Source organism: Physcomitrium patens, chromosome 21 (genome assembly GCF_059467195.1).
Source record: "Physcomitrium patens ecotype Gransden chromosome 21, ASM5946719v1, whole genome shotgun sequence".
Taxonomy (NCBI): Eukaryota; Viridiplantae; Streptophyta; class Bryopsida; order Funariales; family Funariaceae; genus Physcomitrium; species Physcomitrium patens.
The window spans coordinates 6,709,001-6,826,678 of record NC_143430.1 but is presented as its reverse complement, the minus strand read 5'-3'; the positions used below and the strand labels follow the sequence as shown (position 1 = coordinate 6,826,678).

General features: G+C 37.9%; 16 protein-coding genes and 1 non-coding gene across 34 annotated transcripts; 7 read left to right on the top strand and 10 right to left on the bottom strand.

Moving 5' to 3' along the window:
• The first annotated feature begins 15,130 nt into the window (after nt 1–15,130).
• LOC112274235 (ammonium transporter 1 member 1) lies at nt 15,131–17,906 on the top strand. Its single transcript, XM_024503526.3, has 2 exons — nt 15,131–16,506; nt 16,949–17,906. The coding sequence occupies exons 1-2, from the start codon at nt 15,405–15,407 to the stop codon at nt 17,362–17,364; spliced, it is 1,518 nt and encodes a 505-aa protein (XP_024359294.1). The 5' UTR covers nt 15,131–15,404; the 3' UTR covers nt 17,365–17,906.
• Nucleotides 17,907–28,886: 10,980 nt separating this feature from the next.
• On the bottom strand, nt 28,887–30,798 carry LOC112274252 (fructose-bisphosphate aldolase 1, chloroplastic). The gene is made up of 4 exons (XM_024503573.3): nt 30,521–30,798; nt 29,940–30,319; nt 29,489–29,849; nt 28,887–29,351 (listed from the first exon to the last, which is right to left on the bottom strand). Exons 1-4 carry the CDS (start codon nt 30,680–30,682, stop codon nt 29,073–29,075), a joined length of 1,182 nt encoding a protein of 393 aa, XP_024359341.1. The 5' UTR covers nt 30,683–30,798; the 3' UTR covers nt 28,887–29,072.
• Nucleotides 30,799–33,048: 2,250 nt separating this feature from the next.
• Nucleotides 33,049–34,957, bottom strand: LOC112274251 (mitochondrial carnitine/acylcarnitine carrier-like protein). Its single transcript, XM_024503572.3, has 3 exons — nt 34,288–34,957; nt 33,687–34,013; nt 33,049–33,570 (listed from the first exon to the last, which is right to left on the bottom strand). Exons 1-3 carry the CDS (start codon nt 34,619–34,621, stop codon nt 33,281–33,283), a joined length of 951 nt encoding a protein of 316 aa, XP_024359340.1. The 5' UTR covers nt 34,622–34,957; the 3' UTR covers nt 33,049–33,280.
• A 4,382-nt stretch (nt 34,958–39,339) lies between these two features.
• On the bottom strand, nt 39,340–46,270 carry LOC112274246 (protein fluG). Of its 4 annotated transcripts, none has more exons than XM_090245929.1 (17): nt 46,137–46,270; nt 44,968–45,402; nt 44,435–44,692; nt 44,267–44,333; nt 43,932–44,045; nt 43,678–43,795; nt 43,392–43,548; nt 43,146–43,241; nt 42,821–42,869; nt 42,148–42,647; nt 41,754–41,926; nt 41,503–41,623; nt 41,167–41,343; nt 40,889–41,034; nt 40,494–40,682; nt 40,042–40,253; nt 39,340–39,895 (listed from the first exon to the last, which is right to left on the bottom strand). In XM_090245929.1, the coding sequence occupies exons 2-17, from the start codon at nt 45,148–45,150 to the stop codon at nt 39,681–39,683; spliced, it is 2,775 nt and encodes a 924-aa protein (XP_090102055.1). In that variant the 5' UTR covers nt 45,151–45,402; nt 46,137–46,270; the 3' UTR covers nt 39,340–39,680. The 4 variants fall into 4 exon arrangements, with proteins under 4 accessions (XP_090102055.1, XP_090102054.1, XP_090102056.1 ...); XM_090245928.1 differs by lacking the exon at nt 46,137–46,270 and adding an exon at nt 45,968–46,132; XM_090245930.1 differs by lacking the exon at nt 46,137–46,270 and adding an exon at nt 45,925–45,964.
• A 2,716-nt stretch (nt 46,271–48,986) lies between these two features.
• LOC112274247 (dihydrodipicolinate reductase-like protein CRR1, chloroplastic) lies at nt 48,987–51,778 on the bottom strand. 2 transcript variants are annotated; one of them, XM_024503566.3, is made up of 10 exons: nt 51,472–51,778; nt 51,137–51,259; nt 50,954–51,028; nt 50,772–50,837; nt 50,491–50,586; nt 50,186–50,302; nt 49,946–50,038; nt 49,739–49,837; nt 49,549–49,635; nt 48,987–49,365 (listed from the first exon to the last, which is right to left on the bottom strand). In XM_024503566.3, the coding sequence occupies exons 1-10, from the start codon at nt 51,616–51,618 to the stop codon at nt 49,333–49,335; spliced, it is 936 nt and encodes a 311-aa protein (XP_024359334.1). In that variant the 5' UTR covers nt 51,619–51,778; the 3' UTR covers nt 48,987–49,332. The 2 variants fall into 2 exon arrangements, with proteins under 2 accessions (XP_024359334.1, XP_024359335.1); XM_024503567.3 differs by lacking the exon at nt 49,739–49,837 and having other exon boundaries at nt 51,472–51,770.
• Nucleotides 51,779–51,987: 209 nt separating this feature from the next.
• On the top strand, nt 51,988–53,366 carry LOC112274250 (large ribosomal subunit protein eL37y). The gene is made up of 4 exons (XM_024503571.3): nt 51,988–52,037; nt 52,343–52,478; nt 52,739–52,840; nt 53,180–53,366. Exons 1-4 carry the CDS (start codon nt 52,035–52,037, stop codon nt 53,218–53,220), a joined length of 282 nt encoding a protein of 93 aa, XP_024359339.1. The 5' UTR covers nt 51,988–52,034; the 3' UTR covers nt 53,221–53,366.
• Nucleotides 53,367–53,603: 237 nt separating this feature from the next.
• On the top strand, nt 53,604–53,676 carry TRNAA-CGC (transfer RNA alanine (anticodon CGC)). Its single transcript has one exon. It is a non-coding gene; the product is annotated as a tRNA-Ala (tRNA).
• A 505-nt stretch (nt 53,677–54,181) lies between these two features.
• On the bottom strand, nt 54,182–56,725 carry LOC112274249 (uncharacterized). Of its 2 annotated transcripts, none has more exons than XM_024503568.3 (6): nt 56,291–56,725; nt 55,568–55,812; nt 55,248–55,397; nt 54,997–55,088; nt 54,656–54,790; nt 54,182–54,508 (listed from the first exon to the last, which is right to left on the bottom strand). In XM_024503568.3, exons 1-6 carry the CDS (start codon nt 56,494–56,496, stop codon nt 54,416–54,418), a joined length of 921 nt encoding a protein of 306 aa, XP_024359336.1. In that variant the 5' UTR covers nt 56,497–56,725; the 3' UTR covers nt 54,182–54,415. The 2 variants fall into 2 exon arrangements, with proteins under 2 accessions (XP_024359336.1, XP_024359337.1); XM_024503569.3 differs by having other exon boundaries at nt 55,649–55,812.
• Nucleotides 56,726–63,963: 7,238 nt separating this feature from the next.
• LOC112273947 (uncharacterized) lies at nt 63,964–67,490 on the bottom strand. Its single transcript, XM_024503029.2, has 11 exons — nt 67,135–67,490; nt 66,700–66,787; nt 66,485–66,541; nt 66,270–66,342; nt 66,064–66,151; nt 65,777–65,845; nt 65,473–65,543; nt 65,204–65,289; nt 64,814–64,950; nt 64,580–64,669; nt 63,964–64,415 (listed from the first exon to the last, which is right to left on the bottom strand). The coding sequence occupies exons 1-11, from the start codon at nt 67,255–67,257 to the stop codon at nt 64,155–64,157; spliced, it is 1,143 nt and encodes a 380-aa protein (XP_024358797.1). The 5' UTR covers nt 67,258–67,490; the 3' UTR covers nt 63,964–64,154.
• Nucleotides 67,491–70,865: 3,375 nt separating this feature from the next.
• LOC112274104 (uncharacterized) lies at nt 70,866–75,409 on the top strand. The gene has a single exon (XM_024503270.3). The coding sequence runs from the start codon at nt 71,115–71,117 to the stop codon at nt 75,303–75,305; it is 4,191 nt and encodes a 1,396-aa protein (XP_024359038.1). The 5' UTR covers nt 70,866–71,114; the 3' UTR covers nt 75,306–75,409.
• Nucleotides 75,410–77,117: 1,708 nt separating this feature from the next.
• LOC112274105 (long chain acyl-CoA synthetase 9, chloroplastic) lies at nt 77,118–82,798 on the top strand. The gene is made up of 11 exons (XM_024503271.3): nt 77,118–78,126; nt 78,324–78,404; nt 78,603–78,866; nt 79,200–79,331; nt 79,687–79,860; nt 80,173–80,402; nt 80,779–80,896; nt 81,207–81,338; nt 81,604–81,738; nt 81,840–82,046; nt 82,211–82,798. The coding sequence occupies exons 1-11, from the start codon at nt 77,671–77,673 to the stop codon at nt 82,373–82,375; spliced, it is 2,094 nt and encodes a 697-aa protein (XP_024359039.1). The 5' UTR covers nt 77,118–77,670; the 3' UTR covers nt 82,376–82,798.
• Nucleotides 82,799–84,493: 1,695 nt separating this feature from the next.
• On the top strand, nt 84,494–87,336 carry LOC112274106 (nuclear poly(A) polymerase 1). The gene has a single exon (XM_024503272.3). It carries the CDS (start codon nt 85,024–85,026, stop codon nt 86,737–86,739), a length of 1,716 nt encoding a protein of 571 aa, XP_024359040.1. The 5' UTR covers nt 84,494–85,023; the 3' UTR covers nt 86,740–87,336.
• A 2,827-nt stretch (nt 87,337–90,163) lies between these two features.
• Nucleotides 90,164–92,097, bottom strand: LOC112274138 (aquaporin SIP1-1). 7 transcript variants are annotated; one of them, XM_073529825.2, is made up of 2 exons: nt 92,080–92,097; nt 90,164–91,261 (listed from the first exon to the last, which is right to left on the bottom strand). In XM_073529825.2, exon 2 carries the CDS (start codon nt 91,234–91,236, stop codon nt 90,397–90,399), a length of 840 nt encoding a protein of 279 aa, XP_073385926.1. In that variant the 5' UTR covers nt 91,237–91,261; nt 92,080–92,097; the 3' UTR covers nt 90,164–90,396. The 7 variants fall into 7 exon arrangements, with proteins under 7 accessions (XP_073385926.1, XP_024359133.1, XP_024359135.1 ...); XM_024503365.2 differs by lacking the exon at nt 92,080–92,097 and adding an exon at nt 91,579–92,021; XM_024503367.2 differs by lacking the exon at nt 92,080–92,097 and adding an exon at nt 91,554–91,936 and having other exon boundaries at nt 90,164–91,280.
• A 2,479-nt stretch (nt 92,098–94,576) lies between these two features.
• On the bottom strand, nt 94,577–97,151 carry LOC112274140 (uncharacterized). Of its 3 annotated transcripts, XM_090245549.1 has the most exons (8): nt 97,038–97,151; nt 96,696–96,861; nt 96,509–96,611; nt 96,313–96,417; nt 95,875–95,933; nt 95,628–95,708; nt 95,376–95,487; nt 94,577–95,098 (listed from the first exon to the last, which is right to left on the bottom strand). In XM_090245549.1, the coding sequence occupies exons 2-8, from the start codon at nt 96,791–96,793 to the stop codon at nt 95,030–95,032; spliced, it is 627 nt and encodes a 208-aa protein (XP_090101675.1). In that variant the 5' UTR covers nt 96,794–96,861; nt 97,038–97,151; the 3' UTR covers nt 94,577–95,029. The 3 variants fall into 3 exon arrangements, with proteins under 3 accessions (XP_090101675.1, XP_024359139.1, XP_024359138.1); XM_024503371.3 differs by lacking the exon at nt 97,038–97,151 and having other exon boundaries at nt 94,577–95,181; nt 96,696–96,931; XM_024503370.3 differs by lacking the exon at nt 97,038–97,151 and having other exon boundaries at nt 96,696–96,931.
• On the top strand, nt 97,102–99,536 carry LOC112274136 (flavonoid 3'-monooxygenase). Its single transcript, XM_024503359.3, has 4 exons — nt 97,102–97,386; nt 97,599–97,959; nt 98,146–98,485; nt 98,678–99,536. The coding sequence occupies exons 1-4, from the start codon at nt 97,122–97,124 to the stop codon at nt 99,308–99,310; spliced, it is 1,599 nt and encodes a 532-aa protein (XP_024359127.1). The 5' UTR covers nt 97,102–97,121; the 3' UTR covers nt 99,311–99,536.
• Nucleotides 99,537–99,955: 419 nt separating this feature from the next.
• Nucleotides 99,956–101,328, bottom strand: LOC112274141 (putative small nuclear ribonucleoprotein G). Of its 2 annotated transcripts, none has more exons than XM_024503372.3 (4): nt 101,257–101,328; nt 100,804–100,898; nt 100,426–100,547; nt 99,956–100,292 (listed from the first exon to the last, which is right to left on the bottom strand). In XM_024503372.3, the coding sequence occupies exons 2-4, from the start codon at nt 100,859–100,861 to the stop codon at nt 100,239–100,241; spliced, it is 234 nt and encodes a 77-aa protein (XP_024359140.1). In that variant the 5' UTR covers nt 100,862–100,898; nt 101,257–101,328; the 3' UTR covers nt 99,956–100,238. The 2 variants fall into 2 exon arrangements, with proteins under 2 accessions (XP_024359140.1, XP_024359141.1); XM_024503373.3 differs by having other exon boundaries at nt 100,804–100,886.
• An 806-nt stretch (nt 101,329–102,134) lies between these two features.
• On the bottom strand, nt 102,135–105,614 carry LOC112274137 (putative NAD(P)H dehydrogenase (quinone) FQR1-like 1). Of its 4 annotated transcripts, none has more exons than XM_024503360.3 (4): nt 105,294–105,614; nt 103,914–104,278; nt 103,127–103,486; nt 102,135–102,771 (listed from the first exon to the last, which is right to left on the bottom strand). In XM_024503360.3, exons 2-4 carry the CDS (start codon nt 104,237–104,239, stop codon nt 102,543–102,545), a joined length of 915 nt encoding a protein of 304 aa, XP_024359128.1. In that variant the 5' UTR covers nt 104,240–104,278; nt 105,294–105,614; the 3' UTR covers nt 102,135–102,542. The 4 variants fall into 4 exon arrangements, with proteins under 4 accessions (XP_024359128.1, XP_024359130.1, XP_073385925.1 ...); XM_024503362.3 differs by lacking the exon at nt 105,294–105,614 and adding an exon at nt 104,480–105,198; XM_073529824.2 differs by lacking the exon at nt 105,294–105,614 and adding an exon at nt 104,687–105,198.
• Nucleotides 105,615–117,678: the final 12,064 nt, after the last annotated feature.

The window sequence follows — 117,678 nt, the reverse complement described above, 5'->3', positions numbered from 1 at the left end:
TAACTACACGTCCAACATATCTATGAATAGAAAGATCTTACTAGCCATTAATTCTACTTCATTCATATAATATTTATATTAATATAAATTAGTATAAATATAAAATGGAATAATCACAAAAAAATTCCGAAAATAATACTTGTAAATAAGAGAAGGTACCAAAAATAAAATCCAAAAATGCACATTGGATCCTCATCTTCAATAATACATAAGTAAAATCAAAATTAAACCAAAGCAACTAGCACTTGCCTATAGTTGATAGTCATAAATTACAGACCATGTAATAATAAAAGATAATTAAAAATTTTAAAAAATATGAAAAAATCAAAAAAAATCAAAATTCATTTAAAAAACAATTGGTATTTTATAAATGCCACTTTAATACTTTAAATGACCTCCACTATAAAAATTGAGTATGCCAATGTGTTCTTTGGTCTTCTTCTATATAAAATTGACTTAAAAATAATCAAATTTGGACTCCATATGTATTTGGAGTGAACTTCTAAACTTAACACTTAAAATTTTTTGTCAATGAATGTGTGTTTTCTTTTTTTTAATGCCCTATAACAGCACATTGAATCTATGACCATAGAACCTTGTGATTGTGGTCCTATTATTATGGACCTCTTTGACCATGGTATCCTATTACTATGATCTTATGACTATAAAGAACCTTTAATCATAATCATGATATAATACAACTAATAAGTGAAAGACTAAAAAAAATATTATATTATAGAAGATCTTATTTTAAAATATTATATCAAATTATCTTAGAAATATAGATAATAGTCAAAAGATAATAAAACTAAAAGTAAAAATACTTCTTTTTTAGAAAGTAGATTTTTACTTATTTTAGAAGGCCATAAATAAGCAAAAGAAGGTAGATTAAAAAAAGAATATAAGCATATATATAAGGGAGTTAGAAATTGATTTTAGTAAATATTACCTTAAGAAAAAAAAGAATTGAAACATGAAAAGGACCAATTGCCAACCAGGGTCTAATTCAAACCTTGAGGCACAATATTATACACCTACAACGACTTTAGAATTTTCTTTAAAAATCAAAAAATAAAATATGACAGAAGAATTTATAAAGCTTCTTTGAGCATATATTTTAAGTGATTTAAATTCTTAATACATTTATAAGAGCTTTATAAAGTTAAAGATGTTTCAATAAATTTGATTTTGTAAACTAAATAAATAACAAAAAAAAAAAATTACATTTGGAAGAATTTTATAAATTTAATAGATGATCTAAAGGTACAAATTTTTGGATTTGTAATAAAAATAATTTTATTGTGTGCTATAAATTTGAAATTAATTGTATAATAAGATTATAGGTTATTAAAGTTCAAGTGGATTGAAGTCTCAGAATTAAAGATATAGGTGTAGATGGGATTTTCAAAGAACTTAAGTACTTTCATAGTCGGAATGAAGTAAAATTTGAGTGAAAAGATAATATTCCAACTTGTATAAAAAAATTAAGAGTATTTACCAATCAAATAAAATATTCAAACTCAAAAAGACTAGAATTAAGATTAAAATAAAATCAAGCCAACACATCGTCAAATTTTATATCAAAAGAATAAATTTGAAGAAAGAAAACCTCAATATATTCTTGTGTTACTAAAAAAGACTAGATAATCATTCAAAGATGATATAGTATTAAATTAGAATGGCTATTGCCAAAGACAAGAATACTAAAAAGTCTTCAAATAAGACTAAAGACTAAAAACACGTTGACAAGAATGAAAAAGGCTTCATTCTTGCCTCCATATATACTCTTAATTAGAAAATACATGGTAATATTGTATAAGACCTCTAAAATATATTGACTTTATAAGACACATATTATAATTTGTAAGGTAAGTTTTTTATATGTATGCCACAAAGTTAGCTTGTTCTGCAAGTTACTAATACATGGCTAACTTATTGATTAAGTTTCTAACTTACCAATTAACTACAAATATATATAAAGTCAAAGTAAAGTTTATGAAGCTTCTAAGATGCTTTTCTAGAAAATATTATGAAATAAATCTATTTTTGTTTACTTCTATTTAATCATATAAATAAATATTAGAATAAATATAAATATCTATAATATTTTCTCCCTTTTAGGAACAAATTCTATGGAGAGAAGTCATCATATATTGAGAAAATTCAAGATATAACAAATTGTGATTGCTACAAATTTTAAACTTTGTTTTTTTAGAAGATGATTAATAGGTCTTCTCAGCCATTGATAGTGTTCTATACCAGAGGAAGAAGATTATTTTTTTATTTGATTGTTCTTAAGGCCTTTGTAACTCCTTTCAAATAAAATATTTAGAAAATTATCATAAATTTTTTCTATCTCTAATATAATCACTAAAAATTAAGAGTCTTTTCTAAGATTATGATACCAAATATATTATATTTTTCCATCTATTTGAGGAAAGACATGTTATTCTTGAGGATTTTCATCTTGATTATATTGTCTTGAAGGTTGTGATAATTGCAATGTCTCATCTAATAAGTCAACAAGTGAAAGTTCTTGAATTGAATCTGCTAATTATTGATTCTCCATCTCTTTAGCGTCATAAATATATAAAAGTTACTAACAAGAATAGAAGGTGGAATGCTATCTTTTTTAGATCTTGTTTTTTTCATAACAAAGATTTGTTATTCTTTATCTTGATTTTGATGGATGTCATCAATGAAAAGCCTCAACCTTCTTTGTTGTATTTACAAGATTCTTTGTTGGGTTCCATGTATGTTCATTAATATCATATCCACACCAATGAATAAGATATTCTAATCTATTTTGGTGCCACCTTGAATTTAAAACTTCTTCTACCTTGAATTTTTTATTATTATCTACTTCTATAGGAAGAAGTAGCATTTGTCTTCTTCTTGAAATATTTATTGTCTTATATGACTCAAGAAGAATTACATAGAATATAGAATGAATTTTCATAAATTCCAATAGATGCAATTGATAAGCAATAAGATTGACTTATTTATAAATAAGAAAAGGTCCAAGCTTATGATAGTCCAACTTTTTGTAAAGATGAGTAGTCTTGATGTTACAACAAAGTAACCATACCTTCTCACCCATGTTAAATTGTAATTGTTCCTTGCAATAGGCATCTGCATTCATCTTTTGTCATTCTTTAACTACACCTTCATTGTTATATGTAGCTTTGATAAATGATTTGTCAAATCTTCTCTTGTAGGATTATCAACTTTTGAAAAGTCAAAAATATCAAATCATAGATAATAACCATAATTGGCAAAAAAAAAGTATTTGTTGAGTAGAAGAATATATCAAATTATTATACGCAAACCCAATTAATGGCAAAAGAGTTGTCTAATCATTTTGATAATAGTTGATGGTACACCTCAAGTGTTGTTCTAGAACTTGATTCACTTATTTCATTTGTCCATCAATTTGAGGATAAAAAGTCGAAGAAAGCTTTATATCCATCTTTAAAATTTTAAAAAAGACTCTTTAAAATTTAGATAAAAATTGAGTCCTCTTATTTGATATAATAACTTTGAACAATTTGTAATAGCAATAGATGTTGTTAAAAACAAAACTTAGCTATTTTTTTATATGTGATAGATTTTACACATGATACAAAATATGCCATCTTGGCAAAACGGTCTACTACCACAAATATAAAAACATACAAACCTAAGATAAGAAGATTTGTGATGAAATCTATAAAAATAAAAGACTATAGTTGTTTTGGAATAGATAATGGTTGAAGAAGTCTACAAAGTTGATGGTGAGGAGTTTTGAATCTTTAATAAATATTCCATGATTGTACAAATCTTTGACTATCTTCTATATTTGAAGCTACTAAAAATCTTTAGATATTAATTCCAAAATCTTATTGTATCCAAAATGTTTGATTGCTAAAAATTTATGATGAGCTTGAAGAATATATAATTATGTTTTGCTTTTAAGAATATATAATTGTTTCTCAAAATAAAATAGATTATTCTTCAATTTAAATTTAAAAGTATCATGAGACTTAGAAGAATTATTCTTGATATTACAAATAAAAATATCAAAAGACATATTTAATTGAATTTACTTGAAAAAAGTTGAATCACCAATCAATATAAATTTTATTGTTTGAAGATGAAAATGCTTTGACTTCAAAAAAATCATTCTTGATTGATTACAAGCTACATCTCTTTTTTTTGGTGCAAAATGAAAACATCTAAAAAAATGTCTAATAAACCTTGTTGTTTTTAGATTAATAAGTGATCTTAAAATCAAATCTTAATAAAGACATGCTCCAATGGACTTGGCAAGAATTCAAAAAATGTACCAATATGAAGTACTTGAGGTTCTTGTAATCTATATACATAATGACTAGATTAGAAGTGCTTTTTAGATAATGACATCATTCTTGAAATGAATCCATGATTGTAAAACACTTTTTGTCATGGATCTCATAATTAATCTTGGCTATTGAAAATTTTCTAGAATAAAAAGCTATTTTGTGGAGCTTATCATCTATTCATATTTGTGATAAAATAATATCTATAGCAAATTCTAATGCATCTATTTCTATAAAGAATATCTTAAAAAAATTGATACAATACAAAATTGGTCTAGAAATAAATATTATCTCCAAGGCTTTAAAAGATGCTTTAGCTTCTTTGCTCTATTTAAGTTTATCTTTACATATCAAGCATATAAAAAGAAGTAAAATTTGAAAAAAATTCTTAATAAAGTTTTTATAATAGTTGGCAAATCTTAAAAAACATTGCATATCTCTGATTGTTTTTGAAATCTTCTAATTTATGATAGTTTGGACTTTCTTTGGATCTATCATAAGTCCTTTATTAAAAATGATGTATCCTAAGAATTCAACTTAAATAGTGTAGAATACATACTTTTCTATCTTAGCATATAATCTTGAAACTTTAAGTTTTTGTAACACACGACAAACATAAAGTTTATGCTCTTCTATATTTTTAGAATAGATTAGAATATCATCTAAATAATAAAAAATAAATTCATCAAAAAACTCACAAAAAATATCATTCATGAAATATTGAAATACAATTGATGCATTTGTAAGTCTAAAAGGTATAACATTAAATTTTAAAATGTTCATACTTAGTTTATAAAGTAGTCTTCTATTCATCTCTTTCTTTGATATAGACCAAGTTATATGCTCTTTGTAGATCTAATTTTTGTAGATCTTTGTTTGATTGAGTTGGTCAAGAAGTTCTAAAATCAGAGGTAAAAGATACATATTCTTAATGGTGATCTTGTTAAGTCTTCAATAATCTATATACATCCGCAAAGATCCATCTTTTTTCTTTACAAATAGGATAGAAGCTCTTGCTAGAGATTTTGAATGGTATATGAAGTTCTTATCCAAGTTCTCCTCAATATACTTTATTAGTACATCCAACTTATTTTTCAATAAGTTGTAGATCAGTCCAAATGGTGGTTGAGTTCTTTCTTACAAATTAATTATACAATCATAGGATCAATGCTTTGAAAGAATATTTGCATTCTTCTTTTTAAAAACATCTTAGAAATCTTAATATTGATTAGAAATATCACTTGATATCTTTCTACTATCAAATATAGATATAATATATATAACAAAAGATGATCTTTTCTTTGTCGTTGTAATAAAAACTTTTGTATCTATTAATAAGCATTTGAATGCATTAAGCTTATGTATTTCTACTTGACTAAAAAAATTTTAGATCAAACCACAAAAAAAGTTAAGGTTACAAGAAATCCAATCTATTTGAAATTTATATTTTTTTAATCAAATTAATCTTTAAATAATTAGATTAAATAAATATCTTATTATATTAAATATTACTATACTATTATGATCTTTAATTGCTATATCTAAAGGAATGGTTTTATAGATAATATCTCCAAAAGACAACAAACAATCATCTATGATTTTTACATGTACGGATTTAATTTTCTTAAGTAACAATTTTTCTTATTTTTTAACAAAATTTTTGTTTATAAAATAGGTTGAGGCTCTTGAATCTAACAAGGCTAAATCTTTGTGATTTTTTGGTCCTAAATAAACTTTTATTATAAAACAAGATGAAGGATTTGAAAAGAGAATAGAAACTTTACTAGAAGTTATGCAAGATTTTAACCGTATAGTCCCTATTTTAGTTGGAAATACTCATTTTTTGATACATCGTCTTCTTTAACAACCATGCTCTTCATTTTGTGATTGCATTATTTCTTTGAATAATATTGAATAATTTATTTAGCTTCTCTACAATATAAGCATAAGTCTTCTTGATGACATCAAGTCTTTTTTTTTCTTTGTAAGAAGTTTAAAATATATTATATCAATTTGTATTAATTCTAGCTTTGATGAATAAATTTCTAAAAACTTGGGAGCTACCATCATTACTTAATTTGTTTCTCTTTAACCAAGTGTTTATTCTTGATGTCTTTTAAATAATCAATTGTTGCATGCAATAGCTTGAGCAATAAATTATTCTAAAGATCTTACTTTTGACATTGTCAATAACAAATCTTTAACATTATCTTTTAATTCATATTAAAATTGATTGATAAGGGCTTTGATATTCTAGTCCATATCACAAGCAAGGTTTTGGAATTTAGCAACATATATAGTAGTTGATTGTGATCATTGTCATAAAGATAAGAGCTTGGTCTTTGTTATTCTTTCTTGATTACTTTCTCCAAATGTGGCCATAAATACTTCTAAGAATGAATTCAAATCATAAAAGAGCTGTGAATTTTTTTCTATCAAAGGTACAAATTTAAAGAAAATACTTTTAGATAGAAGTGTGCTTATAAATCCAACTTAAGTAAATCCACCAAAGTATTGAAAGTGATGCAACCTTAGATAGAGCTTGACTTGTTGCAAAAAACTTCAAAATTTTGATCTTATTCCATCTAACTTCTTGGGCATATTAATCCTTTTTCTTATTATACTTGTAGAAGCAAAACTTACTAGATTTAGTTATAAGATCAATTTACTTACTTCCTTCAATTATATAATTTCTTAACGTAGACACTAAACTTCTTTTAAATGTGTAGGATTAGTATTTCCATGGTTGGCATTGGTAATGCATGAAATTTCCATCCTAAGAATGTTGACAAGTTTATGAAGATCAACAATAATTACAAATCTATTTTTACTTCCACCAAGTGTAGCATCTATGATTTTTCCTTCTATTTCAAACAACTTAACAAATCTACAAGTCAAATTAGAAGAGGATAATCCGCAACCTCTAATATCAAGTGAAAATTTTCACAAAGAGGGATAATTTTCTCTCTTTAAAAAAGAATAGTATTAAAAAATTAAAAAATTTGTTTAAAGGTATATAATTTGTAACCTTCAAAATACAACAATAGAAGTAGAATAATTCACTCACTTCTAAAACAAAACAAGAACAATAAATTAGCACTCTTGTTAAATTATCAAAGACATGAATTTTAAAGAAAGAAAACCTTAATATACTCTTATGTCATTCAAAAAGACTAAAAAATCACTCAAAGATGATATAATATTAAGCTAAAATAGCTATTGCCAAAGACAAGAATACTAGAAAGTCTTCAACTAAGACTAAGAACTAAAAAGGCATTAATAAGAATGAAGAAGGCTTCATTCTTGCCTCTATATATACTCTTAATTAGGAGCTACGTGGCAATGTCCTATAGGACCTCTAAAATGTGTTGACTTTATAAGACACATATCTTAACTTGCAAGGCAAGTTTTTTATATATGATACATAGTTAGCTGATTTTGTAAGCTATTAATATATGGTTAATTTTTTGACTAAGTTTCTAATCTATCAATCAACTAAAAATACATGTAAAGTCAAAGCAACACCTATAAAGCTTTTAGGATGCTTTTCTAAAAAATATTATAAAATAAATCTACTTTTATCTATTTTTTCTTAATCATATAGGTAAATATTAGAGTGAATATGTATATCTGTGATACATTATTATGTTGGATGTTAATGGATTTTTTTGTTATCCGTGTCCATCATAAGAAGACTTAATCAAAGCTTGGTGGCATGGAAATTATGATCAAGAGGTTATCTTTGGATGGCATGCAATCACATATCTAACTTTAATATGAAGTTCCACAACCATGGTTCTTAACTTGAATTCTAATGAGGAATTTGACAAGAATCAAGTAATTAACAAAGTGTAGAAAGTTTTTATAGTCTTGCAAAAGCTTCAACATGGAACATTTTTTTAGCTATTTCTAATATGAAAAGAGATAGGATTAATCATCGAATAATAAGATTTTATTGAGAGAAATTTTTTTTATTTTGTATGTGGCTTATTGAAACTAAATATATAGTTTCAAGGCCATATCAAAGAACATCCTTAATATATCAAATACAAAAAGAATTTAGATATTTTAGAATATATAATATATATTTTATATTAATTAATCAATATCGATAGAGAGATATGTATCAAAAAGTGGCCACATATGTTTCTTGATGTAAAATGTGTGATAGAATTAAATCAAGATTTAACACCTTATCACCTCAATTGAAGCTATTATCTATCATGATTTTGTATTATTACTGGTCTTTAGACTTTTTTAGATCACTTGTTGTTACCTCACATAGAGCTAAATTTGTATTAGTGATCGTAGAAGATTTTAGCAAGTAGATTGAATTTGTGGCTTTACCACAAAATTCTTCAAATTGGCAATTATGGCTTTTCTTGATTGAGTATTGGCACATTTTAGAGTACTTTTCTAAATTGTAATGAAAAGTGTAGTTGATAAGTGCAATATTATCGTACTTAATATCAAGTTTAAGTTATTAAAATTATAGAGCGTACATAATTATTGATTAATTATCTTGTTGCAAAATACAAATGTTATTGATTGCAATACAAATTGCATCATATTTTCTATACATAGATCAAAATTATGCTAAAAAAATCTCTATATTATCCAATATTAGATCACATTGTTTGATCAAAGAAAAAAAATTATGATTAAGTAAAATATAAAAGTAATATTTTAATCAACCGTAGTTGTGATCATAAAATTGGATAGCTTTAAGGATGAAGATTAATCACCAATTGTATATTATTGATGAATCCTTGAAACTTTGATCTTGTGCCCTCAAACTTCTTAAGTAAAGCAACTCTTAATTCTCTAATATTTGAATGGTACTCTATCATATGAGAAGTAACAAGATTTAGCATAAATATTGTAGCAGCTCCAATCATCTCTATATCTTCATTTCATGCCAATCTTATTGCTCATTGTAGTAGTAAATTGAATTGATGTATTGCAAGCATTAACTTCCTCATTTGTTCTTAGATTTGTGCCATTGCACTCTTTACTTCAACAAGCTCTACTATAATAATACAATAGAGAAAAAGATGTCTAATATTACTTAGGACAAGTATGAAAGAGGTCTTTCTATATATATATATATATATATATATATATATATATTGAAAACTATTAAAAATATATCAATTTGGAAGTAGATAATCTACAACTTTTAATATGCTTATATCTTATTAAAAATAAAAAAATTAATTAAGAAAAGACAAAGCTTTGATATTATAAGTGTATTCTTGTTAATTTATCATGGACAAAAACTTAATGAATGTAACTAAATAAGTCAGATGTTTTTTAAAGAAAGATGTCAAAAAGTAAATAAGTAAATATGTATAATTGAGAAGAAATAGGAATTGCTATTACTAAAAGACAAAAAAATTGGAGATCCTTGAAACTAGATTAGAAGTTTAAAATTTAATTAATTAATTAATTAATTTAATTAAAAGAATAAAAAAATATTATTCTTACTTCTATAAATACTATCTAATTAAGAAATTTGTAGCAATATTCTATAGGACCTCTAATAATTATCCAACTTGTAAGACAAGTATCTAATTTATAAGCTAAGCTTTCTATATGTATGCCATATGTCCAACTTATATGATAAGTCACCAATATATGCAATATGTTACTAAGTTTTTAACTTATCAATTATCTATAGACATGTATATAGACAAAGCCACATATATAAAGTTTTTGAGAAGCTTTTCTATAAGATATTATCAAATTTATTTACTTTAATTTGTTTATATCTACTCATATTATTTAGGTAATTATGGAAGTAAATATGGATGTCTTTAATACATGCATGGATGCAAGGAATTAGGTATTTTTAGAATTTTTATACAAAAATAAGTTTGTTGCATAAGGTCAACAACACAAAAGATTCCAATAGTAAATCTTTAGATTTTTAAGATGTAAATGTTAAATTGAATCACCTAACATATTTAGCCTTCTATGACCATCCTCCACAATTCATTGATTGTATGGCATAGTAGATCACATGTGACCTTTGCATACTTATTGCAACGTTCAAAGAACAAGGTTCCTAACTTATAAACAAGTTGGATAAATGCATCAAATGGCTTGGTGTGGCATATATCAAGAATCCTAACATTTGTTATTTCTACCATGTTGAGTGTGAGTAGTCCAAAGCATAGAATTTTTGTGTGATTGAAATTCTAAGTATTGCACAAGATTCCTCTCAAATACATATACACTTTATGGACTTTTTGGCTTCTCTAAGGTACCATATATGTTATTTTTACTCTCATTTGCATCATTGTATAGTTAGAAATGCCATGCGGTTACAAAGCTTAGACGTCATGCACTAAAAGTATAGCAAATTCTACAAGAATAGGTCCTTAGATGATGAAAGATTATAGGAAGGTGGAGCAATTCTTATTACGTGGAGTAAATGTAATTATATAAAATAAGCCATTATTGCACTGATTCATCAAGATGTAGAAGCTACATCTAAGGCCATTATCTTTTGCAGTTGGACAAATGGCAAAAATATTGCTTAGTTTGTTGTTCTTATATTGATATGGAGTATATGTCATTTGAGAATATGAATCCAATGCTTTTTGAGCCTCTTTTGTCATCACAAATGTGGAGCCAATTTTAAACAACTTCATGGACAAAGATTAAGGAGTAAAGAATAATATTGGTGGAGACTAAGATTAATAGGGAGCAAAATTGTTGGAATGCAAAACCACTCAACAACAAAGGTTCGAGAATAGAAATGTTGGAGGGCGAAGAGTGACAAGAAGAGCAATTTGGAAGAGCAGCAGAAAAAGAAACTCGTAGAAAGCAAGAAGGTATTGTATTTGCAATTTGCAATACTAGGATTCTATCACAAAACAACATAACAAAAAAACAAAAATAATAATAAATAATAAATAATAAATAAAATAAAATAGTATATAGAATTTTTTCTTTTGGAGGCTCTATCCTTGGAAACCCCACAAAATTGAGCATGAATACAGTACTTTATTTCTTTTGTTTCCAACAGATATGCATGACGGTGAGATTTCTACCCAAAACATTTATATATATATATATATATAAATACACACACACAATACCTGGTTAATAAAACTTTATCTAGTGTTATACTTTCTAATATTAACAAACATCCTCAACGCCCATGAAATCCCAAAAGCAATAAGTTTGAACAATTGATTCTTTTTATATCTTCTATTTTTCTTTCTGCGGAATGTGGGCGAGGGATTTTCTAAAACTAGTAATAACGACACAGGAATTAAATTTATAAATACAGGAAAAACGAAAAATGACGTGGAGGAATTAGTTGATACACCACAAGTTGCACAGACAAGTGATGAAAGGAAATGGAAGCTTCACGAACACGTGCAAGGAAAGCCCCAGAACAAGTTGGCTCCCACGAACGGGGGATGGATGGATGAATATTCTCAGACGTGAAAATGCCGCACTGAACACTCCCTCCACAAACACAGGAAAGAAGCGGGGGTGGGGATGGGGGATGAATGTTCCGCGGCGTGAGGTTCTGGATGAATGTGTCGCGGCGTGGGGTGCTGGATGGATGGCACTCCGAAGTGGCTCTTCAAGAGGTGCTGGAAGCAACAGTCTTTTGCTCTGTGCCCTGCTTCGAGCTTCTTCGTCTCGTGTCCTCCGCCTACACGGATAGATTACACCCAATATTATAAGATAAACAATTATATATATATATATATATATATAAATCTTCTTTCTTCTTTTTTTTATTGCATACATTCCTCTTTTTCCTCGTCAGCTCGTTAAGCTGACTATTGAGTGCACGAAAGACTTTCTCCCGTGTCTTTTGAATGCCCGTTATTATTGTTAGTAACCTTGTCTATATGTTCTTTCTTTTGTTTTGATTTGTTTATTTATTTATTTTACGTACTTGAGAGCCATTGGTCATATCTTGGGGAGAGGAAATGGTGGATACTGGGGGTCAATTGATTTATCTAAAAGCCTATTTTTAGGAGGACTTGGAGTACGGCTGTGAATCTTTGGACCTTCGGCAAAGAATCCAGGTTCCTCCAGATTCATGCCCCTGTTGGTTTCCATTCTTACCAGGTTTTGTAGATTTCTAGCAAGAAGTTTTTTTTAATTTTAAGTTTTAAATCGAAACGAAAGTAACGATACAAGGGGGAAAATGTGTGGAAAAAACCCACAAACGAAAGTTCACAAAGTTTTAAAAGTTTGCCAACAACAAGGAAGGATTTATTTTTGGAAGAAGAATGAAATCCTTGGATCAATGCTTTATTGTATGCTTTGAATTTAAGTAGTGGGCCCAACAAATACTTGCATGAGATAGGGACACACTTTGAACTAACACAGACTTGTTTCAAAACTCATTCGGAGTTCAATAATTGTGATATACAGGTAAAGATAAAAAAAGTCTTTTTTTTTCTTTTTTCTTTTTTTTTTTACAAATACACAGGAAATGTGTAAAATAAGTCAGTGGATAACGCAGAATAACGCATAATTATTTCTATAAAAAGATTAATATATGGTTTTGAGTAGATTGGAATATAATCTAAAGAACATCTTTGGATTTGTTTTTGCAGTGTTGAGATTCTTAGTTGCATGAAACAAAATGCCACAGAAGTTACTGAGACAAAGATTTACTTTTGCTGATTTTTTACTGGAAGTCTATTTGGCATGACTTCAGATGTTTGAAGCACTGAAATGTAACTAATCCCACCAAGTTTGGCATTGATGTTTCATCTTCAACATGATACTAACATGCAAAACAAAAAGAACTCGATGTTAATTTAATGTGTTCGATAAGAATTGTATCAAATTTTAAAACTCCTGGATGTCATCTTTTACACTCCGCAAATTTCATCCAACCATGATGACCATGGAGTCTTTGGATTTTTCAATATCAAGGGTATCAAAATAAGCAAAAGAATAGAGTGAAGAAAAAGGCAAAAGATGGAACCTCTTGTTATGTGAGGCGCATACTATTAATATAATTAGAAAAAAATAAGAGGAGTCAAAGGAGCTGTAAAAGCCAGTGGAAGACGCCATTTCAGGAACGGCAACCAATGTGAGTGTTGAGGAATCCAATGCGGGTCCACTGGAGAATTAACTCCCTAAAGGGTGACCCTCAAAGCATGGTAAGTATAGGTTGCATAAAGTTGGAGTCTGATTTGGTATCCAATCCTTCCAATTATTTACGGACCCATTCTTTTAATACATTTCATACATTAAAAATGCATGTTTTATAATACTCAAAACCTGAATAAAATATGTCCTCATGCCGAGCTTTGCATTCATTTCATTCCTGCTGAGTGTTGCCCACACGTTGCTTCATTTGAAAACCCCCAAAATTCTGTATATATTTTTAATGCTGAGTTTTGGTTTTGTTAATTTGCATGTCATGGGATTACATAGGAAGTAGCTTACAACTATGTCAAGAAAGAAACAATAGAAATGCAACAATATATTCTTCACCTATACACCTACAACATTCCCAAATTGGACATACATCATCCACGAGACTCATCCGCCAATCATTTGTGACCTAATTCTGGGTTGCTTGTTTTAAGTGAGAATGTAAAACAAAATTGTGTTGATAAAAGTATCGTCTTATTTGGTCGGTGTCACAGCTTGCACAATAATTGTATCATACAATAAAATAGTGTTTCATTTAATTTTCTAGTTATTTACTATGACTTGTTTTAATGATTCAAATTCTTCTGGTTTCTGAACACAACGAACATGTATTTAATAATTGCCATATATTAAATAACTTCTGCATTCAAGGTCAAGCACGATGTATATATCCTTTAAAAAAATATATTACAGGAATTACAACATTAACCACGACACAAGAGAAGTTCATTTGCGATTGCAGTCATTAAATTTTCATCTACCCGATGCGTTGTTCTGCAAAAAGAAATGAAACCTGATTGCATGGAATTTCCAATACGATGTAGTTTAACTGAATCCGTACGAACATTTTTTTTTTTTTTTTTTTTTTTTTTTTTTCTATTGCCAGATTCTTGTGCAACTTGCAAACTAATATGAAGGGAGAAGAAAAATGGGGACGACGATGACGACGAGGAACAAGACAACGATAACGACGATGACGACGAAGATGGCGACGAAGCTCCTGCCGCACGCAACGTAGGGTCAACGATCGGACATAGCAACCATCCGATCTTGCAGAATCCTAACTAAAACATTATAATAGAACCCAAAGCAACTATTGGCGGACACCGCACTAAGCGCGAAACTCACCACAATAGCAATCTGTGCTGTCTGCACAAGCATCACCTGATTGGGATCCCCCATTTTTCACGACAGATTGGCCGTTAATCACCGGCTTATGCCATTCTCGGAACACAAGGACACGCCCTCGTCGATGAAGAGGCGGAGGGAGGGAACGAACACGGACGCACGGGTGGTATAGCCAAGTCAGGGCATCTGTAAAAAGGATGACAGAAATTAGATACTGCATCCCGAGGCCTCCATCAGGAGAAATCAGCCTTCTGTTTTCGGTGGTTGCAGTGCTCGTGACCAGAAAAACCGCCTGCCTTAGTCAAAAGTAGGCTGGGAGAAGAAGCGGTTTCTAGCCCTACAAATCTTCGCGAGTTGCAGATGCACTGTGGGCAGTTCTGAATATCGTAGGTTTTGTAAAATTCATAGCCTAGATTCTTACGGGTGCAATGATTCGCAACTAAATTTAAACCTGCGAGAGAAAGCAGTGCGTCTAGCACATTTAAGAGATCCCGACTCGTCAAAGCCAACCTCCGCACTCAACTTGTATTCCCAGTCTCCCACCCCATCTGGGAGCACTGTCGAATAACAGCTTCAGTGTGGCAATTCATTGTCCGGGCTGTTCTGCTTTTGTGTCCCCCATCTTCAAGTAGGATCTCCAGTGATGTTGTATTCTTTAGACGGTATTTAATAGCTCTGTGGGATATCGAAGGCCGGGAGCACAAGGGAGAGGAGGGTTCGATGACAAGGAGTAGTGTTTGACACCACAGAATTCGCGTAAGGGTTTGAGCGGTAGAGTGCGAAGACTTAACGATGTCGATTTTCGGGTGTCAAGATGGCGACCTGGCAACCATCCAGGGGTTCCTGGGTGCGGTGCCGAACGCCACCGGGTTGAGCTCGTTTCTGTGCGATAAGCTCAACTTGATCGATGGGCGCCTCGGCTCCACTAAGCTGGCGGTGGACAATACGTATCTCCTGTTCTCCGCTTACTTGGTGTTTGCCATGCAGCTGGGCTTCGCCATGCTGTGCGCCGGTTCCGTGCGAGCTAAAAACACCATGAACATCATGCTCACCAACGTCCTGGATGCTGCTTGCGGTGGCATTTCCTACTACGTGTTCGGATTTGCCTTCGCATTCGGGTTGGGAGGCAAGACCAACGGCTTCATCGGCCACTTCAACTGGGGCCTGAACGGATTTCCCAACGGCACCTTCGATTACAGCTTCTTTCTGTTTCAGTGGGCGTTCGCAATTGCGGCTGCCGGTATCACATCCGGGTCGATTGCGGAGCGGACGCAGTTCGTGGCGTACCTGGTGTATTCGTCGTTCCTGACGGGATTCGTGTACCCGATTGTGTCTCACTGGCTGTGGTCGGCGGATGGATGGCTGTCGGCTTCCAAAACTGTCGGTCCTGGTGGACTTCTGTTCGGCAGCGGTGCGATCGACTTTGCGGGAAGCGGTGTGGTGCACATGGTGGGGGGCGTTGCTGGATTCTGGGGCGCCCTGATTGAGGGACCTCGCATTGGGCGGTTCGACAAGTCTGGGAACTCCACCAATTTCCGTGGCCACAGCGCGACGTTGGTGGTGTTGGGAACGTTCCTGTTGTGGTTCGGATGGTACGGGTTCAACCCCGGTAGCTTCCTGACGATATTGCAGCCATACGAGGGGGTAAAGGGCCACTGGTCTGGCGTGGGCAGGACCGCGGTGACGACGACGTTAGCAGGATGTACCGCGGCCGTGACGACGCTGTTCGGAAAGAGGTTTCTGGACGGGCACTGGAACGTGCTGGATGTGTGCAACGGGCTGCTGGGCGGGTTCGCGGCGATCACTGCGTCGTGCTCCGTGGTGGCTCCATGGGCGAGTATCCTGTGCGGGTTCGGGTCTGCGTGGGTGTTGATCGGGTTGAACAAGCTCGCCGGTATGCCCAGCTTGGGATGTGGAAGTGCCGGTTTTAGGGGAGAGCCTGTTATGTTGTGGTTGATGGATGTGCTGGGAAGCAGTTGTGTGCGGTGTAGAGGTTGGGTAGGGGTGGATGAAGTAGGGGGTGGGTTGAGCTGAGAAGGAAATGGTTGTAGCGTGGTGAGCAGTTTTCAATCTGCAACAGAGTCGATGGTCGTGCGTGTGGTTGAATGGTTGGCGTGTCAGTTCCGGTGTGTGTGTGTGTGTGTGTGTGTGTGTGTGTGTAGGTGTGTAGGTGTGGGTGCACATGGACAATCGAATGTTTATGGTCAATTTGATGGAATTAGACAATGAAGGTGTTTGATGTTGGGGGTTACTGCGCTTTCACAATCTCTGACCTGAGCGGTGACATATGGTCTGACACAATGCGACGCTGTGGGTTGTGCTTTGTACGTTTGCAGCCCGGTTGCACTTTGACGATCCTCTGGAAGCTGCCCAGCTTCATGGTGGTTGCGGAGCGTGGGGTCTGCTGTTCGTGGGTCTGTTCGCTGAGAAGAATTACGTGAACCAGGTGTACCAGACCACTTTCGACAGACCGTATGGCTTGTTCATGGGAGGCGGTGGCAAGCTGCTTGCGGCCCAAATCATCGAGATCATCAGCATTGCCGCATGGGTGACGGTGACGATGGGTCCGTTGTTCTATGGGCTTCACAAGTTCCGGTTGCTGCGGATCACACCCCAAGACGAGATTGCGGGCATGGACGTGACAAGGCACGGAGGAACGGCGTACATCCACCATGACAATTCGGAGCACCATCTGCAGATGCACACTATCAATGGTCAAAAGCGGACTGATAATGATCAGATGCCAATCTAAGTTTGTCGTCCAAACTGAGGGCACTGATATGAACTGGAAAGTACTCGGCTAATTAGCTGACTATGCTTTGATAACCTCCGCGGCTTCCCTGCTCCGTGGCATCGAATTAGTAATGTTTCTCCAGACTACATATATCTGTAGGTAGCGCTTTAGATAAATGACAACATCTTTTGATTCTGCTGGCGTCGTGCATCAAATTAAAGGGCAGTGGTTTGTTGTACTTTAGGCTAATTTGTGTAGGTCAAGCATTTGAGGTGGCGGTTTACCTTTGAGTGGAAATGGAATAGTTAGATCAGTTTCCGTGGGTGGTAGTCGCCTGTGAAAATGCCCATAAGAAATGTCATTTGATTTCCAACAGTATCGTTAGAATTGAGTATGATCTACGTCTCTGGAAATGAATTTACGGCAGCTCACGCTGAGAGTAGTCAAGCAATAGATTTACTGGAGTAGAACTGGAGTTGTCAACAGCAGTTTGTGCACTTATCCAGCCACATGTATCAGCACTATGTTGACCACAATCCAAATTATACAATTGAATTTTATGTTAGGTCTATTAGGTTCCTATCAAAGCTTATTTTCATCCGTCATTCAGTTGTTTTGTGTTGCTTCTTCTCATTTTGCACGTATTGCAATATTGACGCTTTTATTTATTTATTTAGCATTTGATTTCAGTCAATACAATCGCGCACCAGCATACTTGCACCTATTCCAGCCTGTTCATACCGCATCATTCATATAAAGTGTGGTGCGCTAGTTCAACTTTCTTTCATTTCAAAACATAGTTCTGTTGTAGCAGTGGATGTACGATATGTGTGATTTCCCCCTATTTTTATTACCATGAATACTGAAGATCACTATTTTTAACAATTTGTTTCGTTCTCAATGATTTGACTTATCATCCAATTTATTTTAATATGAAAAATAAACTATTTCACAAAGTTGTGTGTGTTTACATACATACATACAAACATAGGGTCATGTTGCTATTATCACCATTGGTTACTTATATATAAATCTAATTGTCTTAAAATAAAATTTCTTAGTTTTACTCTTCGTACATAAAATTTTAATTGGACATAAGTATATGATTTATTTAATTATATTTAATATTTTATTTCAAAAAAATATATTTAAAATGAAAAGAGTTATCATTTATTTTTATTTACACTTTATAGACTAATTCATTCTAACATATCTGCAAAAGTTGAAATGTAATATGTTTAATTTAAGTTGTGAAAAATAACACAATGAAGAAGGAAGTGTTACAAACATTGAATTTCATTACCTTCCATACTCTTTTTAAACTTTAACTAGACTTCAAAGTCCTTTTAGAATAAATCAAGAAATTCCTGTAAATTTTTGTTAGAACTAAATCAAGATGTTCAGTAATGGATCTTTTTTGCTAGCTTTTGAACAACTTACTACAAACTTGGACAAAAAAATTTCTCTTCTTATCAATAATATAAATAAAGAAAATTGATTGGGAAAAATCCTATATATATATATATAAACTTCAGTGCACAGATTCTCAAATAAATTCAAAGCAGAGTTATACAACAAGCATATAACTAAAAACATATTTTTAAAAGTATTTATTTATTTTTTATTTTAATTGGAATACATTTTAAAAATTACCAAGTAAATTAAACTATGCTGGTAGTATAATTTGACAATGCAAAGCTCCAAACCTGGACAGTGGTATCATTTTTATCAGTGTATGACTACCAAAGTTTATAAATACCATTGTTTTGGGGATGTGCGATGGGACTAGATGTCACTTTGGATGCCAGGTGCCATTCCCAACACCCTCTCTACTGCAAAGTAACAGTTAGAACTGGATCAAGTTAAAATAGTCACAAGCACAAGACTTGCAGAGACAAAGTGCCATAATTAGTAATCAACATTATAGAAACGAGAGTGAAAGCCACTGGGTACTTTGAGGGTAAATCTGCCAGATGTGCAAGAGACAGGCTTGGAAATCCTCTACAAAAGCAAGCAAAGCTAGAGGAAGGAATGTGGATGTGAAGAGGATAGGTATTATTATTATTATTATTATTGTTACTAATACTACTGCTAGCACCAGTATTAATATGAATAATATGGTTGGTGTTGTCAAAGCATCAGATACTGGATAAGCAAGATCACATGAGAATGGGATTATGCAGATCCTTAACCATTATCATCTTAGATTTCTTCCCTTCTAAGCAATTCCTTGACATAGCACAACAATATTATAGCATAGGGTAGCAACTGTATCTTGGTCCTTCTGATACCAATAATTCTATGGTTCCTAAGTGTGTGTTCCAACCTATCTTTCCTAACCTCATGAGTCATATCACATGAAGTTGAATGGACACAGATTACATGTTAAATACACATGGATCTCTACACCATGAGTTATGGGGCAAACATTGGAAGAACTTTGCTCCAGTCACAGGCCACTCTGGAACCTTGCTCATGGTTGGACATTGTAACAACAAAGTCTACCTCCTGACAACAAATTCTCTGGAAATATATTTGGCTGCAGTTTTGTGGTTACAGTGCTGCTGCTTGTGTCCGGCAAAGCATGAGATTGAAGCGAATGTGTAGGAATCTGGTGTTCCATAATCTGTAGGCCACCTTTGTCCAATTTGCCTTCTTGCCTCACTAGGATCCATCTTGCATTGTTTTAAATTTTTAACCAAGCAGAGATGATGTAAGATAGGGTCTTCTTTCCAACAGTCCCTTTTGCCTCAGGAGGGCTTTGACCAGCTTATTCCTGTCATTACTAAATCATAACCAAGAAATCCTAGTAACAGCTAAAGTTGGGTTCTATGAAGTGAGTGTGTTAACATCTACCCATTCCACATTAAAACCATTTCAATGTGGGTTGGTATAGCCTTGTGTGGTTAATATTTACTGCATTAGGTTAAGCCCACTGCAGCATCATTTCATTCCCCAGTACCTCTTGTGCCCTGCCCATTGCCAGCACCCCCCTTTCATGTAGGATAGACTCCTTTGCAGCCCCTATTAAATCATGTGCGACTCATTTTATTCCCTACACTGAATGACATTGGAAGTGCCTAAACTTTTGCTTGGAACCTTACAAATTTGCATGGAATATGAGGTTGAAAATTCTCGTAAAACATAACTCACAGTATTTTTGCGAATGCTTGGAAGAATGAGGCTAAAAATATATAGCATCATTGAGTTGGTGAGGCCTAGTTTGCACGGCATGATTGCGTGTCTTCCAGTCTGCTTGGGTAAGTTTGAAATGGGTGGATATTCCAGAAATCGCCCACGGTCGTGCACCATTGGTACTGGAATCAATTCCCTCAATCACGAAACCCAAGCGATGAAGAACATTCACACACACACACAGCCACGAAGTAGACAGGCAGACAGATCGACAGACAAAACAGAACAGAGCTCCGACACAGCCCCGGCGAAAGCGTTTGAATGTCATCCCTGCCTGCCTGCCCCCCTCACAGCGCTGGTCTACCATATTCCTCTACCATATTCCGCATGCGAGATGGGGGTCATAGTGAGAGGGTAGGGAGTTGTTGCATTGCATCCCATAGAGGATGGTTGACCATGAATTAACTGGATTCCGAGAGGTTCTACTCTCAAAGATATAATCCTCGCAGCCGCTGCCTTCTGCTAGAGAGCAATTACTAGTTCTCACTCATATACCATATTTTTTAGTAAGTTTCTCCAACTCTGTCGACACTCCTTTCCAAGACAGCTCATCGTGAAACTGGGAATATAATTGCATCCGGCGACCCGGCGGTCTATTAGCCTACTAATTGCTGAAAGCATTATACTATTTGGCATTGCAAGTGATATCATCTTAACTGTCGTCACTTCTTATCTGCTATTCGATAACTTCCTCAAGAGAAAGCAAACTTACACAGGATAAGCACTACTTTGGTATACAATCACCACAGAACTTCATCAGCGATAGAGTGTCTATGTATAAAGCACCACGTAGCACTGAATGAAAATTTGATTCAGTGGCCCTCGGGGTTTGAGAAGAGTCAATATAACTGCGATGCAACGACGTCGTAGTTTCGTGCACGTGCTCTCAGTATGTTTGGCAAAGATCATTTGGAAAACTCACCGACAATCATTTTTTGCTTATCTCTAGGAGCAATTAAGACAAGAAGCATGAAAGATGTACAGAGGGGGAGGTTGACCATAATTTTGTAGAATCTGAACCGTTTTCTTTGAAAAGGATCTTCGTTACAACCGAGGTGGAGCTGTGCTTCTGATTTTTACCCTGGCAAGCCATTGTTCTGTTGCTCTAGCTTCTGTTTTTAGCACCTTGACGGGTCTAGGAGTTGTTAAATCGCTGTTGGATTGAAGACTATCAGCTTTGATAGTGCGACTTGCCTGGCATGGCATGTCGGCAATGGGCAGAGTAATCTGGAAGTGTGATGAAGGGAGAAAGCAATTCCAGTGAGCTAGCAATGGCAGGTAATGGGTAAATGAGTGTCTGAGGTTATCCAATCTGTTGTGTAAACAAAGATCGTTACACACAACACATTGAGTGCTACAAACCAATTACAAAGTATGTAATTTTTAACCAAATACAAATGCACAACCAACACACTCTCAATAGAATTGGCAATTTAAAAGTTGAATGTGCAAAAAGTCCAATTTTTAAAGACTACATTGATAGGGGCATTGTTCAAAACTATCACATTTATAACCATAAGGTACTAGGTTTGATGAAGAAAACTTGTATTTTTGGAGATAATATAATGTAAAAGGAGGTCATCCTATGAATCAAAGCATTATTTATTATTTATTTATTTATTTATTATTTAAATGTTTTTATAATAGTTTTAAGTGTTGTAATTTGTATTTTGATTGTAACAATTATGATAAGTTTTGAAATTTTGATTTCAAATCTTTTTATTAGTTGCTCTTAGATGTTTTTTTACATATGAAAACAAATAAAATTGTAGAAATTTCTTTTGAAAGTGGCTTACAACAAATTCTTGAGAATAATATTATTCATTCTAATGTTAAAAAAAACACATAAACTTTATTTCATTTTGATTTCATCCAATCACAATCTTTGAAAAATTCATCTTACATTTTTTCATAAGCATAAAGACCTTGCAAAAAAATTAATAATAATAATAATTGAAGAAGAGATTTTCTTAAGTGTACCACCAAAATTAATTTACATCAATAAATAGGATCTCACCTACATGTTGAAGTGATTAGGATTTGATAAAAATAATAAATTATATATAAATACTTTGCATTGTGGTTATAATCGTGATTTAATATTGTTACATTACTATTCTAAGATGCTTTATTAATGGATCAATTATAAAATCAATATAATTTTAATTATTTTTTAATTGATCAATTACTTGCAAAACACATTAATGTTATGTACTAGTAGTTGCCAATAAGAAAATTTATTCCAACACAAAAAGTTTTAAAGATTTTTCAATAGAATAATTTACTTAATTGAGTGAATTAAGTAAAAATCAAACTCAATAGAGTCAAGGATGTCAATCCAACCAAATCAAATCAATCCAACTACAATAACTTAAGAAAAGTTATCATGAGAAGGAAAATAAAAAGGAAAAAAAGAAAAAAGACAATTCAATTATTTATATTAGTATTGAAATGCATTAATTGAAAATAAGAATCAATTTTAAATCCAAAAAATATGACCACTCAAGGTAAATGACTCTATTCTTACAATTTAGGAGAAGAATGTGGATGTATCCAAGCCTCAATTCTAAATTTTATTTGAGCCAAATTGATAGTTGATTGGCACTGTAAAATAAATCTATTATCACATCAAGAAAATAGATATGATTGGACATAACTAAAAAAACAGACATGAATAATTTTTAAGTGGATTGATTTGGTTTATCAATATAAATTTCTAATTTTAATCAATCATTCTTATGTAAGATAGTATATTAAATAAATTACTGTGTATTATCATAATAAAAAAATAATTTATATAATATTTTTATAAAAAAATGTCTATATATATATATATATATATATATATACATAATTTATCAAATTTAATCTTAAAAGTTAATTAAAAGCTATTAAAAGTATTATATTTATAATTTATAATTTTAATAGAAGAACTTGAAAAAATTAATTTATACCAAAGTATCTTGATAAAAAATATTACATACTTGAACTCAATAAAGACCTAAGTACTATTAATTAACTAAATACTATTATAGAATTTGATTTCAATCGACTTCTCTATTGCTAACAACACACTAACTTACTAAAAAAAATTTAAGTAAATATAATTTTTAATATTATTTCTATTATTATGTACATAAATTAAATATAGAGTATATTCTTATTAGCTATTATTATTATTTTTAATTTATGTACTAAAATCTTACATAATTTTTAAAACATGTAAATTATTTTATTTTCACTATTAAAGTAAAAAAAACTAATATTTGATAACAGACATATTTCTTAGAATAAATATATATCTTCAATAATTCTTTTTTTACTTTTAGAATGTTTTTACTTTCTAATTCCTTATTTTCTTTGACTCTCATGTTTTTCTAAATTCTACTTTTTTTTTTGTATTTTTTATATCTATAGGTATTTAAAAAGAATTAATACAAAATAATAGTATCTATGATATGTCCTAATATCATCTTTGATGTATATATGCTAAAGTTTTTTGACTTTATTTGAATCAACAAAGATATATTATTTGTGTTAGCATGGCTCAAATATTTGTTTAATGTTGATCTAAAATAAGCCATAGTAACACATTTGGCCATAAGAATGATAAATATTCTCTATCCATGTCATTCTAATATTCCAACTCTACTTACATATTATTTGATGTTGGAAAAATTCATAGTAACAAATAAGTGGTAGAATATTTTTGTAAAAAATTACTATTAATAATAAAAATAAAATTCTACATATAGAAATTGACTAAAAATAATATAATAATTAGCAAAAATAATAAATAATTTCTATCTTAATCATCTCAAATCTTTTGTAAGCTGTAGAATAAATATTTTTAGTAGGATTTCATTTTATTCACTTTCAATGACCATATTAATTTATGCAAACAAGAGATGCATTATGTAAAAGATATCTTTACCATATATGACTAGAATCTATTTAATTTTAAAAGAAAAAAATGGTTCTGATGTAAAAACCATCAAATTTAGAAAAATTTAAATAAAGAGTTTATATAATGGCATTTATTTTTATAAAACCTACAGACTATATTAGAACCAAGTGATTTAGAATCAAGTGATTCAGAAGGTAATAAGCTCATGTATAATGTTTTATTTTTTGAAGTTCTTAAAAAAAACAAAAATTTAAGAAAATTTTTAAAATATCTTCTTCTATTTTCAAGTAATTTTTTTAAAGTAGATGTTTAGTTCCAATATTTCTATTTGAATTTTTAAAAATAAATATTTTAAAATTTAATTTGAAAATATAAAACAAAATAAAATTTTAAAAAATAGTTTTTTTTTTTTTTTTTAATATAAAATCTCTGTAAAAACAAATAAAATTTTTTATAATCAAATTCAAATTATTCAAAAGAGTAATTTTAGATTTATAATTTAATTTACATTGATACTGGAATTTTAAAATAACTCTAAATAACTAAATAGAAAATTAATACATTTCAATTTTAAAAATAGAACCTTAAATCTTCTAAATAGTTAATAAAATTAATTCTAGAATTTTCTTTAATTTCAAAATAATTTTAATACAAGCACTCAATCAAGAAATTAAATTCTCTTGTTTAATTAATACAACACTACAATATTGCAATCAAAAGAGTAGAAAGCAAGAGTGCTTAGTAGCTCATTTTCTATTGTCTTATATATATTTCTTGTATATCTAAAGAATTTTATAAAGTTTTTCAGAACTATATACAAGAAATATACATTTAAAATTGGGTGGATTTTTTACACAAAAATTCTAGTGTTTTTTGACAAAAAGTCTTTTAGAAGTATTTTTATTGTAAGAAAATATTTATTAAACACTTACTTTCAAAGATAAAAAATTTCAATACAATGTGGATTTTATTTCATAAATTTCTTAGATTGAATATATAGATTTAAATGAATGCATTTTGTTTTGTTAAAGATATTCTTAATCATAATTCTACATATCACCTAATTTAATCAAGGCTTAACAAGTATTGATAGTGAATGTGGAAAAAATTTTAAAAATATAAATATAAAGGACAATATTGCCAATCAACATTCTTCCTTAGAAAATAGAATAGATAAAATTGACCAAAAATATTCTAAAAAATAAATTTGATATAATTATCTATTAATATACCAAATATTTTTATAATGATAAAACTTTTTAAAATCTAAAAAAAATTAGAGATGTTAAGTTGAGCTTAAAGTTGGTAAGTACAAAGTCCATATGAAGAACTAGGATAGAAAGATCTAATATACTTGTATTCAAATTACTAATTAATCTATCCAACATATTTACTTGATGTTTGTGGAAAAAAAAAAAAAAAATAAAACAAAAATAATAATACAAAAAATATGATTATATAAATAAAATCTTTAAAACTTATATAATTTAAGAATATAAAAATAAAATAAATAATGATATTTTATAGAGATTTCGAATGTGTAGAGTAGTAAAAACTACCTCTAAATTAATACTATAGATGAATATTATATTACAAGGCATCATTTACAAATATCCACAAAGAATTTTGTCTAATTTGTTTCTTCAAGGCTCTTTAGAGCAACAAGTATGCAACATGCTAGATAATGAATTTTAAATATATATATATATATATATATATATATATTATTAAAATTTTCAAGTCTATCAATAGTTAGAGACACCAATATAGCAATTTCAAGTGATAGATACTTAGCTTAAACTTTTATCATTTCATCCATCCAAAATAGTAATTGAAGGCTTGGCAAAACTAAGATTAATATAAATAATTTAAAATTATAATTAAAAGTAATTATCTTAGAAGGCTAGTGCCAATTGCTGAGGATTTTTTTACAATAGACTACTCATATTATATTTATATTTTGATCCTTCTTTTCAATGCTTAATTGTTCTTCCCTAGAACTTTGTCTTAGTCTTTCTCCAACTCTTATTAAAGCCTACTTGGCCTTTGCTATCTTTTGTCCTAAAATCTAAATCTTGAAAGTAGTCAACTAAAAGCAAGGATATGCTTTTAAATTTTTAGGTAAAATTTCCAAAATTAATTAATGGATGAAGAAAAAAATTGCCATGATACACACTAAGAACCTATTCTTTTGTAGCCCTAGTATAGTTGATAAAATTAGTCCAGTAGTTTTACATAATCTGTAGTTTGAGCCTTGATAGTAACATGTGGGATCTAAATTAATTTATAATTTGATTATGGCGGCCCTCTCTCCTTTTCACTCCTTAGCTTCTTCTCCTTGTTATTTCTTAAGTCCTATAAGTTCTCTTCTCTTTTAGTTTTAGGTTCCCAAATTTTACATGTAGGCAAAGATAGGTACACCAAACCAAAATCTAAGTTATCCAAAATCTTGAATTTTATGAAAAAAGAAACAAAAACAAAAACAAAATAAAACAAATCAAAACAAAAAAAAACAAAAACTACTAATCATCTTCATATGTCCCAATGAGGAAATTGTTTAGCCCTAGCTTCCAATCTAATGTATATTGAGAGTTTTTACATACTCTGCTTATAATGTACTTGCTACATAATATTCAAAAAGCCCATAAGGGATCTAGTCACCATACAAGTGTCTCCTATTTGTTGCACTTAAAAAAAAAATTCAAAAAAACTAATTATTTTGATTGACTTGTAGATGACATTCTCTTGGATACTAAATTAACATGCAGGTTTTGCTTCAACCCATTTTAGTGAAGATGTTCCTTTTACAGTGTGATCTTAGAATGAGTATTATTTATTGTGTTTATATTACATTATGGAATTCAACGGAAACATTCATGTTAATGACCAAATGAAGATTTTCATTATTGAAGGAATTAAGGGTATAGTAATTCAAAAGCTATCAATATTATCAATGCCAGCTTGGAAATACTTTTGGTTAGTAGATCTTTGTGTGTCTTGATTGTTCTCTATGCATATTTTTTAGTAAATCAAGGGCCTTCATACCTACAAAGCTCAATTTAAAAGGCTATGATCCAAAAAAATTATTAAAATTTATTACTTTGGCAAATAAAAATTATTTTTTGAAAATCTTGACTATTAAAGATATGGTAATGGAAGAAGTTAATTTTAAATGGATCAAAATATTTTTATTACAATTCTAAATATGAAAAAAAAAAAAAAAAAAAAAAAAAAACACACACACACACACACACACATACACAAAAAAAATTAATTCTAAAAAAAATTAAATGTTTAAAAAAGAATACTTTATTTTTTTAATGGGTTTTTCCAGTAATTTTTGACATGGCTTCTTAATTTTTTATAGAGAAAACCTCTTGAGGTGTGTTGAATGTAAATACAACATTATTCATGCATGATACGAAAAAATACAGTTTATGCCATCTTTTCCACTCACACCCTCTTGACTAATTCTCCTAAGTATCATGTATTACTCTACCATGATTTAAAGTAACTATTCCAAATCTATGTTTTGGGCTCTTTGATAGTTTTGCTTATCATTACTACACATCACAATTTCACGATTTTTGTCTAATATTATATTCCATTGTTTTTTCATGAAATGAAGATTTAAAATTCCACTTGCAGTAGTTTTATCTGCATAAGCTTTACAGATTTATGAAATATGTTTGGCTGACTTGCATTTCTGAAAATGTTGATTGAACGCTACGTAGTCAATTAGAATGTTTTTGTAGGATGGTTATTCTTCCTACTCCAGACTGCTACACAAAACAGCCCACAAAGTCAACAAACACTTCTACAAATATTCCCCAATCCTTTTTTTTCAAAGCAGTACATGCGACTGTTCACAGGCATGAAGCGTTCACTTTGATGTGCAGTTTGTTAGTACTTTTGCTGGAACAGTTTGTCGTACGCATTCAAGTTCATTATTTCTATTCTTCTAGAAATATAGTGTTTGTTTGTTACTTGTGTGCGGTTTATTATCAGAGAACAGCAGTGCTGCATGTTCAGCAGCAACTAATGTGTTGATGGGTGTTAACTGCGAGGGCATCAGAGTTAATGGTGCATTTGACAAGTGCCTTTAAAGGTGATCACCAACTTAGTTACAAGTAGTTGCGATTCTAATGTGAAAGGTATGTTCGTTTCATTGTAACCATTCTCATCATTACATTCTTGTCTTTCTACTTCAGGCCATAAGTAGTTATGCTAGGATGGTCATACAATGTATATCAACGTCATAGATTCGAAGTGTACTCGGACAACAAAAGATTAGGTACCTCATGAAACATCAGTCCTACTTAATTTCGAAAATGCTCAGTCCAAATTACCATTGAACAGGAAGAAAGCTGAGAAACATGAGACCACGCAAATGCAAAGCAAGTGTACGATAGGCTCGGGGAAAAACTCAGTTGCAAGATTTTGTTAAAATTCTCCACTCGTAAGTTTAGATTAAATAGTCGACGGATCGTACAGGAAAAACACTAATCGAGTAGATGACTTATCAGGTTCTTGCAACATGAGACAACTAATAATGATCTACAGGCAGGTACACATGCCTCATTTCTACATACTACAAAATCAAGGTGGGTTTGTCCGAATCTGCTTAGTAGGTGTAGCCCTTGACAAACATTCCCTGCTTGGCTTCCTCAGCCTCGCCCTCAGCGGAGTACTTACCCAACTGAGCCAAAGAGTTAGCCTTAGCACGCACAAGGAGTGCCCTCTGGGCAGCCTCCACATTCTCTGGCTGTCCCTTCCATGTCTTCAAGACAGAGTTCTGAAGGGCACGGGCGTATGAGAAAGACACGTGCCATGGGTTGGGGCTCTGGTTCATGGCATTCAAGTTCAAAGTTGCTTCGACCTCAGATTGTCCACCAGACAAGAACTGCACAAGCAAGTTGAAACAGATTAGAGTTCCTCTATGCATGACGTATCGTTTCAAGCAATCGGTAGTCTCACACTTGAAGGCAGAAGTCAAGGTATAGCAGAATCCAAGGATAGGTCAGAAGTATTTAAAATTACCATGATTCCAGGAACGGCAGGGGGCACACGCCTCTTCAACATGTTCAAGGTGTACTGGGCAACCTGCTCGGGGGTGGCCCTTTCCTTGCACTCAGCACCAGGGGTGACCATGCTGGGCTTCAGAAGGATACCCTCAAAGAGCACGTTGTTCTCAGCCAAGAAGTAGAACACCTTGGACCACACCTTGGAGGCAACCTCCAGGGTCCTGTCGATGCCGTGGTCTCCGTCCAAAAGGATCTCGGGCTCCACGATGGGTGCCAAGCCATTGTCCTGGCAGATGGAGGCGTACCGAGCAAGGCCCCAGGCAGCTTCAGTGACGGCCAACTCCGAGGGTCCGTTGGGGATGCTCACAACAGTCCTCCTGGAATATAAATTGCGTCAGAAATTGAACATATGAACCTAGAAGACCTAACACAAAAGCTCACTGGGAATGGTCACCGAGTGTACTCACCACTTGGCGAATCGGGCGCCCTGCTTGTAGTAGGCAGCAGTCCTCGAGGCCAATCCATCCAAACCTTGGCACCAGGACTCGTTGTTGGATCCGGTCAAAGGCACGAGACCTTTGTCGACCTTGATACCAGGGATAATGCCATTGGCATTCAGGCAGTCCACCATGGTCCTGCCATCGGTGGTCGACTGGTACAAAGTCTCCTCAAAGAGAATAGCTCCAGAAATGTAGTCACCGAGTCCAGGGGTGGTCACCAGCAATTGCCTGTATGCCTGACGGTTGGCTTCGGTGTTCTCCAAGCCAATTGACTCCAGACGCTTACCGCAGGTAGCGTTGGACTCATCCATAGCCAAGATACCCTTGCCCTTGGACGCAATGGAGTTCTGCATGTAAACCAAGAACTCATCAATCACCCAACTGTATCAATGCATACAGACGTCCCCGAAACCACTAGCGAATATCAATTTCTGCTACATACGACCTATCTACCCACAATCCCCACAACTCATCCTATTCCCAATTGATGCATGCCAGCAAGCCGTCCCAAAAACCCACTCTAGCAACCAACAGGGCAGCGCAGTTACCGCGGTCTTGACGAGCTCCTCATCGTAACCGGCGGCACGGACAGCGAACGCCACATTGGCGGCCTTGGGGGCAGCTACGGTCTGCTTCAAAGCAGCACCCAGGAAGTCACCCTTCAAGGCAGTGCTGCTCTTGAGCGACATGGTCATTCCGACGGCGGCCATTGCAACCAGCACAGTGAGGTCTCGCGAGGAGCGACAACGTGAGGAAGAACAGACGAGCAAGAGAAGAGAGATCGGCCCTAAGAGAGGTCCGGTGGAGAAAGCCGGGCTGCACTCTAGAACTGCAATGCAGAATGTTGGCGGTTGGCAAACTATAAAACTAGGTACAACGGGAGGAGTGAGAGATCCCTGGCGAAGAGGATTGACCGCGCATGGAAAGGATGGCGATGAAGGCGCTGGACGAATTTGCGGCTCTGGGAGCAGGGCTGCATCTGTGGTTGACAGACGAGGATAAGGTGCCTTTGGTCCCTCTTTGCGGCCATTCCTTGGCCCCCGAATGGTAAAGCCTCACGGAAGAAAAAAAAAAAAAAAACTCACACATACACTTTTCATCGACCAGGAAGCGATGGAAATGGCGCATCGCCAGCCCTGCGACGACGCTGTTCGATTCTTTTTTGCTTTCTAGCAAAGCAAAATCTGTGGCTCTGGGGGCCAGGCCACGGACCTCGCAATCCCCACGCAATGAATCCATGTTTTTGCTCGCCTATTTTCTTCATATTTCTTCCTCACAAACTCTCGTTACTGGATTGTTGTTAATGACAAATCAAACCTGTTGTGCACGAAATTTCCACGATCAGTTAATGTGGGTTGATGAGAAGAGAAGATAGTGACGGAATGAACAATTCAATTGTTTTGGTAGAGGTTTCATTACATATATATATAAAAATTGTTTTGAAGTTGAGATATAGTTGAGACATAGAGGTAAACTATGTGCAGATTTGTGTGCCTACATTGATATTTTCTACAAATTGTGCTCTGTCGACATTCTTCTTCTTCAACAAGTTGTATCTTCCAATGACATTATGTTATTACTCTGGTGTTTTTATGAAAATTTTCTAACTGCAGGTTATTTTTCTAGTTTGATGTGATCCTATTTTATTTGGTTGATGTTGAAGTGCTTATTATAAATATCGATGCATGTGGTGCTGAAAAGAATCCAATAATGGATTGAACTGAAACATTTCAAATTTGATGGATTATGTAGTAGTTATAAGATTTTAAACAAATTGCTTTAAAATTAACAACACAATACGTATGTGTTTTATATCAAGTAGCTTAGAATATGTTTTTGTTTATAGCGATTAAAATTTATTATGTATGGTATACTCCAGATATGAAAATTAATGTAGTCTTAAAATGCAAATTTAATACATGCAATTAAGTTTGATATTGAATTGTGTTTGACAATGTTTCACATCTATTTTTCTTGTCTATTTATAAATGTTGTTAGAAAGTTATAATAATGAAAGTTAATCAATTGAAATAGTAGATTTATTTTTATTTTTATTTATTTATTTTTTAATCTTTTCTATGTTTTTTGATTTGTGAAATACATGTGAATGATGAGGGTCTAACACTGTTTAGGTCCTGAAGCTTTCATCCATCATACCGTGTTTATTGTTGGATAACTGAATATTTTAAAAAATAAAACTCATTCATCATTCAAAAGTTAGATGCATGTGCAATTCAGCGTTTGTGTTATTTTTATTGCTTTTTTTGGTATGTGAACAATAGACACACACACACACACACACACACACATATATATATGTATATATATATATATATATATATTCATATATCTATTCATTTGTTTTCAGATATTATAGTTAAAATTGTTAGAACATGCTCTAGAGACATCAAAAGACTAATAAACATTTATGTAATGTCATGTACATAAAATACAATGTTGTCGGTAATATCTGAAAACTACAAGATCAAATCATGGAAAATTCTGTAAATTTGAGTAAACATTAAAGAAACTGAAATTTGAAGGAAAAAAAAAAAAAAAAAAAAAAAAAACACTTGAATGTGATTATTGATATGATTGCGTATTGGAATGTTGCAGAAATCATAGACAAGAAGTATTTTCTTTGATTTTGGACAAGTTTTACGAAGAGTTCAAGGTAAAGCTACCAGATAGTTGCGTATATTGTAAGTATCTCAAATGTAATTTTTTGAAACTATTTCTGTACCTTAAAAAAGTGAAAAAAGACATGAAATTCTTCAAGAATGTCCAGTTTAAGTTTGCTATAGTACTCATTTAAATTCTGATATTCTGTAGATGTAATATTTGCTCTAATATTTCCATAGTGAACATTACATGAGATGATTCATCAATTATCAACAAATAGATTTGGAATTCAAGATTTTGACACCTTGTAAACAAGTTCTCTAAGCACATACAGAAACTGCATTTATATACAAACAGTGTGGGTTTTAGCCAACCCACAAACTCATCGAGGTCAATCCTCTCTAACCCCAGTCTGATGAATGGACCACACACACAGGCCGGACAGAAGCTTCAGTTTCGAAGCTAAAAGGTGGAAGATGATCAGGTGAAATTGAACCAGTTTGTTACAAAGACATTAGTCTAGGTATTTCTATTTTAAGATACTGAATATTGAGTGCTGGCCAGTGAGGAAACAGTACCACCCCCTGAACTACGCAATGAAAACCAGCAAAGAATATGGTGTGTAATTGTGGGTCAGTAAAGCTCAGGCAGGCTTCCCAATGATCAGAAGAAGATGACTAAGAAGCTCAGCCAAGGGCTTCTCTCACCAACTCATAGGCCAGAAAACAAGCCGCGTTGGCAGGAACACTACGTGCCATTGCAGGACCGAAGCCTCTATACAAGCCCTTCACCCCTTCTGTAGCAAAAATCTTTCTGAATGCATCCATAGTGCCAGAGTACTTGGGGTTCCGGTGATCATCAATCTGAATAACACTCTTGATCACGTCTGTAGGGTAGACAGACACCCAGAACATCGCTCCAGCAACACCACCAGCTAAGAGCATTGATCCTCGACCAAGTTTTGAGGTGTCCTGGCCTGAAATGAAAAGATAAGTTAGTTAAAGCAGTCAATAAGAATTTTGTCCAATTCAGAGTCGGTATGATTAGAAAAGCTGGTAATGTAATTTGACGGGTTAAGAGTAGAAATTATACCTCCTGCGAGATACTGTTTGGTGGCTTCATAAGTACCGAACATAGCCGCATTACCGGGCACCTCACGCATGAGGGTGGGAGTAAGTCCCTTGTATAATCCAAAAACTCCACCTTCGGACTTCAATACATGTTTTGCAACGTCGAAAGGGCCACTGTACTGTACAGCCTTCACGGCAGTAGTACCAACTGAGGCCCCAGTAACTCCGGCAACTCCTGCAAGAACAGGAGCCTCCACAGTGGTGGCAAGTGCACTTTGAGCTTGAAGACGACACTTCACAAGCTCAGTTGGGCAAGCCACCATTGAGCACGCTACTCCGGCTCCAGCGCCTGCGCATAATTCACATTGAGAGTTCGAGAATGTCTGGCTCGTAAGTGTGACTGAGTGTAAGTACAAACGTGATAATATGTCAAATCATAAGTTCGAAATTCCGTGCACATCGTTGGGTCTGGCAACCACCCTCCTAGAAACCACTACTATCATCAAGGTTGTTTAATTTAGGAGAAGAATGCTCTGTCTACAACCTTCGTGAGAAAACACAAACCTACTCTCTCTACTTTGACGTTTCGCCAAGAATTAGTTGTCGAGGAGAATTTCACATACCAGCGATCATCTGCTGGGTCACAGTGAGAGGAGCACCGGGGGATTCACGGAGAAGTGCCTCCATCTGTCCTCTGGCCGTGAACAGGACTGCATTAAAAACAGCAACAGTTGCGAGAGGGGCTCCCATTCCCTTGTACAATCCCTTGGGGCCCTCAGACGCTAAAGTCTGCTTCACTGCATCGATGGCACCGCTGTACTTAGGCGGCTGTCCAGGCAGCGGCACTGGCTGTGACTGTAGCTTCACCTTAATGGTATCAAACGGATGCCCAACCAACAACTGAGCCACACCAGCAAATGTACCGGCCGTCAAGTCTTTCGCGACAGCGTCCGACATCCTGATCTCTTCACTTAACTACGCGTGTGAGTATTTGTGAGAGAACTTCTCCCTTCTCTCACTCACAACTCACCGCAGTCACAATGTACCCACCCCCTCAGACTCCCAAAAAAATTCCTACACTCTGTACCCGAACCCAATTTCCTCCCAAAACCTAGAAACAACACGGAAATCTTCAGCGGGAAAACCAATCAGCTCTGCAACGACCCTCCTAGTAATGCAGACTCTCACCCAAGGTCATCAGCGACCACTTCAACTTCGCCAAATATCTCACACCCCACCTCCAGGATTTCACACTACGATATGAAAATCCACTGGGCGAGGGAGTCCACGCAAACTCAAATCCTACACCGTCATGTGCTCGCAACCAGAAACTTAAGTTTGCGAAGACGATCTCTTGGTCGTGTGATCGTTGGCCCACATGAGCCACAACGGCTGGACACGGAACACAGGAGGCTGGTGGAACCAGAGCCAGAAACGCAAAAATCTCCAGGGGCATGCATCCATCACCGAACACGAATTCACATCATTGATGCTCAGCCTGTGCGACAGGGGGCTGCCAAGTCCGGGGATCGGGATCTGTGGTGTGAACGAGTGGTCACCGTGCAGGATGATGTGGGTCCAGAATTTAGTAATTTATCTGCACTCTGTTGATCTCCATGTGGAATTTCACTACACTATTTCCTGCGGATTTTAGCGTGTAGGCGTTTCCACATACTCTGTGCTTTTCTCTTTAGAACTAAAACCTGAGACTTCGTGGCACCAAATCGTCTCGAAACTGTGCCGTCTTTTTGATACCTGCAGCCATTGTTTGTAACAACAATCCTGTCCACCAGCTCTTGTTCGCCAATCCCTGCAACTGACACCCAATTCTGCGGCCACCAGCCCCAAAATCCGAATGGTCCAACAGATGGGTGCCTGAGGAATGCTACGAGGCTGAACGAGGGTAGGGAAAGCGGTGGCAATGGTGATGAGCCTCACGAAGGTCGCAGCTCCAACATGAGATTCTGTGGCGCTTGCGCGAGACAATCCTTCTGTGCACATTCTGCGTCCACTGTGGGTGCTTCGAAGGTTAAATGCCGTAGTGAAAATTGTTGGTGTTTTGTTAACAAGATTAGCTTTTGATTGGTCACGGAAATTTCTATTTCCACACCGAGAATGCTTGTTTTTTTGCAGTTCTGTATCCCTATTGAGCTCAAGCCCTTAAAACATGTTTTCATCTTTGTGTCATTGAACTTCTGCAGTTTCAATGTGCCCGTTTTTGCACTTGAATTGGTCATAGTTTACGAAATCAGCGGCTTTAAGACTTGCCGACCAGAGAATTTAACTACTACCACAGTGCATGCGATTGAAAGAACTTGTTGCCCAAAATATGTGATTGCTCTGAGTTTATTCAACATTGTCAACTCTTATGTTGGAACTTTCATATGCCCACAGCACAACTTGAAACCTCAATAAATCTAATTTGTTCTAGTTTATTTCGTTTCCATAAAAATTGAAATAACTTAACAACTTTAAGTAAAGGTTATGCGTATGCATGCATATATATATATATATATATATATATATCAAAAATAAAAAATAATAGAAATCCAGGTGTAGATGCAAATTAAATGGATTTGATTACCACTCTAGTTTGTATTGAGTTTCAACAATTGTGCAAAATGTTGTCTTTTGTTTGATGTGAATATTTGAAAAACAGACTTATGATTATGTTCTAAAATTTCATTTTGATGAACCAGGTATGATAATTAATTGTTTGAAAAATAATTAAGATTTGGTAATGATCCTTTCTAAGTGATTTTTTTTTTTTTTTTTTTTTTTTGAGTGCTGAATAAAATATTCACATATTAAGAAAACTTCAACTTTGTAACATTTTAAAATGAAAATCAAGTTTAAAAGTCTAGGTTGACGCATGACAAATAAAAGAATAAATTAAGGCAACGTAGATTAGTGAAATTACTATACATAGTCATGTAAACAATAGCTTGAATCTAAATATGTTATATACAACTGTCAAAACATAAAAACAGTAGTTTTTGAATGATTAAAATGTGTCATATGACAAGACTTTGAGACATTCAAAACGTAAAATAAAAACTAAATCAGATTTTTTAAAAATTTAAATACATCATGGTGAAGATTTAGGATTTGATTCAAGGTTACACTTGTGTAGATACTAATCCAACACTACTCTTGTCGTGACTAAATTAGTACGTAAAAAAGCAGATAATTAGCCCAATGTTCAGTGTCAAATCTAGATTTGAGAATGATAAACAGCCACGTCCAACAATTCATGAATTGACATGAATTGCAGGAAGGAAACAACCAACTGTATTAATCCAAGGAGGACAATTAGCTTCCAAACTCTGCGGCAGATTTAAATAATTCCATTCTCCATCTCGCTGCCTCTCACTGTTTCTCATAGTAAAAGTCCAAATCCTGCCCTTTGCGAACGCATCACACATCAAACTGTGAGCTCACTTCGATCAGCATCTAACAAGCGTAGACTAGTAGACAACGACTAAACACTCCACCAGATCTGAGTAACAAACAGACAATAAATGCTACACGCTAACCGTCTAGAAAAGCTCATCAGATCAGATTGTCTATTCATGAATTACATTCTCGTCTACAGATCACGATAGAGTTGAACCAGATCACAATTCAGTGACAGTTAGCTCATGTTGCCCTTCATGTTGAAAGGGTTTATCGATCAGCTTGATATTGTTGACTTGGCAACGCACCTGACCCATGTTGCAATCTGTTTGGATACTCATGTTTCGAAGTGCTTGCTGGGCAGGAACCATCGGACACGCTGTAGTGATGGTGGTGGTGGTGAGCGGGCGTTGGTCGAGGTATAACCTCGTCGACATCGATGTTTGTGGCATTTCTGATTTAGGGTTCCACCAAAAGCACCATCGAAGACCATGTCACCGCAGGGTCAACCTTGCACGATGGTGTAGATCGGTTTGTCTTCACTTGTGACTGGGTGTGTGATGGGATCCCTTGGCGTGGGTAACATTCTGAGCACATCTACATCCTTCCCTTTTGTTGAACACCTTTGAGGGGAAAGCTCGGTACTGTTGCGTTCATGGCTGTGATCGATTTGCATCGCTTGTTGGCTTTTCAGTTGCTTGTGTTTAGAAAAAAATTGGCAAAATTGGGGTGCTTTACGAATTGTTCACCACCGTAATAGATGAGCTTCTCATCACACCATCAGAAAGGCAACTGATTCAGGAGCCTGGGTCCGCTGATATGGCTTCGCAGAGTAGATTCAGAGAGCGTTTTGCAGCAGCTGTTGATTTGGTTTTAGCATCGTTGGGGCTAGTTGAAGAATTTGGGTTGTCATCACGGTCATTCGGCGATATTCCGGCAAAATTTGATGCTTGGATAGTTGAAAACCATGAAAACCTTCTGGATGAATATGAGCACCATGACTCACTTCCGCGATGTTTTGGAGGGTTTTAGAAATGCAGATGTGATTGAAGTTTCAAGTGACTCTCAAGTTTTTGCAGGCATTCTTGTACACCAATGGTGTTTCGCTAATTTTAGCACTGGAGTTTTATAGAACAAGCAAGAATTACGGTCGGCTACGTAAATATATCATCGTGACGAAGGAGTTGCTGACATTGGTGAAATTGTTTTCATATCATACTTGCATCATTCTTGGGCAACAAAGCCCACCTCTCAGAATTTCACAGCAGCACATTGATTGCAATCGTGCCCTTCGCTTGCAGCAGCGATGAAAACAGAAGAAACGTTGCAAATAGACATCAAACACTCTTGTACCAGCAGATTTCTTTCCTGTTCCAAGCATCAGCGATAAAATCTAATGAGGCATCGAAATGAGTCTCTTCAGAATTTATCCATCTGTTCAAGATTTTCTTCATCATCCTCATCTCTCCGTTCTTGCCGCGGCCGTGAATTCCCAACGGCTGAGCGATTATAAACTCTTGCACCTTCGCATGATGAGTTATAGCCCTTGTGACTGAGATAGTTTTCCAGAAAGAAAATTGTAAACGTATTTATTCCATGGTCCTTGCTGTGCTCGTTGTTAACCACAAATTGGCTTCTATGATCAATAATCTTGTTCTTGTCTAATTCAACTTTTGTACCGAGTGATTCATTGATTTTGTCAAGAAACAAATGGATACTTAAGCTTGATAGATTGCACTCAAAGCCATTCTTATTATAATCAAATAACCCTGTTGCAAGGGCTTTCCATGCTCTTGTTGGGCCACAAGCCTTGATTCTAGCCCATTTTATCCCCACAGCAGGAAACAAGAACCTTTCAACCACGCAGCACATTTGTGGATTCATGATCGTTTGTCTCAGAACAAGAGAACTATATTTCACAACACAACAAAAAGATTGCGAAAAATAAAAACTAAACTGCAATTTCCTCCACTCCCCATTAATTTATTTCACTCCTCTCTCTTCACATGCCAATCCTTCAACGAGGACGAGCAGGAGAGAAAATCAAATTATTAAGTCACAGTACGCGATGAATGAAAAGTCTAAAATAGGAAAAGTGAGTTCTGTTCACGAAACGTCCACAGTACAAAATAGAACGTTTTGTACTATCTGCCACCACTGGCCTCTAGCTTCCAGAGTTTCTGCAAAGTGCACTTTAAGGTTAAAACAACACAGTGCAGCTGTCAAGTTGATGAGCAAACGGATCTTCAACATGTGGTCTACAATACACATCCCTGCTGTGTTGTCAAACGTTTACTTCATTTTTTTACATTTTTCTCAATATGGAATATCGTCAAAGTGAACCTAACCTTTAGATCTCAAAGCACATTACAGGAACTGCACCACAAAAGCAGAAAGCAGCAATAGTGGTAGAAAACTTTTAGAGAATTTATGCCTTAAAGTTCATGCAGTCGGAACCGGGAACCCAAATATGCAGGTTGTGCTGTCCCTACTATTATAGGAGCTCAAATTAGGTCAAAATCTATCTATACCAGCTATGGGAAGAAATCCCCAGAGCATCTGTTGACAGTCTGCGTCCATGTTCAAAAGTACAAGCCTTCATTGTTTAAAAAACTTTGCACTAGAAGCATTCAGCCAGCGATGCTTTGGTGAACGCCTCATCCTTGTCTTTGTAGTAAGCGGCGTTTGCCTTGAGCACCAAAGCCACTTCTGTCACCAATGAAGAACCCATGTTGTCTCGCAGGGCCTTACTACTTTCTAATGCTGAAATGCCCTCCTCTACTGTCCCCGGCAACGTCCGCACGGACTCTTTGTCTTCCTCTTCAATCTCTGTGTCTGAGGTTCATTGCAACCAACAAGTCACGAGTCTGATTTCACGAGGTCATGTGCATCAACTTATCTGTAGAGTAAAGTAGGACAATTTGTAATAAAACTAATGGGAACCTAAAGGGTTTTAGAAAACAAAGGGGGGTTATGCACACCTATGGGGTCGGGCAAGTGGATATGCTTGCGTAGGCCATCGATTCCTGCAGCGAGGATGGCAGCTAAGCCATAGTAAGGATTACCACACGCGTCAAATTGCCTCAGCTCCAGGCTGCTTACCACATTTTCAGCAGAGCATAACGTTCGAAGAGGTGCTGTCAAGTTGCCTTGTCCCCAGAAATGATAGCGGGGACCACTAATTGAATCATAGCTGCCATGCAAAACATGCAAAACAGAAGTCATCAGTATAAGTATACTGAGAGAATCACTCGCCAATGTTTTTCAAAAATGAATTACATGGAGAATTGAACTCTAACTGTCCATTCTTTTCTTGAAGATTGCAGTTCTGCATTCCACTTTGATCATGAGGCGAAACGTGTCAATGTGGAAAAAATTGAGGTCAGATTCAACGCAGTAGAGGATCCAACACAATCCAGAACAAGCGATTTACCTTAATTGGAGTGGAGCAGTCAATGCAAGAATAGCGGGCAAGTGATGGAAAATTCCACCCAAGAACTTTCCTCCAATTTCAGACAACCCATACTTATTTTTTGAGGGATCCTGGGACCCCAATACATTCTCTTCCATTTGCCACAAACTCGTTCGGACCCGCGAGCTACCAATACCTGAGTTTGCGTGCCTACGAACGGGCGGTATAAGAAACTAGATCAGTTTATGACAAAAATATTCCCTTCAAAAACCTTGAAGCTGAAAAGCATACGAACAAAACTGACAATTGTTTAAGTCTGAAGGAAGACATTGCGGTAGCCCTCTACATTCAGAATCTAAATGACATACACTAAATTGATTGAGACAATATAGTCAGACAGGATGAGAAGTGCTTACAAGTTGGGAACAAAAGAAGCACGCAAGGAGTGCTTGCTGGCTATTGCCATCACAGTATCCTTAACAAGGACAAGGTTGTCGGCTGCAGTGAGAACCTGGGCTTCTCCAATGGAGATAACAAACTGGCCTCCTCCTTCACAGTGCATCTGTACAAAACCGCAAAAATGAATGAAGATCTCATAATAAAAAGAACAATCTACAAGGCCAAAATAGAACCAGGCCCGTCAACTTATTCCGCAGTTCATCACATAAATCTAAAGAATGGCTTCTATAGTTACCTCTTCAACGTGAATGTTAAAGGATGATAGAACATCGTCAATTTCAGCCAAGATGGACGAAGCTACATGTACACCAGCTGCAGATGAAAACGAGCTTGTGTTGAGAAATTCCAAGTTCTGGGACCCAGTAGATTTCTTGAGAAGATAGAAACCAACGTCAAATCCCGCCCGCATCACCTACACACCAACATCAACCCAAAGTTTTCTGCAGCTCTCAGCACTTGTACTCGGTCAGTCTAGAGCAAAAACACTCTGAAATGAAACATGTCCAAAAATAAAATTTTACGGGTTACATAAAAAAGAAAGGCCCATGAGAAGCGTGCTTCTCATTCTTACAAGATTGAAGCTCATGCGTAGTGTTTGCGACAGGCGTTGAAGCGTATTGCGAGGGCAGTATTCCCACGGAAGTCCAGGCTTCTCGTGAATATTCGTGAATACCAAAGCATCCTCTGGGCACCTACACCAGCTCAACTACTTCACAGTTATTACTTAAGGCATAATACTAGTTATTGAACCGCCAAGGAAAAACTCTGTATGTACTCACAAGGCAGCAACACAACGAACAAAGAGCCTCGGGAAGAGCTTACCAGGGAAGAGTAACCTTTGTGCTCAGATCTGGCATGAGACGAATTTCGCCAACAGCATTGAATGCCGAGTTGGGAACAGGATAATCCGCATAAGAAGCCAAGAACATAACTATGTTCGCAAGACCCACGCCGTGCTCCACTACCACCTCCTCAAACCTTCGAATAGGGACTATCTGCATTTCATTTCAACACCATTTCACCATCCCAATATTTAAATGTTGTCGGTTAAGTCAACGAAACAAAGTGAATACAATCGATGGCTGCCCAATGTCGACTGTCCCCTCTCAAGTCATGATGCTGAACTTGTCATCAGGCTACTAGAAGCATGTTGTCAGATCTCAGCAGGCACAGAATTTAACAAGTGGACTATGCTTAGCTGGTGTGGAAAACGCACCCGACAGCGAAGAAGCCCTGATGAGTCAACAAACATCAACCGAACGTGCTTAACCTCAATAGGCTTGGCATCAACCGCCACTGCATTAACGGTGCCAGCTACACGAGGTATCACTGCCACAGGAGCCGCGGCTACAGCTTTTACTTCTGCAGGTCTCTGAGTCGGCTCTTCAGGCTTTGTAAATCTAGGTGTTGGATTTGTCTCAAGAGTGGAGCCATTAGGATGAGCCGGCTTTGGCACTGCAGCTAGAAGTCGGAACTCAAAAGTGGGAGGCTTTTCAACAGTTAGTGAAGGAGCAAGAGACTCTTGTAATCTCATAAGACTTTCAGTTGAAAGAGTCCGCTGAATGCCTGTGCGCGCCCCTTCAAGCTTGTAAAATTCAAGTGCATTACGATTCAAAATCAGATGAGCAGCTCCAACTGCTTCTTCAAGTGTCAAATCGCCATTATCATATGACTCACATAACACGCGAGTTAGAATATCTCGTGACCACTTCGCCCCTACAAGACATACACACACAAAACCATATTACACACTTTTGAAGATGTCTACAAACGTCCATCAGGATTTTTTCACTCTAATTCATGCACGGAAGGACCAACTTCTCTTCACAAGTGAAATTGGTAGCATTATATTCAAAGTTGGCAGGATTATATGATTATGACTCACAAACCTAAATAAAATGTCTCAGGAAAAGCGTATCCGTCACTGCTGAACATGATCTGCAACACAAATTCCAAGAAGTTTAGAGAGGAATAAAAAACATCTAGTCCGTGACTTTGATTGAATACTAATTTTTAGCTTTTGTACTGTGACTCATAAACTTGGAAAGGATTATAGTGGAAGAAAAGGGCTGATTATCACTTTAACTTAATCCAGTGATTTCCAAGTCCACTGGCTCTTTTTTCAACTCCAATCATCATAGTACATGAAATCCTTCGTAAACAATAACTCTATACTTAAATTTCACTGAAGATGTAATCTCCAGAGGATCTCACCTTATTCACAGGTGCCAGATCAAGAAGATCGCTAAGAGCACACCTCATCCCTCGAACACTTAACATGGGCACAACGAGTCCGAAATCAATGTGCACCTGCCGATCCATGGGTTTCCAAGACAGAGTTGCAGTGCATATAAGTATTCCTACCATGACAGCAAATACGCTTTCACTTTCTACAGATAAATATCGCAAGATCAAGAGAACAAGAACAATAGTACAACTTTAATGTTGCGACAAATATACCTGCGGGTAGACGCTCGCAAGATACGATGCCTCGCGCATAAATGGGTAAGACCCATGAAGAAGAACGATGCGGCTCTTTGCAAAGAGCGGGTCTTCAAGGATAGCACGAAGATGTAGGGGATTGGCCAGCTCCAGCTGCAAGTCCTTGTCGCCAAAGCTAACATATCATGCACAAAAGGAAGCCTTTCTGTAAGCATCAGCGTCACAAACTTCACGACTTAGGCCCTGGCAGTCAAATATTCACGATTGATCCTACATAAAATGCAGAGTGCAAAACGGAAATTACCCAGTATGGATTTGCATGGGGATGTTATGTTCAGTGGCGACCTCGAGTGCACGGACAAACATGAAGTCAATAAAGGCTTTGTTTGAAACTAAGATAGGTTGGCCCGCCTCGTGATTCCCTGCACAGAAAAAAGAAAAAAGAAAAAAACCACTAGAGTACTTAAGATATGATCTCAAACGAGCTTTTAAACCATGTATACAAACATCACTGCAACCAGAATCTAAACATTGTATGAAGAGGAATAATCCACATACGCAGATCTTCATGGAGACCAGTCTCGGCAGCTTGCGCTTTGACATGAGGGTTGATACGAAGGCCGCTGCGATACGCGCAAATGCTCTTGAACGCCACTACCTTCTCCGAAAGTGTAAAGCTTTCGAGTTAAAGAATTCATCTCAAAATTCCAAGCAAAGGAACAACGAATTCAAAGGAGAACTGTATTTAGCAAGTTCCTGAGAGTGCACACAAGCTCACGAGAATAATAACTTAAGCCTGGCATGGCGTGTTTCATTGTAACAGAAGTCTGGCTAGTGCCTTATTATCAGCGAATATGGTTTAAATAAATGAAGAAAGTTCAATGAAGGATATGACTCTAAAGTCGACACAAAACGATGGTCGAAGCTCTCCAGTGTCCATCTTGAAAATCCGCCTTGGCTCTGTCATGAAGAAGTTCGAACAAGCAGTTGTCATGCACCAAGTAACGGCATTAGCAAGATATGATATCGAAAGCAGTGTTGCGACTGATCAAGCTGCTTACCACGGGTTGGTTGAGCACGGCCTCCGCAACCGTTTCGATTCGAAGGACTCTGTGCACACCAGGAATGTATTTCCGGTGCCAACCCATGCCCAACATTCGATCCATAGTCAAGCCGTCGTCCAGGAGGACACATTCGATGTTTGCGCCGCCGAAGCATTTCTCACTAACCGCTTCGAGTCCTAAAGATTCTCGGTGTGCCTTGAGAGAAGACTCATTCGGCTCCACACCATACATGTCTCCCAGCTCTTGGAGACTTCTCTGTCAATGCCAACAACTCGCAACTGTAATGAGAAAAATGATTTACGCTGCCAAGGATAAAGCTATTACACCTTGAGCAGCAAAACCCTACAGAATGCAATGTACTTGTAAGCTTGATCTTGTAAACCGGAATTCTCCCCTGCCTGTTCATGAAGATTTCCAAATCCGTCGGGCTTATCCCTTCCTACTGCAGATGTGTTGCTCTGGGGCTTCAATAATGTGCATGATTTCGCAAAATGGCAAGAGTAGAACTTACAGGTACAGGAGAGACGGACCTGGTAAGCGAGGCTGAGTGGCACGCCCGACAGAGTCTCGTGGCCGCGCTCATCGGAGAGGCATCGCAGGAAGGGCAAATTGGAGTCGAGAGCCACCACGTTGTGGGCATGGGCGTCCACAAGCGGCACATTCAAGCATGTCTGACGGATTTTTTCATGGTCTTGCTCCAGCGTGCTTGCCATCTTCCTCCTCTAGGCTCCCGATCCAATCCTCGCCGCACACTAGATCCGCTTCGCAAGGATGTTGGCCGTCTTCAGTGACCCAATGCGATCGGATGCCAAGCCTAGTATGCTTGAAATTCACCCACAGAACAAACTCATTCCTCGATGTAGATCAACACTCGTGTCGATTACAAAAGAAAGCTCAACTGGTGCACACAAGCCACAAGCTCCTTAATCTCCACACAATCGATCTCAAATTTGTTACAGGAGTGCCTGCGATCCATGCCAGCAACAATGAGGCTTCCAACATAAGCTTGAGAGTACTCTCACGGTTATGTCTCAAAGTTTCTAAACATTTCGCAATAGGACAGGAAAACTTGATAAGAAACTCCGGCGTGCATGGGAAAAAACGAAGCTGAGAAAAAATGGTTCTAAAAGCATCAGATCGCACCCTAAAAGAATCTCCCACAGAGAGCAACAAAATTCCCAGACCCTCGTCCTGACTCTACTCGCCTCACACGCAAGGAATGGCTAATTCTCTAGTTGTAGTGTAAATTGACTGACAACTAAACACCTCGAATCTTCTGCAAAGCTTCGTTACAAAACCAATCATCTAATGACTAGCACTGCAAAGAAGCTCTCCCCTTTCCCCTTACCGCGTGCCTGTCAACCTCAAAAGCTGAAGTCTTTTTTAAATAATATGAGATAAATTATTGAATGTCTGATTTTTATTTTATTTTTTTATGAAAAAAGAACAGATTTTCTAGAAGAAACAAAAGCTCGGCAACTATCAACCTGAGCAACGGAATCGATCAACCAACGAGCACAGCAAAAATACCTTCACAGGCAAATGTTCCAAATCCTAATTCGAGAGGAGATGCATTCAAAGGAAAACCTAAGAGAGGCAGCGACGCCGGAACGCATTATTACATCTAAACATCTAGATTAATGGACTACGGATACGGTTGTGTGGACAAGATAATTGGTCATAACCAGCGCCAGCCCACCTTCAAGACAATCACTACCTCTCTTGTCGCAGACAAGACGAAAGACACGAGTCTCATCTCTGGGATGAGACACCCACAGACAAGCTCGCATTCCTTCTTTATCTTTTCCATGTGCCAGGCGGCTCATCTTTCTGATATTAAAAAGGGGATGGGGGGCCACCAGCGAGTCACGAAGCTATTACTTCGGCAGTCTCCCGATTGCTGATCCTCACGACTCAACTTTCACTTGCGCTTCCACTTACCCTTTTGTCCATCTGTCATGCCTCTGTGACTTGGCGCGGCAGGATTACACTGAAGCAACAGCAGCATACATGGTATTCACAAAAAAGTGAGACAGACGAAACAGTGTCCTCACGACCACAGTTCTAACAGCGACGATAACCCTCTGAACCATCGATCCATCCAATCACACATTCCTCCTGCAGGTAGTGACTTGCGAGGAGACCGTGCCAGTGATTCCTAGCATCATTCTTATGCCCACCTTTGCTGATCTCTTTGACTCTCCTCCCCAAAACATGAGTGCGGGTGTGGTGTGTGTGTCTGTTTGTTTGTGTGTTTGTGTGTGTCTAAATATCTCTCTCACTCACTCGCTCTTCAGCATTGTGCTAAGATCCACGACTTCCAACATCACGATTGTTCCACTCACGGTAATGACATTCCACGAGATCAGTAAGTGATTCACTTTCTGTCTAGTGCTTCCACAGCTTGCTAGAGCGCCAGCAATCAGCAAGCTGCGGCATTCCGTTTCGATGTTGCTCCAAAAGCATTAAACTGCTCAAAATGTCTGCAAGGGACCCACGCCCGACTTGCGAGGTTAGCGCATTTCATCTACAGTGCTGTCTTTTGGGTGTTTATCATCTTCCTTGATCGCCCCCCTCCATGACCTCAACTCTACCAATAATTTATCGTATTGATTTCATGTCTGGTTCTTTTATTATCATTATGATTATTATTATTATTTGGGTGTAAAACATGTGCCTTGATTTTGGAATAAAAACTGAACACACCTCAGAAAACCATCATTTTTTCATGTAATTTTAGATCTGAAAATAGTGATTCTAACAATATTATGAGTAAATTATAAATATATGTTTCGAATCAGGCGAATGCAATTAATCGATTAGATAAATTGACACTTGACCAATTATAAAAATCTTTTTTTAGGAGTGCAGTGGGTCAGAATAAAATGAAGACTTTTTGCAATCTAGTAACCTTCTTACCCCTTAATCATAGTATGTTACAATGTATACAATGAATATATTATGATTAATAAATTCATGCATACATATTTGTAATTATTGTATACATTGTGTCAAAGGCACGGCATTCGTTAGAGAATTACATGAAATTCCAATGTAATTCTACTATTTCACGCAAACCAGTGGCACTGTAATAATCTCCACTGCGGGTCCAAAAAGACCAAGTTTACCTCAACAAGTGCTGAAAAGCAGCAGTTGGGTGGCAATTCAAACGCCTCAAATTGGGACCCTGCGTATAGGAGCAAGCTTCTGGAAAAGACTTTGTTTCAATTGACTGCAAGCTAAGTGCATGGGACTAAGAGAGTTAGTCACGTAGCAACACTTGGGGGTGAGTCTTCTAACCGATAGTTAGAAAAGTTGGAAAAATATGACTTGGAAATAAGACCCTTAGATGCATTACCACAAGCAACAAAACCAGTCTAAGTCACAACTAGTGGGGAACTGGCAAGAAGTGTGTGTGAGATGTACCCGTTGGTAGAGGCCAGAAGCCTGTGAATATTAGAATTACATGAAATTCCAAATTCGTAATATTTTGTTAGCAATCATGAACTCCAAAATTCGAAGCATATATCTGTAACTTTTTGTATGACATGGACAATAATTGATAACAAAAAAAACGCTCAACTCAACAGACATGCGAAGAATTCTGAGAAACCAAAGTTTGTATTCAATATATGGAGTAATAGTCAAGTAGTAGAAAAAATATGGTAGAACCAGTGATGCACCCACACATGGAAAAAGTGTACGTGTTGGATGGGTTGAGAGCTTAGGAATTGGTTGAGAACTACTGTATTGGATGCTTGGGATCCAGTATGAGAAGCACTTTTGAGCAATTAATCATGGGAGGTGTGACTTAGGAGTACTTATCAGACAGAGTTTTGGTGTCCTGTCCCAGTCCTGAAGTTGTTCTCGCTGGTCCCATGGAATAAGCTTCGGTGGGGCTTGCGGACGTCATGGAATGCTTGTGAACCCTAAAACCTGTCAGGAATGTGGCCCCTTTTATTGTGTGAGTCCTTTGGTCTTTGTCCACCCAACCTCCTGGACATGAGGTGGGTGTTGTCCTACTTCACATGCACCACGTCCAATGCCAACATGGAGGAATGCATGTCAACATGATCACCATCCTCGTCTTCTTCGGTGACTTACCAACACTATTTGAGCCACTCCTGGAGCGGTGACTGTGAATGTCACCGGTTCTGAAGGCTTTTTTTCGAGATTTTCCTTTATTCTGCACAATAATAGAAGTCCAGCAAAATACATATGGGTCTTTGTAACAGTTGGGATGCTTCTCCACATGGATTACGTGAGGCAGAAGCACCAGCAAGTGGTGATGAACCAAAAGCGTGAGAATGCAGGCCGGGACGCAGAATCTCCTGTACAGAAAATGTTGATACCCCCAATGCTCCAGGGTTGCTAAGGCGAGTTGAAAAGACTGTAATGCTATGTAAAAATAAGAATTGAATGCCACGCCTCACATTTGAATTATATAAAAGCAGGGCTCATCGAGAGCAAATTGAAATGGGAAGATTACTTGCAACATCAGAAATGTGGTGACTGGGTATTGCATCACATTTTTTCCCTGAGGTCAACATTTTCCCTGTCCTAAAGCGACTCATGCCTTATGACATGATATTGTACAGATGATTTTAAATGCTTACAGATTGGGTGATAAGTACCCGTCACACATTGCCGGTGGACGCAATGAAGTGAACGACTAGCATTACAGAGAGTTTCGATCCTACGGATTTGAGTATCAAGAATGAAAAGCAATTACATATGAACTGCTCAACTTTAAATTACATAAAACAGAGTGCACACTGGTGCTTCACTAAAATAACATTACCACCTCTTACTGGTAAATGTGTAAAGGCAATTGGATTCCGTAGTCCTTCCAGTTCTTGGATGGAATCACAAGCTTGCGCATTCTTGTCGAACAACTACAAAATTTTCTCCAGTCCATAGACGAGAGACTGCCCAAAAATACACACATGCACGCACCCAGTATCCATAAGTGAGGTGAAAAATCGAACGAAGCGTCGGCTATAAATAGTGAAGGCTGCGATGAAATGCTTTTTTCAACAATGCCAAGTTCAACCGCAAGATATCCATACTACCAGCGTCAAAACAGCATGAGGAAATGTGAGGAAATTAACCTTCAGCCGCACTACCCTCCGAATTGCCATAATTAACCCAGGCATCAATGCCTTCACGTCTGTCACATCGTGCCGAAAAGATAGCGTCTGCATTCTTCCACATAACAGCCTGCTTAGAATCCTTAAACCAGAGCACTACACGAATAGGATGAAAGAAAAGTGCCTAAAGAGAGTTAACAAACTGAACTACCTCTCCAGGACCCGCAAACCGAACGTCAACGCTAGATATGAGCCCTGGCAAGGCCATGCTGTGTATACGCACTCCATCTCCGACAATGTCTCCCCTAGCCTGCATAGAGATCATGTCGGAGACCATGCGATATAGTACATATATTTAGCACAGCTGTGTGGGAGGAGAACTCATAAAAAAGCAGTGGCCAAGTTCACATTAACGTACCAGAAATTCCTTTGAGTCGTCGCCCTCATTGTACATCTGTCCGAGGCCTGAGAGGCTGCTGGCAAGCTGAGTCGCTTGTTGCGAGGGGTATTCCTAGTTGAATAAAAAATCAATACTCAGAAACCAATACATGCTATGGAATTGCAAAGGAAGTCGTAATCAAATACGGCTAACGCGGGCGTGCAAATATTGCTGGTGAACATGCTTAATGCTGGGTACCACTGATAAGCAGAGACTTACTGATAAACCTTCTTGTGATTCAATGATCTCAACATGTTTGTACTGAAAAGCTGCGGACGCTGCAGCTTGTTGGAGCAGCACCGCGCCAATCGACAAAGAAGGGGCCACAATACACCCCTGACCACACCCACCATCCAAATAACCTCACCTTGATAATGTTAATTGATTAATTAACTAAGATTTTATAGATTGAAATTAAAGTAGGAATGATTTAGAAATCTTGCAATAGAGCCTGATTGGCACAGGCTAAAACAGAATTTTGACTGCATTGTTGACATGAAGAAGGAGGTCTCACCGTTGCTCACCGTGCTGGCCTTCTCACAGAACGAAGAAAGCGCCCCAACTTTATCCATTCCTAAGCCTGGCACTCCCACAACGCTTTTCAAGCCAAACGCTGTTGCCTGCGCTTCACAACGTGGCGTGAGTAAAGATCATGGAACCTTTTTTCACCTCAATCATCTCCCCGACCAACAGTAGAATACGAGGTAACTAGCCGAATCCAAGACACTGACAGCATCATCGAGACACTATTAAGCATCTCAAAAGGTCTCGAAACTACATGATTGTCGAGTTGTGGATATTGTACCTGACGGACATTTTCGTAAACTGCAGCAGGGTCGTCAAGGTCCACAAATACTCCCATAGATGTGCCCTACACCCCCCCAGCAAACTCTTAAGATATTTGTAAATAAGGACGACGTAGGGAGTAAATTGCCACAAGAAGCAAGATTTCACTAAAGGATTGTGAGGATGACAGATAGTGTTTACCTGAGAGAGGGATCCTAAAACCATGACAATGTCATTCAAGATAGGTATCTCCAACGATTCTGCAAGTCCTGCCACCTGCAACCATGAGCCCAGCAGGATTTGCGTTACGTCAACCCGTAATCACAACAACTTATAGGTTCTCCTCCTCCAGCACTGATATACGAAGGGTCAACAACTACGTACCTCACCCGCGTCTTGGCCTTGATATTTGGAGTCCAAGGCGCCGGCTACCTCCATACCTCGCGCTTTGTGAATTGCAGCAACAGCTGCCTTGCCCAACTCTGAGCCAGCTCCATTCACAACGACCTAGTCACCAATGAAATGCAATCACAAACAGAAATAATACAAAGAACTTTTCATTGAAGACTGGATAATTAGATATATTTCAGAACCCCACAAAATGAAGTGCTAAGCTTAAGCAACCGTGAACCAGTATCTCATCATTTTACATTCTCTAACCATTGACGTTACAAGGAATATGGCCATGAATTTACCATTCTCAACATTTAGAGAATCACCTTTATGACGTTAGGGTTACGGTTCGATCCCCCAATGGAGCACAATGGCGGGCAGAAACTACGTCGACCCCGACCAGTTAATACTGGAACTGTCCCCAACACAGCATGTGCGCAATGCCCAAGGCTCGCGGAGCTTGGAAGCCCCATCACCTCTACAAAAAGCTTCGAAAATCAGCAATTGGAACACCCAACAGGTGGTCTTGGTTAGATTATCCTGCTCGTAAACCAAGGATTCAAACATTCAATGATCTCGAGTGTGCTCAATCTGCCGAAGCTCTCAGAACAGAGGCCCTGCTTGCGTTCTGGATTAGACACTTCGTCTACAATGCCGGATGTATCATCCATAAGGCATCCCATCATGACGTGATGTAGCGTCATCACGGTCTCGCCATGGTTTCGACGACGGTACCTTTCGGTCGTTTACTCAATTTTTAAGTCCCGGGTATTGGGATTCTAGGGTTTGAGTGAGTAGGGCAAAAGCCTTTGCGTTGGACTCAACGAACTCTTTCCCGGCTTCACTGTCGGTCTTCGGGTGCCTTCCACCTCCATTGCCGTCGTTCACAATGGTACTGAACTTTCTCTTCTTTTTTGCTTAGCAGTGACATTGTGCTTGGGGGCTTTGTCCCAACGCGTTTCACAAACCTCTTGAAGGTTTCGGCAGGGGTTGCAACCATCATGTTAAAACCTAGTTCTTGAGCTGAATTGAATTGTGTTTCGTGGATGTGAGGATTAGTTGTGAACATATATGTAAGGATTATCGAGCCCCATTCGTGCTTTTGGATCTTGGTGATATTATGGTTAGGGTTTATTGCGGATGGGTTTACTGAGCTATGGACGTGGTGCGTTTATATGTATCTTCTCTTTCTTGCAGACGAAAGGTACTGGAAGCTTTGGTAAGCGCCGGAACAAGTCACACACGCTGTGCAGGCGCTGTGGCCGCAGAAGCTTTCACATCCAGAAGAGCCGCTGCTCGGCTTGTGCCTACCCTGCCGCGAGAGTTCGCAGCTGTAAGTGGCTTTCTTCCTGGATAATTCCTTCATTCTAATTAAGGCCGGAATTGTCTTGTTACCTGCCATCGGTCGTTATCAGCCCTTCACGGTTTTATAATCATTCATTATGAATCAGTAGCCCTACATGCTTCCTTAGCTACCATACACATTTTCGCTCAGAAATTTAGAACGCAACATAAAAATTTTAGTTCTTAATGAACCACGAATGAATTGTTCAAGGATCAACTGTCTCATAGTTCTTTTAATTCATGTCCCAGACAATTGGAGCGTGAAGGCTATCAGGAGGAAGACTACCGGAACTGGACGTATGCGCCACCTGCGTCATCTTCCCCGTCGATTTTCTAACAATTTCAGAGAAGGTGCGTCCTACAGTTCTGTTCTGTGTTCAGTTAAGATTATTCATGCGAAAGAGATCACCAGTGTCTTCAACATGACAATTATCAGCAGTGTGTTGCGGGGTAGACTTCAAGATTCAGGGGGGGGGGGTTGAGTCTTTTGAAGTACTTCGCACAGCATGCCAATTAGTATTTTGGGTGCGTTGTTTTGCTCATCACCAATGTAAATTCAAAACCTTTTGTGGTCGAAGTATGTATTACTGTTTTTTGTATCATTTCGTTGGCGTCGGAGAGAACCATCAGGAGTTGCTATAATTATCTATCGATTGCAAACAATCTAAGAGGCGACCTTGAACCTTGCAGGAACCCAAGCAGCTCCCAAGAAGACGGTTGCCACGTCTTAGAATTGAACCAAGTTGAGGAGAACATGATGACGTGGGTATTATGATGACCACAATTTTATTTCAGCATGTTGGGAGGTTTTATTTGTGACCAAACGAGCAAAGTATCAGTAAAGGCTTGAACATTGAACAAGCATCTCGTATTTCAAGTCTTTTGTGTGGATGTACGAATTTCCTGCAGAGATGTGGTCTAAAATTGGAACTTTTGTGGATCAAGCATTTCCAAATCCATCGAAGCGCACAAGAATCGCGACTTCCCCCTCATGATCTATTGGAAACGCCGCAGTATCTGTCATTATTAGAGGATTTTCGAGCACTGCCTCGTGAGACCCATCACAGCTGAATTCAAAGATATAGTAATTGTGGTTACCAGAAATTAACAAGTAGGGGGAGTAGCTCAAATGGTAGAGCGCCTGATTCGCATTCAGGAGGTAACGGGATCGATGCCCGTCTTCTCCAGGGGTCATTAACAACATTTCGTACAGTCGATCTCCGAAGCTTTTTCCGCTTCTCCGCGCTTTAGATTTGCTATTAAATGTTGGAAGCGCGCGAATTATTTCTCTGCAAAGATTGATAAGAAGCACTGAGAGTGGAACTTGTTTGGAGATTTGATCCATTTTAACCCGTGTTACCTAGCCAAAATCATTACCACGTATGATATTGAAAAATAAGCCTCAACCCATTAGCTGGTGCCTACTTTTCTGGAAAGAACGTCTCTCAGATAAGATGGATTTTCAGTTTCTACCCAACGAACGGATCTGAACAAGTCTGAGAACATAAAGATGATTCTTTCGTACTGTATCAATTTGATTGAAGGACTCCTAAGTTCTACAATCAAATTGATTGTAGCATGAAATAGTTCCACTTTAAGATTACTTGAGCACATGTACCAAAAGTGTTTTCCAGATAGAATCATGCGTACACAACTCCCAACTCTCAACTCCCACATTACAAAATCCCATCGATCTCTTAACGGCAAAATCTTTAATTCAAATTATAAATCTACACTGGTGTGTACAAATTTTGAAAACTTAATATTTCAATATCAAAATGGAAACTTTTATAATAACTATATCCCATTCGTGAGATGCACACCCTGTGGTTCTCCTCACGAATGCAATTTACAGTAATGTACAAAGTTATGGCAAACTTGGATCTCAACATCTGTGTGTGATTAAGTAATATCGTCTCCTAAACTTCATTTCTTATTTGAGCCAAACTTGATCGACAAACTAGACTCCAGAGCTGGAGGCAAGCCTTTTCTCCTCTTCACCCCTCCACAGCTTGAACACTGAAACACACCACAAAAAATAATTGAAATGTAGACATTGCTCGTCAAATACCAAGACACTGCACATTGCAGAACAACGAGCGTCGTAAGCGAGATGCTCTTATTGCTTTACTTTATGCAACAATATAAACGAGCAGAATATCCGACCTTTTCTATACAGCGTCCAATACATAGTGGACAAGGGTCAGTATGCCGAAGCTTGCCCTCCCAGGTAAGAATACCACGCCCCTGGCAAACATGACAAGATTGCACTCCATACCCATCGCATTTTTCGCAAACTTTCTGCGACAAAATCCAAAAACGATTCACGTCAGGTATGATAGCTCATGGACCTCCAGGAACATCAAATGTCTATGAGTAGAATGATTAGGGCAGTCCAGATAGTGCGTGATAATCCATAAACAAAGGATGCAAAAGTTCTGTGTGAAATTTAAGATTTTCCAGCTAAAATGAGGGATGGTAATGTAAGAGTAGGTCCAACTAATAACCTGTGGAGTGCCAGGCATAAAGCCTTGATTCTTCACAGCAGTCTTCAATCCAAGAGCTGCAACTGAAAATGCAATTACAATACCCATCGGCCCTACAAACACACCACGATCGTGAATTCATACAATCGCATGATAAACCCTCGAATCCGTTTTGATTCGCGCAGTAAAAGAAAATGCCAAAAATCACATTAGAACAAGAAAATTCTCTATTGTCGTTCAAAATACAATACTAAGTGAGAGCACAGTCATACCTGGCAATTTGACGCTGTGCAAAGGATGGCCAGCCGGTACTGCGGTGTGGGACACTGCACGCCTCCCCGCTGACGAAAAGCCTTGTGATATAGACATTTGCGGCGGCCTACATCTTGCAGATCTCTTTGTATCAAAATCATGACCAATATCTGAAAGAATGAGGAACCGGCCAGTTAGAGAAGAAATTGTACTGAATACTACTCATTTGCAATCACATAATATCCCTGCTTTGACTACATTCAGCATTACATTAAGGTGATACTTAAGCACATAAGCTTCACCTAAACTTTAACACATGATTAATTCACAACATACGAACCTGCATGTCTCTCTGCAAGCGTCCCATCCTTAAATGCAGTAGCTTGTATATATTGAGATGCATTCTGGTTGCTGATATTACCTTCTACTTCATTAATGCGAGCCCCGAACTGTTCCTGTGAAGTAGTGACAGGTGAGGAGGTGCCAATTGCTGCAGAATCTTTTGAATTATTTGTAAACTTCGGATCATGCCACAAGTTCTGCAGTGTACTTTCAAACCCTTCGATCAGCGGAGAGTCAAACGACCTGATAGACAATCCACAATCTAAAAATATCAATAATTTGGTACCATAGTACAGATCAAGAGAGCCGGCGTTACACAAAATAAACTAGGATACTGTCAAAGACGATTTAAGCGTCTTGTTTCTGATAATAAGAGTATTCGATCCTGATGGTGATGTTATACTAAACAACATGAGGCCGAAAACTGAGTAAATTTAACACAGCAGGGCTTGTAAAGAATATTTGATGAAAAATGAACTATTAGCGATGTTAGTGCCCCATATAGTACATGACGTGAAACAGAATATGAATGTTTTCAATAATATCCAGACAGGTATTCTAATAATAACTACAGCCCAAAATTATCATCGGAATTAAAAATCACTTCAAACAGAAAAACAGATACCTTCGGGAAAGCTACCGTTTTGCTAGAGCACAGTTAAAGCCGAAAAAACTGCTCGTACGCCTCTAACACACGTGTTTCTCAAGAGATCAAACTCACCTCGCCACTACCTGCATCCCTAGCTGCTTTCTCCTCTGGCGATTTCTCAAAGGAAGCTTCAGCATTCCATCAGCGGGGAATGTAAACCGAAGACTCTGTCCGGCCGCGTCCGAGAGCTCAAAATTACTGCAACCTGGCGTCGATGCCACGGAACCAAAACTGCAGCAAGTTGTACACATTGGTACGTCCCTTACAGAGGCTGCCATAGCTGCACCAGAACTCGCTTGCTGTATAGGGACTCACTCAAATAACAATCCAAACAGAACAACTACCCGCCCAACTGTATCGCAAACTCTCAGCTCAAAACAATTAACCAACGAGACAACCCACTTCACCAAGAACCACCTGAGCTTAGAAGAACCACACAGCAGAAAAAAATCCTCTATTCAGAACCTTCAGGATACACCACTGCAGCAAAACCAAGTGGGCAAAAGCAGTCCTCTCATTAACACTACATTACACGCGCAACCGTTTAAAGAAGACGGCGAAGATATCACTACAATCCATTGGATCCAAAAAGCATGGAGGTGGGATAGATTTTGAAAGGCACGAAGATAGGATTACACCCAGCGTAGCCATAATAAGTAATGCATTGAATTCTTTCATTGATCCATTATCCCGATATTGCTACAGGATATTTAAAAAAAAAAAAAAAAAAAAAAAACGCTCAGGAAAGGATTCACAATTGGATGTTGGAGATAGCCAGGTGCGAGCCGTAACGGGGTTCCGTGAGAGACAAGCAGGTGCTCTGCCGCCACAGAGTAACCCACCAAAGAAAACCATGCGTGGGTGTGTGGACCGCAACTAAAGGAATTCAAAAGCACCAGGCTGAAAAACAAATGTGCCACATTGGTAGAAGTTTCAATGCCCGGAGGATATTTCTTCCCCACTTTCTGGCCCTCACGCAGGAAAAACCACAGATTCAGATTCCATTCCAGCGACTCCACTGCGACGAATGCTTCTCGCTTAAGTCCTCTTCTCTCCCTCTTTTGCAAAGAACATCTCAACGTGGCAGAGAAAACTCTAGTACTCAAATTTGGCAACACCGTCGAGACACAATCAATCGGTGCAGTTCCTACCGCAGCCCTAAGAAGAATTAACTGCAACTTAAATCTCTCCCCCATCAGCCTCCTAATCTCCGTCAAGCCTGGCGGCGCTCCGCTTCTTGCATCGTAAATGACGACGGCCTTCAATTCATCGTTGTTTCGTCAGGGAGGAAATCCGTGCAGTTGGCCACAAAAAGGTGTGAAAGTTTAATTTGTGATTTCTAAGTCAAAATTTGATCATTCTTTTTTATAAAAAATGTTGACCAAGATAATAAAAAAATAAAAGAATAAAAAAGATTAAAAAAGATTATATGCATGGAATAGAACCAATTTTGTTTTTGTAATGTAGTTGGAAAACATAATTTTTATTTACTACAACTTAAATAACTAAGATAACAAAACTTCCGAATAAACTACATTTATAATGGTGTTTTCATCTTTATTATTTTTAGCATATAAGATCTTGATTATATTTGTAGAAATTGAAACCCATGCCATTAAGCACACAAAAGTGTTCTTGTGTGTTTCCATGGGTTCTTGTGCATTCTCATGAGTTCCTCGAGTTCCCATGTACCCATGTTTCTTTGAGTTCTTGAAGGTTCTTGTGCATTTCCTAAGTTCTTGTTAAATGTAACTAACTATTTTTTAAATTTGTTGGTGTTGTAGTTGATTATGCTTGTAAAACATGTATTATCAATAATTCATTGTTTAAAATCAGTGTGTTTATTAATGCATTGTTCAAAATTAATCTTATTATTAATGTTTTATGAAACATGTCTTATTACTAATTCATTGTTCAAAATTAAGTGGAATTTTTTTTAGTATATTAAAAATTATCAAGTTTTTTGTTTATAAATTAACTTGATATCATAAACACCAATAACATGGACATGTAAAGTAATATACAATGATCGAAAAATAAAATTTAATATATATATATATATATATATATAATTTAAAATATATCGAATTTAATTTTTTTAATAGAATTATTTGTTTTCAACTCTCAAATTTATACATGATGCTTGTTTTAAATATGTTTATTTTGATTTTTTTTCTTGAATACTTTTTTGAAATAGAAAAAAATAAATGGTAGAATAGACAAAATCATTAATTATAGCAGACAATTATTTTAATTTCTCTTATTGAAGTTCTAACAATCCATAATACTACTAATCTCCAAAAGAAGTAAAAGAAGAAATAGTTATTAACTTTTACTTTGAGTCAAACACATTCAATGTTAAGATGTTGTTCAAAGTGACTCTTGTGCTTAGGTAAATGACAACAACATAAGATCAAGCTCCAGCATTCTCGTGCATTCTTCATCTCTCTTGCACATGAAATCATATTTGAAATAGAATTGATTAAGTCCCTTCACGTCCTCAGCTTTAATACTCATGTTATATCATACACCACAATTTAATAATATCAATGCAACTACAATAGCAAAAAAATAATTCTACTCAAATAAATTCCACTAAAACCATGTCTATCACACTGCATAATGTGAATATGTGATAAAGTGATTTGTTGCCTTCATCAATCATATCACAATAAAATCATAATTACTTGCAACTTACCATTATTTTAGTCTTAAAGTAGTACAATCTTACAAAGTTGAAGATATCTTCTTTCTCAAAACCAATTCTATTGCCTAAGAGGTGCTTCTTGTTATACTTAAATAAGCACCCAATTGCATAGTTTATCAAGACCAAATTGTTTTGCTTATACACATCTTCCAAAGTCAAAGTATCCACAACGTTGGCTCAAATATATACAATGTCTTATTATGTATATTTGACCTCTTTCTTTTTAGTGTGTTTCTATTACTCCCCTTTTTTGCCACATTTTTTTATTTGCCCTTCTCTACAAACTTTGTTCTAGTATTTCTTTAGTTCTTCCTACTTTTGTAGCTCTCTTTTCTCTTCTTTGATTTCCATCACCTTACATTTATTTGTAGAAGTTTTTTTTTAATACAATTGAAGAGTGAAGTATTGTTTTTCATATGGAATATTGATCTCTTTCTTCCCTCACATTATCTTCTTGTTGTCAAAGTAGTGCATATTTGTTCTATGAAAAAAATTAATGGTATTTTTGTTCCTATTGTTATTACCTACTTGCTCATTGAAATTTTCTTTGTTAAATATGTATTCTAAATTCCTCTCGAGTTGATGAACTTCCAAATTCTTGTTAGGTTATACTTTGCTATTTCAAGCAACTTGTAGACAAGCAAGTTAGAGAAACAAAAGTAATCTCTAATATGTACTATAAGCTTGCAAGATATATTTGATATAGCATTCTAATAGGGCCAAGGTTGTTTAGATAAGCTTATGCATGCAAATTTATTGGTAATAACTTCTACTGGCAACTATGGAGATCGATTTTAAAGAGCTTCTAATAATTTTAGTGATTTGAAGAGTATCTTTATTTTTTTTCTTTATTTTTGATAGATAGAAGTTACTATTTTGAACATTCAATTTTTAGTAGCTAGTAGCAATTTGTCAAGGATTGCCATATTATTGGAGATATTTACAATCTTCAAGGTGAAGTTATGTGAATTTTGCATGTTAGAGGAGATAGGCATTCAAACTCTTAATATGCATAAATTTTGAATTCATTCAAGAAATTCTCAATCTAAAAACATCCATAGTCTACAACTCCTCAACTTCAATATACATGTTGCATCATACACCACAGTTTGATAACATCAATACACCTATACTATCAAAAAAATAACTTTTCTCAAACCATATTAATCACATTATATAATGTAAATGCATAATAAAATATTTTGTTTAAGTAGATTTTCATCACCAAGAACTTGTTTATTTTCAACATCTTCAAATTGTATATATATATATATATATATATACATTGCCTCTATTCTCACTCTTTGATTTTTCTTTAGTAATATTAAGTTGTTATAATAGTAGTACTTGATAAAGACGAGCATTCCATGATGAAAACTCCAAAAAAGAAAGAAGAGAAGTATAATGCTCTCTTTTTATATTGTAGTAAGTCAATCCAGGAATAAAGCTTATTCAACCACCTTAGAAATATTTCATAACTTAGATGCGTGAATGTTGATACGACTTTCATTAAAAGGTCTACCATACAAATTGACTTCTAATACTTATTTTGGTTTCTCTACACTCAAATTCAATGCTTCTATAGTAGCCTTTGCTATATTTTTCAAAAGTTTCAAAAGCCAAGTTTCAATAATGAAGGTTGTAAAAGATATCCATTTGAAACATTGTTCCTATAGTTTGAGCACTAGTAAATCAGTTCTTTTTTGTATGTGAGGCCCTTATAAAAAACTTATCAAATCCTAAAGTATAAATTCATACTTTCATCTACTTTGTCCTTCACATTTGAGACCTTTGAAGTGAAGAAGAATTAGGTGTCACCATCTTACTTAATTTCTACATTATCAAATTTTTGATATAGTTTTATGTGATAATTAGGATCACATTTTTAGACAACAATTCTACTTGCATTTGTCATTGATACTTGCTTCTTCTTAGTGTCTTTTATAGCAATAGTTACTCTTATTACTCTTGATAATTATCAATCATTTCTTTTACATCAATTTTTTCAAAATCTCCACTTATAATTACTAGTTTGATAAATAATTCATTAAATAATTTGTGCAATAGATTTGTAGAAGCCTTCAAAAAGAACTCACATAAGTAATCCCATAAAGGATCTAAAAATTTTCTAAAGGTGGCTTATAGCCAATTAAGGCTATGTGCTAATACATCTTATTTATTCATACTACTATATACTATGCTCTCAATATCAGCTAATTTCTTATTCATCTTTAACACTGCTTCTACAACAACTTCATTAGAACAATTCTTAAGCCACTTCATACAAGAATTAAAAAGATATAATCTTGTCAAAGAAACCATGTTGCTCTCAAGCTTCTTTCTATATTTTTTCTATGCAACCACTTCTATTTTGAAATTAGAGATATTTCCAAAGAGCTATGAATCGGATTAAGTTGCCATGACACTACTGTAAAGTAAGGGCATCTTTCCAATAAAAATCTCCAAAACCAATATCTTAATTTGGCACAAAAATGTCTAAATCACATGCATCAACTTGCAAAGGAAAATTGCTACATCCATTGCAATATTACTCCTTTTTCTATTATCTCCAAAATTCCTATCATGTACACATATGTGACTTCAACCACAACTTGCACAATTCTAGAGACAAAGTAAAGACCTATGAGGAGATAAGCTCATCAACTTTTCCAACATCAATAGTACACCAATTCATATAAGACTCTCCAATTAACTTTGAAGAAATACATGTAAGCCAACAATGTTAACAAAAAGAAACAAATTAAAAATCCTAACAATTTAAAACGATCTTGTTGCAAAACAACAAATGTAAATCTCATATGGATCAACAATTGAAACCCTCGTCACTTCTCTCCTCTACTACTCTTAATTAATTTGGCATGTGAAGAAGCTATTCTTGAATCCCTAATAACTTGATTCTTGAAGATATCCAAAGCTTCAACTACTTTGTATCTCTCAAGTTCTTAGAGTTCCCTTCTCAATAACTAATCAAAATGCATTTTATTTTTTTATCTTATACCTGAGTTATTTTATATAATAGATTATATCATCCATAATTATTTATCTTGTTGTCATTAAATATATGATTATCATTCTTTACAATTGCATAGAAGGATTAATTTGTAAGATTAGATTTTATATTATACAAAATTACTAGAAATTATTATGACTATTGGTGTTTATTTTCTATATATAGAAATTAGACTATTATGGTTTTTATTTTATTTTTATTTCTATTGTATAGATGAATGAATAATTTATTTATTTCTATATAAATATATTGAATTTAGGTTATAATAAGTTTTGTGTGTTTGATCTTTTAGAAAGTATATTATTTGAATTTAGTAGTTTGTGGAGATTCTATTAGATGTGGATAGATGTTGAAACAATAGAAAAATTTATGATAAATATTTTAAAACATAAACTCAAATAAGTAATAGGTTTATTCCAAAAGATTGAGGAGTATTAGCAAAAGCAGACCAAACTAGAATAGAGTATTATGAATAACATATTATTATTAAAAAACAAGAAAGTAGATAAATTGAAAAAAAAGAAAAAAAAAGAAAAAAAAAGACTTAAGAGATAAATTATCAAGCTTAAAAATAATTTTTGCTTTGTTTTTGCATATAATAATCTTCTAATACTTTTTAATGTCTTGCCTTTGTAATTAATAAAATTAATGGTCAAACTTCTCTCTATATTTTTGTAAGAAACTTTGTAATAAAACTTTTGAACAAAGCTATAAGCATAAATTATGTATATATATATATATATATATATATATATTGACAAGTAAAGAAAAGAATAAAAATCTTTGAAGAAATTTTTTAAAAATATATATATATTTCTTTTAGATTTTTTTTCTATTATTAATTCTAAACATTCTAAATACATATGAAAAATGTGAAGTTTCAAAAAAGATAAATATCTTTAAAATCCTAATTTTTTATATATTTTAAAGATTTTTGTATTACAAAAGACTTATATAATATAAAATTTTAAGAAATAATAATATAATTTTTAAATTTATTAATTTGAAATGATTTTATAGATGTTTTGTATTATAATATAATTGATTATGAACATCACAAATTTTTTATTGAACATTTCTTTATGTTCAAATATTAACTACTAACATAAATAAAATTCAATAAAAATTTAATTTGGTTATTACATCTATAGTTGTCAATCTCATATCTTGTTAGATATTTAAACCATTCCATGTAATGATGATTTTTAATTTTGAATTTTTTATATCTGCAGACATTAATTTCTTTTTAAATAATTTTAATTGCTACAAAAAATAATAATATTTTATTTATAAAAAGATTAAAAAATGTTATCATAAGTATCCAGACATTAATGTTGAATGTAATTTTGCAAAACCATTTTAGTTATATATATACAAATAGTGAAGCCTCTTTAAATTTATTTTTGAGAAAGATTAGGTGTAAAAAACATATGTTCATAACATGCTCTCATACAACAATAATAGTTTTCATACAAAGATGCTTAAGATTTTGATAAAAATATGATTCATATTTATGTATGTATGCTAATTGAAAATAAAATAATTTTTAAAAAATGGAGAAGAATTAAGTTAAAACCTTAAAGAAAATGATAATTATTAATTGATGCATCAAATATTGTTGTTACTGTATACATACAAAAGCAAGGACTTTATTCTAATTTGATGATGTTCAAGTATAGAGTTTATTTTTCTAATGTTCATGTAATAAACATATAAACTAAATAGAAAAATATTTTTAGTTTATTCTTTGTCAAAGCAAAATATACATATATATACATCAAGAATAACTTTTGAAATGCTTAAATGGTAGAATTTAAACTAATTGAGTAGCTTCTGTTTGTGTTGCACTGTTGAGCAATAGTATTATTCACAAAAGGAAAAAAATATGTAGGCAAAAAATTATTGCAACAAAAGCTATATTGACTAAAAATACATAGACTAGAGGAGCATGTTTCTAAATTGTTATTAAGGCATTAAAATAATTCAGCTCGAAGCAACTCTCACGACTTGACAGTAAATTACCTCTCTTGAATCTGATTGTTGATGGTAGCATGAAGTTAATAGGTACACTGATTGGTAGCTTAACTCTCAAAACGATTCGTCGTAGCAATTTCTATCATTATAATACACATATTTCATCAGGAAGGTGGTAGGTTATCTTGTTCTGTTTGAAAACCCCCTAGAAACAGAGCGTTTTCTTAACTGGAAAAGTTGGTCAAACGGTGACTGATCATGCTCACTCCTTGTGAGGCCCGGGCACTCAACTGCAGGGGTTCCAGAATGTCTGTTGTATTTGTTAATTCCTCGCTAACTGCCCACAGTTTAAAAGATAGTTCTGTGTCTGTAGCTCTAGCACTGGGATTTGCTTTTCGGCTATCCTCGTAGTATCCGCCTGTGAGACCTTCCATTTCGGAAGAATTTGCCAAGTATACTGATGTTGATGCACCTTGCTTGGGAGTCTGCACGAACACCATCAGTGCAACTATGAAAACCAGTAATGGGTTGCGCATTAAACGCTGCCTATCCTCAGTTGCGTGCCTTGCTGGAAACACCATTTTAGAAGTGCACTTGACTGATCCATTTCTAAAGTGATAGATTCTCCAGTGGTTCCCAAAAGAAATACCTTTAAGCCCAACAGTTTAGTCACTACGGGCCTCAAACCCGAAAATGGTAGACTCCTATCCAATGCTTGAGGAAACACGTATCGAATCAACTGCAACAGACATATCAAGCTTAAGAATCGAATCTGAAAGTTCATAAAAGGCGGCGATACACATTCAAAGCCCAACATTGCGTTTTAGATTATAAAATCAAGCCTTATAGTATCAACAAAATCTCGCTCCGGATAAGGACTAACCTCAGTGTCCACTATGCCAGGGTGCATACTGTTTGACGTAACAGGAATTCCCAAAGATGTGCAGCGTCGTGAAAGCTCGAGGGAGAAAAGGCAATTCGCTAATTTCGATTGCCCATAAGCTAGCCAATTATTGTAACCTGCACATATTCCAACACCAAAACCGAAATGAGTTCAAGTTTTGAAACAAATCTACTTTACTGTGATATACTTTACTGTTAATGTTAGCCCTGTAGAGATTTGACAGCCGTGCCTCGTACGTGAACTGCATTCAACAGGGCCACCGTATAGCAACGCTTCCTAATTTTCTATGAGTACAGTCCAAGCACGGATTTGTAATTCTTGAAGTCTCGAGGTAAAAAAATGAATCCGGAAGATTGGAAGTCGTAGTACTCCGAGATTTATAGTTGAGATCGTTGAAGTCAATGTTCCCAATTCGCTCAGCTGCTGAAGCCAGGACCACCACTCTTGACTTCATTCTGCAACACCATTGTCGGTTGGATCAAAAAACCGACTTACACAATGTTCCAAACCAGCGACTCCAGTTAGTCACAGCTTGAAGTGACATGATTCCAGGAGACTCTACAAAATCGATTGTGATCACTCTAAACTTGAAATAACTAAAAGACACTCTCCTCGTCTGATGAAGACTCGTCACTTACCCTGGTGAGGCACATGATTTGAGTTTTCCGAGCAATAAGGAAGTAAGGAGGAAATGGCCCAAGTGATTCACCTGCACCAAGATAAATTCATCAAACCTTCGATATATAGAAGCTCAAACCAACTCAAAGATTAGCCATAAAAATTGCATCTAAGACTTGTTTCTTACACGTAGATAGGGCGCTACCATTTAGAGCCTAAACTCGAATGCAGATTTCATCGCTTAATGTCGCAGTTGCAGAATAGATCAATCAAGCTTTGTTCAATTCCATCAATTCACAGGCTGTTCAGAGTAGAGACTCTAACCCCGAGTTGGTACTCAAAGCCATCCACAGTGTACTGTTGAGGACATGCCATTACACCTGCATTATTCACCTGTCCAAATCATAGCTAAGATTCAACCATTGTTGTATAACTATAAACTAAATCATCTACATAATACTCTTTTTGGGAAGAAAACCTCGGACAGGATTCACGATGCGATGTAGGTACTGATTACAGTGCATTAGAGCGAATTTGAAGTTATTTGAAATAATTACACAGAACTTCCAAGTTCAGAAAATTGGCAAAAAGACTTAAAGATCAATACTTACAAGGGAGTTTAATGGGAGACCAAGGTGCAAATACCCTGCTGCAAACTGTCGGATCGACGCAAAAGAAGCCAAGTCTAATTCCATAACCCTGTCCAATTCCAGCAAGTTTTCAATATGATGGTACAGTGAACTCCACTGACAGTTAAATGCTGTTCATTTTGAGCGAACGCACGAAAAATTCCGAATGCAAGTGAAGCACCTAAGACCTGACAGAGGGGTTACTAGATTCTCGAATAATATCTGCCACAGCTTGCTTTCCTTTCTCTACGTTTCTGCACGCTGCCTTGAGCCAACCATAAATATGTCAAGAATACGAGTGAAGGTCGCACCTTGAGGGATACTGAATGATTGAATTGGATTGCAAGATGAGCAAAACATCAGATAGGAAAGAAATAGCATCAATGCGTGCGGTGATTCTCACCAATGGTGACAGCCATGCCCTGCCTTGCGAGCTCCGTGGCGGTAGCTTTTCCTATACCTGGAAAAGCAAGTGATCAAGGAAACCACCAATTTACAGCTACAAAATCGAGTACCTCTCGCGTTTCTACTACTGTTCTGCAATATACGAATCAGACCTAGTTCGTAAGCCCCTGTGCAGCCACACAAAACAAGATTCCAAGGGCTTCATACACGTACCAGTGTTTCCACCGGTGATGATTACATGTCGCTGGCTAGAAGATGACGAAGATTGCATCGCCCTACACAGCCCTTTGCGACAATTTTTCTGTCCGCACAGCAATACACGACAATTGGGCATTAGAATACAAACAGAAAAATGTAGCTGCAAGTTCATGTACCAGAGCTACCCATCAATTGAGCTGCGCCAAGAGTATCCTCAGGACGTGGCGTCCATTGAAACAGCAAGCCCAATCGCAACTACATTGACTTCATGATCTGCAAGGGCTGAAGATAAGCAAGCAATTTGGCTGGCACCCGAAGGAGCGCTTACCTATTCTCTATGATTTCGATCAACATCTACTCGTGCCAAAATCAACAATGCACAATGCACAATTTCCTCTGTGAGAATGGGTCGTAATAATGACCAACCCAAACCAAAACCCACTACCATACCTTAGCTACTTTTCTTGCCAACATCGACTGAAATTTAAATTCATCAAGCCTCGTCGCAGAATTGGGGATGCGCCACGAAGGTCTTGGCAACAAAGAACCAATACAAGTTGCAGCAATCGCCATCGAGAAACAATCACGTGAGGCTGAAAATGACAGCCAACTAGAAGCAGAAATCTGATCACCTCTAGTAGTTCACAACCTCAAATCCTCAGTGCCAAGTCACGAAACCATCCCCACTTGAAAAGTACCAGCGTTTTCGAATCTCACTGCAAATTCCTGACAACTACTAGCATCGAACCGATCTCGAATACTCTAAATGACCCATTTGAAAACGCCAACGCAATCAACAAATGGACGAACTAAGAACTTGAGGCTGGCATTCAACCACGCCTTTCTCGCCCCCCGATAGCTGAATTGCGGTGGTCGGGCCCACCGACAGTGTGCGCTACAATCCTTCGGCTCTGAAGCCACGAAACGTGCCGCCATTCTGAAAAATCTTAATGATATTGAGTCCCGATTTATTATTGCTTTGATTTTGTGAGCTAAATTTTTCTCGAAAATTATATTTTTCCATGCCAAAATCCATTCTCGAAATGCCACCCGTGAGGCACCGATACACGTAGTCAATCTTATTCTCAGTTTTCAGTAAGTTTGATCCAGGTGCTCCTTTACAATTGCTGGAGTGCAAAACTCGATCGTCATGTCATGTGTCGATTCTTTGGAAACTCGACGTCGGTGGTGACTGCAGTCAAGTGGTCGGAGCACGAAGCTGAGCTCTGAGCGCTGTACGTATGATTCTAAGAAAAGACAATTGCAGTGAGTGGAACAGGAAGAAAGAAAGTTCTGTTCTTCAACATGGGCTTCTTCATTTTACTGCAATAGGTGGACGATTAAGTATTTCTCTCTCATGTATTCTACACCATCTCTAACACTGTGAACATAGAGTTTGCAGAAAGCACACAAGTGAATTGAGGATTTGAGAGTGGGTATCGCTAATGCTATAATATTTCTTGTTATTGTTACCACAATCTACCATTTATCATATTAGTTTAGTGTAAGGTAATTGGGGAAATGTCATAATGTTTTATCACAATGGTATAATTTGCAATTAAGTTTGCCTTTTTTGCAAGTAGGTGATTAAAGTGTTATTGTTTGCAAAGGTGTTAGTAGTGTCAAGCTCCATGAGAAAGAAACATTCACACAAAGTTGTGAAGAGAGTGGTGGATGCATCACATATGAGGACAAGAATGTACAAGAGGAGCATTTGATAGAAGTGCACAAGATTGTGAGGGACTTTGCATTGAGTGGATGGTAGGTTGTGGTGGCAATAGCAAAAATTGTGGTAGCATTAGCAATACCATTGAGAAAAAAAGACTTTGAACCATTTTTGTTATTATTATTACTATTATTTATTTGTCCTTTGAACAACACTTCAAGAGCATAGAAATTTTATTTTGACACATATTTTTGTTATTGAGTTTTTAAAGTGACAAATACATTCTAAGTTGGAAGTTTAGGTATTTCACTATAAAACTTGTTAATTTCTTGACAAATTCTTTTAATTCAACATGCTCCTAGTCATATAAAGAATGCTATTATAAGTATAATATTTATTTTTATTAATTATTAAAAATATGATTTATACTAAAGTCTTTTAATAAGTGTTTTGAAAATTTTAGATATAGTTTTACCTAAAATATGTATATATGTACATATATATATATATATATATATATATATATGTACATATATATATATATATATATATATATTTGTTTATTTATATTTATTGACAATGATATTTGACATAATATTTTGCATTTGAATATTTGCAATTTAAAAGTAAATGCTATTTGGTAGTAAGTGATATGGATAATATAATAAACACAATTCTTAAAGTAAACAATGGCCTTTTGTTCTATGATTACTTATAATTTGTTATAATAACTTTAAGAAGATATTAAAAAGTAAAGATATATTCTTAAAAATATGTATCTTACTAATAAAAAAAATCACATTAATTAAGTTACATTTTCTTTTGTAAAAAATCACCAAATTAGGACATCATTTAGATATGTATGTCTTAGTATCCCTTCTAATATTGTTTAATGTAATTTAGTTCCTTTACAATTCTCTTGTAGATTAAAAAATTAATCTCTTAAGATTTATTTGTTGTTGTACTTAATCAATAGCAAGTCTTGCATTTCTAACCAATTATATCCAGCCATTTTTGGAAATAATCTTAATTTAGTATATTTTAAATGAAGAATTTTTTAATAAATACAAGAATTAGTTGGGTGTGTTTTGCTTTTGATTAATTGTTGTTTGATTAGTAGTTTTTTTAATAGAAGAATTAAAGTTGCACGTTGTGATTCTTACTCAAAATTTAGTATTGTGAGTTCTTTTACTCAACTTCTTAATTCTCTTGCATGAATTTTGATGCTAGAGATTACTAAGCGAGCCAATAGTAATGTTTTATAAATGTATCATCAGACCAATAAATGTTAAAGATTTTTTACTTATATCAAATTTGAATCCCCAAATGCATTAAAGGTTTTTACAAAAAACATCTTTCTTTGTTATTTTTGTTTTTATTTTTATTTTTATTTTAATTAAATCGTTTTTAGGTCTATTTAGAATTAAATCACTTAGAAAAGTATTTAGAGTATGACATTATATTTAAAATAAATGATAATGTTACAAAATAAAAGAAAAAAAAATGCGAGATTATTTTTATGTTGTGTAAAATTTTAGATGTTTTATGAACAAGAATGAAGTTAAAAAATATTTGCCATAGCCCAAAAAGTATACAATGAATATAAATATTGTAGAAAAGTATTTTATTTTATACCAGGTTTATACTCCAATATAAAGCTTTTCTGCCACAACTTTTTTATAATAAAATTTTATGAGTCTATTTTAAATTTAGTTTAAAATAATTTAAATTTATAATTTATAATTTAAAATTATATTTTTGATGATAATTGGAGTATATCAAACACATTGCTTTAATTTACACTGGAAATTTTGATTTTTTGATTTTTATTGAACAGGAATTTAATATCAGTTTTTAAATTTTGATTTCCTAGAAGTCATTAATCTATTCTTGAACCCCACATATTCATTAACTATCAGCAATGTGTTTATTTATAATATCAGCAATGTGTTTTAAATATTTATTTATAATTTTATCATTTTTTTTTCAAGATATAACAATTTAAACTTTAAAAAAATCAATCTCTATATCAAACACACATCTAATGATTTATTGAATATTATTAATTGAACTAATTCGTCTAAAGATAAATATCAAAACTGATAGGACATTTGTTGTATCTAGCAATACTTGTTTTATATACATAATTTGAAACTTAAATGAAACAACTTAACCCTAATTCGGGTGATGAAAAATTTGAACAGCTCTGGGCAATTAAACCGCATACAAGGGATACTTTGGTTAATCAACAAAGACATAAAGTTTTAGCATAACTTTTCCTTTTTCTCAGATTTAAAAAAACTATGAGTTTGGATGAGAAGCGGATGAATGTAAGTATCCGCATTGAGATGACATTCGTTGTCTTAGGAGTCGGCAACGAACTTTGCTTTGCAGAAGGTGTGAATCGAGGGTTTTTGGAGGGAAAGGCAGAGGGTCGCCACAGCCGCTGGATGCGAGTCCATCATCTAAGGCCCCAGTTGCTTCCCGATTGAAGCACCAGGCTCTGGCCTCACTGGAAGGGGAAGAAGGGGCCTCATCGCAACCTGAATGCGGGGCTTACGTGCGATAGGATTCCAAGCCCCGCTGGTCCGTTGCGCTCGAGGGCACAAATTGTTGGGCCCATTTCGGTTTGGTGGTTGTACTGATAGATTGAGCTTTTAACTGACGATCGAAACAAAGGAGAGCTTGCAAATATTGCGGGTTTTTTCTGGGTTCCTTTGATGTTTTTGTTTTAGGGTTTTTGCATTTGCGCAAGGCTTTCACAATGTCTCACGTGAAGATGACACTGGAGGAGCTGGAGAAGTACCGAGAGCGGTGGCAGAGTTGGAACAGCAAGGATTTCGACCCTAACCTCGTGGTTGAGATATACAAGAATGAGCTCAATGTGGCGACGTCTTCGCAGAGGGTTAGGGTTTTAGAGATTAGCCAGTATTTGGAGAATTATTTGTGGCCGCGGTTTAATGCGGAGACTGCGTCGCTGGAGCATGTCCTTTCGATCATTTTGATGGTGAATGAGAAGTTTAGAGAAAATGTTCCGGCCTGGGCTTGTTTTCATGAGCGTGAGGATGTATTTCCTGCATTTTTCAATCGGGTCCTGTCTTTGAAGGATGACAAGGAGGCACGGGCGATGAGCATACGAGAGAAAACAAATTACCTCCTATTTATGATTCACTGTTTTCAGAGTTTGGAGGATGAGAAGGTCCGTATTCCGGTTTTGAAATTGGTTTCGTTGCCTCTTTGGCATAGCCTGTCTCCTGGGCGTGTCAGGATGGAGTTTTGTCAGCATCCTCAGCTGCTGGATCACTGGAGAAAACTGCTTAAGCGAGAGGCACGAGAGGGAAAACGTGGAGGTGCTATTAATGTCAAGGAGAAGCTAGAAGTGAGATTTCTACCGAACTTGCTGGAAGAGTTTTTGGACATACTACAATCTTCTGTGCGGTCTGAAACAGATGAAGACCATGATATGGAGGGTGAGGGGGAAAGTACTCCTGCCGTGGACTTTGATTCTCAGTTGTTCTGTGAACGTTTTGCAGAGTTTCTCATCGACCTACTGAGTCAACTTCCAACCAGGAGATTTGTTAGGGCTTTAGTGGAGGATAGAGCGATTGTTGTAAAGAGCAGATTGAGTGCCCTGTATGCGCATCCACGTGGGGCCTTGTTCCGGCAGCTTATCGATCTTCTTGAATTTTACCAAACCTATGAAATCAACGATCAAACAGGAACGCAGTTTAGCCCAGAGGATGTGGAGCTTAATCATAGCTCCCGCGTGCATGCTCTGCAGCTTCGTTTATTCAAGTCGGTTCCAAAACTTCAGTCCTTGGCACTTTCCAATGTTGGTTTCGTAGATAAGAGGAATCAGCTTAGCAAGGCGATATCTTTGCTGAGTGCCGAGGAGCTCAAGGATCTGGTTTGCAGAAATTTACAGCTAGTGTCGTCCGAAGACCCATGGACTGACAGGGTTGATTTTTTGAAAGAGCTTCTCGTGACGTCGTTCGAAAGGCGGCAATCCCAGAGAGAATCAATTAATGCATTGCCCCTGTACCCAAATGAGAAAGTGATGTGGGATGAAAATCTAGTCCCAAGCATCAATTATACAGGCGCAGGGCCCCTTGCATTACCAAAGTTAAACTTACAGTTCCTTACTCTTCATGATTATCTGCTTCGTAATTTCAATCTTTTTAGATTGGAATCCACTTATGAAATCCGAGAGGACATACATGACGTTTTGAAGCGGATGGGTGCACGGTACGGTGATGATGGTGAAACGGTTTTCTCCGGCTGGGCCAAAATGGCAAACCCAATCAAAAGTTTCAAGATTACGGAAGTAAAGGCTGCTAAAATAGGTGAAAACAAACCAGCGGCAGTAATCGCAGAAGTTGGCTTCACCACCAAAGGATTGAGAGGAGACAATCGGTCAGAATGGGACGCTTTGAAGGAGCATGATGTCTTGTTCTTACTTACTGTCAGAGTTCCATCATCCATTTTAGGCAAAGAGGAGTTGGCCAAATTAAGTATCCCTGAACAGTTTGGTCTTCAGTTTGTGCGGGGTTGTGAGGTTATTGAATTGCATGATGAAGAAGGGACACTCATGAACGATTTTACTGGAAGGATAAAGCGTGAGGATTGGAAACCACCTGCTGGTGAAGCAAGGACTGTTGTTGTAAGCCTTGATAATGTGCAGTATCAACTGGATATGAATGCAGCTGCAAGTGGAGATCTGGATACGAATGTTTACGAGACGTTCAATCTTTTGATGCGGAGAAAGCCAAAAGAGAACAACTTCAAGGCTATATTAGAGTCCATTCGAGATCTGATGAATGAGGACTTGATTGTGCCAACGTGGTTGCACGATATTCTTCTTGGGTATGGTAACCCTGCTTCCGCTCAGTGGAAAAACATGCCTGATCCTCTCGAGCTGGTAGATTTTAAGGACACGTTTTTGGATGCTCAACATCTTAGAGAGAGCTTTCCTTCGTGTGACGTGCAATTTGTGACCCAAGATGGTGATGAAGATCTCACACCCAAACCACCGTTTCATGTGATATTGCCCAAGAGTACAAGTGGAGGTAACAAAGTTAAGTCGGGTAAGAGAAAAGGAGCAGATGTAAGTGCAGATGGTGCAGCAGATCCCACTTCCGAAAGGCAGAAAGTTGTGGCGAAGGCCTATGTGCCTCCAGATCCTGGCCCTTACCCACAAGACCAACCGAAGCAGAATACTGTGAAGTTTACACCTGTACAGGTAGACGCTGTTATTTCAGGAGTGCAGCCTGGCTTGACCATGATTGTTGGTCCACCAGGAACTGGGAAGACAGACACAGCCGTGCAGATTCTGCATCTGCTGTATCATAACTGTCCAATGCAGCGAACATTGATCATTACTCACTCCAATCAGGCTCTAAATGACCTCTTTGAGAAGATCATGCAAAGGGATGTTCCAGCTAGGTACTTGTTGCGTCTTGGTCAGGGAGAGCAAGAATTGGACACGGATCATTCCTTTAGTCGTCAAGGACGTGTGAATGCCATGTTGAAACGGAGATTGGATTTGCTGTCTGAGGTGGAGAGATTGGCAAAGACATTGAAGGTGCCAGAAGATGCTGCATATACTTGTGAGACAGCAGCATATTTTTGGCTTCTGCATGTTTTGTCGCGATGGGAAGAGTTTATGGCAGGATGTGCAGAATCACGTGATCCGGGCGTTGTCAAGGAGAGGTTTCCATTTAAGGAATACTTCAATGATACCCCGCGGCCCCTTTTCTCGGGGACATCCTATGTTCGGGACATGGAGGCAGCCAAAGGATGCTTCCGGCACCTAAAAACTATGTTCCAAGAACTTGAAGAATGTCGTGCATTTGAGTTATTGAAATCAACGGCTGATCGTGCCAACTATTTGATGGCAAAGCAGGCCAAGATTGTCGCCATGACATGCACCCATGCTGCTCTGAAAAGACGTGATTTCCTGGATCTAAATTTCAAGTACGATAATCTGTTGATGGAGGAAAGTGCTCAGATTTTAGAGATTGAGACATTTATTCCCATGCTGCTGCAGCGACACACGGATGGCCGTGCCCGATTGAAGCGCTGCATCCTTATTGGTGACCATCACCAGCTTCCTCCAGTGGTGAAGAACCTGGCTTTTCAGAAGTACAGTCATATGGATCAAAGTCTATTTACTCGATTTGTGAGGTTAGGGGTCCCGTACATCCAATTGAACTCTCAGGGCAGAGCACGGCCCAGCATCGCAAAACTTTACAACTGGCGATACAAGGAACTTGGAGATCTTCCCAACGTTCTGCAAGATCCTGCATACCATTTGGCCAATGCTGGTTTCAGCTATGAGTATCAGCTTGTTAATGTGGAGGATTACGAAGGATTTGGAGAAACTGAGCCTGTTCAATACTTCTATCAGAACCTGGGTGAGGCTGAGTACGTGGTGAGTGTGTTCATGTACATGCGGTTGCTTGGCTACCCAGCAGAGAAAATCTCTATCCTGACTACATACAATGGTCAGAAGCAACTCATTCGTGACGTTATTGCTAGGAAGTGTAGCAACAACCCTCTATTTGGTCGGCCTAGCAAGGTGACAACTGTTGACAAATTTCAGGGTCAGCAGAATGACTTCATCTTGCTATCTCTAGTGCGCACGAAAGTTGTAGGTCATCTTAGGGATGTGAGAAGATTAGTTGTGGCCATGTCACGTGCCCGTCTTGGACTGTATGTGTTTTGCCGGCGTTCTCTGTTTGAGAATTGTTATGAGCTTCTGCCGACGTTCCGTTTGCTCCTTCAAAGACCAGTTGATCTGTCCTTGGTTTTGGACGAGCCAACTCAACCAACTCAGCGACCTGTCCATCAAATAGGAGGGGCTTATCCTGTGAGAGGCTTACAGGAGATGGTCCACATTGTTCAAGATGTGTACCACCGGAAGACAGCGGTTATGGGTGCGTACCCTATTGGTTAGTAAGACCCAGGTTTTTTAGAAGGCTAGGGTAGGATACTGTATTCAAAGACCTTGTAGTTCATCGTGTAAATCATTTTCTTGATTACATCAACTCTTTTGGTATACTCCTCGGATCTTTGTATCATGGTCAAAGTCGGTCTAGAACTGTTCGTATTTTTGTCCTGCTGTCTTAGAAATGCTTCTTTTCCAGTCTCAGCTTAGTAGAGGATCGCTTTTTCAGGCAATTGGATGTGCACCATTTTACACCAGCAACAATTCCTGTTATTCGTCCGTAGTCCATTGCTATCTGCACTAATGCCTTCTACCTCGGCCAGCAAGCCACCCTCATTTCCGTTGGAACCCGAGACTCTGGATCTTGTGAAATACGAGCCACACCAAGGTTGACGACGAGACACCATATCGATGAGCTGCGCAGACTCCTCCAATCGTGACAGGGTCATGTGACAAGTGGCCAGTAGTGAAAACAAATATATTTCGACGAAAGCACACCGAATCAGCTGGTGACACCGCAATCTTTTCATAGTACTTTGTCTAACTCATGGCACCCACAAGCCATCCCCTGCTGGCGTGACATTTTCAGAAAGAAGCCTGTGCCAACATTCTCACTCCGGAAGGCGCATTGGAGATACTATTTCGTACTGTCACAAAAATTGACGTATTCTAACTATTTCTATACTAATTTATGTATGTATATACATTTATATATGTGTGTTCGTGTGTGTGAAATACAATCATCTGAAACATATCAACCTGGTAAAAATAGACAGAAGTTACTGTTAGTCTGACTGAGTAGAATTAATTTTATAATGTGGGGCTTGCCTTCATGGATGAGATTTGTATTTCATAACCTTGCCTTAGATTTATACAGCTTCTTGTCTTTCTTTGTTGGAAACCAGGCTAGTATTTTACAACATTGATATGACATTATATCCTTCATTTTGCAATAGTAAAAATGATAATAATTCAATGTAATAACCGTGTTCATGGTATTCTAAACCTGCATCACGTACATTAACTCATCCAAAAAATAATTTAAAACTTAAAAAGATGATGGATTTCAAACAAGCTGTTATTCACCGTGACTTTATAAATAGTCACAAAAATGCAACATTGAACATTCTAAATTCTGAAATCGTAAGCTTTTAAAAAAAGAAACGCGTTGTAACAGAATTTGGATAAGTCCCTTTTCTTTTTAATTTTCTCATAAGAACAACAGACTCTCAAACCAATAGCTATGCACAAATTGTATAGAAACGGATTTACCGACGTGATTTGCTCAAGCAGAAGGGCAGCGACAACACCAAATTTAGATAAACACAAGTTTTCACAGCTTTGAAGAAGGCCCCACAATTCAGGGGAAAGAAGACGGCGAAAGGAAGAAGTAATGCAAAGGCAAAAAGGCTTGGCTCCTGAGGGCCTCCGCCCCCAGCCGAACACGTGGGGTGAGGTAAAGGACCGGATGGATGGTGTGGCATGCGGATGTGGCAGGACAAGAAGCAGAAGAGATGAGTGGCGTAACTGAGAGAGAAGACAGCAGCAGGAGCCAATCAAAGCACCAGCCACTCAGCCAGGCAGGTAGATAGGTAGGTCGGTAAGAAGAGGGGGGTTCCGACTGGATTAGCGAGGACGCCAGGGGCAGAGCAGTTCCTTGTGTGCATTTTGGTTCCACTAAGTCGGTCGGTCGGTCGGTTGGTCGAGCATTGAGGGTGGCACCCTGCTACCCACCCACCCCAACAGTGCCCGCTCTGCCCGTCCTCTGGCTGGGTTGCTCTAGTTGCCTTTTTTTTCTCAGTTGCTGCTGTCCCAGGTTTCTGGTTTCTGTTTCTGCGATCTGTGTTGGGTCTGTCCACTCGCACTCCTACTGCGATTCTGACTGCACTGCGCTGCAGTTGTTCTGCCCCGCCCTGGTTGTTGCGCTCTTCTCGATTTCCTTCTCAACATCGTTGTTGCGCACAACGTAGCTCCGCATCTCTCATTGCGCCTGCGTGACGTGTTTATTTACTTATTATTGTTTATTATTTGTTTATCTCGAGTAACGGAGCGGGGAGCGTTGGCGGCCCCGCTAGTGGTGGTGTACATGCGACAATAGGGAAGTAGAAAGTGGGGATGGAGTGGCGGAAGTGAGCTTTGGTCGGACTTTTCCTTGGTCTCTTTTTCGGGAATAGTGTTGATGTTGCAAGGGGCGATGAGTTCGAGGGTGTTGGGATTGAATAGGTGAAGGAAAGTGGCGGAGGGATCTAGGCGCAATTTTGTGAAGAGGGAGAGTAGGATGAGCAATGAGGGTTGATTGAAGGGGGAGATTGCAGGGCGAAGTGAAGAAAAGGGAGAAAGGGTGGGCGAGAGAGAGAGAGCGAGAGAGAGAGAGATGGGGGCGTTTTTTGTGGTGTTGGTGCCAGTGGTGGTGACGACGTATTTGCTGGGAGAAAGGAAGAAGAAGAGGATTAAGCAGCAGGCAGTGACGGTTGAGAATGTGGGTGGAGAGAAGGGATTGACTAAGCGGAATGCGCGGTTCGATAAGTTGGTGGAGACGCCCAGGGAGGGAGCTGACACTTTGGCCAGCCTGTTTGAGCAGTCTTGCGCGCAGCATTCGGGAAATCGGTTTCTGGGGACTCGGGTACTGTTGAAACGTGAGACGGAAGTATCCGAAGACGGCCGAAAGTTTGAGAAGGTGACGTTGGGGCAATATGAGTGGACCACTTACGCCCAGGCGTTTCTCCGAGCCAGTGACTTTGCATCTGGGCTCGTCGCGCTCGGTCATGGACAAGGTGAACGTGTGGCAATCTTCTCCGAAACTCGACCGGAGTGGTTACTTGCCCTTCAGGTATTGTTCCGATCCAAGAGCTGCGATTTAATGTATATGATCTGATACTTAAGGATTGTATGTTCCATCGAGAGATATGATCCTGCGCTAATCAATCATCTATGAGGAGTTCCTCGGATAAATATTCGAGGAGGCTTATCCGCATTCAAATGCATTGGTTTTTTTGTATCAAGAGTTCTCCGTGGCTGTGTGTGCAGGCGTGTTTCCGCCGGAACCTTACAGTGGTTACCATATATGCGTCTCTTGGAGAGGATGCTCTCGTCCATTCATTGTCCGAGGTAATGGGTTTTATTTAATTTCGACAATCATGGATATGCTTTAGAATCTTCGTTGAAGACGATATTCTGTGTTCGAAGGACCTGCAATCTGAGGATGCCTTTCTTCATATCTTCTCATTGGAACAAAAATCTTGGTGTTCTTCATTTTTGACTTTTTTGATTTTTTTGATTTTTGATTTTTGATTTTTTTTATTCCAGACGGAAGTTTCTACAGTAATCTGTGATTCTAAGCAGCTCAAAAAGATCGTGGATCTTAGTGACAAACTCGGAACTGTGAAACGGGTGATTTATATGGAAGATGATGACACGGTTACTTCTGAGCCATCAATGGAGGGAAAGGTCATAGCCCGGTTTTCACATGTGGAAAAGCTTGGCAAACAATCACCTGCTCAGCCTGATATGCCCCGCCCTTCGGATATCGCTGTCATCATGTATACCAGTGGGAGCACTGGTATGCCCAAGGTAATAGGAGCGTGGTCTTGAGGAGTATTTTATTTTTATTCTTGTTTTTTTTTTCTTCACGATAGACATTGGTTAAATGCAATGCCTTCAGAATTGTCCTCAATACAAAACTTTTCAATAGAGTATGCGTAACTTTCGTATGAATTGACAGTTTCCTAGGTTATCAACTGTGAAGCGACTGATTGGATAATTCCTGATTCTTTAATTCTAATTTTAAATTGTTTATTTATTTATTTATTTTCTCCACTTAACTGTGTTGCAGTAGAATCTGTGTGTTTTTCCAGAAAATGAGTCAGCTGTGACCTAACTCACCTCTTCTTCGCTGATATCCAGGGTGTGATGATGTCGCATAAAAACATAGTGGCCACTATTGCTGGAGTAACTGCTTCAGTACCAAAACTGAATACAAGCGACGTGTACCTTGCCTACTTGCCTCTCGCACATATTTTGGAACTTGCAGGGGAGGTAGTGGACATTCTTTAGCTTTACTATGCGTTATTGAATGCTGACCTTTACCTCGAGTGATTCTTTGAATCTATGAATGAACGGATTGTTAGGGAAGCTCTTCTGGTTGAGTTGCAGAGAAACTTGTTGCCATAATATCGCCGAAATCGCGGTCGCAGTAAATCTCGTTTCTCAAGTTTGTTTTATTCATCTAAAATAATTTTTGATAATTTTTTAAAATAATGAATACATAGTCCAGCCACTAGAAGTTATTACTCAGCCGGTTATAGTAACCGTTTGCAATCTGTTCATAAACAAGGGTGCTCTTTTCAACCAATCTCATACAATTTCTGAACTTGGCTTGGTTGATGCGCAGTCGACACTTTTTGCAGCAGGAGCTGCTATTGGATATGGTTCTCCATTGACCTTGACAGATACCTCAAGCAAGATAAAATTTGGTACCAAGGGAGACGCAACTGAACTTCAGCCTACACTCATGTCGGCAGTTCCAGCAATTTTGGATCGTGTTCGAGATGGTGTGAGGAAAAAGGTCTGCTATTTGGCTTGATCAACCGAATATCATTGGAGCTGTTTTGTTTTTCTAATTCATGATTGCGAACCCTGATTGATATCCAAGTTCAACTGGGCATTCTACAATGAGTCTACGCTTTGTAATAGTTTTCACCGGTTTTCTATAAGAAATCGTTGCGGTACAATGATGAGTTATTTTTATTATCTGAAATGAAACTCAATCATTATCTTCAACTTTAGAAGTTCCTTAGTTATTTGCTTATTGTGGTCCTTTATTCCATTTCATCGGATTATGATATCTGAATACTTCGAGATATCTCATAATGAGCAGGTGAACACTAAGGGAGGGATCACGAAGAAGCTTTTTGAATTGGCCTACTACCGAAGGCTTGCTGCCATCGAAGGGAGTTGGTTTGGTGCATGGGGTCTGGAGGCAATGCTCTGGAATGTTCTAGTGTTTAGAAAGATTCGATCTGCTCTTGGAGGGCGGGTCAGGGGAATGCTCTCTGGGGGTGCACCACTTTCAGGAGACACTCAACGATTCATGAATATCTGCTTTGGGTACAACTTTTTTGCTTACCTTAAAATCTACACATCCGTTTCCTATAATTTTTCAGAGTTCTTACAAATAAAAAAACATTTGTGTCGGCACCTCAGCTACCCTTAATTGCATTCGAAGTGGTAAAATTGTCAATTGAGTTTTAAAAGATATTTCTGTCTAATCATCTTAAACATAACGCCAATCTGCTGGTCTGTAAAGTTGTGGCGTTAACACACAAACTCGAGCAAGGCGCTACATTATAATTTTCATGGCGACAGGCAGTTTTAGTAGGACTTCTTCACGGTTTTCAAGCAAAACGTAGATGTGGAATTAACCTTTTATTTATTTATTTTTATCATAATGTCTAATCCCAAGGCTGACGAACTCTTATTGCAGGTGTCCTATTGGCCAGGGCTATGGTCTCACCGAAACTTGTGCAGGTGGAACATTCAGTAATTGGGAGGATATGACTGTTGGCCGAGTAGGCCCTCCTGTTGCAGTGTGCTACTTAAAGGTGTCAACCTCTAGTCACTACATTAAGCACATCATACATTGTGGGCCACAGTATTCACTGGTGGCCATAATAATTCATGTTAACTGTGGCTCATTTGACCACCTATGACCAACTTAAAGTAGCTCACTACAACCTTGGATGAGATTGTTGCAGCCTCAATATCCATCCATCTACAGTATAAGGTGTTTTTCCGGTGTAGGGTTAGCATTTGACATACATGAAGTATTGCATGATTTTCTTATTTCTTCCCCTTAAGATTCAGAATTTCACTTATTTGTTATTTACAAATCCTAAATTGGTTTGGCTGCAGTTGGTTAACTGGGATGAGGGTGGTTACAAGTACACAGACGCTCCAATGCCAAGAGGTGAAATTGTGATTGGTGGGCCTAATGTGACTATGGGATACTTCAAAAATCAAGCTAAAACTGACGAGGTTTACAAGGTATGGCTGGTTTACACGCAGTGTTCGCGTCATAAAGGTTTTCGTGCATTACATTTTTTTTAGAGAATTGAAACCCATCTTTTTCGAGTCTCAATTAGTCATTTTGGCAGCTGCACTTAACTGTATGCAATGCATGTGACCCTCGGAGGTTTGTTCAAAAATCAAGGAATGTCTTAGTATATTGGTCTGAGATGTCGCATGTTGAGATGCATTAATATTTTGTTTACAAATACTGACCACTTTCGATCTAATGTTTGTAATGAAGGTGGATGAGAAGGGGATGAGGTGGTTTTATACGGGAGACATTGGCCGCTTTCATGAAGACGGATGTATAGAAATTATTGATCGTAAGAAGGATATTGTGAAATTGCAACATGGAGAATATATATCACTGGGAAAGGTGCTGCTGTAATCTATACCTCACGTTACTGTCCTCATGCTGTCAAGTTTTTTTGTTTCACTGTGGAGTATGCTTCTTATGACAACCTGGTGTTGGAACAGGTGGAGGCTGTGCTTTCAGCAAGTCTTTATGTGGAGAACATCATGCTACACGCAGATCCTTTTCACAGCTATTGCGTAGCTCTTGTCGTCGTATCTCAATCGGCACTAGAAGGCTGGGCTCAGGACGCTAATGTGGATTACAGTGATTTTGCTGATTTATGTTCAAAGACACAGGCTATCAAAGAGGTTTTATCCTCCCTCACAAAGGTAAGCTGATGTTTTCGTTGCTTTTAGAGATTCTTATTACCAAAGCAATGTCGGTGTTTGCAGAGCGCACCTAAATGTGGTCTTCCTTGAGCTCTTGGATACCAGTCTTATGATCTATTTATACCGTTCTAATCTTTAAAATATTCCGCATGTAATTATTGCAGATTGGCAAAGAGAATCGTTTGGAGAAGTTTGAGATTCCAATGAAGATTAAGCTGATGTCTGAGCTCTGGACCCCCGAGAGTGGTCTGGTGACTGCTGCTTTAAAGCTGAAAAGAGAGAACATTAGAAAAACTTTTGCCGAGGATTTAAAATCTTTATATCAGTAAGTGTCAGGACAATGATATCATGGAACAATTTTAGTGAAGCTTTTTTTTCTGATGGGAACTGCATGAAGAGCTTGCTGGAGTTGAATTTTTGGAGAGCTTTTAGACGCTTAAACCCATGCCTCGTTGTTCGTTCGGGAGATAGATGTTGGAAAACGTTACTGGTTCGAGGATCCTCTTTGTTTTATGATTTTTGGAGATAGTCTTGAGACCAGATCATTCTGAATAGCAGGTGTAAAATTAATTGCTTATGGCATGCTTTTGGGGATGATTCGCAGCATAGTAGTCTAATAATGATGTTTATCTTGCATGTTCTTCTTGGGTTGGTTATGCAGTAAGATATTCCTAGTGATATACTCAGAAGTAGATATACATCTGTATCATGGATCATTTACTAATAAATTCTATCCCAGCTCCTCGTCCTTACTTTCTGCTAGATTGACACAAATTTAAGGTAAATTTTTGCGTTGTATTGTATGGCGTCGAGTTTCAAGAAGTGTGGATGTTGTCAACGACCTCAGTGAACAAAATATGATCATGCGATCTTGTCATTGCATGCATTTTTTAGTGTGCAATTTCATGATGTGCTGGGCTCTGTGTTGTTGAATATAATTTTCTGATTTAATGTTGATTGAATCTGGGTTGGGCACTGTAGATATTGCAATCTAGGTTGGGTACTGTAGCTGATTTTGCAATATTTTTGTCAGTGTGAGGTTTAAGAATCTTGTTTTATAATGCTTGTTAAGTTCTTGCAGTGAACTAATTTACTGGAGCATCAGGTACTTTTGATCCTGTCCAAGTAAATCCTTGATATTTCACACCTCCCAACTTCTAGCATTATAACAACAAACATTATGAAATTGCACTTTTTTTTTTTCAATGCCAACTTCTGAAAGCTAGATGAATTGAGCATAGTTCAAGATTACATTTAATTTATATGGTGACCTTGAGCATGTCAATATCCGCAGAAGATCCAAATTGTGCATGTGTCTGTTCGATATGACATGATATTTATGCTTTTATTGAAGTTGCAGTCAAGTCCCCAACACATAGCAGATCATCCCTCCTCTGTTCCTTCTTTATTATTTGCATGCTCTCAATATTGGGGTCTCTTTCACCACAGGAAAATTATTTCAGTTACATTAAATTCTATCTCAAAGGGAATCAGTCAGTGTAGTTTCAGAGTTCAATTGCCCAAACGAACAGGTCTTAGGAAAAAAAAAAAACAAAACAAAAACAAATCAAGGTGTTTAACAATCACAACTGTAACAAAAAGAATATGGATACTTGTGAAAATACAAACAGTTGATACTATGTAACCCTTTTTAATCTTTTCAATTTTGTATGTTTTGGTTTTGTTATGGTTTCTTTTACTCTTTTTTCATCATCAAATGTATACATTTATGGCCACAGGCATGGAAGTCCTACACACTATAACCCATTTATATATATATATATATATATAGATATATATATTTATTATTGGTGAAACCTGAAAATGATTCAAATTTCAACTCATAGCTCAATCCATCTAAATATATTGTAATAAAGGTCTTTATACTTAGGGGACAAGGTGAGAGGTCACAACTATTAAATCCTCAATTGGATAGAATAAACAATCTCCTCAATTTCACCCAATTTAACAATTTTTAAAGTTGCAACCTCTCATCTTGTGTCCTAAATATAAAGACCCCCCTTAAGTATGAAAGTTCTACACTCTTTATAAACATTTGTAAAATTCTAATTGACAAAATTCACAACTTTTACTTTCTTTCCATCACTTAACCCATCATTCAATTTGTCCATAAGTACAAAAACCTCCATACACTTTGTGTTAATTTTTTTTTAAGTAATCAGTGGCTGAAATTTATAGTAGACTCAAGTCAGTTGTTAATAAGTGCAACATTCCCAACAAAACCTAAAACACGCCCTAATTGAAGTGAGACCACAACAAGCAATGACAAAGAACAAGCAACATCATTGACGAACGAACGAACGTTTGAATGAATAGAAAGACGAACTGAAAGACAGACGGACAGACACGCAGACGGACGAACGAAGGGACGGACGGACGGAAGTAAAACGGGACGTGGAGGAGTCGGAGCAGTGGAGAGGCGTGTGTGTGTGGAGTGAGGCGGCCTGCGGGAGAGAGAGTGAGAGAGAGGCAGAGTGCCCTGCGTCGGTAGCCGTGCTTAGTCGACGTCGACTTCGTCGTCTTCGTGTTTGTATCTGTGAGTATCTTTGCGAGTCAGTCGTCAATCGGATCCCACGACCATCGACGTCTGTTCTCGCAGGGTTGGTTGGTTGGTTGGTCGCAAGGCACGGCGAGCGAGAGGCGTACTCGGAGGAGGCGAGAGACGGAGGAAGAGGGCGAGACTTTGGGGTATAGGGAGGATTAGTTTTTTTTTTTTTTTTTTTTTTTTTTTTTTTTGGGTTTTTTTCTTCTCCTTCTTCTTGTGTGTGTTGTTTTCTTGTTTTTATGTTTGTTTGTTTGTTGGTTTTTTTTTGGTATTTCGTTATTTTTTTCTCCCTCCCCCGTGTGTTATCTTCGCCACCTTGGAACCGGGTTTGAAAGTCTGGAGGAGTGGAGAGGCCGGGGTTAGGGTTAGAGTGGAGGAGAGCAGGAGTGGTGATTATATGCGATCGTGGCGATGGACGGGGATCGGTATTTGGGAGTGACCGAGCCGATCTCGACGGCCGACCCGACTGAGGTGGACTATGCGAACACAAAGCAACTGGAGGAGTTTGTGAAGGGGCTGGCTCTCCAGGGGAGCCGGGAAGAGGAGGTGCGGCGGGAGGAGGTTCTGGGGCTGTTGGATGAGCTGGTGAATGTGTGGGTGAAGATGGTGAGTCGGATGAAAGGGCTGAACGACGAGTATGTGAGAGAGGCGCGGTGTAAGATTTTCACGTTTGGGTCCTATCGGCTTGGCGTGCATGGGCCGGGGGCCGATATCGATACGCTGTGTGTTGGACCCTGCTATGTGACGCGTGAGGAGGATTTCTTCGTGGAATTGCATGATTTATTGCAGAAGACGGACGGAGTCACCGAGCTGCACACCGTGCCGGACGCTCATGTGCCTGTCATGAGTTTTGAATTCAATGGGATCCCTATTGATCTATTGTACGCACGCCTGCCCTTGTGGGTCATCCCTGAGGAATTGGACATTCTGCAAGATAGCATCTTGCAGAACGTGGACGAGCAGAGCGTGCGGAGTTTGAATGGGTGCCGGGTTACGGATCGGATTCTGCGCCTGGTGCCTAATATAGAGCATTTTCGGACTACTCTGAGGTATGTCAAGCTGTGGGCCAAGAGGCGAGGGGTGTATTCCAATGTCATCGGGTTTCTGGGAGGTGTTAACTGGGCTTTGCTTGTGGCTCGCATTTGCCAATTATACCCTAACGCTGTGCCGAGCGTGCTGTTGTCGAGGTTCTTTCGAGTCTACAAGCAGTGGCGCTGGCCTAACCCAGTGATGCTCTGTGCAATCGAGGAGGGTTCTCTCGGTCTTCCCATCTGGGATCCACGCAAGAACCCCAGAGACAGGTCGCACTTGATGCCCATCATAACCCCCACGTATCCCTGTCAAAATTCAAGTTTCAACGTCTCCAACAGCACTTTGCGGGTGATGACGGAGGAGTTTAAGCGTGGGGATGGCGTTTGTGACTCTTTGGACTCCAAAGTGGCAGATTGGAGTAAGTTGTTTGAACCATACCCCTTCTTTGAAAGTTACAAAAACTACCTACAAATCGAGATTACTGCAGGAGACGAGGAAGATCTTAGAATCTGGAAAGGCTGGGTAGAATCGCGGCTTAGACAGCTCATTCTCAAAGTGGAGAAAGACACCTTCGGTATGCTTCAGTGTCATCCACACCCCAATGCTTTTCATGACACAAGTAAGAAAGTTCAGGTTTGTTCTTTCTTTGTGGCTTTGCAACGTAAGCAAGGTGCTCAACACTCTTCAACTCCATTTGACATGTGTCACACAATAGCTGAATTCAAACACTCAGTTAATCAGTACTTATTGTGGAAGCCGACGATGAAAATCGGTGTGTCGCATGTCCGACCGAAGCAGATACCGACCTATGTCTTTCCAAATGGGATCCGTCCAGTACGGCCTCCAAGGCCCCCGCTCCTGAGTGGGCGACCAGGGTCCGGGCCTAACATGGATAACGTACCGACTTCTCTGTCCCCGGAAGCGAGCACAAGGGCTGTTGTGACCCCACCGAGTGACGGAAAGGTCTCCGATGGAAAAGAAAGTAAAGAGCCTGAGCTCTCGATTCCCGACACCAAGAGGGGTGCCGAGAGTCTCGGGGTACTTGGAGGACCCCATTCGAAAAGGGTTAGGGTTGAGCTCAGGTCTGAGAGTTGACTGTCAAGGTGGAGAGGGTCTTTCTCGGCATTAATAATTTGCAGGAATCTTGTATTGTAATTTGGAGGTCATTTACCCTGTCATTCCCACGCCCAAGCACCAAGGGGGTAGATTTTCTGTGAATACAGCGGAGTTCGGTAATTTGGGGGAGTTTAGAGGGTAGTTTGCTATTGATGCCATAGAGTTTTCTCCTTGGAAATTGCGTGATCTTTGAATCAGCACAGCTTGTAGGGTTCTTAGATCACCTAATTTCCTTGAAGAACCAGTTTAAAAGGAATTATGATGCTGAATGCTCTGGGTAGGTCGGAGTGAGGAAGCTACTATTTTGAAACAATTCAAGTTTAGCAGAGTAGGAAAATGAGTTGCTCTAAACCCAGTTTCAGCATCGAAAATGAACAAAAAAAAGAGTAGGATGAGTCCAGAATCTCGTGTAATATGTCCTTCAGTATTTTAGCTTGTATGATAATTTTTTTTGGCTAGCCACGCTTTTGTGTTCCTAATGACATTTACCTGCAATGTATTTGTTGGGTTGCCCATCGTCCTTTACCGCAATAAAGTTGTCCGGTTTCCGCCCAATGGACAATCACTGTTTCTCCACTCGCTGAAGATCGTTGTTATTCATTTCCAGTATTTATTCTCTTTCAACGCCCAATTTTGCCAGTCGTGCAATATTGTTGCTGCTGCAGTCCTCACAGTGGAAGATGACGGGGCTTCTTAGTGGACGCGGTAGTGTGTAGCTCTTTTATACTAGCGTAGTGGTGGGTTGCCCATCACTTAAAATACATGTCATTTATATTTCTTGAATGTGTGTTTTTGTTGCCTGTGTTCACTTCTGTATTTACTTTCTTTCTTCACGCACTCCAATTGACGTAAAGTCCCATCACCAAGTTTCGTTAAGTTCCTTTGATTCACGTTTCACTACCGCATTCACTATCCCTAACCAACTTCAGTGTAACTTTATTGGTACTTCATTCCGTGTTGCTGGAACGTTGCTTCATCATCCTATAAAATGAAATGCCGGAAAGAAGTCTGAATTATGAATGCACCCTTTTCATTCGCGAGCTAGGCGTTGACAACCAACGGGTGTAGATTCCTTGCGGCTGCAAAAACTCTACCGAGACTCCAAGAGAAGTCAAATTATGCAATTCCTCCACCTCATGGCAGAGGCCAATTGCAGCCATGGCGGAGCTTATTAAGCGTCACCTTCGCCGAGCAACTCTCTACAGAATCAACTCATAGGGGTCAAAATCTGACAAGTGAACTAACCTGGAGAAATTGGCAACTAAATCAGCCGGGGTTGAATTCGTCACGACATGCCCGAGGAGCAGGAGGATTCACACGAAATGTTCCTTTGAATTGCGCTTAGAAGAAGGAACGATTTGGCATCCCGGCTTCTTTCACGAGGCGGTCGAAAACCTTCCTTCAACATCGAATTACACATGTGCTCGTTTCATGCTCTGAAGCAGCATGATCTCCGACCTGGGGCACTCTATTTGTGCTTGCACTGGATTCTGTCCCAGCTCCGAATTATCCCAGGCTCAACCGAATCTCTCGTAATAAAATCCCCACTTGCAGCAACTCTCAAAAAAACTTGGAATCAATCTCGATGTTCCTCAAGCAAAATTGTTGGTGTCTGTGGAATCTACCTGACTACTTCGGTAGCTGAAACACTGCATGGCAGAGCTCCCCCACCAGGAATAGTGGCAATAACTTGCAAATTTGTTAACAACACTCTACCTCTGTGGTTCTCATGGCTCACACTAGAGGTCTTTGAGCTTGTTGTGATGGGGGATATTTGCTCTTGGCTCTACCCCTCATAATATCAGTTAATTAAGTCTAATTAAGTTCAACCTATGACCACTTTGCCTACCGTGCAGCTATACATTTGAGTGCAGCGTTGACATTCTATAGCCAAGGTAATGAATGATGCTAATAAAATAACTCAACGCCAAATCAAACTTGTGAAGTGTACAATTCATGAAAGCTCCTTGCTGTCAGCCTTGGCTTTGAACCCAATGTTGGGAAAGCCATAACAGACAACAAAAATCAATACAATGAATAATACATCATAATAAGTTCATAAAATCTTCTTCTGTTGATTTTGATAGTTCTAAGGTCAGAGTTATTTATTTATTCATTTATTTTAAGTTGAATTAACTGATTTATTATTATTATTATTATTATTAAGCTACAATTGTCCAACTCATTACAAGAATGTTATGTTTCTAATTTGAAATCCATATCATTAATTAGCTTTTTGATTTTTCAATAGAAATATGAAAGCATCAAATAAAACTCCTCATTTTTTTGAACTTTTCTTTAAACTGAAAATTGGTATTTTCTTTGAAGTAAAGTAATTAAATTAAAAACTTGATTTTTTCTGGACATTGGATTTTGAGTAGCTGGAAATTGAAGCATATGCAACTTATGACAATGACTATGATTGAATTAAAGAATCATTTATTATATAAAAACATAATTTTGGTTGTTTTTAAAGAAATTAGCTGATGGCATTCAGGAGGTTTGTTATGTTTATTATACAACTCTTTTTTGTAAAATAAATAATATACATTAAGAATTACTAAAATGTTTGTTTCAATTGTTAATATAATTAAATAAATAAACGTGAATGAATTGTAGTAAAATATATAAAAGACTTATAGATATTAAATTTAATCTAATGTCATTCAACAAACTCTAATCTTGACTTTTTGTTTTTTTATTTTTAAAATTTTTCTAGTGTTTATTTTGTTTATATTTTTTTTTTCTAACTTGGAAATCTATAAAGGTGGAATAATGTCATGTGTCGAATTTTATAACAAAAATGATTGAAAATAAAAACATCAATGATTTGGAATAATCAATAGATGTGAAATTCCATAAAAGCAATACTAAGAACCTTTAGAGTTGGCACGTGTAGCACACAATAAAATAAATTCAACTCGCCATTAAACTTCTACCTCAAAGTTCTCTGATTCAAACATCTCTAGCAAGTAAATTCATTAAAATCCTGTCTAAAGGACTTTGTTTTGATCACATGTTCCACAATCTAACCAAAATGTAACATAAATTCCCAGTGTTGGTTAGTTGGTTGGTTGCTTGCTTTAGGCATGAATCAAACCCCACACACACACAAAACAAAAAGACAAAAAGAAAAAAGAAGATAGAATGTGCAGCATTCAATTCTTATCTGTATTAGAGGGCAGAATTCAACTCCCGGATGCCAACGCTGTACACTAATCCAGATGTGGTTTTCACAACAACGTGGCAATTGTAGAAACTCTCAAGGTTTGAGTTGCCACAGAAAATCTAGTTTGCAACAATCCCAACTCTATAGACTGCATGAAACATGATACATCAAAAAAGTGAGAGGTTCGCTGCAAACGGAGACAAACATGGAACACTCTGGAGCACAGCATCAGGGTTTTTACAGCAACAGCGCCACATGAAGTCCATGAACTTATTTGAAAATCAGCGTTTTGTAAGTTAAAATGTGAATAGAAAAAGTCAGAGGTTGGAGGAAAATTTCTAGAAACCCGTGTTCGACAATTGGATTCTGCACAAAAAAGAATTGGAAACCTGGGTGCAGGAACGAGGCATGGATTTGAGAGATCAGATGCTTCATCTGATGCATGCAAGCAGGTAATCCACCAACTCCTACGATGCCTTCACTTTACCCGCCGCATTCTCTGATAATCCTTCGCCACGCTTCTTATCCTTGGCTGATTCGCCTTCACTGCCGGATTTCTTCGCCTTATTTGCCTTGAGTTTCTTGGAATCTGAGGCTTGAGTGGCTTGACTATGAGGACCAAAGAGTAGGTTAAAAGCCCAGACAGCGAAGATGGTGCCGATCATGGGACCAGCCCAGTAGACCGCAAAATGGTCCCATGATGTGTGTTGGTTTGACACAAACGCCCATCCGAATGCATTAGCGGGATTCATAGCAGGACCGGTGTAAGCACCGCCGGCGGTGACAAGGGCAATTGTGGCTCCGATGATGATGAAGGTCTTCGCCATTTTGTTGCGAGGTCCTCGCAACATGGCCCACATGACAATCAAAGTGATGGTGAAGGTCAGGATTGCCTCGGCAATCACGCCTGTCTGTAGCGGCACTTTCAGTTTTGGACCACCCAACATGTGTTTGTACTTCTTTGGCATGACCTCTAGGATTGCTAAGGCGCCCCCAACTGCTCCCACCATCTGAGCAGGCAGGCGGACGCCGAGAGTGAAAAGGTCGTCATTACTCACCCCTGCGTACGAGAAGGCGACGATTGCAGTCGGGTTCCAGCTCGCGCCTCCGAGCGCGTGTCCTAAAAAGCTGAAGAAAAATACGAGGAACGACACCAAGGCGAAGACGATGTACATCTTCGTCTTCCCTGGTCCATCCAAACCTAACGACGATGCAATAGCCGTCGACGCAGCGCCCAATGATGCCATAGCGAATACCCATAAGAATGTTATGGACGCATCTGCCACTGCCTTCCTTGCCAACCCCATCGCGTCAACCCCGCCCCCTCAAACTCTGCGAATTCTGAAAAACACTGCATCAATAACAACAACGACAACAACAACAACAAATCAAAGAAAGAAATACTTCACAACTACGTCCCTCACTACAAATCGACTCTCATCGCCTTCGCAAAGCCCACGCCAAATCTACTGCACTTCAATGTGGCTTCACGGACAACAATCATCGACCACACTCCTGATCTCCAAGACACAGCTCGCCTCACCACATTCTTCGCCCACGTCAACAACCGAAACACTGGGCTCGTCACAAACACACGCAAGTCCACTCGAAATTCAAAGCCTACCTTGCAAACACCTACGAAATTTTACCTCTCTCGACACATCCGCATACAGCAGCCACAGCAGGGAGGAAGGGAAGGGAACGAGACCACCAGCACTCCAGCAGGAGAATCAACCACCACGACACCACCCCCCTCCCCTCCTAGCTACAGCGTGGCGAGCCAGCCCCGCTTGACTAAGCTTCAATGATCAAAGACGTAAGTCTAGACTTTGTGTCCCTCGGTACTGAAAAAGCAGATATAAAAATAGCGCAAACCCACAACACTCCTGGAAGTGAAGTTCCGTTCGGGACACTCGCATGCGATCTGGTCCGCTACTGCAAGCGATCACAAGATGGGGATTGAACGGCAGCCTCCAGCAATCACCCAATTACGCAACAACAGGAACTGAAACGGAAACCGACAGTTTCAGAAGGAAAAGAAAAAGAAAAAACGAGCAGCGTGCTCTGTAAATCCGAACATTACGAATACGACGAAATCAACGCCGGAGGGGGTTCTACTTTATATTGTGTATGGGAATGAATGAATGTACACGGTTAATTGTGGGGCGTGATGGGGATTGCAGAAGTGCTGGCTAGTTGGACCATGCCATTGGTGCTGCTGGACGCCCTTCCTTCCTTCCTTCCTTTCCCTGGTTGCAGCAACTCCTCGGCTCAGGCGTTGCTGCTGATTCTGCGACGTCGTGATTGCCTGCCTGATGCGATCCTTCGGGTTGGTCCTATCCTTGCGACGCTCCCTCCCTCGCTCGCTCGCTAAATTGAGGATTCCAGTGATTCGCGGCGCTTCTGCGTCGCGCATGCAGCACTGGCCTTCATCGCCGTCGCGTCGCGAGTCTGTCCGCCGTGAGTGTGATTAGTGAGTGGTAAGTGTGTTTAGTGAGCGGTAAGTGTGTTTAGTGAGTGGTGGTAATTGGGGTTAGTGTGTAGTGAGCGTGGTGTCGTGTGTTAGTCTGTGTGTGTGTGTGTGTGTTTTGTTTTGTCTTTGTTTTTTTGTATTGGTGGTTGACTATGGTCGGGCTCGTGTCTCGTGTTCGGAACCAGGTGGGTACATTAGTCCGGATGCTTCACATGATGAAGATGAGTTTCACATGTGAATGAAGAATGAGAAGTATTTTCTATGGCAACATTTAGTTTATTTATTTATTTATTTTTCCTCTCCTTATCAGTACACCTCCTTCTAAAAAGAAAGAAATAGAGCTTAAAGAGAGAAAAGAAAACTACTAATAATGTTGAGCAAACAAAATAGAAAGAAACAATTTTTTTATTTATAAAAAAAATCAAGGCAAGAAAAAACATTATTGTAATTTTTTTTTCTTGAAGCAAAATGTAAAATTGAGATATCAAATTATAATGCGTGTGTAAGACATATTCAAAATCAAAAATTATACGTAGTAACTTTTTAGAAGATGGTTCTATGCCAATATGATGTAATTTAATATAACTTGCAATAATGTGAATAGTGTGGAAGACACTGAATTGTATCAAGTAGAGATTCTGTATGAACTTCCTTGTTGCTCCACAAGCGTAAAGAAGCAAACTAGTCCTTTTATAATATCTTGTGTAGAATTTGTCAACGTTTTATTTGTTTTTTTCTATTTTTTCGAGGAATCTTAACTTTATTAGTGAACTTTCAAACTGTACTTTATTTTTTAGAATTTCCACTCACATAATCTTATTGTCTTTTCAAATCTTATAACAACATACTTTATGATGTTTTTTTATTTGAGATAAGTTAAGATTCAATTTATATTTATTCATTGCATATATAAATTCCAATAATTACTTTTATTATTTAAATAAATTACAAGGATGTTATGCACTTCTAAATGTTTAATACATTTTGAAGTTGACAAGCTATTTCAGTGATTCTAATCTCTTCTATTTGTTTCTCATGTCTTCTTACGAAAATCTTAAATTTAAGTGTTTTTTTTACCATATATATATATATATATATTTATATATATATAATATCTTTATACAAACTCAAATCATTTCATAATGTGTTTTCTTTTACAAAAACGCCATATGTATAAGAATCAATTCCATGACTATCATTGCCTTTTAGAGTCATAAATGTCTATTACAGCAAAGTGCGTGATACCTATATGTACATTCCAATTGATTTTTATTTTTATTTTTATTTTTTATAATTTTAATTAAGATTTCAAGTAAGTTTTTAAAATATATTTGAAATAAATTAAGCTTATAAAGAATAAATCAAAGATGATTCTTTGACTATTATACATGATTTTTTAAATATCTACTAAATATAGACTTAAATTATTATAGGTATAATTAAAAATTAAATTAATATTTTTTTTTACCAATACCTATTATTTAATATATTATTAAAATTATATTATTTGAAATGTAATATAAAAAATCTAATACAAATAATAGATTTATTGTTATTATATATATATATATATATATATATATATTTTTTAGATTAATAGTATAAAAAATATAATTTTCAACAGATAGAATATTTTTTAAATATCTATTGTTTATTGTGCAAATCTTATTTTTCACATATAGACAAAGGATAAGTAATAATTTATAATTATATACACACATTTACATTTTTGCATGCAATTTAAGAAGATAATCGTTCAATGTGTAATTGTTCATACATGTGTGAATATATGTGTGTATATGTATGTGTATATATTTATTTTTTTGTTCATTTATGTCTTTATGATATGTCTTCAAGTCTTTTTTTTTTCTTCTTTTTTTTTGTTGTTTTTTTAAATAAAAATTCCTACCAAGTTACATCAATACAAATATGTAGACAATGTGGCTTCTTTAATGACAAACACATTTTCATGTTTATAAAGGTACCTCCACTATTTAAGCAGACTCCTCTCTCGCTCTCTGTCTCCCTCATTCCTTGCACATTACTACCACAAATATAATTTCTTGTCAGAGCTTGGCATTAGAATCATGGATATGGAGATTCCAAGTTCCAGGCACGCCCCAAGTGTGTATCCCCACTCAGCAATCCCAACAAAGAATATTTCCCAGAGCCGGTTCTGCACAACTGAGCCAATCTTAAATAGCCCATTGGATTGATAAGAACAAATCTCTACACTGGGTCTTACCCAAAAAGCCTGAAAAATGTATCCTTCTTCTAGGTTACCTTGTCTATACCTGCACGTGAACTCTGTCAATCCAATCCATTTGAGGACAGCAAACAAAATCATGTTGGATATGTTGCATTTCTATACGAATTGTCCATCTTCATCGTGTCACCTTTTTGCTCACCCGAATCCAATGTGCTATTCCACCTTGTTAAGGGCTGAGACTATGGCTTATCTGGACATTGCACTTGCATCCAACTTCGACCCACTAAATTTGCAGCCGAAAGGAAATCCGAACGTGAAGTGAATGTTGCCATTCTAATCTGTATGTGGCCTTGGGGGCACAACACCTTCAGAAGGTCAGATCCCTGATAGCCTTGAGTTATACACTCCCCTTCAAGTGTCACCTCTCATAGAATCCAGCAGGCTCCTGTTCTGAGGCCGAAGCAAAAGCCAGTTGCCTTGATCTGCACTGCTTCCAATACCAGTTGACACTGAATTGGTAAAAGAACTTTCCTTATTCTAGCTTGTTCACTTCTGCTCGGGGTCATGATCCTGGCAAAGAGTATAACAATGCCCATTGACATGTGGACGTCCTGTAGCGTAGCTCTACTAAAGTGTACACATTGTCTCGAGTTAAGGTTTAGGTTCCCGTATAGACTAATCATCTCATGAACTGAGAGTTAGTGTACTAGGAAATATCATTGCAGAAAAATGCTTAGTCGCGACCGTGGAGCAGCGAAAGTTACCTGATGACAACGACCGCAATGGACAGGCCGGCCGACCATGCAGCTGTAAGTATCAGCGAAGGGCACACCCAGGCGCTTGCCTAACCTGATCACCTCAGCCTTGGTGAAATGGCTGCAATTACAGCAAACAGAGTTTCAATCTCACTCTGATCTTAATAATATCAATAATGGACTTATGGGCATGGATACTAGGATCGCAGAACTCTCAAAAAATATACGTTGAAAGTCTGAGAATGAACTCTTGAAAGGTACCTCAAAGGAGCAATCAAAGTCACAGGTGGCTCCAGCGAGGCCGCTGTTGAACGGAAACTATCCATGAAATTTTGAGAAGCACTGCAGCATGGTAGCCCAAGTATGTCAAGCACGTTATATGTCATTTACACTGAGTGGGCCAGTAGATGATAACTTTTTGTTAACATAAAATGACGAAAGCACAAAAGTCCCCATGGTAATGCGAAGATGGTGGAATTCAATGCACGGAAAGAGTATGAAGCCTCACCTAGAATATGAACCAAGGTCATCTTTGTTGAGGCCAAGGGCAACTTTACTTGATCCTACCTTCAATAAAAGAATCACATCACATGCTATTGTCATGAATAAGATGTTTAACATGAGGAAGGAATATAAATAAAAGAGCATTCTAAGACAAATACTCGGGAGAAGCCATCCAACTCAAATTGGGCAATACAACGAACCAGGAAACTGCTCTCTGCCGAACAGAATGCACCAAATTGTGAGCAATTCTGAACCATAGCCACATGTCTAAACAAGTCCCTTCTAGGTTTTGAGCATTCGCTCTACAAACGCGTAAGAAATTGTTGCTCGCAAGATGGAGAGCCACGATGTGTAAGCCATGAGGTGAAATTACACATGCAAATGACTAACGTACAAATCAAATGAGTGGACTGATAATTCACAAGGGGGAAGTATTGAAAACCTGACTGGCATAGCTGGCCGCAAGCCCTAGAATCACAAGATTTCTGTGAGGCAGTGGCACGAACGACTTGGCCCCATGCTGCAATTCTCTAAATTTATTCCCCACCTGCAATACTCGTACAGCTTCATATACTGTTCAATCCTCTGAATTCTTCGAGTGAGGGTAATTCGTCGACGGCAAAAGTTCGCTCACTTACCGCGGACATGTCGATGCGACTCAACTCTAACCCGAGGTTATTGCAAATCTTGTCGCTCGCCCGCTCCTCCATTGCTGCCCCCCTTTGTCCATAATTGATGTACCTACAATGCCAAAGAAAATACCCTCAAATTCACGAAATGGCATAGAATCTGGGTCTAGAACGTTGTTGTGGTTCGAAAGCTTACAGAGGATGAAGAAGGGCGGAAGACGATCTCCAGTTGTAAAGCAACACTGCACTTTCAATCCCTCCGCTCATCAGCACTACGCTACTTGGTCCAGCCATGCCTGCACTTTGCCGACACTGGAAGATCCTCCTAGAGATGCTTCACCACAGCTTGAATCCTCACAATCCTGCACAAACGTCACCAACTCTCATAGCTCAAGTCCTCCAACAAAAAACGAAAAAACCCAATATCTAAATTCCACTGCGTTTTATCTATATTAAGGATATATATTGTACTCAATCATGAACAGAGCACTTCCTTGTGACGATCTCAAGTTTGGTTCGATTGATTATTTTTTCGTACATTCGTCAAAGGCTATCTGAGCTAAATAAGCGACTCGTGTCCGCAGATGTCTAGTATCGATTGTTGTCATGTGGAGCACTGAGAATGGCTTCAGCACATTCACATACTCGAAGGTGGTGGTCACAGGAAGCGCATGGCATCCGTGTTTCGGGCGAAGGGACTATTGCAACATTGCTGATTTCGTCTCTAGTTATTTATGTTACGGTGGTTTATCAACGCAGAAAGAAGTTACCTCCGGGCCCTTGGCCATGGCCAGTAGTTGGCAATCTTGCTGTCTTGGCTGGTTTGCCGCACAGAAATTTGCAGAACCTCGCTGCCAAGTATGGTGGCCTCATGTATCTCCAACTCGGTATGCGCTTATAATTGCAATTTCTTATTTTTTGAGATTTCAGATGAATGCGCTCAGCTGTTTCCAGATTTGAGCTGTTTCAAAGTGTTGCAGGCAGCTTGAGATTGACAGCTTTGCCGTGAGTGTAAAGAGGTTGGAATGCATCGGAGATCCCTCTTCCGTAAGCCACATTTATGGGTTCCTTCTCTGACTGCATTGTCAACCTGTATTAGGTCAAGTGCCTTGTCTCGTGGTTTCCACCGCTGCAGCAGCCAAGGAGCTGTTCAGAACCCACGACGTGATTTTTTCCTACCGGCCCAAGAGACTTGACCACGAAATCATATCTGGAAAGTCTTACAAAAGTTTAACAAGTGCGCCATATGGACCTTACTGGCGTCAGATTCGAAGAATCTGCAACACAGAGTTATTTTCTCCAGCAATTCACGCGTCCCATGTGAGTGTTAGGAGTGAGGAGATTCACAGCATGATGAAGGTTCTCCTAGCTGAGTCTCGGACAGAGAAAGCCATTGATCTCAAGAGCTGGCTTACTGGTGTGACTGCCAACAATATGACTAGGATGCTCATCAACAAAAGGTGAACCTCCGATTTGCGAAACTTCGAATCATCGCAACGAGTAATTGTAGTGCCTCATCGTCGTTTCTGAAATTTCAGGACAAATATGGTGGTGATTCTGCGAAAACTTAAGCTGAACATTTGAAAGGGTGAACAGGATGGTGAAGCAATCTCGACGTTGTATTGACTGGAGTGTTCTCGTGACAGGTTCTTTGGAACTGGCGTATCAGATCAGCAAGAGAAGAAAGACTTCGAGGAAATATTCGACCATATTTTTGCTGCTGCTGGAACTTTCTTCATCAGTGACTTCATTCCAAAATTGCGATTTGTGGAAATGTTGCAGGGCAAGATAGCAAAGCTCACGGCATTTCGAAAGTTTTTACACTCAGTTATTGGCAAGATTTTTGAAGTGGAGAAGCATAGGCAACGTGCACTGGAAAGGGGCAATGATCCAATTTACGTACCAGACTTTGTGGATGTATTGTTAAATACGCCTCTAGATAATGGAGAGCGACTCACAGACCGAGAAATCATCTCTATACTTTCGGTGAGCTTCTCCCCATTCCGTAACCTCTCTGACATGTTCACAGCTTGAATCACAGCTCAAAATCAAACATGTGACACACATTGCTTGCTCATCGTATACGACAGATATAACTAGTTACATATAAACTTGGTCGTGTAACCAAATGTTTTAGATGGTTTCACCCCTCTTGAATATGTTCATGGTTGATTGTAGAGCATGATAGGTGCTGGCACGGACACCACCGCAACCACAGTGGTGTGGGCAATGTCAGAGCTTATGGTAAACCCCAAGATTAGGAAGCAAGCCCAAGAAGAGTTGGATGCGGTGGTGGGAGATTCCCGTCTCGTGGAAGAATCCGACATCCCCAACTTGCCATTTCTTCGTACCATCGTCAAGGAAACATTTCGCTTGCACGCTCCTGTACCTCTCTCCCTTCCTCGTTGTTCCGAGCAACCGTGTGAAGTTGCAGGGAGCCAGTTTCCAGCCAACACTCGACTGATCCTCAACGTGTTTGCTATCCATCGCGACCCAATTGTGTACGAAAATCCTGATAGTTTTCAGCCCAGTAGGTTTGTGGACCATCCTGAGGTGGATCATATGTCGGGAAAGGACTTTTACGGGCTGATTCCGTTCGGAGCAGGGCGGCGGATGTGCCCCGGTTACCATCTCGGCAATGTGATGGTGTCTTTGATGTTGGCTCATCTTCTCCACAGCTTCGACTGGAGATTGCCTGCAGGAGTAACCGAAGAGAATCTCGACATGTCTGAGACTTATAAGCTAGTAGGATTAAGAAAGAAGCCCTTGTTTTTAATAGCCAAGCCTAGGAGCCCAGCCTACCTGTACTGATCTAACTTCTTGTCAGTTCAGTTTTCTGTACAACTGGGATGCACTTGTGTGGTGCGCATAGAATAAAATCATGCAACACACTATGCCCATTACATTCATAAGCAAATTGATAGGGTCGCACAATCAAGAATCCAGGATCAATAAACATACTGTATGGTAGTAGACGTTCACAATAGTTAGCAGAAATTTATACACCGTTGACGACAATCACATATGATCAATTTCACCTCGCTACCAGATTATGAATGATCAATTATGGTTCTGATTGTGGTATTGCCTTACAACGAACCTCTAGCAGCAACGGACCAAAAGACTCTCACAAAGAATCGGACTGTCTACAGGAGACAGTGTGAGGAAACTTGTGTGGTCACTATGTCTACAGGAGACACGTAAGGTCACTATGCTTTGCGAGATTATTGCGATGAGTAACCTGCGAATACATCCGTTGTTGGACACCATGTTTCGAAGATTCCAGAGACCAGTTTTGTACTGACTTTCCATCGAACTCAGCAATGCATTCCACGAGAAGGGCGCTGCAGTGCATGTATCGATAGTTTCTCCAACAATCCAAACACCACATCGAATGTAATAAAAGTGGGACGTACAACATACATGACTATGACTAAATATCCGTGACACCACATGAGCTGTGCATCAAGTATCTTGTCAAATGGTTAACTCAAGAGCATGCAGAGTAAGGCAAGCAACTGCTCCAACGTGCCACATTTGAATCTAGTAGAGGATTTTTCTTAACATTGCATCAGCCAAAACACTAGGTAGAACTAGTCTTCGAAGTGCCCTCTAAGTAACTCCGAAGGATGTTTTTGCACGTTCTAAAATTGTACGATGGACGGTCGAAGACAGATGGAAATTCAGGCACCTTTGTCTTCAAAATAATTATCACCTTGGGCGCTTGCCATGTCAAGCTCTATCTTACAGCTTCTAGTGCCTCGATCATGACTACGCTGTTCCCACGAATAACCTGCACACAACACCCGATTTGCTCATTAGATGTCCCAATATGTATCTTCAAAAGATTTGAAAAAGGGAAAACGCACACAGGAGCGTTACAATCGATATATGTTAACTCAAGAAACAACGGGTAGAGGCCTCACCACCATGCCAATCTCGTTTCTGTCAGCACCATTGATCTCAACAGTGTTATCCAGTACAAGGTTCATGAACTGGTCAAATCCACGCAGGACTCCAACAACATTCCTACCAGCATTGAGCTTGACTGCAAAGACCACCGAAGCGTTTGATCAAGCCAATTAGAATACTAACTAAGTTGGATTCAGATTTTTCTGGCTCAATGGACACTAACTTAACACTCGTTTATGGATACAGGACATCCATTCAAATAAACATAAAGAAAAAGCCACTTATCCGTAAGTTAGTAGTCACAGGAAAATTATTTTGATTGCCTCTCGCAACAGAAGTATGAATAGAGGAGATGGTAGAAAAACGCCTTCCAAAAAATAAACATGTCTTACTGTTCAGCTTCTTGTCCATGTACTTCTTCAAATCCGGGGGTTGCCCTGATTTGCTCATGGTGAATGACAGCCGACCCTGATTACTACAAACCCACCTGAACACAACAGCTTAGTCAGCACGTACAACTATAATATTCAAGACAGACAAAAAAACACACCCAAAAAAAAAATCAAGGAACGTCCGATCCTAGTTATAAGCCTCTTATTTAAAAAGCTTAACATACGGAAACCGTCCAGAAATCGTCGAAAAGACACAACGCACTCCCACCATCACTATTGACACAGAACCCGTTACCGACTAAAACCCTAGAAACCCTAGAAAACCGACAACCAGAAACAAACCCTACACGAGTACACCCAACGAAACATCTATTTCAGAAAAACTACAAGAAGGCGTTTCATGTGCAACAGAGCTCTTGAAACACAGTGAGCGTGAGTCGATGCAGCGAGTACCCCGGGCAATGGCAAAGGCAATGGCGATGGCGAAATCGGTGCAAGCTTGATGCTCCCTGACGCCAGTTGCCCAAACAATGCACTAATCTGGGGCGACGAGCATGGTGAAGCCTTAGGGCTGGAGACCCTGATGAACGAACGTCCTCCTTGTTACGATGAATGAAATGGTTTTTTATTTCATCGGTGATCCTGCATTGTTTCTGACACCTTGCACTCCATCAATGAATTCATTAGCATCTCTCGAATTTACTGGTGATTGTTTGGAAAAGTGGTGCCAATTGGTTGTCTGATCTGATTGTGCGGTTTAAAATTGTGAGAAAGAATGAAGTATAATCTATCGAGGATACCTGCAGGGTTGGTCTCAGTCGTAAAAAATGTCTTTGCAATATATATTTGGATTTGGTCTCAATGAAGTCAGGAGCTACAGTATATACTTGGACGAAAATGAACGATTATATAGAATTGAGTAGTTTGTGACATTTAGACCATTGGAACATTCAAATTCGGTCTTTCAATAATAAAAGTATATGTATGTGTGTGTGTGCATCGAAAGAGAGAGAGATTCAGAAATCCTAGTATCTTAACCTCCTACCAAACACAAATTATAAGTCAAATGATTTTTATGTTTAAAATGATCAAGTTGGCACTTTGAGAACGCCTTCACTTCGAAATGAGCTTACTGAAAGATTTTGAAAGTAGTAGATACCGTGTGAGAACAATGATAGTATTCTATTGATTGCGAAAAAAGATCTTAAGACGTGTGTAAGAGATTGAAACGTTAGTGTCGCACCATTTCAAAGTTACAAGTTTTCCGCACCAGGATCGTGGTTGGAAGAAGTGAAAACACACACACACACACATACAACGAGTCGGCAACATTAGAATGAAAGATCAGCTGGGACAACTGATGATTCTTATTTCAAGAACTAGTTTGAAACTTTGCAACATAGAACAGCAACTCTGTTACTAATCCAATATACTTTTTAAAGATTTTTTGTGAAAAAAATTAAAAATGACCACCTCTATCGTTATCCTAGTAGTGCCAATACACCTCTGCAATAGCTCAACTGCAAGCTCAGTAAGACGTGGTAATACAATATCCTAAGCATGCTTCTACAGCAGCTGCAGTGAGCAGCACACAAGCTCATTCGGAAAGAATATGCAAGCACCCTATGAATAATAGAAGGGGCTACATCAGAAACGGACTTTACACATTATGAGAACAAACTGTTGAGATCAGCCACAGAAGAGTTTGATTACAAGAGTGCTGGAAGAGTTCTTCTGCTTCATTTTCTCGCCAACAGCTTCGCAACATTGGCAGTCAAGCGACCTTGGTGCTCAGCCATGGCCAGCTCTGTCTCGGTGGGCATCCTTGTTCCGTCTCCAGCAAAAGTTCCAGCACCATAAGGGGAGCCTCCTCTGGGCTCGTCTAGTTTGAACATCCCAGCACCAAAAGTATATCCGATCGGGACATAGAGCATCCCGTGATGTGTCAACTGCGTGATGGTTGTCAACCTGGGAGCCATCATCCACCAAACTTCAGCATGTCTTTGGGCATCAAACATACGAACAGAAAGAAACTACATGGTCTAGTATGGGTCAGCCCATTTCAGCGAAGAGTTGTAAGTAGTGAAAGTGATGGCCGCTATTGGCTCAAGATTTTGGGGGAAAGGGCTTGCAACAAAGCAGTTGAGCACAAACGAATCCCAAAGCTAGCACTAAAAACATACGAACTTCAGACGTGTTCTGGCCGCGAACACATTGCTAATTTTGGAAATGACGCTTACCATACCTACAAAGACCACATCCACTGAAGTGTCAGAAGCACAAGAAATGATAGAAGGGGAAACATTTATAAAGATTAACTTACGCGGTAGTCTCCTGTCCTCCACCTTGAGTGCCCGTGCTAACAAAAATTCCTGCTGGCTTCCCTGCAAGAGACTGCCCTCTCCACAGCCCTCCCGTGGAATCGAAGAATGCCTTCATTTGTGCTGACATTGTTCCGTATCGAGTTGGAATTCCGAACAAAAATGCATCAGCTTCAGGTAACTGTGCAGCTGTAATGACGGGAATCGCTTCATCCTTGGGTGGAGCACTCATCTTTGTCAAAACATCAGCTGGTAGCGTCTCAGGAACTTGGTACAAGATGGCTTCAACACCTTCCACAGAATCTACCCCTTCCTTCATCTTTTTTGCCAGTGTAAGCACGTGTCCGTACATGGAGTAGAATCTGCATCAAAGCATCCCAAAACCAATCATATTTCTTGTTCCACTAGAGATTCTTCAAGCATAGGAAAATCGTCCACATGCTTCCGATCTCCTGCCATCATCTCGAAAGCTCCAAAATTGAAAGGGGTTCTTAAAACGTGCTATTCCCTCACAATCCAGAGGTTCTACATAGCTTCCCATTTCAGCTCCATTAACGGCTTTCAAGTCAATCAAGTAACAAGAAACGAGGTGGTAAATTCTGCAAAATGTAGTATACCAGCAGCAACAACATTAAATGTCCTGTACAGGGTTAGACTTAAACATTTTGGAATAACAACCTAACACATCTATACCATGCCATCAAACTGCATACTCCACTCACCTCAGCAATGATGATATGCATCACCATCTAATGAGCAGACCACGAATGCAGCGGGTAAACAACTTACACGATGAACACTTTAACCTTCCCACTTGATATTGGGGCTGCACTTGAAATTGGAGCCTTCACAGAATGTTTGTCATCTGCACTCTTTTCGAGAGCCTCAGATGCGACACTTCGTTCAGTAGAATCGGCTGTCGGAGCGGGTGACTTTGCAGCATCGGGTGTTGCAGAGGGTGCAGCAGCGGGTGGAGGAGTTGCAAGAGGAGAATTGCTTGCTGAAACTGGAGCATCTGATGTCGGGCCTGTTTCAACCTTCTCATGTGGAGTTCCGGATCCAGCTCCCACAGATTTGCTCCCTTTGCTAGGGAAACATCCTGTGCCTTTCCCCATAATTATATCACTGAATTCTTTCAAGAAAGAGAGTTACACCTGTGAGCACGGACGCACACACACAGACAATAGAGATGAAATTAACCATAATAAGGATGAAAACTACGGCATTTAACAAGGGATCGAAACAAGGGAAAGTGTCCCGCTCAATCTCTCATCTTCCCTAGCCATACACCATCAACAGCCCTCATCCATTCAACACAAGAAATATTCAGAGTACGGCATCAAATTTCTTCTTACATCACAGGAAGAAAGTGAATAGTAGCTGAATACATGCTGAACAGTGCGACAACCTACTGAAACTGCGTTTGACTAGCTAAACCAGGCATTCTTAAATCTTCTCTTTAATCCAAATCTAACATATTTTAGTATAAGTGAAATAATTACTACCAAATTGCTTTGCTAGCTAAATCTAGCACACTTAAACTCTAGTAAATCTTTACCGACCAGCAACCGGCCAAGAGCTTTGCCATTTGCGTCATAGGGCAACAAGAACCGCTCGCATTTCTATCACGGTGCTGCTCGGGACAACTAAGCTATCTGAGTGCAAGAGATTGGTCGCAAATATAAGAATTTCCTTACACTAGTGACCCACCACACTCGGCCAAGCAGGATACAATATCCACTCCCTCAACCCGAGCCTATTCCTCCGAGAGTAAGTAACTACATGCGAAACCCAGATTCTGAATGCAAACAGTGACCAATGTCGATAACCCAAGAGCCATCCCGTCTTTCGAGCTAATCTGGTCTCAATCGCAAACACGAACTAAACCCATTTACATGACCAAGCCAATGACAAAATCCAAGACACTACATGCACTGGAAGGCCCTATCTGCCCCACAATCAAGCCTCGCACTCGCAAGCAAACCCAATTTGATCAAATTCGCAAGGGACAATGGCATACCAGGCCAGCCTACTAACAAAGAACTGCATGTCTGCTTCGAAAACCCAGCACCCTGCTACAACACAATGCTAGGCTTGAAAGAAAGCAAAGCAAAGCAGGAAGAAAAATAAATATAAATAATAAAAATAAATAAAAAATAAAAAACTTACTCGAAAAGGATCACGCGTCCGCAGTGAGACCACCAAACAGGCCGTGCCCGCTGTCTCTGTACCGTCCTGGTTCCGCATGAAAAGACGAAAATGGCAGAAATGATTTTCAGCAGGTCATGCAAATATTATTTTAAGACCGAGTAATGAGCCGGAATTTGCTACAAGGGAAGGCGTGGTGGGCATGCTGAGGAAAATGATGGTGAGGGATTGGAAGATGTCAGTAAGTGAAAGACAGAGAAAGCTATAGCTAGCTAGCTCAGCTTACTACTACTACTACAACAACTGCTACTACTTCTACACTACTACTATACAACAATGGAAGAATGGTTGCAAACAACTCTGTTCCGCATTCAACCTCCTCTCAAGTAGTAGTCGTAGTGGCAGTGAACCACCACCACCACTGTCACAACAACTCGGCCCCACCCTCCTCCGCCTCGTCGTCGTCGTCTTCCTCGAGAATGGTGATGCTTCTGAGGATCCTTCCTGCTGAAGCAGTCTCACGCCTCGCACCCCATCATCCCTCATCGCCATCAATCCCACCTCTGTCCACCCCCTCCCCCGGAAGGAAGGGAGGAAAGGACCCACAAAAATAAAACAACAAAAGCAACACCAGATCTCCAACCCAGAAATGCCGAAGAAGTCGCCGCAGCAGTGTTTACTTTTATTTCCCCCCTTCATCGCATCTATCGCAGCTCCTGTTTTCTTTTCTCAGGATGATAAACAACCACTGACTGCAACACCATGCATCCTCCCTCTCTAACCCTCCTTCGCTGTTACCGTTGCAGTAGTATTCTTCTAGATTCTTCTCACTTGCCTCGGTCCCACCGACGCCGCTGCAGCTGACTTTTGGTGCACCTCGGCGATACATAGTTCTGGCGGAGAGATTGGAACTCGGACCGTCGGATGGATATCCCCCAAACTCCTTACCCTACTGACGGTATTACGTTCTTACTCGGTGGGAGGGAGGGGTCGAACACATCCTGATGTTAAAAGTTTTGGTGGTCCTATGTTTCTAGTCTCATTTGGGTCGCTGTCAGTGTGCTGTAATGTGTGTATCAGAAGAATGTTATGTTTTTGTTTGTGAGGTGGCATGTGGCATCGATTTTTCTCGGGGTTCTCCTTATGCATGCTGGCGACAGGTCAGAGGCTCGTACGCCAGGCTGGCGCTCTGTGAATCCCCAGATGGCATACACGTGGCAGACTGACTCGGCAGTTCGGACAAAGTAAAAAAACGTGAGGCTATGCTCTGTTTTTGCTAAGCAATTCCTCACCAATATTTCATTTTTATTTTTAGTTTTATCATAAAACTTTGTTTATTGTACTTAGGTTTGCTGGTGTTGGATGTGGATCTGAATTTGGTTACAGAAACCCTATTGCCAAAATTTTCAAACCATTTGTTCTTTGAGATGCAATCCATAAATAGAGGTGTGTTATATAATTTTGACAATTGGATTAGTTTATTTATATGTGATGAATGATTGACTAATTTTAAAACTCTCCTTTGACTTTTAGTATTCTTGTACTTAGAAAACCACTTTGAAAGGTCATTGTACACATCTATATAATAAGAAAGCTTAGGTATATATCAAAGACATGAATTTCATAGAATTAAAAGATAAATACATTAATGTATTGCTTAAAAAGATTGGAGAATCATTCAAAGAGAGTATAAATTTAAACAATAGCTATTGCCAAAGCTAAGAAGACTAGATGGACTTAAAACAAGACTAAGAATTAGAAAGGCATTGATATGTGTAAAGAAAGCTTCACTCTTACTTCTATATATACTATCTAACTAAGAATTATGTAGGGATGTTCTATAGGATCTCCAACATGTGTCCTATTTGCAAGACACATGTATTGACTTGCAAGATAAGTTCCATGTATGCAAGCAAAATCATTAGTTTTTATCACAAGCTATCTACGCGTATAAAACATGGCTAATTTGTTGACTAAGTTTTTAACCTGCCAATCAACTATAAACATGTATAAAGTCAAATATGTATCTATAAAGTTAAATATATGTCATTCCTACCTCTAATAAAATTACCAAACATTGAAAATATCTTCCAAAGTTATAATACTAAACATATTGTATCTTGTCATTTATTAAAAGAATAATACATCATTCTTAAGGATGTAAGCAAAGAATAATATGTCATGAAGGATTGGTTCATAAGAAGTTATTGGTTCTCTATCTCTTTAGCACTTCAAATATATAGAAACTACAAACTACGATAAAAGATAGAATGTAATTTTTTTTTAGATCTTATTTCTTTTATAATAAAGATTTGTTAATCTTGACTATGGTTTTGATAGATGCTATCAATAAAAAGCATCAACCTTCTTTGTTATATTTGAAAGATTTTTAACATGCTTATATGCACATTCATTAATATCATATCTCTATCAATGAATAAGATATTACAACCTAATTCAATGCCTAAAACTTCTTCAATTTCATATTCCTAGTTATTATCCACTTTTAAATGAAGAGATGTCAAGGACATGAATCTCAAAGAAAGAAAACTTAATACACTCTTGTGTTATTCAAAAAGATTAAAAATTTACTAAGAGACAGTAATAGATTGAATTAGAATGGCTATTAGCAAAGACTAAAAGACTAGAAAGTCTTGAAACAATACAAAAGGACTAGAAAGGTATTGACAAGAGTGAAAAAAGCTTCATTCTTATATCCATATATACTATTTAACTAAGATCTACACGAAAATGTTCTATAGAACCAATTAAGGACCTGAATCTCAAAGAAAGAGAATCCTCGATACACTCTTGTGTCATTGAAGAGAACTAGAAAGTCACTCAAAAGGTAATGTAATATTAACTAGAATGGCTATTGCTAAAATTAAAGAGACTAAAAAGTCTTAAAAGAAGGATAAGGACTAGAACGACATTGACAAGAGTGAAGAAGGCTTCATTCTTGCCTCTATATATACTCTTAACTAAGAGCTACGTGGCGATGTCCTATAAGACCTCGAAAACATGTTGACTTTGTTAGCCACATGTCTTAATTTGTAAGACAAGTTATCTATGAATGTACCACATACTTAGCTTGTTCCACAAGCTATTATATAAAGTTAACTTGTTCCACAAGCTACCAACATGTACTTAATTTGTTGGCTAAGTTTCTGACCTACAAACACATCTAAAGTCAAAATCGCATCTATGAAGCTTCTAAGAAGCTTTACTAAAAGACTTTATGAAATTAATCTATATTTACTTACTTCTAACTAATCATATAAGTAAATATTGAAGTAAATGTATATGTTCGTGACATTACCTTCCCTTCTAGGGACGAGTTCCACGAGAAGCAGTCTTCATATGTTGAGAAAATCTAAGATGCGACAAATTGGATTTACCACAAACTCTGATATTTGCTTTCTTTAAAGATGGTTGATAGGCCCTCTTAGCCATTGATAGTGTTTCATACCATGGCAAGAAGACCACCCTATTATTAGGTCATTGTTGAGGCCTTCATAACTTCTTTCAAATAAAACATTTAGAACTGTCAAGAGTTGTTCCTACCTCTAATAAAATCACCAAAAAACGGGAGAATCTTCCAAGGTCATGATAACAAACATGTTGTATATTGCCATCTATTCGAAGAAGAAAATTTTATTTTTGAGGATCTTCATCTCGATTCTATCGTCTTAAAGGTTGTGACAATCGCAATGTCTCATCTGGTAGATGTAATTAGTAAGCAACATGATTGATTTGTTTACAAATAGAAAAAAGTTATAGCCTACGATAGTCCAACTTATCATAAGAACGAGTAATCTTGATATTGAGATGAAGTAATCATATCTTATAACCTATGTTGAATTATGATTACTCCTTGCAATAGGCATTTGCGTTGGTCTTTTGCTGTCATTGAGCTTCTTTTAATTTTATCTTTATTATTGCATATAGCTTTGATAAATGATTTGCTAAATCTTCTGCCGCAAGATTATCAACTTTTGAAAAGTCAAAAGTATCAAGTCATGGATAATAATCATAATTAGTAAAAAAAGGTGTTTGTTGAGTAGAAGAATGTACTGAATTATTGCATGTAAACTCTACAAATGGCAAAAGAGTTATTCAATCATCTTGATGATAGTTGATAATATTCCTCAAATACTAATCCAAAATTTGATTCATCCATTCCATTTGTCTATCAGTTTGAGGATGAAAAGTAAAAGAAAGTTTTATATCCACCTTTAAAATCTTGAATAAGGTTCTCCAAAATCTTGATACAAATTGAGTCTCCTTATTTGATATAATATCCTTTGGCAATCCATGATAGTAATAGATATTATTAATAAAAAACTTAGCTATTTCTTCACCTGAAATAGATTTTATATATAGTATAAAATATGTCATTTTGGTGAAGCGATGTACAATTACAAATATGGAATCATGTCACGGACACAAAAATACAAACTCGAGATCTAACAAGAAGTTCAAGAAGAACTGGCAAGAACTAGATTCATCAGATGAATACAAGAACAACACCAGAGAGGTGAGCTAGAGCTCCAAGAAATGTATTGTCGAGACTGAAGAACTTTTCAGCCTCGATTCTAATATATACTCTTATTTAGGAAGCTTCTCAAGCAACTTCTATCAACTAGGAAGCTTCTAGAAGGTTCTAGAAACTTATTTCTAGAAGGTTCTAAGGACTATGTCCCTAACATCTTCTACCAACTAAGAAGCTTCTAGAAGATTCTAGAGACTTGCTTCTAGAAGGTTCTAGAAACTTGTCTCTAAAATGTTCTAGAAACTTGTCTCTAGAAGGTTCTAAGGACTATGTCTCTAACATCACCCTCTCTTTTAGCTTTGAGGTCTTTGAGAAGCAATGTTGTTGTTAATCAGTACCAACGCAAGAAAATAAAGATCTGTCGCATAACGTCTGCTATGAACTCTAACTGTTGTTCACGAGGCAAGTGGTTCATTGGCCCTTGAAGCCAACGGTAGTGGCCCACTCCTTCAACTTCTGACCAAGCATGAACTTTCGTGTCCTCATTGTGAAATTGTCCTACAAATACGCTTTCTGGCTGACCATCATAAGCAGGCTTGGATTCAAATACAATCACCAGTGATCGGTTACTCGGTATCCTCCGTCGTCGTCATAGTGTAGGCGGTTCTTCATCTCGGGGTCGTCTTCGTGAGCTAGTCAGTTGAGATAATCTGACTAGCATAGTATCTATCTCTTGGCTATCTATATCAAAAGACCAAACTATGGCTACTGAAAAAATTCTATTTTATCTTGGAGAAAATAACTACATCAACTACGAATTTTGGTGGTGCTCTCCCCTTTTCTTATATTCTTGGGTGAGCAAGCTTCACAAGAAAGCTATCGTCGAACCGGCTTAGGTTTATGAGGATGTTGTTGATGAAACTCTTGTACCTTTTGCGGCGCATTGGCGAGATTTTCAGCTGGCTCCCACCTTCGCTCATTAATGTCGTAGCCGCACCAATGAACAAGATACTCTAACTTGTCCCACCTTCGTCATGAATCTAGCACCTTTTCAACCTCGTATTCCTCGTGGTTCTCCATCTCAATACTATGTGGTGGACATTGCACTCTTCCAGGAAAAGACGACTCTCGATAAGGCTCCAACAGAGAAACATGATAGACTAGATGTACCTTCATAGAAGCTGGTAAATCCAAACGGTACGCCACTGGATTGATTTGCTTCTGGATGATAAATGGTCCCAATCTTCGATAGTCCAACTTATCACATGGTCATTTGGTCTTGATATTCCGTTGAAGAAGCCATGCTTTATCTCCAATTTTGAAAGTAGGTGCTTGATTCCGAAATCTATCTGCAGACGCCTTGTAGGATTCTTGAGCGGATTGTAATTGAAGCTTCAACGTATTTTGAAGCTCTAATAGTTGTTTCGCAAATCCTTGAGCTGTTGGATTCTTATTTATTGACGGACTCAATAAATCAAGCTTCGGATGATACCCATAGTTGGAAAAGAATGGTGTGTATTGAGTCGACGCATGGAGGGTGTTGTTATATGCAAATTCGGCTAGCGACAGATATGTCGTCTAATCGTCTTGTTAATAGATGATGCTGCATCGTAAGTATTGTTCCAAGACTTGGTTCACCCGTTCCATTTGGCCGTCAATTTGAAGATGAAAAGCCGAAGAAAGCTTGATATCCACCTTTAGTATCTCAAAGAGAGATCTCCAAAACTTTGATACGAACTGGGTTCCTCGATCTGATATGATATCATCTGGTAGTCCATGATATTGATACACATTATCGAGAAAGAGCCTTGCTGTGACTTCACTGGACGATGTCTTCTTGCAAGGGACAAAGTGTCCCATCTTTGTAAGCCGATCTACCACGACAAAAATGCTGTCAAATGAGTTCGATGATGGCAGGTCCGTGATAAAGTCCATGGAAATTGAAGACCATGGTCGACGTGGAATTGACAATGGCTGTAGGAGTCCATAAGGATGATGCCAAGGATTCTTGGATCTTGAATAGATGTCGTAGGAGAGGACAAAATCTTTCACATCCTTCCACATTTGAGGCCACCAAAAATCTCCAGCAATAAGCTCCAAGGTCTTGTTGAATCCAAAATGTCCTGCAGTTGGAAAATCGTGGCGAGATTGAAGAACTCGGAGTCGTACTGGTCCTTTTGGGATATATAACCGCTCCTCAAAGTATAAAAGATCTCCCTCCACCTTGAACTTGTCATCATTGGTACGCTGCTTAATATCAATGGCTACTGAATCTTCAATGGTCACGACACGTACTTGATTCAGGAAGTCAGCATCAATTGGCACAATAGTAGCGCAAAGCTGAAATTACTCTGGCTTCAACAATGTCATACATTATGGATCAAACGCTACTTCTCCAGCCTTTGGTACAAGATACGATCTCCTCGATAAGGCATCAGATAGTCCTTGCTGCTTTCCAGGTCAATAAGTGATAACAAAATCAAACCTAGATAATAACATACTCCATCGAGCTTGACATTGATTTAGAACTCGAGCCGACATGAAATACTCCAAATTCTTGTAATCTATGTATACAGTCATTGGGTGTGCAGCTCCTTCAAGAAAATGACGCCATTCTTGGAAAGAATCCACTATAGCAAGAAGTTCCTTATCGTGGATCTCATAATTGATTTCAGTAGAAGAGAACTTTCGAGAATAGAATGCAACCAGATGGAGCTTCTTGTCTTCTTCCATTTGCAAAAGTACAACTCCCAAAGCAAAATCCGAAGCATCAGTTTTTAAATAAAAGGCCTTTGTAAAGTCTGGATGTACCAAGATTGGAGCCGTAGTAAATGCGATCTTCAGGTCTTGAAATGCCTTCTCCGCTAAAGGTCCCCATTTCAGCTTATTCTTGCATGTCAACCGAGTGAGAGGAGCAGCAACTTGAGAGTAATTCTTGATGAAGATCCGATAGAAGTTGGCAAAACCAAGAAAGCATTGTATGTCTCTAACCATCTTCAGAACCTCCCAAGACACGATTGCTTCCACCTTCTTGGGATCCATCTTCAAGCCTTCTGTAGTCGCAACGAATTCGAAAAACTCCATCTCTATTTAGTGAAAAAAATACTTCTCTAACTTGGCATATAGTCCTCGCTCGCATAGTTTCTCTAAGACCAAACGAACGTGCTTTTCATGCTCTTCCTCGTTTTTGGAGAATATCAAAATATCATCCAAATAGATGACAACAAAATTGTCAAGGTGCTGTTGAAAAATGTCATTCATCATATGTTGAAAGACTGTTGGAGCATTGGTAAGACCAAAGGACATGATATTATACTCAAAATGGCCATACCTTGTACGGAACGTTGTCTTCCACTCATCTCCTTCCTTAATTCGTACGAGGTTGTAAGCTCCCCTTAGATCAATTTTTGTAAAGATCCTTGCACGTTCAAGTTGTTCTAAGAGACTAGAAATCAAGGGTAATGGATAACGATTCTTCTTTGTTACCTTGTTGAGGCCTCGGTAGTCCACGCACATCTGCAACGAGCCATCTTTCTTCTTCACAAATAAGATGGGTGCTCCAGCTGACGATTTTGAATGGCGGATGAAGTTCTTGGCTAGATTCTCGTCGATGTACTTCCGCAACTCCGCCAACTCCGTCTGCGATAGATTGTAGATTGGGCCAAAAAGCAGTTGTGCTCCTTCCTGCAAGTCTATGGCGCAATCATATAGTCAGTGTTCCGATAGCATGTTAGCATTGTTCTTTTGAAACACGTCTTTAAAATCCTTATATTGCTCAGGTATACTTGTTGTCAAGATCTTCTCCCCGGTAGTTGGAGCCGCATAAATGACAAACAATGTGCCTTCCTTAGACGATCTTATAAACGTTCTTGCTCCAATGAATAAAGATTTTTCTATTTGGGGTTTTCTACTAGGCTTGCTCTTCGATGGTTTTGTCGGAAAGGTCATCTTCCGCAACCTCCAATCTATGGATGGATTATATTTTTCCAACTAGGAAAGACCAAGAATAACAGCATTTGATGGGGTTCTAATAATATTGAAAATAATATGACTACTATGGCCCTTAAACGTCACTTCTATAGGTTCTGATTCATGGGTGACACTAATAGACAATAAAGGTCGCCCATCTATGACGTCAATGTGAACAAGTTTGGATTTTTGTACTAAAGGGATCTTATGACACTTCGCAAATTCTTCGTCTAAGAAACAAGCAGATGCTCCTGAATCTAATAATGCTAAGGTTCTTCGTTTTTGAGGGCCAATAAGCAAAAGGATTGTAAAGCAAAGGGCAAGTTGAGCAGAAAGAAAGGAATCTGGTTGTTGTTATGATATTTCACTGTCTAGCTGCACGGTTCTTATTGTGGCTGGGCATCCTCGTTTTTCTGAACAAACGTGCCCCTAGTTCTGACAATACGTTGATTTTGCTTCTTGGAGTAGTTTCCAACTTTGTGGCCTTCTTCACTGCAATACAAGCATAGACCTTCCTACATACGCCGCTTTTTTTCTTTTAGGGTAAGGAATTTGACAAGTATCGCATCAATTTGCATGTCTTCTACCTCTGAATGTGAATTCACGCTGCTTGCCGACATAGTTGGGACGTGGCAAACCGTATGTTGTCTTGAACTTTGGTCTTGGCGGCATTGGAATAGATAATTATCGTACTTCATAGCTTGGCTAATAGTTTCGTTGAGCGTTTGTAGATCAGGAAGAGTTAACAGCAAATCCTTCATATCATCCCTTAAATTCCAATAGAATTGACTCATCAACGCTTCTTCGTCCCAATTGATGTCGCATGCTAATCGCCTGAAGTTCGATGCATAGACTAATGTAGAGGGCATCCCTTGTCGTAGTGACTGGATCTTTGTTGTAGCCCATTGAACCTTCTCATGTTCACCAAATGCTTCCGCAAACGCCTCCAAAAAGGTTTCAAAGTTGTTTAATATGGATGATCGTTTCTCAAACAAAGGAGCAAACCATGATAGAGCTTGCCCTATAAGTAAGGTTCCAACAAGCCCAACATGTGACTCCTTCGTTGGATAGCGTTCGGGCTGTAAAACTGTTATCAACCTAATTTGATTGACGAATCCTCAAAACTTGGAATGCGTACTATCCAACTTGTCCGGAAGGCTAACTTGGGGCTCCTTATGTTATAGAACCATCGGTGCTTGTCAAACCTGAGGCAAAGTTGCTTGTCCAAGTGCAGAAGTTTGAGGCTAGTGCAACCTAGATTGTGTCATCCTAGATGCTCCGTCATTATGAAGCCTTGCCACGACTCGTTCAATCTCTGTAGTTCTTTGCGATAACGTAGTGAGGGCATTCATGATAGCATCCAACTTGGACTCCAAACTTTTCGTCATACTAATGTCTTGGCCTCCGGCCATTCTAAGAGAAGGAGAGAAATGACTCTACAAGAAGACAATATTGGTTTAGAGGAGGGTACTCCGCAACCTCTAAAATGCCTTAAGAGCTTCAAGAAAAGGGGTAATCCACTCTCTCCAAGAAGAATAAGACTCCAATATTGTAACAAAAGAAGTATCAGTTTAAAAGAGGGTAATCCGCAACCTCTAAAATGCTAGTACACTTCCAAACAGAGGGATAATCCACACTTTAATGACGAAGAAACTAACTCTAATATCTGAGGTGAGTGAAGTCTCGACAAACTGTCACGGACACAGAAATAGAGACTTAAGATCTAACAAGAAGTTCAAGAAGAACTGACAAGAATTAGATTAATCAGATGAATACAAGAATAACACTAGAGAGGTGAACTAGAGCTCCAAGAAATGTGTTGTCGAGAGTGAAGAACTCTTCAGCCTCGATTCCAATATATACTCCTATTTAGGAAGCTTCTCAAGCAACTTCTACCAACTAAGAAGCTTCTAGAAGATTCCAAAGACTTGCTTCTAGAAGGTACTAGAAACTTATTTCTAGAAGGTTCTAAAGACTATGTCCCTAACATCTTCTACCAACTAAGAAGCTTCTAGAAGGTTCCAAAGACTTACTTCTAGAAGGTTCTAGAAACTTGTCTCTAGAATGTTCTAGAAACTTGTCTCTAGAAGGTTCTAAGGACTATGTCCCTAACAAATCATGTGAACTTGAAACTGAAAGATCCATGATAAAATCCATAGAAATGGAAGAGCATGGTTGTTTTGGAATAGGTAATGGTTGAAGTAGTCCATAAGGTCTATGGCAAGGAGTTTTGGATCTTGAATAAGTATCACATGATTATACAAAGTCTTTTGTCACCTTTCAAATTAGTAGCCACCGAAAATCTCTAGATATAAGCTCTATAGTCTTGTTATACCAAAAATGTCTTACTGCTAGAAAGTCATGACATGCTTAAAGAACACATAAACGTGTTTCTCCTTCTGGAACATATAGGCATCCTTCAAAATAGAAAAGGTTGTTCTTGAACTCAAACTTTGAAATATCATGAGACTTAGAAGAAAGATTCTTGATATTATGAACAAGAGGATCCGAGGACATACTTAATTGGATTTTCTTGATAAAGGTTGAATAACAATCAATGTTGATTTTATTGCTAGAAGATGAAAATGCTTGGGCTTCAAGAAAATCATTCTTTGTTGATGAAAAGATTCATCCCCTTCTTTTGGTGCAAGATAAGAATGTCTAGAAAAGACATTTGATAAATCTTGTTATTTTTCAAGTTTATAAGTGATCTTGAAATTGAATTTGGATAAAGACATGTTCTAACAAGCTTGACGACAATTCAAAATACGTGTTCATATGAAATACTCAAGGTTCTTATGATTTGTATATAAGGTAACTAGACTTGAAGCACCTTCTAGATAATGAGGCCATTCTTGAAATGAATCCATAATTGCAAGGAACTCTTTGTCATGGATCTCATAATTAATTTTGGCTGTTGAAAATTTCCTAGAATCAAAAGCTATTGGGTGGACTTTATCATCTGTTCCCATTTATGACAACACGGCACCGATAACAAAGTTTGATACATCTATTTTCATAAAAAATATCTTAAAAAAATTAATATGATACAAAATTGATGCAAAAATAAATTCTTTCTTTAAAGCATCAAATCATACTTCTACTTCTTTATTCTATTCAAGTTTGTCTTTACAAGTCAAACAATAAAATAGAGCTATAATTTAAAAAAAGCTCTTGATAAAGATTTGGTAGTAATTAGAAAAGTCTAAAAAATATTACACATCTTCTACTATTCTTAAAATCTTTCAATCTATGATAGTTTGGACCTTCTTGGGATCCATCATAAGGGCTTTGTTGGAAATGATGTACCCTAAAAAGTCAACTTGAGTAGTGTGGAATACACACTTTTTCAACTTGGCATATAATCTTGCATCTGTAAGTTTTCATAACACATGACGAACATCAAGTTCATATTTTTTTGTGTTCTTAGAATAGATTAGAATATCGTCTAAATAGCAAACAATAAAATTATCTAGAAACTCACGAAAAACATCATTCATAAATTAATGAAAAGTGGTTGGTACATTTGTGAATCCAAAAGGCATGATATTATATTCAAAATGTCCATACGTAATTTGAAAAGTAGTTTTCCATTCATTTCTTTCTTTGATGCAAACTAAATTGTATGCTCCTTATAGATCTATTTTGGCATAGATCTTTGCTTGATTGAGTTGGTCAAGAAATCTTGAAATCAAAGGTAAAAGATATTTATTTTTGATGGTGATCTTATTGAGTCCTTGATAATCCTCACACATTAGCACAGATCCATCTTTCTTCTTCACAAATAAGATAAGAGCTCCGGCTGGGGATTTAGAATGGCATATGAAATTCTTTGCCAAGTTCTCATTAATATATTCTATTAATGCAGCTAACTCATTCTGCAATAAGGTACAGATTGGTCCAAATGGTGGTTGAGTTCTTTCTTATAAATCAATTGAACAATCA

Coding starts and splice junctions, on each gene's coding strand:
- LOC112274235 (XM_024503526.3), top strand. CDS start 15,405: ATGTCGATTTTCGGGTGTCAAGATGGCGACCTGGCAACCATCCAGGGG. Junction 16,507..16,948: donor CGGGTTGAACAAGCTCGCCG/GTATGCCCAGCT, acceptor GTACGTTTGCAG/CCCGGTTGCACTTTGACGAT.
- LOC112274252 (XM_024503573.3), bottom strand. CDS start 30,682: ATGGCCGCCGTCGGAATGACCATGTCGCTCAAGAGCAGCACTGCCTTG. Junction 29,850..29,939: donor GGCGCCCGATTCGCCAAGTG/GTGAGTACACTC, acceptor TTTATATTCCAG/GAGGACTGTTGTGAGCATCC. Junction 29,352..29,488: donor CTGCCGTTCCTGGAATCATG/GTAATTTTAAAT, acceptor TTGCTTGTGCAG/TTCTTGTCTGGTGGACAATC.
- LOC112274251 (XM_024503572.3), bottom strand. CDS start 34,621: ATGTCGGACGCTGTCGCGAAAGACTTGACGGCCGGTACATTTGCTGGT. Junction 34,014..34,287: donor GACCCAGCAGATGATCGCTG/GTATGTGAAATT, acceptor AATTATGCGCAG/GCGCTGGAGCCGGAGTAGCG. Junction 33,571..33,686: donor CAAACAGTATCTCGCAGGAG/GTATAATTTCTA, acceptor TTTTCATTTCAG/GCCAGGACACCTCAAAACTT.
- LOC112274246 (XM_090245929.1), bottom strand. CDS start 45,150: ATGGCAAGCACGCTGGAGCAAGACCATGAAAAAATCCGTCAGACATGC. Junction 41,927..42,147: donor CAGGGCTTCTTCGCTGTCGG/GTGCGTTTTCCA, acceptor AATGAAATGCAG/ATAGTCCCTATTCGAAGGTT. Junction 41,624..41,753: donor ACAAAGGTTACTCTTCCCTG/GTAAGCTCTTCC, acceptor GAGCTGGTGTAG/GTGCCCAGAGGATGCTTTGG.
- LOC112274247 (XM_024503566.3), bottom strand. CDS start 51,618: ATGGGGCTTCCAAGCTCCGCGAGCCTTGGGCATTGCGCACATGCTGTG. Junction 51,260..51,471: donor GTAACCCTAACGTCATAAAG/GTGATTCTCTAA, acceptor ATTGGTGACTAG/GTCGTTGTGAATGGAGCTGG. Junction 50,303..50,490: donor TCTGTGAGAAGGCCAGCACG/GTGAGCAACGGT, acceptor GGGTGTGGTCAG/GGGTGTATTGTGGCCCCTTC.
- LOC112274250 (XM_024503571.3), top strand. Junction 52,479..52,738: donor TGCCGCGAGAGTTCGCAGCT/GTAAGTGGCTTT, acceptor TTCATGTCCCAG/ACAATTGGAGCGTGAAGGCT. Junction 52,841..53,179: donor TTCTAACAATTTCAGAGAAG/GTGCGTCCTACA, acceptor TGAACCTTGCAG/GAACCCAAGCAGCTCCCAAG.
- LOC112274249 (XM_024503568.3), bottom strand. CDS start 56,496: ATGGCAGCCTCTGTAAGGGACGTACCAATGTGTACAACTTGCTGCAGT. Junction 55,813..56,290: donor GGGATGCAGGTAGTGGCGAG/GTGAGTTTGATC, acceptor ATTGTCTATCAG/GTCGTTTGACTCTCCGCTGA. Junction 54,791..54,996: donor TTATGCCTGGCACTCCACAG/GTTATTAGTTGG, acceptor ATTTTGTCGCAG/AAAGTTTGCGAAAAATGCGA.
- LOC112273947 (XM_024503029.2), bottom strand. CDS start 67,257: ATGGCGATTGCTGCAACTTGTATTGGTTCTTTGTTGCCAAGACCTTCG. Junction 66,343..66,484: donor GGGCATGGCTGTCACCATTG/GTGAGAATCACC, acceptor GGCTCAAGGCAG/CGTGCAGAAACGTAGAGAAA. Junction 64,951..65,203: donor TCTCAACTATAAATCTCGGA/GTACTACGACTT, acceptor GAATATGTGCAG/GTTACAATAATTGGCTAGCT.
- LOC112274104 (XM_024503270.3), top strand. CDS start 71,115: ATGTCTCACGTGAAGATGACACTGGAGGAGCTGGAGAAGTACCGAGAG.
- LOC112274105 (XM_024503271.3), top strand. CDS start 77,671: ATGGGGGCGTTTTTTGTGGTGTTGGTGCCAGTGGTGGTGACGACGTAT. Junction 81,339..81,603: donor AAACTGACGAGGTTTACAAG/GTATGGCTGGTT, acceptor TTTGTAATGAAG/GTGGATGAGAAGGGGATGAG. Junction 81,739..81,839: donor AATATATATCACTGGGAAAG/GTGCTGCTGTAA, acceptor GTGTTGGAACAG/GTGGAGGCTGTGCTTTCAGC.
- LOC112274106 (XM_024503272.3), top strand. CDS start 85,024: ATGGACGGGGATCGGTATTTGGGAGTGACCGAGCCGATCTCGACGGCC.
- LOC112274138 (XM_073529825.2), bottom strand. CDS start 91,236: ATGGGGTTGGCAAGGAAGGCAGTGGCAGATGCGTCCATAACATTCTTA.
- LOC112274140 (XM_090245549.1), bottom strand. CDS start 96,793: ATGGCTGGACCAAGTAGCGTAGTGCTGATGAGCGGAGGGATTGAAAGT. Junction 96,612..96,695: donor TCCGCCCTTCTTCATCCTCT/GTAAGCTTTCGA, acceptor TTGGCATTGTAG/GTACATCAATTATGGACAAA. Junction 95,709..95,874: donor GACCTTGGTTCATATTCTAG/GTGAGGCTTCAT, acceptor ACCATGCTGCAG/TGCTTCTCAAAATTTCATGG.
- LOC112274136 (XM_024503359.3), top strand. CDS start 97,122: ATGGCTTCAGCACATTCACATACTCGAAGGTGGTGGTCACAGGAAGCG. Junction 97,387..97,598: donor CCTCATGTATCTCCAACTCG/GTATGCGCTTAT, acceptor AACCTGTATTAG/GTCAAGTGCCTTGTCTCGTG. Junction 97,960..98,145: donor AGGATGCTCATCAACAAAAG/GTGAACCTCCGA, acceptor TTCTCGTGACAG/GTTCTTTGGAACTGGCGTAT.
- LOC112274141 (XM_024503372.3), bottom strand. CDS start 100,861: ATGAGCAAATCAGGGCAACCCCCGGATTTGAAGAAGTACATGGACAAG. Junction 100,548..100,803: donor CATGGACAAGAAGCTGAACA/GTAAGACATGTT, acceptor TGGTCTTTGCAG/TCAAGCTCAATGCTGGTAGG. Junction 100,293..100,425: donor GAAACGAGATTGGCATGGTG/GTGAGGCCTCTA, acceptor TGTTGTGTGCAG/GTTATTCGTGGGAACAGCGT.
- LOC112274137 (XM_024503360.3), bottom strand. CDS start 104,239: ATGGGGAAAGGCACAGGATGTTTCCCTAGCAAAGGGAGCAAATCTGTG. Junction 103,487..103,913: donor AAGGTTAAAGTGTTCATCGT/GTAAGTTGTTTA, acceptor GCTTTGATGCAG/ATTCTACTCCATGTACGGAC. Junction 102,772..103,126: donor GGAGGACAGGAGACTACCGC/GTAAGTTAATCT, acceptor GATGGCTCCCAG/GTTGACAACCATCACGCAGT.